Source organism: Taudactylus pleione, unplaced genomic scaffold (assembly GCF_031769625.1).
Source record: "Taudactylus pleione unplaced genomic scaffold, aTauple2 ptg000244l, whole genome shotgun sequence".
NCBI lineage: Eukaryota > Metazoa > Chordata > Amphibia > Anura > Myobatrachidae > Taudactylus > Taudactylus pleione.
The window spans coordinates 3,334,607-3,463,420 of NW_028284646.1; the positions used below are offsets into that span (position 1 = coordinate 3,334,607).

Genomic DNA, 128,814 nt, shown 5'->3' on the forward strand with positions numbered 1-128,814 from the left:
GGCCTGCATAAGAGGGACCACAGCTCATACTTACCTACTTTGCTGGGCAGCTTTCCCGGAGCAGCAGGAGGGGACCTGCTGCTCTCCTCTTCGGGGGACGGGGCCAGATGATAGACAACATTAGGCCCCGCCCCCATTACAGAAAACCCCCATGATTCGCGGGTCCATGAGGAGGGGGCGGGGCTAAATGACGCGCCCCTTCCCGACGGACCCGATAATTTCAGGTAAAATCTCCCCATCCTGCCCACTTCACTAGGAAGTGGGCGGGATGCGGGAGATATGCCTACTCTTCCGGGATCGCGGGGGGTTACCCGAAAAATCGGGAGCCTCCCGCGATTCCCGGGAGAGTAGGCACGGTTTTGACTCTGTTCTTTCGCCAAATGAACGCAAGTTCGGATTAGTTCAAATGTACAAAACATGTGAGAGCCAGCTAGTCAGTATGATGCAGTTTGTGAGATCCGAACATAACTAGAGATGTGCACCGATCCCCGTGTTTTGGTTTTGGATCTGGATCTCCCCTGGTTTTGGATCTTTTTCCTAGGTGTTTTGTTTTTCAGTTTGGTTTGGATCTGGATTTTTTCTTAAAATGTCATAAAAACAGCTAAAATAACATAAAATGGACCTGTTTTTGTTCCTACAGTATTATTAACCTCAATAACATTTATTTCCAGTCATTTCCAATCAATTTTGACTACATCACAATATAATTTTTTTCATCTAGTTAAGGCCAAAAGTTTGCATCCAGCAAGCTGGCTGACTAAGCTAAGCGACACAGTGGGCGGCACTAACATGTGGCAGTTAAGCTTCCAAGTTCCAACACGGATACAGGGCCTGATTCAGACCCGGTCGCAAGCGCTAAGCGCTCGCAACCAGGTCGATGGTGGCCCAGAGCGCATGCGCACGACAGAGCCGGCTCCGTCGTGCGCATGCGTAAGACCCGGATAGCGACGGGCAATCCATCGCTCGGGTCTCGCACCAAAGGGGGCGTGCTGTCGATGTTGAGTGATAGCATGCCCCCTTTGGTAGGCGAGCCGGTGGGGTGGCTGCCCAGACGGAGGCGTTCCCATGAGAATGCCTACTGTTTGGGGGGGGCCCACTGACATCACAAGTGATGTCAGTGGGAGAGCTTTCGGCTCTACTTGAGCCGAAAGCTCTCTGGGGCTTGCGGCCACGAGACTCTACCACAAGGGTCTTGTCGCAAGCCCATCATCCTGGCCGCTCACATTAGCTGTGGGTGGTAACACACAGCAATGCGAGTGGCCAGGAGGCCGCTCCATAAAAAAAAAAAAAGACGCCCTGATTCAGAGCGAGCGCTCTGTCAGAGCGTCCGGCTCTGAATCAGGGCCACAGTGTGTTATACAGTGTGGGTTGGATACACCAATAGTGCACTTAGTGTGACAGCAGTGTCGGCAGTACAGGGTGCTGGCGGTGTCCTCAATGCGAGAGTGCCAGTGGTGTCCTCAATGTGGAAGTGCCATCAGTGTTGGCAGTGTGGCTGTGTTGACAGAGTGGGGGCCCTGGCAGTGTCCTGAGTGCATAGTGCCGACAGTTTGGGTAGAGCGCGGGTGCCAGCGGTGTCCTCAGTGCTGGAATGCTGACAGTGTCAGCTGTGCAGGGATGCCCTTGGTGTGGGAGTAGCAGCAGTGCGGAGTCGCTGTCGGAGTCCTGAATACGTGGGGCAGTAGTGCGTGGGTGCTGGCAGTGTCCTTAGTGCAGGGTGCCAGTGGTGGCGGCAAAGCAGGGGTACTAGTGGTGTCCACAGTGCATGTGTGCTGACAGTGTTGGCAGTACAGGGGTGCCAGTGGTGTCCTCAGTGTGGGAATGCTGGCAGTGTCGTCAATGTGGGGTCGCTGACCGTGTCCTCAGTACATGGAATGGCAGTGTTGCAGTGTTGGCAGTGTCCTCAGTGAAGGGTACCAGCAGTATCGGCAGTGCTGGAGTGCTAGTGGTATCTTTAGTGCAGGTTTGCTGGCTGTGTCGGCAGTGCGGGGGTTGCTGACGGTGTCCTCAGTAGATGGAATGGCAGTGTGGGAGTGCTGGCAGTGTCCTCAGTGCAGGGTACCGGTGGTGTCGGCAGATTTGAGGTGCCAGCTGTGTCCTCAGTGCAGGTTTGCTGACTGTGTTGGCAGTGCAGGAGTGTGCTCAATGCAAGGTGTTGGCGGTGACGGCTGCATGGGGGAGCCAGTGGCGTCAGCAGCGGAGCTGACGGCGTTATCAGCAGTGGGGTTGCCGACAGCTGGTGTGTCGGCAGCGGGAGGTGTTGGCAGCAGGTGTTTTGGCAGTGGGTGGTGCCAGCTGCGGGAACCAGCACCATATTCTTTTTCCCTGCATTCAATGGGCTTAACGCTGATTGGCTGAGAGCTGTGACAGATGGCTCTGTCAGCCAATCAGCGCTTTGCCCATTGAAGGCAAAGGGATTTTTAAAAATGGCCACTCGAGGGAAAACCTCGAGATCCAACAGAGGATCGTGAGATTTTGCCTCGTTTAGGGATCCAGGGCAGGAGGAGAGATCCGAGGGGTGCCTCCCCGAAGTTTGGGTGGGTTCGGTTCTCAGGGAACCGAAACCGCTCATCTCTAAACATAGAGTAAAACCAAACCGCAAGGGGATGAGTCTTATTGCTTGCAAAGTAGTAAACTCAAGGGCTGATGCTGAGTTGGTATACAAATTGGCGTAAATTATTGTAAAGACAAAAAGCACGTGCAAAAATAGTGCACTTCTGCCTATATACAGAGCCATAGACATCTCGAGATGTGTTCACCGCACATTGGCAACCTACAGTATACACCCGGCTTATGACAAGCCATCATCACCAGGGTGTCTGTGCACCTACATGCAAATTTTACTTAGAAACACAGATGTCTGTCAAGATGTGTCCAGCTGGTTTTACCAGGAAAAAGCAGTAGCATATTATTTATTAATTTAGTTATTACCAGAAATTTAAATAGCGCACACATATTCCACAGTGCTTTACAGATGCATAACTACCAACCGTCACGTTAGATTAACGGGACAGACCTGATTTTGATGGACTGCTCTGTCCACCATTTAACTTGTCACACTTCAGTGGAGAGACAGTTTGTTGTTTTCTTCAAATGTATAATTTTTTTTTTTTTGCAGCCAGCAGGACAAGTTGAAGTACTAAACTGTGCCCCATATGGGGAAGGAGAAAGTGGGAGGGAGGGCAGGGGGTGTGATGTTCTGCTGTTGATCAGATTAACTGTGTATCTGCTGGCTGCACTCACTGTGTTCAGCTGAGCAGAAGCCATCTACCTTTGTATCTAGAGAGGAAGACACCTGTACAACAGTTTCTTCTTACTGGCCAGGAAAGTGCCTCAGTGCAAATCAAATATTCCTTGTCAGGAAACTACTAAGGTGAGAGTCTGGCTTTGAGTATTAATGTTTCAGAGTAATTCAGCGTTTGCTTTGGGGTCAATGAAAGAATGTGGTGTAATTTGAATCAAGTTATTTGCAATTGACTAAGGATTTAAGGTGCATACACATGGTCAGATTTGTCAGATGTGTCAGATGAACGAATGAACAATTGAACGATCTGAACGATTTGATGAACGATTTTACCAACGATTTGAACGATTTGAATCGTCCAAATCTGGCTGCAAACACATCAGATGTCAGATATCGTTATCTGACGGGAACGCGCATCGTTCATCATTCAGACATGTCAGATATGTCAGATTTTCCTTCAGATATGAACGACTTTTTAAATCGTTATCATTCAGATCTGAAGAAAAATCTGACTGTGTGTATGCGCCATAAATATGATTAGAGGTAATATGATGTGGGTGTGGAAAGGTTAAAGGTGATCTGGGGTTTGTGGGTAAGAATGGGTGTTTTGTGGTGACATTGGCACATATGTAAATAGTGAAGTTGAATAATTGGAGCTAATATTCATATTTGTTTAGTTATATACAGTAACGCCACCTAGTGTGTTTTTTCTATGAAAAAAGATGCTAGTATTCACTGAAAGTTACAATTTGATACAAGATTTATAGCAGCTTCCACACTCTGGATATGTGTGCAGTTACTTATTTTATTAATTTCAGAGAAGATTTCAATGACTGTTCCTGAAAATAGATATCAGAATAAAAAAAATTAGACAAAAAATAACAATGTGCCAGTACTGTGTACCCCTGAGTACCCCCACAAAACGCACATGTGCCACCAGTTATGCAGGTCTGCACAGAGATTATTGTCATTCCCAGTCCCTGCAACATTGGAGCTTACAGTCTAAATTCTCTCAATAGTTTATAATATATCCTGCACCAAAACTATTCTATGCATAACTGGAAGTATGTGTGTGCTGTAGATGACGTTAGACTAGAATGTGGGTTTGGTCCTGTGAGGTAGATATGATTAGCACAAGATGGTGTTTGCTGTGTATTACTGAGAATGCAACATTATATGCATAATTGGAAGTATGTGACCTGAACTTAGGCTAGAATGTGGGTCTTCTCGTCTAATGACTACATAGAATACCAACGAGAATATGCAGATACAGATTATTAATGAAACCGATCTTTCTGCACAGAAAACCAGTACCGTAGGAAAGCGATATTGTAGTATCAAAAATAAACTATCTAATATTTTGTGCATGCAGTCATCACATTTGCAGGATATTCACAGTCTACTGTCAGACCTCTGATACGTCGCATGGAGAAAGTCATGTCACTGTGTTAAGTACATTAAGCACCTTGTTAATGTTTAAAAAACAAATATTTATTTTCTTTTCTATTAAATACAATATACCAGCTTTTCAGAATAGCAACATCTACATTTTTAACAGGTTACTCTGATATATTGAAGAATCACAAGTCAAAACTCTGATCCTCACAATATAGGATTTTCACATAACTTCACACCACTTAGAAATAATTATACCGATGCTGTAACAGGGCTTTGTGCCTCCCTGTGACAACCCTGCCCTCTAAACCCATCACTTCATGCCTAGGGGGCAGAGCCGTTGAACGCACTGGGTGGTGCTGCATAGTGCAGTTCCAGGCACCCTACAAGCCACATTCAGGTGCCGTGGGGAAGCGACGGTGCCGCCCATGCAGTAACACTGCTCTCACATCCATAGTTACGGCCCTGAACGATAGACATCCACCTATCTCATATATCCATTCATAAAGGTATGCAGGCAACGGGAGACACACACTACTATGTAAAGATAAGATATATGGAAATTATTGCAGTACTAAAGCTGGCTGATAAAAAAGGATACTGATAACTAGAAACGCACATTTCAGTAAGAGAATAACAAGTACTTAGGAACATGTTATATTAATCACTTATTTTTACTTCTTTTGCTGTTTTTTTTTTCTTACTATCTGTTTCATTTAACTAATTTCCAATACTAATCTTCACCACAGCAAAGTCTGTCTCTAAGGGGGGGAATCAATACAGCGCGATGCTGAATAGCCCCAGGAGGGAGCTCCCAGAGCTATTCAATTCAGCAAACTGTTTGCTTTGTCAGGAAGCTGTTAAGTCGGAGAATGCTGATTCTCGCAACTTTACCTGGGTGTTTAGTCATGAGAACCAGCATTCTCTGACTAAAGTGGCAACCGCGAGGCTGTTAGTGCCGTGCTAAGCCAGAAAACAGACGCATGGCCATTACTTTATTCGGATTTCTCCTTGCACCCTCATTAAGGTGAAAGAAGAAATCCTTTAGTCGGACTAAATAGCACGTTCAATTGAATAGCTCCGGGAGCTCCCTCAAGGAGCTATTCAGCATCGCGCTCAATTGAATTCCCCCCTAGGTGTCTATCTATCTATAATGTTATTAAATGTATGCTATAAATAAACCAATGGAAAGGGAATATATTGTGAAAAGTAATAAAGACTTACATTTTTTGGTGGGGTACCATTATGTCCACACCTGTATGTCATCACAATCTGAATGTCGAAATTCAATATGGCGACATTCAGACAGTTCGGGCGGTCCACGTGACGACTGGCGACATGTTGATCGTGTGGATGTCTGTGGTAGTGGTGAGTATTGTTGATACTACATGTAACCACACGGTACGATCTGCACTACCAACGACTTCAAAGATATCTTTCAGTGAAGTCATCCTGCCACATCTCTGAACTGGCAAAGTTGACAATATCGTCCAAGTTGGCTTGCATGCATGGACGATGGAAGATCTTTATCGTCCATGTGGGAACGCGCATCGTTGGTCGTTGTCAGGTTGTTGACTGCAATAAAGTGAATATAACGATAAGAACAATATCGTTATCTTTCACATTGTTCATGAAAGTCGTACAGTGTGTGCGCACCATAACTCTAAAATCATCCTAATATTGGCTTTCAACATTCACAATATCGACATGTCAACATACTGAATGTCGATATTCTGTCAACGTCTGGAATCAGATCATGTTGACATTCTCGGGTCGACATACTAAACTTATACTGCTTATTTGAATGTTGCTACTCAGGATTCTCTGTGCATAGTGTATGTAGTTTTTTTTTTTTTTAGCATGTCAATTTGAGGATCTTAGTGCCTGATTCAGAGATGTACCAAATACTGATGTTTGCACATTTGATTGATTATTGGTGGTCTGTGCATGAGTCTGTGTTGCACTGCAGATGCATCAAGTTACATTACCGTTGGCGGTCACAACAACGATTTTCCCGCAGTGTGCTTGACAAGGAGTGTTTGGGGGAAGTAATGGAAGTGTGGCAGTAAAAACTCAGGCATGTTGCTATCATTTCAGAGACTGCAACTGCGATCCTGTATGCACAAAACATAACTCCAACATCTCTGCTCCACAAGTCATTCTGCGTGACCATAGGGTTTCTCAGAAGGTTGATTATTGAAGGCTCTGCGACTGATGCTGTGTCTTTGTACGCAGATGCTTCGATTTGCAAATCCACCTGTGGGCGTCTCAATACATTTACGCAATGGCACTGGTATTTAGTTGCTTTTTGTGAAAATAAATTATATTTTTGACACATAGTCATGGTAATTGTAGTTTGTTATGCTATATACAGTTCTGGCTGACATACTGTAGGTAATTAACTTGAGCGAGTCCCATTACTGTCTAGTTACCATGGGCTCTATTTACTACAATCCGCATATTGAATGCAGATTGTAGTGTGATATTACCGAGTGAATTCGCATTGCGAATTCAGGCAATATCACAGGGATTTACTACAAATCCCTTACAGGAACAGAACTTGCGATAAAGCTCGGTCCCTGCAAATCCCCTTCGGAGCCTTATCACTGTATTTTCCCATGCTAAGCCCCACCCCCTGGTGCTAAGCCCCACCCCCATGATCACAGACCCCCCCGCGACCCCCCTCTCCCTTAATAGCACTTACCTGCATGCTCCGGGCCTCCGGTGATGTTCTCCATTCCTCCGGTCAGGTGATCTCCCATACTGCACTGGGGCTCGATCACCTGATGACCGGGCAGCAGTGTACTATGGGAGACCAGGTGACCGGAGGGGAGTCATCACCGGAGGCCCGATCACCGGTCCCAGGAGTCAGGTAAGTACATTTTTTTTTTTTACTATATATTTTTTTCTTTTTTTTACAGTAATCAGCTTGCGGCAGGGCGAGCAGGGTGCGTGCCCTGGGCGTCGTTGGCGCCTCCAGCCACAGTACCGGCCCGCCCGCCCTAGTTAGCTGATGTAGCGCTGACCGCAGTGAGTGCGGTCAGTGCTACACATTTACACAGAACCGGCTCTAGGCTACCAGCGCCGGTCCTGTGCTGCACACCTGAGCCCGTTCCCTCCCCCGGAGCGCTCGCCCAATAGCGCCAGGAGGCGGGCTCAGGCTGTGCATAACACACGCATCGCCGCCAGTGCTGGCAGCGATGCGTGTTAAACAGCAGCCAATGAGAGTCAGATACACTCTCATTGACTGCTGCAGCACCCACTGCAAGAGCCGGACTTCCGTCCGGCTCCTGCAGTGGGTAATGGGACAGACGTCATGACATCATGACGTCTGTCCTATAATGCTGAGCGCGCCAGCCCGGGCGGCGGTGGTGTCGTGGACCGGAGCAGCAACAGCGTGGATTCAGGTAAGTATATTTTTATATATATATTTTTTTTTAACCTATCTGCACTACTGGGGAGGGGGGTGGCTACTAGTGGGGGGACCTCTACTGGTGGTGGGGGCACAACGGGGGAGGGGTGGCTACTACTGGGGGCACCATTATTGGGAGGACATCTACTGGGGGCACTTAATCGGGACGGGGAACCTCTACTGGGGACTACTACTTGGGGGGGGAACTACCACTGGGGGCATTATAAAAGGGGCCTACTACTAGAGGCACTGCACTCGGGGGACCTCTACTGGGGGCAATAATAGGAAGGGCCACTACAGGGGGCACTGGATAGGGGGGGATCACTACTGGGTGCCTGCATAAGGGGACCACTACTGGGAAAACTGCATGGGGGGAGGACTACTGCTGGGGGCACTATATAAAGGGCACTGCATAGGTGGGGGGGACTACTACTGGGGGCACCATATAAAGGGCACTGTATAGGGGGGGACTACTACTGGGGGCACCACATAAAGGGCACTGCATAAGGGGATACCGCTACTGGGCGCACTGCATTGTGGGGACTGCTACTGGGGGCACTGCATAAGGGGGAACACTACATAGGGCACTGCATTTGGGAGGACCACTACTGGGGGCACTGAGTAAGGGGAACTAATTGGGGGCTGTATAAGGGGGACCACTACTGGGGATACTGTATAAGGGGCTCTACTATGGGCCTGCATAAGAGGGACCACAGCTCATACTTACCTACTTTGCTGGGCAGCTTTCCCGGAGCAGCAGGAGGGGACCTGTTGCTCTCCTCTTCGGGGGACGGGGCCAGATGATAGACAACATTAGGCCCCGCCCCCATTACAGAAAACCCCCATGATTCGCGGGTCCATGAGGAGGGGGCGGGGCTAAATGACGCGCCCCTTCCCGACGGACCCGATAATTTCAGGTAAAATCTCCCCATCCTGCCCACTTCACTAGGAAGTGGGCGGGATGCGGGAGATATGCCTACTCTTCCGGGATCGCGGGGGGTTACCCGAAAAATCGGGAGCCTCCCGCGATTCCCGGGAGAGTAGGCATGTATGCCACAGCTGCATACTGGGGGTACTGTATAAGGGGTACTACTGGGGTTAAGGTGCATATGGATAGGAATGTTCAGTGTGAAAATAAAGGGGTGTGTCATGTTGACATTTTTAAGTGACCATGCCTGTTTTTTTGTCGCACATCGGGGGGGGGGGGGGGGGTTGGCTCTCTTTCCAAATTTGCCCTGGGCTCCAAATACCCTAGTTATACCACTGTGCAAATGTCACAACTGGATAGCTTTGTGTGGGTAATAATGACTGAGGCTCATTGAATTGTCTCTGTGTGAAAGTAGATAGTCAGCTTTTGGCACCTTGGTTTAGGGAAAAAAAATGTCACTTGCACTTAAAAATCCTGCTAAGGAGATATCTATCCTGTTTCCAGGGTAGTATCAGAAATGTCGCTCTGTGTGGTGAGTCTGCCGCTGTTACTGACTTACCTGGACCTGTATGAAATCACAGGTCCCAGCGCTCCTGCTGCACGCTATGGCTGCTGCGTGCGCACAGTCCTGCGGTCTAGCAATCGAAGTAGCCACTCACTTATGGCTGGCTATAGGTAAGTAAATAAGATCCGGATCAAGTAGCCAATATATAAGCCAGTTAGACAGCAAGTGGTGCAGGAGTCTCTTTAGCAGCTGACACAATGGAAAGCCAAAACAGCGTGACAAATGCTTAATTCACCAGGTCAGTCCTTCAGGATGTCAGTATATATGGGGTATATTCTCTGACATATTTCATCACCATAGAGGCTTTTTCAAAGAGTGAATAACAAATGATTCAGGGAACAGCAGAGTGAATGGCAGTGGAGATTGATCCCAGTTACACAAAGATCAGCATCTTTACAACAGAAAAAATAGTTACTATGTGTAGTTACATTGTATTTTCATCCTAGTAACCAGCAGGATTCAGAATGTATAAGAGCCACTAGTGGATAGCAGTGTATTTTCAGGTGTAGAGGGTTTGGAGAGGTATCCACCAGTTAATTGAGGTTGATAATTGACCTGGATAATAATACACCTCTAATACCAAAAGCTGCATTCTAGCTCAAGGCCCACATTCCAAGGACTGGGGTGAATACCCTATATTTGAGGTGTCCATTTTTTAACTGACATATAACATATAAGTTCCAAGTACATATCACTTCACATTTTGTTTTTATAATTTGCTTTTAATTTATGTAATAAAGGTTACATTTTAGGAGATACTGCTTTTTGAGTGCCCCACTTTAGAGTACTACCTCTATTTCTTGCACGATCTGTTTTTTTTACCACTTAATTGGCTAATATGTGTTCAAAAACTGCTCAAAAATGTAAGGGTTTTTTATGATTGAATTATGTTGAATTATTTATAACTTATCCAACACAGTTTTATTAAAACATTTCTTTTTGAAACATGTAACATTTCTATTGATTTTAAAAAATATCAATCACAGATATATCAAACTATCGATGATTAGGACATTATGACATCACAACTTTGCATTTTCACAGAGAGCAGCCGCCAGGTACTGGGGGGCTGACTGCGGCTTCATTTATATTTCCCTGGCAGCTGATCATCTATGCAGCAGCTGGATGGAGATCCGGACAGGCTACACAATCAGCAGTAATAAACAGCACAGCAGACACTTCCAGCAGCTGTCCAGTGTGCATTTATGACTGGTTGCATTGTTTGCAAATGTGTCAGGTAACACACAGACTGGCATGGATTTAAACAATGGGACCAGATCCGGATTAAGGGGGGTCAACAGGGGTTGTCGTCCTGGGGCCCCCAACAGAGTTGGTGTGACCCTACCGAGAACAGGTGTCCAGCGGCACCTGTTCCTGGATAGGGGCGCAGCTGTCGCAGCTCTGTGTTCTACTGCATGCAGCAGCACAGTCAATGCTGCTACATACAGCACAGAGCAGCTCCCGAGTCCCCTCATCGGCGCCACATGAAACATCACATCTGTGACGCTAATGGGACTCGAGAGCAAATCTGATGGTATCGGGAGGTCAGACGAGTAATCAAAGGCTGGGAAGGAGGCAGTAGGCTTTGTGTGACTTGAGGGGTCCCTCTGTGCGGCTTGGAGGGGGCCCCACAACTTAGATGCCCTGGAGGCTCTGCAAGCCTTAATCCGGCCTCGGATGTGACCATGCCAGGCAAGTGGTTAAGAGTCTCTGGAATTATTAATGGTTTTAGAGAGTCATAAAGAGTCACTGATTTCTGAGACCTGTGTGACACTACCCTGTGTGTGCCAGGATGTGTTTGTAAAAGTACTGCATACAAATAAAACAAAGCAAGATTAAAAAAAAGACACTTAAAGCAAAAGGTCTAGTAATTATGAGCATGTCTTGTGTTATAGAAGAAGGTAAACTGTTCCACTTGCTTTCCCTTGCCATAACCAATGACAATGGGCCTGATTCAGAGCCGGACGCTATTTGCGCTCGCTTGTCCAGAAAAAGGGGCTGGCTATTTAAATTGACCGTTCGCTCTTTGCGGTCTGTTGACGCCTCTATGTCTGAACAAGCGAACAAAACATGCGGACGTTATTTTGTTAAAAACGCCCCCTGGCCGCTCGCATCGTACGTCATCTCCGCTATTTATTAGATTAATCGAGTACATCGAAAGGCGAATGAACTGCTCGCTATTCTTGTGGTAGGATTTTCCTACCGCAATCATGCGAGCAGTTCTGGCTAAAAGACACCCAACTGACGTGGTCGATGACGCTGCTTTGTTAATTATGCACACCCATTAAACGCCCGTTTTGACCGTTTGGCACGCCTGCGTTCAGATCTCCAATCCCCGTTTTCAAGCACCTTTCCCTGTTACTACCCACAAACGCCTCACTCTGTCACTCAAATTAGCAGGCATTCGCTATATTGCGAGCTCTCGATTTTCGACCGCACTGACTGGTTCGCGCATGCGTACTAAAACCCATACGCATGCGCAGATGTGCGAACATCGCTCGGAACGAACGAATGGCCTCTTACGAGCGGCTCTGAATCAGGCCCAATGTACGATCCCTCTTAATGATAGTAATAGCACTGAAATAAACCATCAGTAATTTATAACCACTGCTTCTGGTGCTATCAAACTTTTGTAATATCACCTGATGAATGGACACCTTAAAGAAGCAATCCAACGTCTGTCTTTTCACCCTTCCGGAGCACATTCTGGGGGAAGCCAGTCACAGAGGTGTATCCATTCAGAAGTGACAAGCGCTATTAGAACTCTTCCTCAAACAGCTGAGCTCTCAGCAAGGTCTTGCAGTTAGCTAGAGGACACTTGGTAGACATTCAGTTAAAGAGTACCAGGAGTAAAGCTGGGCACACACTATATGATGAATCGTTTGATATATCGCCCCGACGCGGATCGCAATGATATATCACACACAACGTATAGTGTGTATGTACACCCGATCCATCATTCCCAGACATCGTTCATCGCATCGTCAGATCTGCTGTGCTGCATTTCAGGTGTGACGATGCAATGAACAACATGGTGCTGTTACATGCAGCATGTAATGATTGTGTGTACGGAGCACTCATTGTACCATTATAACACTCACTGCAAAACAGGGTCGCACCGCTTTATGGTGTGTACCCAGCTTCAGGGATGGACAGGGGCAGAACTATGGGAGACAATGGAGGCGCCAGCAATGAAGGGGCACCTCCTCCATCGCCCACAATATATTCATCCAACTCAGGGCTGTAAATATGTACTCGGAGTGTACCATCATGGCCACCCAATACATGGCACCTCTTCCTGGCAACTGAGAAGCTACTATAACCATATACTAGTGGAGGGCTCTGTGTCAAATCATCGGCTGCCGCATCCGTCTACAGTATCTATAGCCTGTCCCTGCTCATTAGAGTCGCTGTCCCTCAGCAGCTTCTTATGCCAGTGTGACATGTCCGGTGCCCCCCCCAACCCACAACTCCCTGTCCCACTCCTCCCTGCAGCTTCCCTAGCCACGGACCCGTGCAGCAGTCCTGGCATGCCCCACTCACCCACAGCTTCCTGTCCCACTCCTCCCTGGTGGAAGCTCTAGCCGCAGACCTGCTTATTGCCATTAAGTTCAATTGTTTGAAACACCATAATCACTGCTGTTCATTACTTTTCTCAATGACTTTTCAGTGGTACTCTCTGCCTACTACCTAGTAGCTTCTTGCCATCATCTCTTATACAAATAACCACTCTTAAGGATGTAGAGAGCTAATCATACTGATTCAGTTCATCTGTCTGCTATAAGATCATGGACTTTTCAACTCAATGTAACCCTGGCTCACCTGGTATTTGCATGGGTTACTATGTCCGTGGTTCAGGTCTCCTCTTGTCTATTCTGCGGTGCCTCCACCCAAGCCTTAGATATTAGTTATCAAATTATCAGGGACTGGCTTGGGAGAACCCCGAATTTTAGTTAAAAGTGTGTGAAAAGGGCTAACGTGTTACCAGCTCCAATGTGGACAACACACAGAGAAGGTGTATCAGAACAACTGAATATATGCTTTATTATAGTGGATTACTTTAGGATGTAAATCATCATATAATGCATATATTACACAGAAAAGCAAAAACAGTAACTATAATATTCAGCATTAAACAAACTCCTGTTATATTTTGCATCCACAAAACAATTGCATACAGTCCAAAACCCAATTTAGATTCTAAATTATACAAGCTAGTTCCTGTTTGTTGGTTCTAATAAGAGCTTAACCTAACCTCCACACTATAATACTTGTTTAGCTAATTGGATAGGTAATACCCCTCAATATTTTAAATGATGACTAAAAAATACTTTAAAGCTTCAAAGTTATGAACCAATTACAGGTAACAGTCTAAATAGCTGCTGACTTATCTATATGCCTGGCCATGCTACGAAGGTGCACACATGTGATTAACGGATGAAAGGAGAATGGTGGGGGGTGTTTTTGCTCCTTTATTCCGGATGGGTGGTACTTAAATTGATAATCTTGAGCCAATCCAATGCCATTCTCGGTGGGCTGAGTTCCCTTATATTTAGCTCCAAAATCTAGTTTAGTTTAAGCACCAAAATATTTGATCTTTAACAAAATGTTTTGCTACTTAAGATTAAATGCTGAAGCTACTAGAGATAGTCAATATCCTTGGAGTGATGAATTTGGGTTTTGTCTCTAGTCTATCCTTGCTCTCTCTGATCCTAGCTGTAGAAGAACACTAACTCAACATAGAGCAGTCCTCATAGGCTTAGGGATACATTTACTGATAGTCATTATGTCCCCTGAGGATATACAGTGCATTTTTAAAGTATTCACAATGCTTCACTTTTACCACATTTTGTTATGTTACAGCAGGGGTCCTCAAACTTTTTAAACGGGGAGAGTTCACTGTTCCTCAGACTGTTGGAGGGCCGGACTATAGTAAAAACAAAAACTATGAACAAATTCCTATGCACACTGCATATATCTTATTTTGAAGTGAAGAAACAAAACGGGAACAAATACAATGTTTAAAATGAAGTAAAAGTTAAATCAACAAATTTACCAGTATTTCAATGAGAACTATGGGCCTGCTTTTGGCTAATGAGATGGTCAATGTCTGGTTCCATATTTGTCACTGCTAGTCGTAACAAGTGATGCAAGTGTGCATCCGTTAGTCTTGATCTGGTTGGAGATTTCAAATGTTTCATTCTAGAAAAAGTCTGTTCACAGACATAAGTGCTGCCAAAGATGGTTGCCATTTTGAGTGCATGGTTCCTGAGATGAGGATGTCTCAGAGGGGAGAGATGCATAGAAATTATGAAGGCTGCTTGACTTGAATGCGTCTTTCAGAGAGTCACAATTCTGCAGTTCAGCCAGTTCCATTTGGTAAATTGTATCCACATTTTCAAAGTCAATAGAAAATGGGTTATGGAAAAGCTGTATGTCCTGTTCATGGAGATGAAGCTCTTTAAATCTAAATTGGGACTCCTTTTGCAATTTTTCCAGTGAATCCACACATGTTTTGTTTGGGAATGCAATCAATGGTTTTTCCACTAACAGATTTTGAGTTGTGGGGAGATGGCAGAAGTTTTCCTCCTTCACTTGTTTGATGAGGAGGCCTAATTTTACTTCAAATGCTTTGACATGTGATTGCATATCACAGATGAGCTTCCCCTTTCCTTGAAGTTGCATATTGAAATTGTTGAGTAGCTGTGTTACATCTGTCATAAAGGCAAGGTGCCATTTCCATTCTGCATCATTGAGCTCTGGTACTTCTTTGTTTTTTGAAAGCAGAAAAGTTGTAATCTGTGGAAGTAAGTCATAGAAACGTTTCAAAACTCTCCCTTGACTCAGCCAAAGGACTTCTGTGTGATACAGAACATCTTCATAGTCAACATTTAGCTCAGACAGAAATTCCTGAAATTGTCTGTGGTTTAGTGCATGAGCTCTAATGAAGTTAACACAAGATACCACAATTTTCATAACAGAGTCCCACTTCAGTGATTTACTACACAGCGCTTGTTGGTGGATGAGGCAGTGTATGGCTATTGGATGAGAATGGTTATGTTTGTCCATCTCTTGGTTAATGCGAGCAATTACTCCTTTCTTAGACCCCACCATGCTAGGAGCACCATCAGTTGTCACGCTGGCTAGTTTAGCCCAGTCCAGCTCCAAACCTTTCATAGTTTGGCAAACCTTTTCATAGATATCCTCTCCTGTAGTTGTTCCTTTGATGCTTTGCAGTGCAGCAAGCTCTTCTGTGACTTCGAAATAATCATTTGTCCCACGAATAAAAATTAGAAGTTGTGCAGAATCACAAACATCATTGCTTTCGTCGAGTGCCAAGGAAAAATATGAAAGTTTTTTGTGGAGTTTGGCAAATGCTGAGGCAAATTGTCTCCCATTTCTTCAATCCTCCGTGTAATTGTAGGTCCTGAAAGACTCACTGTACTAAATAAATCGGCCTTCTCTGGACACATCTCTTTGGTAACAGAAAGAAGGCATTCCTTAACAAATTCTCCCTCCACGAATGGTCTGCCAGTGCGTGCTATTAGCTTGGCAACTTGAAAACTTGCTCGCAGTGATGAAATATTTAGCTGCTTCTGCTTCACAAAAGTATTTTGCTGAGTTGTCAATGTATTTTTCAGTTTTAATATTTTATCTTTTCTCACTTCTCCAACCAAACAATTATATTTATCTTTATGTTGAGTTTCATAGTGTCGACGCAAATTATATTCTTTGAACACAGACACTATATTCTGGCATATTAGACATACAGCTCTTTCATTGTACTGCATGAAAAAGTAATCATAAGTCCACTGTTCTTTGAATATCCTACACTCCGAGTCAATTTTTCTTTTTCTTGACATCATTGTTTCCTAGGGATTCCAAATTGCTATTAGTAAAATACCAATTTATATATACAGCGCTACAAAAACAATATACCAGCAATAACTTTGCCCACACAGAGACATACAGACTGCAATGCCCATCATTGCAGTCTGATTGGTGAAACTCCGCTTTTACCTCAGGCTCACACTGAGGTAATAATGCTCCCAACTTCCTCCAAGCTGCCTCTGCGCTGTGATGCCTCCGTTTCCCGCACTCTCTCTCCCGCTCTTCGCGCTCCCGCTTCCGACCTTCACTGCCCACAAGTCACCGCACAGACGGCCCTCCCAAATGCCCTGGCTTCCTCTGAATCCTGGGAGATGAGAGTTGTAGTCCGGCTGCGCTGTTCGGTTCCTCTCACCGCCTGAAGCTAGACTGCAGCCAACAATTCTCATGATCCAGCGCTTCAGCCGGCCAGCCAATCGGCGGCGGCCGCTGCCCCCTCTCCCTCTTCCACCAATGACCGTCCTTCTCATGTAAAAAAAAATGACAGACAGGCACCCGGCGTACCATATAAATGTCCTCAGCGGGCCGCATGTGGCCCGCGGGCCGTAGTTTGAGGACCCCTGTGTTACAGCCTTATTCCAGAGTGGAATAAATTCATTTTTGTCCTCAAAATTCTACACACAATACCCTATAATGACAACGTGTAAAAAGTTTTTTGGGTTTTTGCAAATTTAATGCATGTGTACATGTGATTTCTTAGTTTGTTTTTTTTTTATTAAATTTGCAAAAATCTCAAAAAACCTTTTTTTTTACACGTTTGTCATTGTTCCATAGGAATGTTAGGGACCTGCCTGATAGAGGTGAACTGGACGTGGTGGTCAGGCCCATAATTATGGCCATTATTATGCAAATAACCTCTTTGATGCTATTTAGCAGTTATATTATTAGGTTCAGCATGGTTAGAGTGTGCACTTGCATTTGTCTCTTTATGCTTGCAGCACTACAAGTCTCAGCAGGTAGCATCTCACATTGTGCTTAGGGTGTGCAATCTAGGGCCCCTAACCCTATGTGGTCTGACTAGACCTCAGGAGACATCTGTTGATTGCTGTTTGCGTATACATCAGTTATATTTATTTATCACATCATGTGGAAAGATAAGAAACATAGACCCAAGTTGGATGTGTTAGGAAGAGGAGATGGTGGCTCTCATCTTGATATGCTTCAATTTCTAAAGATACCTGTATCCAACTCGACAGGTGATGCCAAATCTCCTGCTTCTCCTGCACCTTCTTCCTCATCAGATAGAATCCTCCTTCTACCCTCTCGCTTTCTTTACGACAGGAAATTTTTTAAATATTCTCTCATATCAAGTTGTTTCCTACGAAGCAGGACTTTCAGGCTCTGGAGAGCAAGCTTCAATCTCCTATTCGCCAGAAGTGGTGGCCGCCATCCAGTCTGATATGACACAACTCACGGGTTGTATTGACACCCTGGAAAACCATAGAGGCCTCTGCAGACACCCTCCTTCAATTCAGGGATGCAAAGTCCCATCAACTGTCTGAAATCCACTCTCTAAAACGCATGGATGATTTAGACAATCTAGGCCGCCGCAATAATTTTCAAGTTCGGGGTTTTCCGGAAGACATCTCCCAAGCTAGTCTTATGGACAGCCTTACAAAGATCTTGGCTTGAATCCAAGCAGTGAAATGCTGTTTGATAGAGCTCACCGTGTCCTCCATCCAAGAGGCCTGCCCACGTAGAAACCTCACAATGTTATCTATCGCCTCCGCTACTATATCAAGAAGGAGGACATCCTCAGGAAATCCCATCAGCTTGAGGGTATTGGTTTTAATGGCAACAAAATACAACTATTCCCTGATCTGTCCTGGTACTCTACAAATCTTCAAGCAGGCTCTCAAGACCCACTACTTCATCAAGGCCTTCCAGCTCTCATCCTAACCCACTTCATGCTATTCCCTCCCTATCTTCCCCTTCTGTGTCATGCCTGTCTGCCCCTCCCCTTTAGAATGTAAGCTCTCACGAGCAGGGCCTTCTACCCTCATGTGCTTCTCTTTACATTTTCTTCTACTCCTAACTCCCTGCAGCTTAGTGTTAGTGTTTTAATTGCTATTGCAGCAATGTATATAAACCATGTCCTTGTCCTGCACTGTAATGTACTGTAAGTTACTTGTTTCTTGTTCACTTACTAGTGGCATATAAATAAACAATAATAATAATAACAATACAGGAGAGCCATGAAACCTCTCACATAATTCAAATATCATTAGAACTTCCCATTCAACTTACACGTTTCTCACAATGGTAAGACTATCTCGCTCAATACGCCAGTAGATCTCCCACCTTTTTCTCATCTTTGGGCATACAACCATTTGGCACTCCCAGACTGGGATGCCCTCCCCTGCCAAGTAGTGATCCACTCCCTAGAGGCATTTCTAGAGAGGAGGGGGCCCATGTGCAGTCTCCGACATGGGCCCCTTCCTCTCCGCCTGGCGGCCGGCAGCGCACTGAGCTGTGTGCGGCCAACGCCGGAGTTATAGACTCTGGGCACTAGAGTGTGCGCAGAGTCTATAGTGTATGCACAGGTCACCAGGAAAATGGCCACGGTGGCCATTTTCCCTGTACTGCACATGCGCAAACGACGGGAAAATGGCCGCCGCGGACATTTTCCAGTCATTTTGCAGCGCCGGACGCCAGCGCTGACGTGGGACTCCGGAGAGGTAAGTAATATTATGGGTGCAGGGTGTGTGGTGTGGGGACCCTGGTCCCAGGGGCCCGTGTTACCCGCACACCCTGCACCCATTATAGATACGCCCCTGCCACTCCCTTGCTTCTAGCATTACTGTGGACTACCTTTTCTGTCTTATTTACATGATACAGAAAAAAAGAGATTTGCCCCCCAGCACACTGCAGCAAAACAATACTTAAATCCTACATGATAATAGAGATTTAGAGGTATTAGTTACATACATTTGCAAATATATGAATAAGCGCCAGGCCAATCGTCAAGGCTCCTCTATACTGGCGTCCCTAACATTAAGGGGTTCACGTCTGAGAAGCAAGGCACCCCAAAAAAATTCCAGCCAAGGGCCATCCCCAGGGCATCACACGAAAAAGGGAAAAAGGTGATAGTGAAGTGTAAAGAAAAGATGTGTAAGGATAAATCAATAAGTGTTAAGGAAATGAGAAAGAATTAAAATGACATAAATAATATACAAACAAATAGAGAAGTGATAAAAGTATTCTATGTGAATTAAGTGGCGATGCCATGAGTAAGGCCCATTCAGAACCCCCCCTGGGGCCCCACTCCCTAACGCTCACCCCAAAATAATTATTGCTACATAATGGTAGCACCCACTCTGGGTAATATAATTACAATTGGTGTACTGATAACAGTACATATATAAGCTGAGAGCTAACTTACTTTGGAGGTACCCCAAAAAAACTCCACATGGCACTATAAGGATCAGCACATCCTCCTAATGCTGACTCCCTTCATGCCTCTCCAAACTGCAAAAAAATATGGTAGTTGCTCAAATCAGCTTCATTGCATAACGCAGGTGCTTTTAAAGGGCAGGGTTTACACTGAACACAGAAAAAAAGAGATTTGCCCCCCCAGCACACTGCAGCAAAAACAATACTTAAATCCTACATGATAATAGAGATTTAGAGGTATTAGTTACATACTTAATGTTAGGGACGCCAGTATAGAGAAGCCTTGACGATTGGCCTGGCGCTTATTCATATATTTGCAAATGTATGTAACTAATACCTCTGAATCTCTATTATCATGTAGGATTTAAGTATTGTTTTTGCTGCAGTGTGCTGGGGGGCAAATCTCTTTTTTTCTGTGTTCAGTGTAAAACCCGCCCTTTACAAGCACCTGTGTTATGCAATTAAGCTGATTTGAGCAACTATCATATTTTTTTGTTATTTACATGATAGCAATGTTCTTTTTGTTTAGTTACAATTTATTACTTCAGTTAAGATTTAAGTGACCTCATACAGCTGGCTATGATATGGTCTCCCTATTGTAATATTCATATCTGGCTTAGCTTGTGCTCGTTGCCTCAGACTAGTCTGTCCCTGCGCATTGTACTTTTACAATACAGCCTAGTTTTTCCTTTGGGTTGTTACAGTTACTGTCCTCCTGTCCCCCTCATCCTACATTTTTCGATCTTACCAACATTTCCAAGGTTTCGATTTGGGAGGCACATAAATGTGTCTTGAGGGGTGCTTGCATACAATTGGAATCTTACTTCAATAAAACAAAAGACCCAAGAAAGAGATACCCTTCTAGGAAAAATTAAATCCTTAGACGGCTCTCATAATTATTCTCCTCATTATTATGCTGAGCTTGAGGAAGCCTGGGCTGCCAATCATAGACTTTTCACTGACAAAATTAAACTGTCATACTGTAAATATCGCAGTCGCTATTACCAATAGGGAAATAAACCAGGTAGAATGTTAGCTAAAGCATTACGGGAACAACGTGCAGTCACATTTATTCATGCCATTAAAGATGAACAGAGCTCCTAAACATCACCTATTCTACTACTAGCACTTATAAAAAATCCCTTTTAAGACGTCTTAATAATGCAGCAAAGGCCATGAGTCCAGTTCTTTGGAAATCACCAGTAGCTTCTTCCATTAGAGATTGGTTTAAGAAGATCGATTTTTACATGGAAGATATTATTTCCTTTTCATTTGGTAAACCTATGGATTTTACAGCCACCTAGTTATCATAGCTGGAATCTAAGGAATCCTCTTTATATTTAGCTTATATGGGTCTACTCGCAGCCCCCTCCCCTCTCCTCTTCTTCACTTTCTCACTATGCTGTCTGTCCATCAGATATGAGTTCAGACTGCAATCCTCTTTAGCACAAGTAAGGAGTAGATCTTCTATTTCCTAACCTCCATTCACCCCCCTCCTCTTCCCCTCTGGCCTCTCTCAACCCCTTTTTCCTACCCTTTCCATCTCATAAGTCCTTTTATTTGCATTTCTCTATTAATGTTTTTTTTTTAATTCTCTTATCTATCTTTTCTTTTTTTTCCTCATTTTTATTAAAGTTGTACGACTTGTATGTCACTGTGACTAGATGCAATACAAAAATGTAATAGAATACATCCTTTATTAACTTCCCACTGTAGGAGGTTATTTTATATTTATTTAATGTATTGTAGTGTTTTCACTTCATATATTCATTATTGTGTGTATATGCTTACAAGTATGAATGACCTATTTTTTCAGTAAAAACAGTTTGGGTAAATATGAGGAGAGATTCTACTCCAGACAGTGCTTTCAGTGTCAGCTACACATGAACAACAGTCACATGTGCACCAGCCCACAGTTGCTTAACTGTGTACCATGTGACTGCAGCAGTCACACCAGCCAGTGATGGTATGAATATACTGTAGCTGAAGGGGACTTAGCCATTACCAACTAGCCACTGCTGGTGAGTGTGTGTCAGTCAATGAATGTTTATAGTGTGTACATGCCAGTGGCTTTGTGAATTAATGTGTATTTATTATTTATGTATCTATATACATGTGTGTGAATGACTGTGTGAGAATATGTGTGTATTAAATACGTGTGTGCATATACAATTTTATTTTAGGTCAGAGTGTGTGTGCTTGTAGTATATGGGTTTATTTATTGTGTGCATATAGTATATGTACCATATGGTTATGTGCCAGTGTGCTTATAGTATATAATTGGAAAATATAGTATGTATGTCAGTGTGTGTGTTATATAGTAAACAACTGAATGCACTGTGTGTCTGTGAATATAATATGTATATGTGTTCATATACCTTGTGTAAAAACAGCTTGCAGCTGCATGACTTTATATGGACAAAATTATTCTAAGGATTAATATATGTATACCTAACACAATAGAGAATAGCATCAATAGGAAGGAACAGAGGGTAGTAGTGAAATTCCTTAACCACTTTTCCAAAAACCGCTCCGAAATTGTCGGGCTTTTTTATGATTGAATTAGGTCAAGAACATCTTTTTAAAATTATTCCAAAGCATTTTTTTTTTTAAATACCATATATCATAAAAATATTTTTTTTTATGGTATACTGTAGTGATGGCCATTGACATCTGTACCATCGATGGCCAATGGGTTCAACAATCGATTGTTTGAGACCGCAGCCACCGATGTTTCCTTGACATTGGGAGGACTGCACACACAAACTATACACATATACAGTATATATGCATATATATGGGTGTGTGTGTGTGTATACATACATACATACATATATACACACACACACACACACACACAACCACTGTCTGATCACTGTTCTGAGGGGGAGAAATGGAGCACTCACCCAGTCACTCACTGAGAGAAGATGGGGGAGGTCGCTGGGCTCAAAGCTGCAGCCGCCACCGGGCCGGAAAGAGAAGGTGGGCAGACATCAGCAGCAGCCGCCGGGCCTGGAGGAGATGGACACAGAGCAACAGCTGCCGCCGGTCACCCAGCAGCTGCCGACGGGATGGGAAGAGGAGGTAAGTAAACTTCAACAGCCGCCGCCGCACCTGGAGGAAGGGGTGGAGGGTGGGCTGGATCAGGGGAGTCCCTTCAGCACCGGAAGAAGAGGGTGGGCAGGTCCGGGGACACTACAGCGCCGGGGGAAGGGGACCCAGCCGCGCAGGGAGGAGAGGATCAGCTGGCTCGGGGACTCAGTGCAGCGCTGGAAGAAGAGGGTGGCCTGGCCTGGGGTCACTGAAGCGCCGGGGGAAGGGGACCCAGCCACGGAGTAGATAAAGTGGCGCCTGCTGCCAGGGGAAATGTCACGCAGGCTGCCTGTTCACTGCTGGCCACAGTGATCGGGATACACTGGAGCCGAGCGGGAGGGGGGTGCTGCCAGATGCCCGATCACTGTGACCAGCAGTGATCGGGACACACGAGAGGGGCAGCTGCGGGTGCAGAGGGACCAGCAGGTCCCTCTGATGTAGGCGGCCGCAGGAAGATTAGCTTCCCGCAGCCGCCCAGTGGGCATCTCTGACTGGTCGTATCAGATACGACCATGTCAGTTAAAGACCAGTCTGGTATGGTCGTATCTGATACGACTGTGCCAGGCAAGTGGTTAATATTTATATTTTTACATTATTTTTTAAATACTAGCTTCTTTTTACTATTTAGTATCTTTTCTAAGACTAGTTTGTCCACTTATCACCAAGGCAAGCTGTCTTTATAAACTTGCCTTTTACTAGGTCAATTTCACAGTTCAAATATAATTGTTTGTATTATTATTATTTAAAAAAATAATAATAATAATAGACGATATACTCCATGGGCGATATCATCTGAACTGCTGGGCTCAATGTCGTTAACGACATTAAGCATACACACTTAACGATATCGTTCAGTGCCGGCACCCTTTCTCATCCCTCATCAAATGACCAACAATGCGAGCTCCCGCGGATCATTGACTATATCTTTCATCGTCTTAACATGCAGGCTAACCTGACGATATCGTCAGGTTGTGCATGTCCAGGCGATGAAAGATATAGTCAACGATCCGCGGGAGCGCACATTGTTGGTCGTTTACCACATACACACTGGACAATATTGGACGCTATGAACGATAACGATATAGTTGTCGTTCATATTGTCCAACTTATCGTCTAGTGCAGTGTTGGCTAACCTTGACACTCCAGCTGTTGTGGAACCATATATCCCAGCATGCCCTGCTACAGTTTTAGCATGCCCTAATAGCAAAACTGTAGCAGTGCATGCTGGGTTATGTAGTTCCATAACAGCTGGAGTGTCAAGGTTAGCCAACACTGGTCTAGTGTGTACGTGGCTTTAAACTGAGATTTCTTATTACTTATAATTATAATTTGTTTGACAACTTTAGGTCTGGGACATGTTATATAATAATTTCGCATACAACTGTCTATTGAACTAGATATAAGAACTTATGCAAATTTGGTTTTGTAAATAATATTCCCTATATATTTTTTTTGAATGTCAGTAAAGAAAATCACGACTCATTTAATAAACATGTGGTGATTCAATTTGACGTGGTTTTTTTATTTTTTTAATATTTGATTTTTCTTTTATATTTTCCAGGGAAAACATTGATACTTCTATAGCATCTTATTCATATTTCTTGTGGTATAGACAGATATTTTTTATTTTGCATTTCATGCGCTTATGTTATGGCCACATGGAGATACTTAAAATTAAATAAAATTTAGTAAATTTGCATTCTATTAGACAGAAATAAAGTAAAAAAATAAATGTCTTTCTGGCATATTTATCAATATTATTTTACTCAAATAATGTGAAAATAGTTGTTTTCACACCCTTTTCACATTACTTTAGTATCACTTAAGTGTATTAAAGAGCTTTTGGAGCAGTTTTCGTAAAAAGAACCCTACTTCTTAAAATTGCATTACTTTAGTAAGCAGATCACATTTCCCATACTTGTAATGGGAATGTGATCTGTCTCAGATTTACTAAAAGAAAATGTGAACAAATGCTGGGAGGGAGCCATGCGATGGTAATCTGCTGCCAAATCCAAGGGCCACTACTCTCTGCTCATTCTCCTTGACCTCTCTGCTGCATTTGACACTGTAGACCACCCTCTCCTCCTGCAAATCCTTTACTCTCTCGGTTTACGTGAAACTGCCCTCTCCTGGCTTTCCTCCTACCTCTCTGATCGTTCCCTCGCTGTGTCCTCTCATGACTCCTCTTCCCCTCCACTTCCACTAAAGGTAGGAGTTCCCCAAGGTTCTGTTCTTGGACCTCTCCTTTTCTCCCTATATACATCCTCTTTAGGTGAACTCATTAACTCCTTTGACCTCCAATATCATCTCTATGCAGATGATACTCAAATTTACCTTTCCACCCCTGAGCTCACCCCTGAGCTCCTTACCCGTATCGCCAACTGTCTCTCTGCTGTCTCTTCGTGGATGTCCCAGCGCTTTCTTAAACTTAACATGTCTAAGACTGAGCTGATCATCTTCCCACCCTCTTCCACTACATCACTTTCCACAATTTCGTTATCTATTGATGGCACAACTATCTCCTCTAGCCCCAAAGTGCGCTGTCTTGGAGTTATCCTAGACTCCTCCCTCTCCTTTAAACCGCACATTCAGCACATCTCGCAGTCCTGCCGTTTTCACCTAAAAAATATCTCCAGGATTAGACCCTTCCTCACCCAGGATGCCACTAAAACCCTCATCCACTCACTGGTCATATCCAGATTGGACTACTGTAACCTTCTCCTAGCTGGCCTCCCAGTCTCTCACCTCTCTCCACTACAATCTGTTCTCAATGCTGCTGCTCGGCTCATCTTCCTCTCCAGACGTTCTATATCTGCTTCCCCTCTCCTTCAAGCCCTACACTGGCTCCCCTTCCCCTTCAGATGCCAATTCAAGGTTCTTACATTCACCTACAAGCCCTCACCAAATCCTCTCCCGCATACATTTCTGACCTTCTCTCCCTTCACACTCCCGCCCGCCCACTTCGCTCAACTAATGCATGCCGCCTCTCTTGCCAACTGATTACTTCCTCCCACTCCCGCATCCGAGATTTTGCCCGTGCTGCTCCCTACCTTTGGAATGCTCTCCCTCTCCCTATCAGACTCTCCACCTCTCTACAAATCTTCAAACTGGCTCTCAAGACCCACTACTTCATCAAGGCCTTCCAGCACTCCTCCTAACCCACCTCATGCTCTTTCCTTCCTATCTTCCCCTTCTGTGTCACGCCTGTCTGTCTGCCCCTCCCCTTAGAATGTAAGCTCTCATGAGCAGGGACCTCTTCCCTCATGTGCTTCTCTTTACATTTTCTTCTACTCTCTACTCCCCATTAGGGCACCTAACACGGGACCGCCAACTCCCGGCAGCTTATTGTGAGTGCTTTAATCACTATTTCAGCAATGTATAGAAGTTGTGTCCTTGTCCTGCACTGTAATGTACTGTAAGCTACTTGTTTCTTGTTCACTTATTAGTTCTATGTACTATGTAAGGCGCTGCGGAACACTTGTGGCGCCATATAAATAAAGGATAATAATAATAATAATAATGGCGATATGCAGGGTTCCCCGTTTCCACTACTCCAGCTCAGCTGACAGGGAAAGCAGAGCCTGGAGCAGGCTTCTGTGATGTGTGTCTGATAGACCCCTGGCTGGTTACAAAGAAAAAAAATAGAATATAATAACAACACTTTCCTGCACCAGGGGATGGTGATCGATGAGCTCCTCCATGATTCCGGTCAGCTGATGGCTGGACTCCTGCTCAGTGACCCATGGTCAGCTGCTCTGTATTGTAAACTGAAATGCCAGATCACAGTGGAAGCAGTCGAGAAGCCAACGGACGAGATCCCGACCGCCTGCTTCCCAACTGTCTAATCCCGGCAAGGTACAAATGACAGGCGGCAAAATCCTGACACCTGTCATTAGACCTACGCTAGGAGCCCGACACCCGGCTTACCGATCGAAGGTAAGCCGGGCGTGGACAGCCGCGGGGGGGAGGGTTAGGGGCTCCTGGGGGGACTTAGGGTTAGGCACCCCCCGGGAGGTTAGTGTTATGCTAGGGGGAGGGGGGATTAGAGTTAGGCCCCCCTGAGAGACTTTGGTTTAGGCTGCGGGGAAGGGGGGGTTAGGTTTAGGCACTTGGGGGGGGGGGGGGTTAGGGGTAAGCACACCTAAAGGAGGGTTAGGGTTAGGGGGTGAAAAAAAGTTAGCAGTACTTACCTTTTGTAGCTTTGGGATTTTCACTCCTGCCGGGCTTCCGCTGACGGGATGCGGCCAACGGTAAATCATACTGATCCCGTTCACAGCACAGTGCAGCTGACTGGGGTCACAGAGGATCACCGTGCAGGAAAGTGTTAGCTAAGGGGGGGGGGGGGGCATTGTGTGGTGGGGAGGGTTGAGGAAGTTTGGGGGAAAGATGACAAGGGAAGGGGAGCCATCGCAGGGAGGTAGCCAGTGGCACATGCGCAGGCACACTCACACACAGGCACAGGTTGTATCAAATATTTATCGCAAAAAATACTGTCAGTGTATTTTTTGCAATAAATATGTGATATATCCTTGCGAACTACTCAAATATAGCATTGCGAATTTGGGTGACATTATTGCATCCCATCCGCGCCTGAGATGCGGCTTGTGATAAATATGCCGCTATATATTGCCACAAATATAATGCATTTCAGTGTTATTTATTTGTTTTTCATAGAACAGTGATATTGTTACCAAATAAGTCAAAAAAGAAAATTGTCCATCAACTACAACTGTTCACTCCTTAGTATACTAGTTCTCAAGTCAAACAAAATGTAATGTCAATTTACCCCTCCCCCAACTTGAACAACAGAGGAGTCTATTGTATAGTGTAAGCAGCTGATGGAACTGCTGGGGCATTCCAAAGGAGGGGGAAAACGCAGCTTATTTATTGCAAGGATTTACACATTAATATCACATAGCTTGATCTCACATTAAGCTCAATTTATTACTTCTTATGTTATAACGGTTACGCTAAAGAGAGGGCGATGGAACAAGTTGATTAGGCTTTCAGGTTGTGTAATGAAAAATAATATTTGTAGTTTTGGTAAGATTAATTCATTTGTCATTTTATTTTAGCATAAAATGAGCTGAGCTCTAATTTGATTTTTAAGATAGCTAATTTACTTCTTTGTGGGAATGGAATATCAAATTACACTATCAAATGTTTAATAAGTTTCAGTTAATTGCTTTTTTCAGGACAAATAATCATGGCTGCAAAACCAAAACTTCACTACTTCAATGGCCGTGGAAGAATGGAGTGTATTCGGTGGCTGTTAGCTGCGGTTGGTGTTGAGGTAAGTATAATAACATATTATAATGTAAATCCTGATTGTTTGGCGTTCTGATCTGTATGGCAATATCACAGGCAGTAGAGGAGACAGATGGCTGACAGTGCAGGAAACATTATGCTCTATATCCCTGTATGGCCTTTGAGAATAGTTTTCATTTCTTTAATTCTATTATAGAAATAAAGTATCTCCCACTTTCCGTACAGTAATAGCTTCATTCAGTGTGTAGAACTCAGCTAGGATTTTATCCTTCCATGGTGTATGAAACATCTCCAGTCACCTTCATTTAGCTTCCACCCTGGTTTTTATATCCCTGCTCATCACTGAGCTGTTTGATCGCAGATATAAAGTAGTGATCAAATGTTGATGCATTTAATTTAATCTTTATTTTTTATTCACAGTTTGAAGAAAAATTCTATGACACGAAGGAAGAATATGAAAAGTTGCTTAAATGTACAGTATTTTTATTATTGCACAATTATTATTAAATAAATATGGTAGAAATTGCAAAAAATGGTTATCTCGAACTAGCCCTTATAATGGATCTGATTATATTTATTTGTCTTTCTTTTTTCCTACTTCACCTTATAGGAAAAAAGACAACTATTTATTGGCAAGTAAAATATATCATCCTAGTTCAGAGGTTCCCAAACTTTTTTGAATCACGGCGCCCTAGAGTAACAGCATTGTTTTCATGGCACCCCTAAGCCAAACGTTTGTTATTGAGATATTCAGAAAAAAATGTCAAGTAGTAAAGTGAAGTAAATTGTGCTCACCTGTCATCCTTAGGTTCAGTTATGTGGTGTTGGACAGGTTTGAGCCCATAAGTAATTTGATTTGGTGCTGGACCACCAACCTGAGGTACCCCTGCAAGTGTCCTGAGGCACCCCAGGTTGCCGCGACGCATGGTTTGGGAACCACTGTCCTAGTTGTTGAATTGAGGTCTGTGGATTCTGAGTAAGATTTTATCATTCCCCATTTCCCAGGCACTTCTCAGATCAGTCTTATTCATCTCTGAACATATGAGCTTGATGGTTGACTTGCAAAAAAGAAACCCTAAACGGAAAGAGAAGAAAGCCAGTAAAGTGTTGTTGCCCAAGACAATAAAAAAAAAAAAATACACACACAAAGTCCAGCACAGCAGTGTTTGTTCTCTGTTCTAAAAACGATAAAGTTATGTTCAAACAGGAAAAAACTAATGGTAGTGGTAGAGTGTAGGCCAAGAATGGGTGAGGAGTACTAAACTAATGTTAGTACAGCAGGGATGAGGATTAGCAGCATTGTGCATTAGTTACTGGAAAATACATGAAAATAAAATTGTTACATTTATTTAATTAATCTACTGTCATATACTCTACAGTAACTACAGATGTGTCCTCATACAGCGATCCTTTTTGAGCCATATGGTGCAAGACATCTGGCACAATTTAGATTTGTTGTCATAGGTAGCAATTCCAGTGCTAAAGTATTTTTTCCTAAATTTTGCATCTTAATTCGCTAATAGTGTCACACTGTAAGTCACTAATAGTGTACTAAGGGCCTTATTCAGTTGTGGATTCAGCTCAGTTTTACACGCAGGTTCCTGATGTTCGGGATTCTGCGAATGCGTCGGACCCGAACTGCGCATGTGCAGTACAGATCTTTGATATTGATCGGAGTTCGGCAGCAGACTGTCAGTGGTTGGCCAGTCTGCTGCTGTTTCAGGACTGGGAGGGGGTGGCAACGGCCTCCATTTCCCAAAACGGAGGCATGTCGCTGCCGTTGTGGGAGAGTGACGAGGCCAGAATCTTCAGTTGCTGACAGAGATTTCCTGGCCTCTTTTCAGCATAATGGAACAGTATGCAAGATAAGCAATCTGTGAATTTAAAATACTAAAAAGAGCCAGGACCAGTGTTAGCAAACACAGAATATATGTTTGCAAAACATTGGCTTGCAGGATATCAAATGGACTGGAACACAGCAGAGAGCAGTTCTTAGTAAAACATTCCATAATCTGCAAGGTACTTAGGGCAGGGATATAAAGTCAGTAAAGCAGGTGCAGGTGATTAAGCAGTGAAAGAGATTAACTCCTACAGTTAAGGTGTGATTGTTCAAAGTAGAGATGTGCAGGCTCGATCGGTTCAGATTTTCCCGCCAAATCTGGATTTTCCCCGCCAAATTTAGGGTCTCAGAAAGAGGCAAAATGTCATCCTTCATGGACTTTTGTCCATGAAAGATGCTGATTGTCCATGAAAGATGACGTTTTGCCTCTTTCTGAGACCCAAAATGTGGTGGGAAAAATATGGATTTGGCTGGAAAATCCAAACCGATCCAAGCCTGCACATCTCTAGTTCAAAGTTCTCAAGAGGAACATCTCTGGTAAAACAGAGGTATTGCACAGACTTATATAACAACCACGAGGGGCCACTATAGTGATGTACTTCCACAATATTTTATTCTAAAAATAATACCGTAAAAATTGGCTGCTATCAAGGTATAAAAACAAAAGGACTTACCTGAATCAGTCTCCAATAACAAATAGATGTTTCAAACATCCTAGGAAAAGTCCACTCACCGAGACTTTTTTTTCCAAATGATCCAAAGTAACAATATGTGTGAAGCAACCCTGCACGTTTCATCAACAGGACTTCATCAAGGGTGTTTTTTTGCATATTGAGTCTATCCAAGGACTCCTAAGACTATTTCTGTCAACTTGTTGACTACATACATTGCTGGCTGCCATTTGTTAAACTGAACAATTATTTTTCAAAATGCAGCCTATGATTCATTAGGAAGTAGTGATTGAAACATATTTCTTAAATAACAAAAATTTATTCATTTCCTTGGCCTTTTAGCTGGAGATTTGATGTTTCAACAAGTCCCAATGGTGGAAATAGATGGAATGAAACTCGTACAAACGAGAGCCATCCTGAATTACATTGCTAAAAAGTACAACATGTATGGAAAGGACCTGAATGAAAGTTTATTGTAAGTGCTTCCCTTGTTTACCAATGCTCTTTCTTTTTTTTTTTTTTTTTTAAACATAATTTTATAGCTATAGTATTAGTAATACAACACAACAGTTTTATATTTAGTAACACAAAAAGGTGTGTACTTCCTACTTAGTTTCTGCATTTAATCTATATGGAGAATTATTATGGTTGTTGTGCTTATTTATATCATTAACCTTTATATATAGGGTGCCACAAAGTGTCCATAGCGCCTTAGAGAGCACAAATACAGATATAGTGCAACTGCATTGGGATATAAAGTTCATAATGTACAGAACAGCTAGATAGTTGCCAAATAATTATGCATGTATAGTTATAACAACAAAGTCTGTGAATTAAACTTGTACCCTAGTTGATGGGTACAGAAAATAGGTTAGGGGGCACTGTAGGCATGGGGGGTGTGATATTAGCAAAAGTGACAGGAAAGAAAAGAAGGAGGGCCCTGCTTGTAAGAACTTCTCTATCTCTATAGAGGGTACACAGATAAGAGTCAGAAGGTGAGGGGAGTCAGTGTGTTAGAACAGAAAATCCTGGCTTAGGATGAGATCTGACTTTGGTAAAATAGGTTTTGAGAGCCTGTTTTAGAATGTATTTTTTTACTCTGGGTAATTTGGAATAATTGGAGATTTAAAAAAAAAAAAAGATCTCGGTGCTTCTATACAAACCCTTCAGTCAAATTGGTAATAAATTAAATAGTAGCATTGCAAAGCTTGTTAGATAATGGAAATGCACCAGACATGGTTGCCCCCTGCTGCTATGTTAAAATGAATATTCTTCCCCTGATGCTGCAAGTTTCAGACACTCATCCAGTCCAATCTTCACATGTCACTATTAAATACTATAGGTACAGGTTCTGTAAATAAGTACAGAAATCTGTAAGGTGAAAAATATTACAGAGGCTGAAGTTTTCCACTCTTATTAGATGATCTGGTGTGGGCATAAGGGTAATCCTAGACATTTCTAACTATTCTGCAATTCATTTGGGTCAACCTGTGGCATGATTTTCTCTGATCCTCTTCCCATTGGCTTCATATTGAAAATGTAAACACTTGAGTAATTTTTTTGGCCAGATCTGTTATTGCCCTTGGAGATCCCATTATTTAATATCTCCAAATCTTTATGGTTATATTCTATTAAGAAATTTTAATTAAAACAATACCTTCACTATTATTCCGATATGAGATACCGTGACATTCCATTTAGTTCTCCTTTCCTATGTAATCACCTCTCGGGAAACATAAATGGAGGGCCCTCAATAATATACAATTATATGGATAGGGTAAATTTTAAGTAGTTAGAAAACCTTTCGGAGGGATTTGCCATACCTTACTTTAACCTATTAGAGTATTCTCAATTACTTTGTTTTCTACAGTCTTTTCCTAGAGTACAAATGTTTAAGCATATTACCCTATTGAAGTGAATGGGTCACTATTACCCTAGCAGAGAATAGATAATTTCTATTCTTCGTATCCTGCTTCATATATCTAATGCTGTATCATCCTTGAAGCATGAGATTGATTTGTAGAAAGATCTAGGACTTCCCATAGATGAAGATGGGACAGGATTAGGAGTAGGGAAGCCAAGGTTTCCATCTAATGTCTAAAAAAAAACACATTTTCATATCAAATGTATTCTTGTTGGTACCTTGTTTCTAGAGGACTGCATACAATATTTCCATCATTCTCTTCCTTATGCTGTTGATGTACCCCAATATTTTTTGAGAGAAATCCATGAAATATTTGTATAGATATTGGATACTAAATTCAGACTTTCTCTGTAGTCCGCTCCTCTGTGCCTCTCCATTCTCTTAGGGGCTCACTGTAGTAATCTACATCTCATCAGGGACATGCAGTCAGGGTAGGCAGGGGAGGCAGAACCTCCCCTGTCATACTCCCTTCCCTATCATACTTCCTGTCATGCTCCAGAGTTTTGATATGAAAACTGTGTTTTTATACATGTGTGAACTCACCACACGTCACTGCCTCATACCCTAAATGCAGCCAAATCTTCCGTAGTTCCATTTTGGAAGGATTTGTTCCTGCCTCCAGCATGTCAAATATAACATTTGGTTTTTTACCTCTATAATAAAAAATATTTTTACAAGGCAACTAAAGAGCATACACATTTATTGTATTCGATACTCTTGGAATACGTTTACTTCACCTGCCCCATACTAAGCAATATACTGTATATGGTGACTCTATTAGGTGATCTTACTGTATTATGTGGATCTTACACATGGTAATGATAAAGGCGATCTTGAATTGATGTGCAATTTATTTTTGTGATGTTTTAGTAAGACCCTCTTTCCCCTCGCTCCCCTTTCCTTCCCATACTTTGTTTTTTATTTTATGGTTTGAATGATTAAGCTTTCAGAAGCAAGGCCTCTCTACCCTTTGTCTTACATCTACACGTCCCTCTTCAACTTGTATTGTTCCCCTTTTTTTTGTTACATCTTTTTATTTTCATTTATACAAGTACATATATACTTAAGAGCTACAATGATATTTCAGTTACAGAGCAAATCGACAACGTAGCATAATAGTGTGGGCACTATACCCACATATTAAAAAGGTAAGAAAAACTATTTATAGTACATAAAGAAGAGAAGAAAAAAACAATTATTTCAACTTTAACCGTCCGACTCAAAACACAACGCAAGCCACTTGTGCCTCAAAACCCACAGAACCTCTGAGTAAGCTTCAGGTGTATTCAAAACCTGTACGTATTCAAAGTGGTGGGAGTGGGTGAGAGGGTCGTCTTCTCTTTTATTCACAATTGCATTTTTTTATTTTGACTGGAAGATGCTGCAGAGTTTTGTTACATCTTACATACAAATAAATGATGATTATTAACCTTTTATACATTGGCTGCTATTGATTTCTTTTCAGCATTGACATGTATGTAGAGGGATGCTTTGACCTGGCCATAATGGTCGTACAAACATTCTTCCTTCCTGAAGCTGATAAGGAGAAACAAAGAGATCTCATCAAATTCAGGGCTTTGAACAGATACTTTCCAGTATTTAACAAAGTAAGAACTGTTTTAGTAAAGTCTTTACATATTTAAAAGTAGGGGTGTGCACCGGCCACTTTTCGTGTTTTGGTTTTGGATCTGGATCTTTCTTCGTGTTTTGGATCTGGATTGGTTTTGCCAAAACCACGCTTCCGTGTTTTGGGTTCTGGGTTTGTGTTTTGGATCTGTATTTTTTTTTAAAAAAGCATAAAAATAGCTAAAATCACAGAATTTGTGGTTTTTTTTGCTCCTATGCTATTATTAACCTCAATAACCTTAATTTCCAATAATTTCCAGTTTATTCTCAACACCTCACAATAGTGTTTTTATGTCCAAAAGGTTGCACCGAGGTAGCTGGATGACTATGCTAAGCGACACGAGTGAGCGGCACAAACACGTGGCCCATCTAGGAGTGACACTGCAGTGGCAGATAGGATGGCAGTTTGAAAAACTAGGCCCCAAACAGTACATAATGCAAAGAAAAAAAAGAGGTGCAAGATGGAATTGTCCTTGGGCCCTCCCACCTACCCTTATGTTGTATAAACAGGACATGCACACTTTAACAAACCAATCATTTCAGCGCCAGGGTCTGCCACACGACTGTGGCTGAAATGATTGGTTCGTTTGGGCCCCCACAAAACAAGCTGGCAATTAATCTGTCCCTGCACAAACTGGCTCTACGGAGGCAAGATGTCGTCCTAATCCTCCTCATCCACCGATTCCTCACCAACTTCAGTGTTGTGTACATCTTCATCCTTACAGGGTATTAATTTGTCCCCGCTGGAATCCACCACCACAGGTCCCTCTGTACGTTCTGGAGGCTGGTCTCCCTGGAAGAGTTGATAATTCATTTTATGAACATCATCTTCTCCACATTTTGTGGAAGCAACCTCCTACGCCTTCCGCTGACAAGGTTCCCGGCTGCACTAAACACTCTTTCGGAGTACACACTGGAGGGGGGGCAACTCAGTTAAAATAGAGCCAGTTTGTACAGGGGCCTCCAAATTGCCTCTTTTTCCTGCCAGTACAGGTACGGACTGTCTGACATCCCTACTTGGATGCTGTCACCGATGTAATCCTCCACCATTCTGTCAATGGTGACAGTATCATATGCAGTGAGAGTAGACTTGTCAGAAATTGTTGGCACGTCCTTCAGTCCGGACCAGATGTCCAAACTGGCCCTTGACTTATGACACAGGCGCACGTTTGGCGCTGCTGCTGTGTTGATGCACGTGCGGCTACTGCACATACATTTCGCACACAAACAGAGAAAAAAAAGAATTGTATATTTTTTGTGGAGTGCACTTTGGGGGTTGCACCACCCTTTAACAGACTTATGGGACACAGGCGCACGCTTGGCGCTGCTCCTTTGTTGATGCACGTGCGGCCACAGTGCACACAATTCACAAACACAGAAAAAAATGTTTTATTTTGTTTGGAGTGCACTTTGGGGGTTACAGCACCCTTTAACAGACAAGCCAGCCGGCCCTTTACTTATGGGACACAGCGCACGCTTGGCGCTGCTCCTTTGTTGATGCACGTGCAGCCACAGTGCACACAATTCACAAACACAGAAAATTATTTTTTATTTTGTTTGGAGTGCACTTTGGGGGTTACACCACCCTTTAGCAGATGAGCCAGCCGGCCCTTTACTTATGACACAGGCGCATGCTTGGCGCTACTTTGTTGATGCACGTGCGGCTACTGTGCACACAATTCACAAACAGAAAAAAAAAAAAATTTTGTTTGGAGTGCACTTTGGGGCTTACACCACCCTTTAACAGATGAGCCAGCCGACCCTTTACTTATGACACAGGCGCACGCTTGGCGCTACTTTGTTGATGCACGTGCGGCCACAGTGCACACAATTCACAAACACAGAAAATATTTTTTTTATTTTGTTTGGAGTGCACTTTGGGGATTACAGCACCCTTTAACAGACAAGCCAGCCTGCCCTTTACTTATGACACAGGAGCACGCTTGGAGCTACTTTGTTGATGCACATGCGGCTACTGTGCACACAATTCACAAACACAGAAAAAAAAAATTTTTTTTTTGGAGTGCACTTTGGGGGAGCACCCCTGATGCACAGATCACCCCCTGGACAACACTACAGCACCCCTCTAGGACTACAGCCTTTATGGGACACTGCACAACACAGTCCAGCCAGCCCCTATAGACTTTGGAGTGGACACAGCCCCTATGGACAACTGACTGCACAACACAGCCCAGCCAGCCCCTATGACAGCAGCACAACGCAGCCCAGCCAGCCCCTATGGACAACAGCAGCACAACACAGCCCAGTCAGCCCCTATGGACAGAGTGGTCACAGCCCCTATGGACAACAGCAGTCAGCCCTAGCTCCCACCCTCCCTCTTCACTGTCCACAGCCGGAGTGAGAAATGGCGCCGACGCGGGGAACTTTTATAGAATCCAAAACCCGTGAGATCCGGAAGGCGGGATGATGACGTTTTGCCTCGATTTCAGATCCGAGTCAGGCGGGAAAAGTCGAGCCTGACTCGGATACGACTCGGATCGGGGGGCTCGGGGGGGTTCGGATTTCAGAAATCCGAACCCGCTCATCCCTAATTTAAAGTACACCTAACAGATCAGTGTTATTTTATTACATTTGCAGTTCTTAACCTATTGGTATTTTTTTTTTAATTTTTAGTTTATGCTCCGCACATTCCATTAAAGTCACTCCTGTAAAATACTGTTATTTGCCTGGCCAATGCTATAATTAGGTCCGATGTGAGGTCATAAATGGTAATACACACCCCTACAAAGTGAATCTCCGCTTTATTCACTGCTTGCTATGTAAGCACTAGATCACAAGTTCTCAAACTCGGTCTTCAGGACCCCAAACAGTGCATATTTTCCAGGTTTCCTAACAGTATCTCAAGTGAAATAATTAGCTCCTCCTGTGGATCTTTTAAAATGTATCAATGAGTAATGAACACACCTGTGTTTGTGTCGGTGGACATTTATAGCATATTTGCTATGAAATAAACATGGGATTTTACTTTATACTTTGCCAGAAAATCATGAAATGTTTCCATATTGTAGATTATTGTTTACAGTGCATCTGGAAAGTATTCCCAGCGCTTCACTTTTTCCACATTTTGTTATGTTACAGCCTTATTCCAAAATGGAATAAATTAATTTTTGTACTCAAAATTCTACACACAATACCCCATAATGACAACGTGTAAAAAGTTGTCATTATGGGGTAGTTGTCATTATGCTAATTTAATTGAAGAAAAAAGGATTGTCTCGAGGCACATATTTGGGGAAGGGTACAGAAATATATCTGATGCTTTGAAGGTCCCAATGAGCACAGTGGCCTCCATCATCCGTAAATGGAAGAAGTTCCGAACCACCAGGACTCTTCCTAGAGTCTAAATTGGGCGGTCGTGAGAGAAAGATCCTAGACAGGGAGATGACCAAGAACCCGATGGTCACTCTGTCAGAGCTACAGCATTCCTCTGTGGAGAGAGGAGAACCTTCCAGAAGGACAACCATCTCTGCAGCAATCCACCAATCAGGCCTGTATGGTAGAGTGGCCAGACGGAAGCCACTCCTTAGTAAAAATCACATTACAGCCCACCTGAAGTTTGCCAAAATGCACCTGAATGACTCTCAGACCATGAGAAACAAAATACTCTGGTCTGATGAGACAAAGATTGAACTCTTTGGCGTCAATGCCAGGCATTCTGTTTGGAGGAAACCAGGCACTGTGAGGTTCTGGTTTTGTTGTGGGCCCGGGGTGGTGACAGGAGCAGACACTGAAGCAGGTTTAAATGAAAAGGTGGAACTTTTAATGAGTGGTTTGATAGACATGAATATGACAAAAACTAAAGTCCAGATGTAGCACTAAGGAGCTTATTCAGACCCAGTTGTTAGCTCTACGAGCTCGCAACTGGGTCGATGTTGCTCCAGTGCGCATGCGCACGTCGGAGCCGGCTCCATCGTGCGCATGCGCGAGACCCGGCTAACGACGGGTGATCCGTCGTTAGGGGTCTCGTAGCAGACGGGGCGAGCTGTCGATGTTGAGTGACAGCTTGCTTCGTTTGCTGGGCGGGCCGGGGGTGTGCCCGGCCAAATGGAGGCGTTCCTGTCGGAACGCTTGCCGTTTGGGGGTGGCCCCACTGACATCATCAGTAATGTCAGTGGGGAGCTTCCTGCTCAAACAGAGCAGGAAGCTCCCTGAGGCTTAAGGTTGACGAGACCCTACCTTAGGGTCTCGTCAGCCCCGATGGTCGCGATGGTCTTGACCATCGCGACCATCACCCTTAGCGGTCGTTAGAGCTGTGGATGTTAACCCACAGCCTAACGACTGACATGGAGGCGGCCGTTCAAGATGCAAGCGGCCGCCCTGTTTCAGAACGACCACTTGCATCCTATGGCCGCCTCTGAATGAGGCCTTAAGTGCACTTGGGAGCTGAGGTGAATTAATGGGAAAAAGTCCAGTTAGTGATGGGCAATGAAAAATGTCCAGGTAGTTACTGGTTAATAGGGAAATGTCCAGTTGATGACAGGCTGGAGAAATCAGGTGTGGTGGCTGAAAAGAAGAATGCAGGCTGAGGAAAGATTCTCCAGCAGAGTGTCAGTGGAGACAAGGTGCAGGGTGAACAGCAGACTCAGGTACTCAGGCAAGGGGAAGGTAATGGAGGATGCAGGGTAGTCCAGCGGGGTTGGAGCAGACAAGCAGGCAGGCAGGTAGCAGGTATCACAGGAAACCGGTGGTGAGCTCAGGGAACTCTCTCTCAGCTATGCTGAGAAACACGTTGCACTGGCAATGAAGAGAGGCTCTGGACCTCCCTAAATACCGAGTGCCGTACCATGACTGGCCACAGAGAGCACGTGACACACCAGGATTGGACGGCTGAATTACATGGCCGGAGGCAAGATGGCGGTGACCATGCCAAACGGAACGAAAGCACCACCAGGCCTCACCAGCCCAGAGTGACAATATGCCCGCACAGAACCACGCACAGCCAATGCCCCTCTCCAAACACCAGCGCTACTGCCAGACACCCCCCGCCACAGTGACCTCACAGGTGTTACCTGTCGACCACTATGCCGTGAAACCCTGGACGTGACAGGAACCGCTCATCAGGTCAATACCATCCCTACAGTGAAGCATGGTGGTGGCAGCATCATGTTGTGGGGATGTTTTTCAGCAGCAGGAACTGGGAGACTAGTCAGGATAGAGGGAAAGATGAATGCAGCAATGTACAGAGACATCCTGGATGAAAACCTGCTCCAGAGCGCTCTTGACCTCAGACTGAAGCGATGGTTCATCTTTCCGCAGGATAACAACTCTAAGCACAAAGCCAAGATATCAAAGGAGTGGCTTCAGGACAACTCTGTGAATGTCCTTGAGTGGCCTAGCCAGAGCCCAGACTTGAATCCAATGGAACATCTCTGGAGAGATCTGAAAATGGCTGTGTACCGACGCTCCCCATCCAACCTGATGGAGCTTGAGAAGTGCTGCAAAGAAGTATGGGCAGTTTGCCCAAAGATAGGTGTGCCAAGCTTGTGGCATCATATTCAAAAAGATTTGAGGCTGTAATTGCTGCCAAAGGTGCATCAACAAAGTATTGAGCAAAGGCTGTGAATACTTATGTACATGTGATTTTATTTTGTTTTTTTAAATTAAATTTGCAAACATCTCAAAAAACCTTTTTACACGTTGTCATTATGGGGTATTGTGTGTAGAATTTTGAGGACAAAAATCAATTTTTTCCATTTTGGAATAAGGCTGTAACATAACAAAATGTGGAAAAAGTGAAGCGCTCTGAATACTTTCCGGATGCAATGTATTTATGGTATATATGTGAGATATAATGAAAATATCATATTCTAGACTTTACAGTGGATCTTTATAACATGAATTACTGGTGGGTCCAACATACCTTATTCCAGGGGTTTTCAAGCCTAATCCTCAAGTACCACCAACCGCTCTTGTTTTGTGGATTTCTTTAATTATGCACAAGTAAGTTCATCTATTGCTGGGTCAGTAATTATCCCACGTGATTCCACATGCAGAAATCATGACCTGTTAGTGGTAATTGAGGATTGTGGTTGAGAACACCTGCCATAGTTTCAACATTGCCAGGATAAGGAACATGCTAGCGAAAAACCTAGTGTGTGGACTTCATTTATTATTTACTTTTATAATTTTAGGCCTTAGAAAATAAGAAATTTTTAGTCGGAAACCAGTTCAGTTTGGCAGATGTGCAGCTGCTAGAGACGATTTTGATGGTGGAAGAGTTCCATGGTGACATCCTACAGAACTTTCCTAACTTACAGGTAAGAATTGCTCAAGGTGTTTGACAATATGACAATATCTATTGTTGCAATTACAGATGACTGCATATTTGCCTGAGAGCACACACATATGGTGTATCTCTTTAGGGAGACCTGGAACTTATGAGTGTTATGTCAGTGACATATAACACTCATAAGTTCCAGGTGTTTTGTCTGCTTGGCAACTCCCCATTTATGTATGTTATCTATTATAGTTCAAGTTATTTCTAGTCTGCTTGCTGGAAACCTTAACCAGAGGCTGTTGGAAAGTGGTGCCTTATCGAACAGCAAGGTGTTGTAGCTTGGCTCAGTGGTTAGTGTTGCCACCTGCTTGTGTATGTTACTAGACAGGACTAAATGTTCTACTTGGGACGGGTACGGGATGCCAGCACTCAAGATCCCGGCGGTCAGAATCCCTACACTGGTATCCCGACCAGGTTGCAATCCCGATGCCTCCAGGTAGGTAAGCCTAACCTAACCCCTAACCCTACCCCTCCCTCCCCACAGCCTAAACCTAACCCCCCCCAGTGCCTAAATCTAACCCTCCATCCCCGCAGCCTAAACATAACCCCCCCCCCTCAGCCTAAACCTAACTCTCCCCCTAGTGCCTAATCCTAACCCTTAAACCAACCCCCCCCCCCCTTACCCCAGTATTTACATTCGGAACGCCGGCATTCTGAAAGCCGGAATCCCCGCTGTCTGGATTCTGTCCGCATCCCGTTCTACTTGTATGGAGATGGAATCTTGACCAGTAAAGACTTGTCCACCTGATTGTGGTTGACAGAGTTTAGCAATCAAATGAGGTCTTAACATTATTCAACCTCTGACCCTATCTGACCCTATGCACAAGCTGGTTGATGAAAACATTCCCTATTAATCTATAGTATGTTATTAAAGTGCCCACAAATTGTTCTGTAACATTTCTAACTGCCTGGAGCTGCTTTAGTTGCTAATCTCTGGTAGCAGGTGCACATCCACCCCACCTTATCTGGGCTCCATTACATGATAGTATGCTGTTTGCAGTTAAAGTGCAACTGGCAATAAAAATGTTGTCAAGTGATATGTTTTCTATAGCACACAGTATAGATCCATGTAATATTCTGTATTTTGTGATATTACGGTGTAAAAATGCAGCAAAGAAAAATTACTACATGGTAAAATATGTAAGTAAATAAACAAATACTAGTCGTACTCAGGTTTGCCTACCTTCCCAATTTGGCTGGGAGCCTCCTGAATATGGCTTATTTCACACCTGCCGGTTTTTCCCGGCCAGCAAAAAACCAGGCAGAAGCTGGCCCTTTTTTTCAGGCACTCAGGGCCTGATTCAGACCCGCTCGCGAGCGCACAGCTCTTGTAAGCGGGTCGATGGTCCCCGACTGCGCATGTGCCGCCTCCGGCGTGCGCATACGCGAGACCCTACTGCGATGGCAGCTCCGTCGCAACGGGTCTCGCTACAAGACGGGGCGGCTGTCGATGTTGATTGATAGCTTGCCCCGATTGATAGCTTGCCCCGTTTTGTAGGCGGGAGGGTGGTGGCTGCACAAACGCAGGCGTTCCCTTAGGAACGCCTGGCGTTTGTGGGCGGCCCTGCTGACATCACTCGTGATGTCAGTAGTGGACTTCCTGCTCTATTAGAGCAGGAAGTCCACTCGGGCTTGCGAGAGCTGAGACCCTATCACAGGGTCTCCGATAATCGTGACCATCGCCAGGCCGCCCGCAAAAGCTGTGGGTGGTCACCCACAGCTTAGCGAGCGGCCTGGAGGCCGAAAAAAAACAAAAAAAACCCACGGCAGCCGTCTTTCTCAGTGGATATTCCCGGCTGTAACACGGCGACCGTGCCATGCCCATGCTGTGTGAAAGGACCCGCCCGCTTCCATCTACCACTAAATTTCACACCCGGCACAAAAACACCCGGATTTTTGCCGGACGGTGAAAACCGGCAGGTGTGAAGTAGCCCAATCGGGTGCCATTCACGGCCCCCCCGGCAGGCAAGCCTCTCCCCAGAGTAAACTAGAAGCCCCTGCAGCAGGGGGGGTAGGGCGGTGACATGAATTACGCTGAATCGCATCATTCGCTTCACAATGCCATTATTTTCGTGGCCCTGCCCCCAATGCTTCATCATTGCCGGCCACGCCCCCCACTGTAAGCAGATATTCAGCTCAATCTCGGAAGGAGGGAGCTGAATGTCGGCAAGTATGGTCGTACTTCGTCTGTTTGTCTTCCATGAAAGTAGACTGTGTTAAGTGTTGCTATGGAGCATGTTGCATGTTCTACAGTTTGACTCACAACATTTTTTTTCTACATGAGAGATTTGAAATAGATAGCCATGAAAATCTCTCTCACCCTGTATTATATAGCTATGTATTATTATTAGAGTTACTATAAAACAGAAATATGGTGGCTTGGAGCCTAGTCTAGCATTTACTGGCACAAATAGGTGCTAATGCTACATATATGTGCATAAGTGCATTCAAAATGTAAAACCTATGAATATTAATTCCATGCTCCAGAGTTAGCTATGATCCCTGCTTTGTCTCATGTGTAAGATACATTGACTATGCTTCCAATCAGTCCCAGTCAGCAGCAGCCACATTGTTTATTTCTATACACACAGGGGTCTAATACACACAGGGGTCAATCCAATTAGGTGCGATTCAGGTCCTGTGAACTGTTCGCACAGGGAACTCACACCAGGGCCGTAGCTAGGGTAGTGCAGGCGGTGCCATAGCACAGGACACCACAGGTCAGGGGGCGCTGTTTGGGCCTGTCAAATTTCTGTTTATTATCATTCTCACTTTCTCTTATTTCATCCCCAGCATCTCCTGGCCTCTCCTATCTCTTCCCTGGCCCTTCCCTATGAGGCAATTCCCCTTTTTTGGGTGCATCATGTCCCTTTGAAAAATGAGGGGGGCGCCAATGCTCTTTCTGGCACAGGGCGCCAAAAAGTCTAGCTACGACTCTGACTCACACTGCCAATTATACTTGCAATCCAATTCCAAACTCGCATTGATTTTCTACATAAAATTTGCGTTGTTTGTGCGCACCCCCCTGAGGGTGTGAAACAATCTGGAAAATCTTTATTTTAAGTTAAAAATGTTGGGACTTGCTTCAGAATCCCTTGGAACCCACCCCTCCTTCCTTAATGACCAATTGGGCAGTTGGAAGTTTTTGACTAGTTGACCTGGGCCAATTATTACTTCATTATTGTGGTAAAAAAAATATGGCCCAAAATTATCCCAAAATCAACTTTTTTGTTAGTTTAGGTACCCCAAATTTAATTAAAGGGTTTTTTTTTATTTTCTTTTACTTATTTTTTTCATTTGTTTGAATTTTTTTTAAAGTGGCCTCAAATTACCACAAAATCACAATTTTATTTTATTTGCTTTTTTTTGTTTAATTTGTTTGTGATTAAACAAAAAAGTTTGCTTTCATAACTGTTTTTATTTAAAAAAAAAATGCACAAATCAGCCATTTGACACCATTTAAAAACCTCCAGTACTTTCCTTATGCCCACTAACAGCCTTCTACATGGTTCTGCTAACAGTAATTTTTTAGGGGTCCAGGATGTTCTCCCCACTTTTTCATGCACTTCTCCTAGGTCACATTTTGTAGAAAAATCACACAAACTTATGGGATTACCGCAAATAGGCAGTTCTAATTGCATCTCGCATTTCTCGGGAGTACGTGTTTGCGAGTTTCATGAAACAAACTCACTTTTGCAAACTTATTGGATAGACCCCACAGTGTTTAGCTGTATCTAAACTCTGGGAATGTGCTAATTGAGTACTGATATGTGTATGTATTTGTGACATATTTGATATTCATGTGTTTATAATGATACTTATTTCGGTGAATATTTATTCTTTGATGACGATCCAGAAAGTAAAAAAACTTTTTTGGCATGCCTTTTCTTTGTCACATTAATAACATTCCGCTATTATTTTGCACTGTTTAGGCATTTAAAAAAAGTACTAGTGAGATCCCAACAATTAAGAAGTTCCTGCAGCCGGGGAGCCAGAAGAAGCCGATGGCTGATGCAGTGTATGTGGGCACTGTGAAGAAAATCCTTTACAGCTAAAGTGAAGATGTTTACCAACATACTTGGAATATGCCATGTAATTTGCATATTACAGATTTACATTAAAATTCCAATGTTAATATTTTCTGGTCTTATTAAAAAAAAAAAAATTAAAATATCATCTCTGCAATATTTTTAGAACAACCTTGAATACTCCCAACCTGCTGGGCAGCATTACTGACTTGTGGTCATCTTGCAGTTTGATTCCACAGCATTCACCTATACTTACAGATGTGTCCACATACTATACATCTTACCTCCGTGTGCTACAAGTCACGTTAGACGTAACGCGTGAGCGTCGTGCGACTCAGTAGCACAGAGGGTCCTTTCATGCAACTTTTTACCTTCAAATGCCTTTTATTCACAAAGCAATGTGAATAGGACGCACAAGCAGCATCTGCTGATTAAAATGCTATGTGGCATGAATATATACTGTGTGCGAGTGCGGCTGTATCTGCATGCCAATACTACAATGTGTTACAGCATTACTTTTCGAATTAGATACACTTGAAGGTAGAAAGTCGCACGAAAAGATGCTCAGCGCTACCGAGTCACACAACGGCATGGCGCGACTAGAAGGGCTGTTTAATGGACAAGGAAGAAAGATGTATGTAGACACATCTGTACTGTTTACTGTTATCTGCTTTTTTTGCTACAATATTCATTTACCTTATATTATAAATAACTATACTCTTTCCACCCTGAGACCAAATCCTTCCTTCTAGTACAAATGTATCTTCCTTCTAGTACGAATCCTACCTTTTAGTACAAATTTCTCTGGGGGGGGGGGAGGGATTTTCAAACATATACAGAAACATAGAATTTGACATTAGATTAGAACCGTTTTGGCACATCTAGGTTGCCCTTTAAATATTTATATATACAGCATATATATATGTATGAATATATATGAAGCGCGGTCTTCTTCAGGACATCACAAGTGAGACACAGGACATGATATATACACACGCATGCAATGTATATATCTTTATCCTGAGCCTATAGGTGCAAGTCAGCTGCTTCTTTCTGTGAGAACCCTGAGGGCCTACCAAAATAGTATACACAAACAAACCACTAGAGGGCTCATTTGCAATAAACTAAAACTGTTAATCTCTGTTTTCCTGTTGATTGATAAGGATTAGATTTTTATATGGGGGCATCTAGTATCTGAAAGTTACAAACCTGCTCCAACACATAAGAATACCAATGGTGTTAAACCCCAAATCGGGTAGAAAATACCATAGGGCTATAAACCCACTAAAACAATTTAAAATATCTGGGATTACATGAAGATATCTGAGCAAGCCTACATCTACAGAAGATCTGTGGTTAGTTCTATGTTTGGAACAACCTCCCTGTGGAGTTCCTTCAAAAAATGGTGTGCAAGTGTACCTAGAAGAATTGATGCTGTTTTAAAGGCAAAGGGTGGTCTCACCAAATATTGATTTGATTTAGATTTTTCTTCTGTTCATTCACTTTGCATTTTGTTAATTGATAAAAATAAACTATTAACACTTCTATTTTTGAAAGCATTTTCCCCACACCTGTCTAAAACGTTTGCACAATACTGTATGTGTATATACATGCAATGGGATGGCACTCCCCGGACTTCTCTTATTTGAAATAAAATAGACAAATAGCCCAGATAAATCTGACGTTTTGGGTTTAATGACCCATTTTCAAGGAATAATATATATATATATATATATATATATATATGTGTGTATATATATATATATATATATTAGGGGTGAGCGGGTTCGGATTTCTGAAATCCGAACCCCCCCGAGCCCCCCCGATCCGAGGCCGATCCGAGTCAGGCTCAACTTTTCCCGCCTGACTCGGATCTGAAATCGAGGCAAAACGTCATCATCCCGCCTTCCGGGTCTCGCGGGTTTTGGATCCTATATAAGGTACCCGCGTCGGCGCCATTTTCTCACTCGGCTGTGGACAGTGAAGAGGGAGGGTGGGAGTTAGGGCTGGCTGGGCTGTGTAGTGTAGTGTAGTGCAGTGTTGTGCTGTGCTGCTGTTGTCCATAGGGGCTGGCTGGACTGTGTTGTGCAGTCAGTTGTCCATAGGGGCTGTGTCCACTACAAAGTCCTGTGCAGTATCCCAGTCCTAAAGGGGTGCTGTAGTGTTGTTCAGGGGGTGCTCTGTCCATCAGGGGTGTTCCCCCCAAGTGCAAAAAAAATATATTTTTTCTGTGTGTGATTTGTGTGCACTGTGGCTGCACGTGCATCAACAAAGGAGCAGCGCCAAGCATGCACCTGTGTCCCATAAATAAAAGGCCGGCTGGCTTGTCCGTTAAAGGGTGCTGTAACCACCAAAGGGCACTCCAAACAAAATAAAAAAATATATTTTTTTGTGTTTGAGAATTGTGTGCGCAGTAGCCGCACGTGCATCAACAAAGTAGTGCCAAGCGTGCGCCTGTGTCCCATAAATAAAGGGCTGGCTGGATTGACCGCTAAAGGGTGCTGTAACCCCCAAAGGGCACTCCAAACAAAATAAAACATTTTTTACTGTGTTTGTGAATTGTGTGCACTGTGGCTGCACGTGCATCAACATAGGAGCAGCGCCAAGCGTGCGCCTGTGTCCCATAAGTAAAGGGCCGGCTGACTCATTTCTTAAAGGGTGGTGTAACCCACAAAGTGCACTAGTCTCCAACAAAAATAAAAAATTATTTTCTGTGTTTGTGTGCGCCTTAGCCGCATGTATATATCAATATAACATAAATGGAGGACCAAACTTTCTCCGATAAAAATAAAATAGGGAAAGATCAAGAACCACTTCCTCCTAGTGCTGAAGCTGCTGCCACTAGTCATGACATAGACGATAACATGGCATCAACGTCGTCTGCCAAGGCCGATGCCCAATGTCATAGTAGAGGGCACATACAATCCCAAATTACAAAGTTCAGGAAAATGACCTTGAAAAAAACATTTAAATCATCTGAAGAGAAACGTAAACTTGCCAATATGCCATTTACGACACGGAGTGGCAAGGAACGTCTAAGGTCTTTCACTATGTTCATGACTAGTGGTTCAGCTTCACATGACGATGGAAGCCCTCCTCCCTCTAAAAAAATCAAACGAGATAAGCTGGCAAAAGCACAGCGAAGAACTGTGCGTTCTAAGAAGATATCACAAATCCCCAAGGAGAGTCCAAGTGTGGTTGCGGTTGCAATGCCTGACCTTCCCAGCACTGGACGGGAATAGGTGGCTCTTTCCACCATTTGCACGCCCCCTGCAAGTGCTGAAAGGAGCACCCACAGTCCACTTGCTGATATGCAAATTGAAGATGTCACTGTTGAAGTACAACAGGATGAGGATACTGGTGTAGCTGGCGCTGAGGAGGAAGTTGGCGAGGAAGATTCTGATGGTGATGTGGTTTGTTTAAATCAGGCTCCGGGGGAGACAGTTGTTGTCCGTGGGATGAAAAAGCCCATCACGGTCATGCCTGGGCAGAAGACCAAACATTCCACCTCTTTGGTCTGGCAATATTTCTATCCAAATCCGGACAACAACTGTCTTGCCATATGTACCATATGTAAAGGTGAAATAAGTAGGGGTAGGGACGTTAACCACCTAGGAACATCCTCCCTTATACGGCACCTGCAGCGCGTTCATAAAAAGTTACTGTCAAGTAACCTAAATCCCTTTTTCCTGTTTTATCCAAGGAATCGGTGGATGAGGAGGATGAGGACGACATCTTGCCTCCGTAGAACCAGTTTGTGCAGGGACACATTAATTGCCAGCTTGTTTTGTGGAGGCCCAAACGAACCAATCATTTCAGCCACAGTCATGTGGCAGACCCTGGCGCTGAAATGATTGGTTTGTTAAGTGTGCATGTCCTATTTATACAACATAAGGGTGGGTGGGAGGGCCCAAGGACAATTCATCTTGCACCTCTTTTTTTTTCTTTGCATTATGTACTGTTTGGGGCCTAGTTTTTCAAACTGCCATCCTGTCTGCCACTGCAGTGTCACTCCTAGATAGGCCACGTGTTTGTGCCGCCCATTCGTGTCGCTTAGCATAGTCATCCAGCTACCTCGGTGCAACCTTTTGGCCATAAAAACACTATTGTGAGGTGTGAGGTGTTCAGAATAGACTGGAAATGAGTGGAAATGAAGGTTATTGAGGTTAATAATAGCATAGGAGCAGAAAAACCCACAAATTCTGTGATTTTAGCTGTTTTTATGCTTTTTTAAAAAAAAATACAGATCCAAAACACAAAACCCAGAACCCAAAACACGGAAGGGTGGTTTTGGCAAAACCAATCCAGATCCAAAACACAAAGAAAGATCCAGATCCAAAACCAAAACACGAAAAGTGGCCGGTGCACACCCCTAATATATATATATATATATATATACACACATACACACACACACATATATAATATATATGCAGTGGCATCACAAAGGTGGTGCGGGCAGCAGGCCACACCAGGGTGTCACCTCTCGAGGGGTGACACCAAGGTGCAAACTCCCCCTCAGTGACGGGAGCTGGGTGCTGCACTGCAGCATTAAGTGCAGCACTCAGCTCCTGACACTGTGAGGGAGCTGGCACTGCACACAGGGCAGGCAGCACCTCCGCCACCACCACCCGCCCCAGAGCAGGGCCACCATCAGGGGGGGACTGCTGGGAATTCAGGCCCGGGCTCGGGGGCAGCGGTGCGCAATGCACCGGGTGGCTGAGAGTCACGGGAGACAGAGCATAGCCTGCGCTTCAATGAAATATTGAGCCGTCCGCGAGCCAATCACAGCTCGCGGAACAGCAGCCAATCAGGAGCGGCTGCTGTGGAATCCGAACAGCTCTGAACACCTGGGGATCCGAGTCCACCTGAGATGAGGCTCAGGTATTCCCACCTGACTAGGATCCCACTTCGAGGCCGATCGTCATCCTCCTGACGTTGGATTCTCGCGAGAGTTAGTTTCTGTATAACGCCGGGACCATTTAACTGTTCACTCGCACGCTGCGCACTGCTCATCAATGTCTCTCTGTATATGGTAAAGTGGTTGTGTTCAGAGTGACTGTGCTGGTAAAGTGACTGTAGGGGGCAAACTGCACGCTGATGTACCATGCACTATTCTGCTGATTAAAGTGGCTGTAGTAGCCTGTGTCCACTCCAGACTCACAAGTGGCTGTGCTGTTAAGTAACTGTATAAGGGGCACACTGCACGCTGATGTATGCTGCATTATACTCTGCTGATTAAAGTGGCTGTAGCCTGTGTCCAGACTCCAGACTCACAAGTGACTGTGCTGTTAAATGATTGTGTATAGAGGGGCACACTGCAAGGCACGCTGATGTATGCTGTGCTATACTCTGCTGATTAAAGTGGCTGATGTATGCTGCGCTGTACTCATGCCCATCTGCTCCAGTGTAAAAAATAAGAAAAATATATATTTTTTTAAATTAAAAAAATTAATAAAAGTTAAAAAAGCTTTTTTTGTGCTGTATTCTACTGTATACTGTATACAAGCACTGTGACTCCTTGGGCCATAGCCCTCTGTGTATACAAGCACCATGACTCATTGGGCCGTAGCCCTCTGTGTAAACAAGCACTGTGACTCCTTGGGCCATACTCCATTGTGTATAAAAGCACTGTGACTCCTTGGGCCATAGCCCTCTGTGTATATAAGCACCGTGACTCCTTGGGCCTTATTCCTCTGTGTATACAAGCACCGTGACTCATTGGGCCGTAGCCCTCTGTGTAAACAAGCACTGTGACTTCTTGGGCCATACCCCATTGTGTATAAAAGCACTGTGACTCCTTGGGCCGTAGCCCACTGTGTATACAAGTACTGTGACTCTGCTGGCTGGGCCCAAGGACAATTCCACCTTGCACTACCTTTAATTTCTGCCACTGCTGTGTGGTAATGTTTCCTAGATGTGCTTTAAACTGCGGTGTCTGTGCCATTGCTCTGTCACTTAGGAACCAGCCAGCTCACTGGAACCTTTGGCCTATAAAGGTGAAAACAATATTGTGAGCTGTAAGGTGGTCTAAATTGACTGGAAAGGACTGGAAATTAATGTCAATGAAGTTAATAATACTCTAAGAACAATAAAAGGCCAAATTATGTCCAAATCCAGTCACGGCGGTTTGGCAAATCCAGATCCAAATCCGTATGACGAATCAAAGCCAAATCCATATCCTGCAAAAATGGTCTGGCGCATATCTCTAATATATATATACACATTTACACAGTAACATAAATACACATATATACACTAACACATGCATACACACTAAACACACAACTTTTGATGCAGCAGCAGGTTGCTAATGAGGGCAGGTACCTCGCATCATTAGGCACCGCCACCTTGCACCATAATGACGTACTTTGCTGTTGTCTGGAGGCAGAGCTTGCCGTATTGGTTCCGCCTCCAATGCGGCCAGTGAGTGTAGGGGGGAAATGGTCCGTCGGGGGGTTTCTAGGTACTCAGAAACTCCCCCTGCATGCGGTAATGATGATGCCGTGATCAGGAGGGAGGGACTTTTATCGAATCCAAAACATGCGAGATCCGACGTCTGGAAGATGACGTGTTGCCTCATTTAGGATTTCTAGTCTGGTGGGAAAACCCGAGATCGTGCTCGAAAGCACTCAGATATGCATAATTCAGGCGGGTTAGGTTTTCAGAAAATCGAACCTGCTCATCTCTACTAAAAGTGAATTTGAAGTGATTGACATCCCTGCAGGTATACACAGTAAATGTTAATGTACAGCGGGATGTTGATAGAATACCGACACACGGGAAGCCATCTGACCAACTCCTATCTTTAGTCCGGTAAGCGGAGACAAGGTTAGCGTTAGCCGCGGGGGGGGGAGGGTTAGGTTTAAGCACCCCCCGGGGAGGGTTAGGTTAGGGTTAGGCACCACTGGGGGGAGGTTAGGGTCAGGCACCCCCCTGGGAGGGTTAGGTTTTTTATTTTTTTATTTTTTTTAAATATCTTTTTATTGAACAGCAATAAAACAATTATACATTGCACAATCCAAGAATTAAATAAAATAAAAGTATCTGATAAACGACTAGTCTGTTTCTTGGAACAAACAATATACAAACTACTGTTAATCTTTTCAAACTTTTTTGGAAAATAGTACAAATATAGATTGAAATTATGTCAAAGTACAAAGAAACAAAGTACTTGAATATAATATAATGTAGAAAATTACAAAATTACAAATACTGTATAAAAAAATCGATATAGTACACCGTATAGAAATGCAAGTAAATATACAATCAATGTCACTCAAACTATGCAACTTATAGAGCCAGTGTAAGCAGCGATTGAATTTTGAGTTAACCAATTATCACATCAGCTTCGGTATATCAGTCAATCGTTGCGTCAATATAATCTTCATCAATGCAGAATTATATTAGAAAAAGGGGGAGAGTTAGAATAAAATGATAAAAGAAACAGAAGAAGAAAGAAAGGTGAAACAGAGGGGGAATCACTGACAGAAGGTGAGAGATACCTTGTCTGGGGGGATTCACAGAGAGCTACATATAAATAGCAACAATAGGGGCATTTTAAGTGATATTTCTTAGCATAAACCATTCCGTGTGATCAAAGACTTTCCATATGTTATTCCGAATCTGGACCGGTAAACATTGTATGTATGGTTCCCATTTTTTGGAAAAAATCCGTACCCCTCTTTCGATGTTAAAGATAGCCATACGTCTCTCCGCATAAATGACCTCCAGCAGCGCAATTTTCCATTCCATTAGTGTAGGTGCTGATTTTGAGATCCAGTAATTAAGGATAAGTTGTTTAGCTACTGTAACCATGACTCTCAGAGCAGGTTTCCATGGGCCCAAGGAGGACTCAGACTCCCATATTGAAAATTCTGCGAAAATAAGAGCTGCCGCATTTTTGGACAATTTAAGATGTATTGTATTATTTAGATAACACAAAATTTTATTCCAAAATCTATGGATCTTTCTGCAGTACCAGAGGTTATGCGAGAGAGAGGCATTAGAGCAGTCACATTTCACACAATTTCCCTCCTCCAGTGGCACAAAATGTCTCAGTTGGGCCGGGGACATATATGTACGATTTAAAATTCTAAGATGAATTTCTTGAAGTCTCGCTGACTTAAGGCAGGGTAAAACACGATCCAGATTCGCAACAAATGGCTCCAAGTCACATAATTCGGGTATCTCTGTGTGCCAAGCTTCCGCAACTGGTGCCCAAGCATGTATAGGAATTTCAATCAGGTATTTATATAAATGAGCTATTCTGAATTTGGTTGAGCGACATAAGAGTAGAATGCGACCCATTGTATCTGTGTTAACTGAGATCCATAAAGGATTATCTAAGGATTGAATGAAATGACGTACTTGTAGAAACATAAAAAATTGTGTACGAGGGATGTCATATTTATCCTGTAATTGTACAAAGGAGAGCAAATTGCCACCCGGATCAAATACATCTTTGATGGACATGATTCCCTTTTGATTCCACATTTTAAAAAGAGGAATGTCAAGTGAAGGGGGAAAACAGGGATTACCCCATAAGGGGATGTACGGGGATGAAAAAGGATTTTTCCCCAAATGTGTATTGACCTTCAACCACGTAGTGTAAGTGTCCCAGAATAAAATATTAGAACAGAATATCTTAGGAATGTGTATTTTAGGGGTGTGTAACAAGGCTGCTGGGGCATATGGGTGAAATAATGCTTCCTCCAAGTCAGGATTAGTATAGTGATCGGTATGTAATAAACAATCAGTTATATATCGGAATATGGCAGCTTTTGCAAATGCAGAGATGCTTGGGATGCTCAGCCCTCCATTTTTTTTCAGTAGGTAAGCTCGGGAACGCGGCATTCTGGGAGGGTTAGGTTTAGGGTGCGGGAGGGGGGGTTAGGTTTAGGCACCACCGGGGGGTGGTTAGGGTTAGGCACCACCCCGGGAGTTCTAGGGTTAGGCACCCCTATGGGAGGGTTAGGGGGAAAGGAAGGGTAGGGTTAGTATACTTATCTGCCCTGTCGGGATTCTGGTATGTCGGGCTTCCGGCATCGGCATTTCACATTCCGGGAATTCATACCCAAACCTGTACAGCTATAGTAAAGTGCTGAAGTTTGATTGATTGTCTTGTTACGGTTTAATCAGGTGTGCCATGGGATAACACACATTAGGAAAGGAGGGAATCTGCTCTACAAATTTATGCTGTGTAACTGTATTTTTTCCCTTTATTCTGATTTTGGAGTATACAGTACTGTCACATTTGTCATATTGCAATGCTACTTGGAAATCGGTTACACAGTTCTGCCTGAGACCTAAAGGGCAGGGGCATATCTATAATGGGTGTGTCCTGGGTTTAGGGGGGCCCACACCGCACACCCTGCACCCATACATCCAAATACTTACCTCTCCGATGTCCCATGTCGGCTGGAGAGGCGCTACACAGAACCCATACATCCAAATACTTACCTCTCCGATGTCCCATGTCGGCTGGAGAGGCGCTACACAGAACCCATACATCCAAATACTTACCTCTCCGATGTCCCATGTCGGCTGGAGAGGCGCTACACAGAACCCATACATCCAAATACTTACCTCTCCGATGTCCCATGTCGGCTGGAGAGGCGCTACACAGAACTCCTGGAAAGTGGCCACAGCGGCCACTTTCCTGGCGTTCTGCGCATGCACAGTATTGAAATAACCGTGAAAATGGCTGTCATGCCATTCTCCTGGTGTACAGACTAGTGCTCGGAGTCTACTGAATGTGTCAGTATGGCGCAGCCGCCAGAGAGAGAGGAGTGGGCCCCAGATGGTGAGTGAACACCGGCTCCCTCCTCTCTAAATACGCCCCTGCCAAGGGATATACCCTCAGGAACAGTTTTAACATATAAAAGATCCTGATTAGCTTTTGCTTTTGATCAGAAGTGGTTTTGGATTCACATACATGGTACTTTGCAGTCAATTAAAAATTAAATGAATTAAGATACAAGTCTCTGTATAGAACTGCATACTATGGTGGTGTTATATAGAGAATAATACCAATAACTAATTCTATGAATGTCATAAGGTCTTTTTGGCTGCAGATTGTTTGTATCCCTGCCAACTATGACTATTTCTGTCCAAAGTAGAGCATGGCAATATAATATATTGGCAGAAGTTCCCAAACTTTGTCATTACAGTCCAGGTTTTAAGGATATCCATGCTTGAGCACAGGTGACTTAATACCTCAGTCAATTTAATTTAACCATCTGGACTCAAGCATGGATATCCTTAAATCCTAGACTGTAATGGCAGAGTTTGGGAAACTCTGTATTATTGCATTATAATTAACTGATGATGCTGCCATCACCCACGACTAGACTGCAATAATTACCCCATGTGGCCGTCACCTCTACACTGCGATAATTACCAGGTAACATTTAAAAATCATCACTTAAGGGGTACATTTATCAGTGCTGTTTTGTGGGATATCCCCCAAAAAGCTGTTTACTGGGAGCACCCTAAAAAATTAAGCATCCCCAATATGTAATAAGGGGAGACCGCTGTTGTGGATCCCGAATTTTTGTTCCCAAAAGCAGTCCCTCCAACTTTCTATGGGGGCTGCTTAATTGCCAAATTTACAAGCTCTGGAATGATTTACTTGGCCCCAACAGTTAACCGATGCCATTAGATATTGTAGCCTATGGGCTACATTCCACAACGCATTGTTGATACATTGTGGCAATAAGGAATCTTAAATATTGGAGGCAGACCACAATTAATAATAAACATGCCCCTAATTATATCGAAACTGACATCGCCATTGCTTAGTAATTACTAAGGCTCTATTCAGTAACAGTGACGATGTTGCCCAGAATATCATCAGGCAACATCACGTCACAATTTTTTATCAATTATTACATTTTATGGCTGCTATTCAGCAATTTTTTAAGCAGGGATAGCGATTGTGGTAACACGCTGTCCCTCCGATGTTACAGAAGGCAGTTATTGGGATTCCGAAAACAATACCTTCTGTGTTTCTGCGCATGCTCAGTCATGCACTTGTGAATTAGTCCGTGACCGCCAACGGGTAAGTCACTCTAAAACCTGTCAAAACTGCCTAAATTGATTGACATGTGCGCACAGGCTTTATATTAGTCTCTATACAGTTATACAGTATTTATGTGCATTTATAACATAAATATACAGGAAATCCTTCACTCCCTTGGTTTACGCGACACTGCTCTCTCCTGGCTGTCGTCCTACCTCTCAGACCGGTCCTTCTCTGTCTCTTCTCATGACTCATCTATGTCAGGACTGCGACTATTTCAGTACATAAAGATAGACTACTTTTGCCAAAGTTCCATTGTGGTCGTTGGAGGAGCTATCCTGCTTGCTGGCGTGCTTCTCATTCAGGGGATAGAGTGTTAAAGTGATCATCTGTTTCCAAGGTGTCATCAGGGTTGTGGTATTCCTAGATTGCTCATTATTTCAAACCTGATTCGATTTGGGTCACATGCTCTGAAACTTCCTATGGATCACAGACCTCTAGTATAAAGTCTGTTACTAACAGTGTCTCAGTGTCTGTGCAACGTTACTTTCAGGTCTTTATTGGACTCCTGCCAGATCCCTGCTGTGCCTGTGGGTTGCTGTGGACTTTGCTATGTCTCCGCTCATGTTCCAGATAAACTTCTGATGCCAGTTACCAGCCGCACTACAGAGCCCAGCATTCCTATTGCCTAAGTATTGCTTACTGCTCCACCACTGTGGTTTCATCATTTTGCTGCACTATTTACTTTGCCTGTTGTCTTTCCGTTCCTGTGGATATTGAACTCATCCTTGTTACAGTTGTCAACTGCACCATTACAGTATCATCTCCGCATCACGGGGCTCAACCCGCTCCAAACCCTAGCCACGCCGCAGGGCTCAACCCTGTTCCAGAATTTTATCACATCACAGGGCTCAACCCTGCTACAACCTTCTCTGCATCACGGGGCTCAACCCCACTCCAAACCCTAGCCACGCCGCAGGGCTCAACCCTGTTCCAGAATCACATAACATCACAGGGCTCAACCCTGCTACAACCTTCTCTGCATCACGGGGTTCAACCCCGCTCCGAACCCTAGCCACGCCACAGGGCTCAACCCTGTTCCAGAATCTCATCACATCACAGGGCTCAACACTGCTACAACCTTCTCTGCATCACGGGGTTCAACCCGCTCCGAACCCTAGCCACGCCACAGGGCTCAACCCTGTTCCAGAATCTCATCACATCACAGGGCTCAACACTGCTACAACCTTCTCTGCATCACGGGACTCAACCCGCTCCGAACCCTAGCCACGCTGCCGGGCTCAACCTTGTTCCGGAATCTCATTGCATCACAGGGCTCAACCCTGCTTCAACTTTCTCTGCATCATGGGGCTCAACCCCGCTTCGAACCCTAGCCACGCCGCAGGGCTCAACCCTGTCCTGGAATCTCATCACCTTACAGGGCTTAACCCTGCTCCGATCTCACTGCATCACAAGGCTCAAGTTTGCTTTGTCTCTCCCTGCACCACAGGGCTCGATCCTGTCCCAGATCTATATTATTCTGCAGGGCTCGCTCTGCTCCGGATTTCCATTACTACAGGGTCCTACCCTGGCAAAGGTCCTCAATGCCATCCTGAGGGGTTAGCCTCATATTGGACTTGGGGTTCCCTACCACGTTAGTTCTTATATGTTAAAGACTGCATATATATATTTGGGGATTTTCTCCTATACTTATTATTGCATATGTGAACCTCTGTGCTGTTTGAGATTTTACGTGAGACCTTGCTAATTATATTTCTTCTGTGAATAAAATCTATATTACTTTTATCCTGTGCTACTGAGTTTCATGAAAGGGTCATTCCTAAGTCCACCCCAGTTTATTGTGCCTAGTAGGCCTGCCTTCCTCCAGGAGTCTCAAGTGTCGGCAGCCGTGACACTCTTCCCCACCACAGCCTCTTACAGTAGGTGTTCCCCAAGGTTCCGTTTTTGGACCTCTACTATTCTCCCTCTATACGTCCTCTCTAAGTGAACTCATCAGCTCTTTTGACCTCCATTATCATCTCTATGCTGATGATACTCAGATCTACCTTTCCTTCCCTGACCTCTCCCCCTCTCTCCTCACTCGTATCTCCAACTGTCTTTCTGCTATCTCTTCCTGGATGTCTCAATATGTCTAAGACTGAGCTGATCATTTTCCCACCCTCCAACATAACCTCACTTCCCACTATTTCTTTAACAATTGATGGCACAACTGTCTCTTCAAGCCCCAAAGTGCGCTGTCTTGGAGTTATCCTGGACTCCTCCCTCTCCTACAAACCACATATCCAGAGACTCTCACAGTCCTGTCGTTTCCATCTCAAAAATATTTCCAAGATTAGACCCTTTCTCACCCAGGATGCCCCTAAAACCCTCATGCACTCACTGGTCATATCCAGATTGGACTACTGTAAACCTCTCCTATCTGGCCCCCCAACTCCCATCTCTCTCCTCTCCAGTCTGTCCTCAATGCTGCTGCTCGACTCATCTTCCTCTCCAAATGCTCTACATCTGCCTCCTCTCTCCTACAAGCCCTCCACTGGCTCCCCTTCCCTTTTAGAACCCAATTCAAGGTTCTCACACTCGCTTACAAAGACCTCACCCATTCCTCTCCCATTTACATCTCTGACCTCATCTCCATCCACTCTCCTGTCTGCCTCCTTCGCTCAACTAGTGCACGCCGCCTCTCATGCCAACTGATTACTTCCTCCTTCTCCCGCCTCCAAGATTTTGCCTCTGCTGCTCCCGACCTTTGGAACTCTCGCCCTATCAGACTCTCCTCTTCTTTACAATCCTTCAAACGGGTTCTCAAGACCCACTACTTCATCAAAGCCTTCCAGCTCCCATCCTAACTTGCTGCAACATGCTCCTTCCTCCCTGTTTACCCCATATGTGTCACACCTGTTTGTCTGCCCCTCCCCTTTAGAATGTAATCTCTTACGAGCAGGGCCTCTACCCTCTTGTGCTTCTCTTTACTTTCCCCTACTTCTTACCCCCCACCATTGCACATAACACTTGGTTACTTACGCTCTGTTGCATATCTAGGTGTTATGGTCACTAATGTAGCAATGTATATTATCCATGTCCTTGTCCTATTTTGTACTGTAAGTCAGTTGTTAAATTATTTGTTTATGTACTTTGTAAGGCGCTGCGGAACACTTGTGGCGCCATATAAATAAAGGATAATAATAATAATGTACAGTGCATCCGGAAAGTATTCACAGCACTTCACTTTTTCCACACTTTATGTTACAGCCTTATTCCAAAATGGAATAAATTAAGTTTTGTCCTCAAAATTCTATACACAATGAAGGTCCCAATGAGCACAGTGGCCTCCATCATCCGTAAATAGAAGAAGTTTGGAATCACCAGGACTCTTCCTAGAGTTGGCCGGTCGTGTAAACTGAGCGATCGGAGGAGAAGGGCCCTAGTCAGGGAGGTGACCAAGAACCCAATGGTCACTCTGTCAGAGCTACAGCATTCCTCTGTGGAGAGAGGAGACCCTTCCAGAAGGACAACTATCTCTGCAGCAATCCACCAACCTGGTCTGTATGGTAGAGTGGCCAGACAGAAGCCACTCCTTAGTAAAAAGCACATGGCAGCCCGCCTGGAGTTTGCAAAAATGCACCTGAAGGACTCACAGACCATGAGAAACAAAATTCTCTGGTCTGATGAGACAAAGATTGAACTCTTTGATGTCAATGCCAGGCGTTATGTTTGGAGGAAACCAGGCACCGCTCATCACCAGGCCAATACCATCCCTACAGTGAAGCATTGTGGTGGCAGCATCATCCTGTGGGGATGTTTTTCAGTGGCAGGAACTGGGAGACTAGTCAGGATAGAGGTAAAGATGAATGCAGCAATGTACAGAGACATCCTGGATGAAAACCTGCTCCATAGTGCTCTTGACCTCAGACTGGGGTGACGGTACATCTTTCAGCAGGACAACAACCCTAAGCACACAGCCAAGATAGCAAAGGAGTGGCTTCAGGACAACTCTGTGAATGTCCTTGAGTGGCCCAGTCAGAGCCCAGACTTGAATCCAATTGAACATCTCTGGAGAGATCTGAAAATGGCTGTGTACCGACGCTTCCCATCCAACCTGATGAAGCTTGAGAGGTGCTGCAAAGAGGAATGGGCGAAACTGCCCAAAGATAGGTGTGCCAAGCTTGTGGCATCATATTCAAAGAGACTTGAGGCTGTAATTGCTGCCAAAGGTGCATCAACAAAGTATTGAGCAAAGGCTGTGAAACTTATGTACATGTGATTTTTTTTGTGTTTTTTTTTTTAATTAAATTTGCAAAAATCTCAAAAAAACTTTTTACATGTTGTCATTATGGGGTATTGTGTGTAGAATTTTGAAGACAAAAATGTATTTATTCCATTTTGGAATAAGGCTGTAACATAACAAAATGTGGAATAAGTGAAGCGCTGTGAATACTTTCCGGATGCACTGTATATATTTTTCAAGTAACATTTAAAATTCATCAGTTCAGGGGCACATTTATCAATGCTGTTTTGTGGGATATCCCCCCCAAAAAGCTGCTTACAGGGAGTACCCTAAGAAATGAAGAATCCCCAATATGTAAGAAGGGGAGACCGCTGTTGTGCTCCCTCAGTTTTTGTTCCCAAAAGCAGTCCCCCAAATTTCTATGGGGGCTGTTCAACTGGCAAAATTACCAAGCTCCGGAATGCTTTCCTTCGCCACAACAGTTAATCGATGCCATTAGCTATTGTAGCCTGTGGGCTACATTCCACAACTCGTGTTGATACATTGTGGCACATAAGTACCGGAGGCAGACCACAAGTAATAAAAAATATGCCCCTAATTATATCGAAGCTGACATCGCTACTGCTTAGTGACTGCATAGAGAGCAGGCATGTCTCTCCTTACCTAAGATATTAATTTAAGCTCATCATTGGTGATTTACACAAGAGAAAAAAACAGGGCATTCTGCTACGTGCAGTGCCATTGTGGATGTGGAAGTACATTTTCTTCTATGCTGGGACCCCGCCGGTCTCTACAACGGAGCGCTGAGCATCAGGAGAGAAGGTCGAGGAAGGAAGGGGACACACCCGCCTATCCAATCAGATCAGCCTATAGTGAATCTAGCGATCAATGCGGTGACAGATGTTACACCCGTCCCTCACATCCACAGAGCAGAGGAGTGCTGAGCACAATATGTAGGCTAGGAATCCTGATTTACTAACATTATGGCTACTGCTGAACAGTGTCAGTTACTTGTATTACACTGTACAGTTATTATTGGTACTAGTAGGATTCCTCATGCTCACCCTCCCAGGGTCTATCGTCTCATTTGTAAACTGTAAAACCATCAGGAAAGTGTGTGTTCTTCTATATGTAAATCTAGCAGCATGCTGCACCCTGATTGCTGGGTTACACCATACACCACGCCCTTGTTTTTGGCAGTAGCTGCAGTGAGCGATCTGTGTGCACATCTGCTGTTGGACTCCTTACCTGCATATTGGGTAAGCTTTCCTTGTATGCTTGTCTGTATGTTCAGCGCTTTGCTCAGCTCTCTGCAGAAGGTAGTTTGCTGATGTTTGCTGAACTTTTTTCCTCCTTACCTGATAACCTATACTATTATGTTGACATTGTTAAACTGCTTATCAGACTAGAGTTAGAAAAATGCTAGTGATAAATGCAGGTGTTTTCTGTTTTGGTAAATGCATTTCATCTTAATTGTGGCCCTCAAAGGATGAAATGCACTTACCAGAAATGCTGAAATGTTGTTTTGTGGTTTATCCCCCCCCAAAAGAAAACTGTTGTGTGGGCATGTGAATGCAGTCTTCTATTACTTTTTAGTGAAATGCTGCACAGTTACGAATGCACAATATATTACATATATAGAATAAACATTGCATTCATAGTGCCAAATTACGGCGTTTCTTAGAACAGCATGAAATTAGATCCAGCTAAACCAGTGATCTGCCTACTAATGATAGGCATCTAAATACCGACGCCTATCATTAGCCCCACGCCGAAATCCTGACGCCCACATACCGAAAATAGGTAAGCCAGGTGTCGGGACCTGTTAGCCATGTGGGGGGGGGGGGGGTAAGGGTTAGGCACCCTCCCAGGAGGGTTAGGATTAGGCTAGGGGAAGTGGAGGGTTAGGGTCAGGCACCCCTGTAGGAAGGTTAGGGTTAGGCACCCCCCCGGGAGGGTTAGGTTTAGGATGCGGGGCAGGGGGCTTAGGTTTAGGCACCCCTGGGGGGAGCTTAGGGTTATGCACTAGGGGGGAGGCTAGGGTTAGGCACCTCTAAGGGAGGGTTAGGGTGGGGAGAGGGATATCGAGAGGGTACTTACCTGCCCTGTCGGGATCATTTCCCTTCGGGCTGCCAGCGTCTGGATTTCATCAGCCCGGTGGTCATCCATACCGATTCCCTTCAGGCATTGTTAATGGGGGAAATAACATACTCACAGGGATATTATACTGTGATAATACTAGGTAATGAGAACTGAAATCAGGAAATGCTCCTATTGCCAATACATTATTATAAGATCATTATTGGATATTATCATTATATTTATATTATATAATTTGTTGTTCATTGTGGTTCCTATATATTTTTTTTTAAAACACATTAGTTTTTCCACATAGTCCAATATGGAATGCATGGTTTATAACATTGATCATATAGAAATGTGTGGGACCCAGTTGTAACATTCCTTATATTAAGGAGCTTATACAGAAGAAGATCCTGCTACTCTGTCCAATCACCAGGTAGCTGGATCTAACATAGCCATAAAAGAGGATAAAAGCCTCTAAATATACTAAGGGCCATATTCAATTTGAGGCGAAAAGTCAGAGGTTGGACTTTTCGCCATCATCGACGTTTTTTGTAGGGATAAAGTATCGGGAGCGTGGCCGCTTATCCCCGTACTCAATTAGCAGAATGGTAAGGTAGGTATCGTAAAGTCCGGTCAGTTTTTGCAGAAATCATGCTGTCACCCCCCAAAAGATGGTCTGATATGGGGGATCACTATGGGTACCCCCGATTTGGCCTGCTAAAGGTAATTGGGGTTTTTAAATAGCCGCGGCAGGTGCATAAATGCGCCTGTGAAGAAGTGTTGAAGAATAGCACTTAGCTTTATTTTTTTTTTAACAAAAAAACTAGTCCCATCAAATTTGGGGTACATGGAAATGGGTGCAAGCATATTTTTTAGTCCCTAAAGTAATTTTTAAGAATTCTTCAAAAATCCACCTGCCGCTACCAGCTGCATTCTAGAAAACACCTGCCACATACATGGGAACCCCCCCTAAGGCAATTTCGCTAGTTTTTAAGTTTGTTCCCCAACATTTTTTTTTTGCTCCCAAAATTAAAGTACCTTTTTGGGGTGTCCTAAGAATTTTTTTTTATTTTTTTGACACAGAATACATTAAGGGGACATTCCAAAGGCGGCAGGCTATTTATTTTTATTCTGCACCCTCAAAACCCACCCAATTCTGCACTTTTTTTCGCCACCTTTGCAGTAGTGAAAACTAATCCCTGTTTTTTTTGCAAAGATTTTTTGCACCTGCGAAAAGTCTTTGAAATTGAATATGGGCAGAACTGAAACAGGCGAAAATGACATCATCGGAAATAAATTATCGCCGATAACGGAATTTTCGCCCCATATTGAATATGGACCTAAGTATACAGTAACATAGGCAAACGCAGGGCGGTTTCCAGTTTACCGGACCCCCCTCCCTCGCCCAGTGACTTAAAAATTACCCACATAGAGATAGTATATAATACGTTTTTGCTAGAACTGCAGCCACAACATGCAGTATTAGGGACGGAATGGACTTCTGCACATGCCCAGTGGCAGCAGCTTTGCCTACCAAGTCTGCTGTGTGTGTGGACAGAGCACTCAATCAGAACACTAGGTCAGAAGGAACAGAGAGCAGCTGCCAGCAGGAAGAGACAGGCATCTTACCATGAGGTGGAAGAATGTGTGCTTAGAGAACTCAGTTTTTTCTCTTACTGTTTATATTATGTATGTAAATTTATTATGGGATTTTAAACTTTTCCTTTCCTGTATATGTCTGAAGTATAACATATACTACACTTTGTATGAGGCATAGATAGTGACATACACAGCTTTCTTTTTCTCTATTCACAACATGGACTGGGACCAAAGTCATAACAGGGTTTTAATGCGCCCTGTTTCAGCCCCACCCCTTTTGCACATGATGTCATCTACCAGGGGCGGGGCAAGCCAGAACACAGAAGCACAGCAGGGAAGCACAGCATTTGTGCAGCTGTATACACGACAGGATGCCTGCCTGTAGCGTCTAAAGAGATAACACAGCATTACTAGCTGCAGGGTGTCGTTTTGGGCACCTTGCTAGTGAGAAGCAAGGGCTGTGCAGCAGTGATGGTGCCACCCACAGAGCCCTGCGCAGTGACAATGGTTGCAGACTTTTAGTTACGACCGTGACTGGGACTACATCATCTAGTCACATGGGGAGCAGTGCACTGACCCCAGCTGTCTTGTGTATGCAGACTCCCTGCTCCTTCTCTCTGGCATATAATTTGGGGTTCCTCCCTAGGTGACACCAGGCAAATGTCCAATATAACAGAGAAATACTGCTCCTTTCCTAACACAGTTCTCACCAGTGCATGAGCATAGCAGAATATACCTGATTACCACTGATATAGTAATGTAGAATTATATAATACCGCATCTTTACACAGTGCTTTACTTATTTTTTATCACCATACCCAATGTCTTTTCCAGTAGTAATTCTAGCTCTGGCAAAGCATCCACCCATCCATAAATAATCCAATTACTATTGTATAAAATGCATTTAAGTTACTTACAAAAGAGGGTGTTATGCTACTTGCAGAGTATTGTACAATAGTGTTTTATGTAGTGACAACTGTGGACACACCAAGCACATGTAAATTGAGTCATCTTACTATCAGAGAAATATTGTAGAATTGCAATGACTTTATTACGTATATAGAATAAAATATTCCCCCTTTTGTGACAAAATGAAGCATTATTTTTACAGGGAGTGAAATAAGATCCAACTGAACCTGTGACCCTGCATTTACTCATTGTTTCTCGAGAAGAAACATCTGGGGGGGGATAGAACATTCAAGAAACACTTTAACCACTTAACTGGGGTAGTCACAAGGTTTACGACTGCAGTCAGCTAGGCTTTGGCTGACATGGTCGCACCAAATGTGACTGTGCCATCTGGGTGCATCCCTTGGCTTTTAGAAAGGAAATTAATTCTGCACATGTGCAGAACAGATTTCTTCTTGCTCCTGGCCTCTCAGTCAGTGATGTAACTGTTCGTGATCACCGACATCACTGCCAAAATCACCCCTCTGAATGTTATGCGAATGGCATTCTGGAGCGCATAAGCTGGGGACAAAGTGCAAGGAGGAGAACTTAATTCACTCCCGCTCCTCTCAGCCCTCTTTGGCTGCAGAGAGAAGTTGTAACAGGGGAGACTGATCATCAGTCCCCCCTGACACAAGCTCCACTGTGTTCTGCTTGTGTTGGAGGGGAATAGGTAATGCCCCATGAGGGTGAGGGTAATACCCCTAGAGGGGCTCTACTTGCACCGGGGGTTGGGTGTTGGGGCCGGTAATGCTTCATTAAAGTAATTTGACTCTGGGTCGTGGGGGAGGGGGGTAAAATAGTAAAAACAAGTTACACCAGTCACAGGGGAGAAGGTGAGGGGTGCAAAAAAAACAGGGCTGTATTGCACTGAGGGGTGGGGGGATATACAGCATAATAAGGGGGTGGTGGGTAATGTTAGTGGCGATATGATGCCAATGGAGGTAGTTTTACAATATCCCGGCAGTGACCATCCCTATGGTCACAATACTGACAGCGGAATCCCGTCAGTCTAGATCCTAACAATTTTTTTGTGAATATTCTAACACTAACCCAACCCCAACCCACCCCTCCCGCAGCCTAACCCTAATCCTTACCCTAATACTCACCGTCGGAATTCATTGGTATTTTGACTGTCAGGATTCTGCTGCCAGTACTGTGACCGTCAGGATGGTCACATTCGGGATCCTGACTACCTGTTTGAGACACCCCCTATGCATATTTTTTTTAAATAAAATATTTTAATCAATAATTAAAAATATATTTTTTTACCTAAACATATATTTTTCGAGTAACATTTAAAATTCATCAGTTCAGGGGCACATTTATCAATGCTGTTTTGTGGGATATCCCCCCCAAAAAGCTGCTTACAGGGAGTACCCTAAGAAATGAAGAATCCCCAATATGTAAGAAGGGGAGACCGCTGTTGTGCTCCCTCAGTTTTTGTTCCCAAAAGCAGTCCCCCAAATTTCTATGGGGGCTGTTCAACTGGCAAATTTACCAAGCTCCGGAATGCTTTCCTTCGCCACAACAGTTAATCGATGCCATTAGCTATTGTAGCCTGTGGGCTACATTCCACAACTCGTGTTGATACATTGTGGCACATAAGTACCGGAGGCAGACCACAAGTAATAAAAAATATGCCCCTAATTATATCGAAGCTGACATCGCTACTGCTTAGTGACTGCATAGAGAGCACGCATGTCTCTCCTTACCTAAGATATTAATTTAAGCTCATCATTGGTGATTTACACAAGAGAAAAAAACAGGGCATTCTGCTACGTGCAGTGCCATTGTGGATGTGGAAGTACATTTTCTTCTATGCTGGGACCCCGCCGGTCTCTACAACGGAGCGCTGAGCATCAGGAGAGAAGGTCGAGGAAGGAAGGGGACACACCCGCCTATCCAATCAGATCAGCCTATAGTGAATCTAGCGATCAATGCGGTGACAGATGTTACACCCGTCCCTCACATCCACAGAGCAGAGGAGTGCTGAGCACAATATGTAGGCTAGGAATCCTGATTTACTAACATTATGGCTACTGCTGAACAGTGTCAGTTACTTGTATTACACTGTACAGTTATTATTGGTACTAGTAGGATTCCTCATGCTCACCCTCCCAGGGTCTATCGTCTCATTTGTAAACTGTAAAACCATCAGGAAAGTGTGTGTTCTTCTATATGTAAATCTAGCAGCATGCTGCACCCTGATTGCTGGGTTACACCATACGCCACGCCCTTGTTTTTGGCAGTAGCTGCAGTGAGCGATCTATGTGCACATCTGCTGCTGGACTCCTTACCTGCATATTGGGTAAGCTTTCCTTGTCTGTACGTTCTGCTCTGTTCTCAGCTCTCTGCAGAAGGTAGTTTGCAGATGTTTGTTGAACTTGTTGCTAAACTGCTTGTTTTAGACTAAAGATAGAAAAATGCTAGTGATAATTGCAGCTTTCTGTTTCTGCATCTTATCTTATTTGTGCTTTTTGTGGGCATGTGAATGCCGTCATCTTACTTTTCAGTGAAATTCTGCACAGTTAGAAATGCACAATATATTACATATATAGAATAAACATAACATTTTATAGTGCCAAAATACAGGGGCCTATGTATCAATCAGTTTCTGAATAATTTTATGTATTGTTGCTGTGTACGAATAGCACAAACAGGAAATTTCACAGAACTCTCCAGCACAGTGCTAATTACATTATTATCAATGCGTGTTACCATCTGACCCCTATGTATTAAACTCCAAAAAGCGAAGCTACTGTAAGCCTATGGGGGCTCCCGGTGCAGGAGAGAAATCTTTTAATCTCTCCCCAGCAGCCCCCGGCCGGCCCTGGAAGCTGATGCTGTGCACATGCACAGTGTCAGCTTCCCCCGGGGAAGTCTTTCACTTCAGTAACGGCAGTAACGCGATTATTAATACATAGACCCCACAGAGTTTCTTAGAACAGCATGAAATTAGATCCAGCTAAATCAGTAATATGCCTTCAGGCATTGTTACTGATAAAGAAACATCTATGGGGAAATAAAATACTCATGGGGATATAATACTATGATAATATCAGGTAACGAGACCTGAAAACACCTCTCTGTAGTGACAGAAATGTGATAGCATAAACACCAGGCAATGGTCCTATTATAAGATCATTAATAGTTATTAACATCACATAATGTAATTCATTGTTATTCAGTGTGGTGAGAAAACTTACCAGTTATGCCTATATGTTGTTTAATACACATTCATTTTGCCACATAGTTCAATGTGGAATGCATGGTTTATAACACTGATCGTATAGAAATGTGTGGCACTCAGTTGTAACATTCCTTATATTAAGGTGCCTATACAGAAGAAGATCCCGCTACTCTGTCCAATAACCAGGCAGCTGGATCAAACATAGCCACAGAAGAGGATAAAAGCCTCTAAATCTACTAAGTATACAGTAACATAGGCAAACTCAGGGGGTCCAGTTTATCTGACCCCCCTCCCTCCCCTCGCCCAGCGGTTCAAATAATTACCGCTATATCAGTAGTATATAATATGTTTTTGCTAGAGCTGCGGCCGCAACATGCAGTATTAGGGACAGAATGGAGCTGCTGCACATGCCCAGTGGTAGCAGCATTGCCTACCAAGGGTCTTATTTATCAACAAGTTTTTTCATTCACAGCGAGTGATAACACTTGTTGAGTATGATAAATGGTGCTCCAGCCAATCAGTTCCCAACTGTCATTTTTCAAATAGATGGCAGTTGAGAGCTCATTGGCTGGAGCACCATTATCATACGCAACAAGTGTTATCACTCGTGAATTGTAAAACTCGTTGATAAATAAGGCCCCTAGTCTGCTGTGCATGCGGACAGAGCGCTGAATCAGGGGGACTAGAGAGCAGCTGTCAGCAGGAAGAGATTGTGTGCTTAGAGAGCTTAGTCCTCTCTCTTACTGGTTATATTATGTATGTACACTTATTATGGGATTTTAACCTTTTCCTTATCTGTATATGTCAGAAATATAACACTTTGTATGAGGCAGACTATAGCTTCTTATGTGCTTATTTGGCGCTCTTTATTGAATGCTACACTCACTCTAAAATCTAAATTTGGAAACCCACTTTAGAAATCCTGCATTTGCCCCTGAGTAAAAGCCAAATTTATGTATGTGGATCTTGCTGCATCCACACTAAATTCACACAAAAGTCCGACCCACACAAACACTTTTGGCGGGATGTACTAAGCATTGCATGATGCAGTACATCCCCCCTGTCCGGGCCACGGAGGGTGATGGGAGCGTCCCGATAAAAAGACCATAAGGTTCTATTGGGTAATGCCACCTGAAGGTGGCGTTACCTACCAGGACGAAGCGATGCATTCCGGTGCTTATTACATTTGGGGAATGCGGTAAAACCCCCGAAAACTGAGCAGTGGTTTTACCGCATTTTTGCCTATAGTACATCCCGCCCTTGGTTGGACAATTATCATAGAGATGATGCAAGATGCGTAGAACAAGGCATAGAGCCAAATATGCACATTTTTCCCCATGCTTATAATGCTGGAGTACATATTCTGTAATTATCTCCAACTTATCATCATGCCCAAAGGCTCCTAGATCCTGCTGGATCCATACATTATCATACCAGGAACTTTGCCTTATTCATGATAATGTTTTCAGTTAAGTGTGGACCCGGGTTATATGAATTTAGAGTTGTTCTGGAGGGGTCTTAGGGCACTATTTATTAATATTATTTTTACTAAAATAAAGTGAAAAAGAGTGTTTTCACACCCTTTTCACATTATTTTAGTATCACCTAAATTTATTAAAGGGCAATTGGAGTAGAATTAGTAAAATTCTACTCCAAGTCCTAATTATCACATATTTTTAGTAATCAGATCGCATTTCCCATATTTGTAATGGGAAATGCGATCTGCCTGAGATTTACTAAAAATAAAATGTGAAAAAATACCGGGGGAAGCCCTGTGATAATAACGCCACCTGGCGGTGGCATTATCCAGGCTCTCCCCCAGTTACCGGATTCCTGCTCTGCTCTAACAGGCAAAGCTTTGTTGTCTAAACAGACCACAAGCTGATCACTGCTGAAAAAGAAAATAGTAAAAAAAAAACTTACCTGAGTCCAGGGTCGGTGATCGATGCTGCGGTGATGTCTTCCGTGGCTCCGGTCAGCTGGTCTCCCATCCTGCACAGTGCAAGATGGGAGACCGGCTGACCGGAGCCACGGAGGACATCACCGGAGCACCGATCACCGGAGGTAAGTGAAATTAAAGGGGGGGGGGTCACATGGGCGCTATCACGGGGGAGGTAGCGGCAGCAGAACTTTATTGCAAGCTCTGTCTCTGCAAGAGATTTTTAATACATCCCTGTGATATTGCCTGAATTCACAATGTGAATTCAATTGGTAATATCACACTACAATCTGCATTTTAATGGGGATTGTAGTAAATAGGGCCCCTAGTGTGAATTTAGTGTTGATCCTTGTGTGTATGTGTAAATTTAGTGTGGATACAGGTGTGTTTGTGTGAATTTAGTGAGGATCCAATTGTGATTGTGTGCATTTAGTGTGAATACAGATGTGATTGTGTGGATTTAGAGGCTTATTTATCAATTATTACATACTCAATGCGATCTGGGCATGATATTACAAAATCTCATTGCAATATGTGATAATACCACCACAATGTATCAAAAAGTACATGCAGGGACAGGGGCTCCGAAAGGAGTGAAGTGACCGCAATAGCGGTTTCTTTGCTCCTCTATCGGGGTGCCTACGCATGTGCAGTCTACTGACCATGGTAAAATTTGTGAAGTGTAGCTCATTGGCTACAGCAGCTCAACCAGGGCATATCTGTAATGGGTGCAGGGAGTGCGGTGCACACAGGCCCCTGGGTCCAGCGGGCCCCACACCGCACACTCTGCATCCATTATAGTCGTTATATTTACCTGTCTGTTGTCTCCAGAGTGCTTCACTGCCGGGCCGGTACTGCACGGCAGCAAAAATCACTGGGAAAATGTCAGCGGCCATTTCCCCGGTGACTTACGCATGCGCAGTACTGTTGACCCTGGGAAAACGCAGCAGGCTCCATTTTCCTGGAGACCGGCGCATGCTCAGTAGATTCTGGCACTTTGCTAGAATCTACTGCTGCCACTGCACTGCTGGAGAGAAGAGAGGGCCCGGGCCGGTCTGCACAGGGGCCCCCTCCTCTCTTAAAATGCCCCTCAGCTCAACGCCAACTTCAGATGGTGTTAGCTGGGGTATCTGACAGCATCACAACCCTCAAAGAAACCTATAGGGCTGTGGCTGCTGTCGGAAATGGAGGGACCACAGCTGATATCGGAGATATCTGCTGCGTTCCCTCCATAATATATCTATGGGATACTTAATATTTGCTGGTATCCCCCGAAAATGTGAAATAAATAGGCCCATTAAAAACGTAACCTTTGTGACAATGTTAGGACAGATAATCATTTGGATTGGAATAAATTGCTAGTGTGTACACTCAAAATTGGATGTCCCAAATGAAAGGGTTCACACATACAGCAAAAACCCAGATTTTTGGCCATGAACGTGCATCAAGCTGAGTTTTTGATATGTGTGAGCAGAAACGACCCGGGTCAAAGTCCTGGGTCCATGACCCTGCTCTGTACCAGGGTTTTTCCCGGTTGCAACCCGGGGAGGCTCTAGTGTGACTGCATCTAACCCAGGTTTTTAGACCCAGGTTTTAAGAAAACTTTCTCATTGGCTGTTTTGTGCACCTGCAGATGACGTCAGCTGCAGATACCCGGACCACATGACTAGGGAGCAAACACATTTAAGTGTGTATTATTTTATGTTTAACTTTTTATGTGAAAATGTTGTCTTTGTATAGGCCAAAACTTTATTAAGGCTATCTTCATAATTGTATTATTGTAATGTAAACATTTATTGGTTTTCAATAAAAAAAACAAAAAAATCATTGGAAACAAACAAAATTTGTGGCCTTTACTCTAAAATACAAATTTTTGTATATTGTTATTACTGTGAACAAAAATCAAAGTGTCCCTTTAAATCAGGGGTCTTCAAATTTGGCCCTCCAGATGCTGTGGAACTACACATCCCAGCATGCACTGCACATAGTTTTAGCATGCTGTTATATCAAAAAGGTGGCAGTGCATGCTGGGATGTGTAGTTCCACAGCAGCTGGAGGGCCAAGTTTGAAGACCCCTGCTTTAAATCCACACCAAATTCCAGGGCAGACCCGGGTTCAGTGTGACCGTATCCATCCCTGGAATTTACTGGGTTTTTGGTGTAGTGTGAATGGGGGTCTCAGACCCCATTGAAGTACCTGTGTATTTCTCGGGTCTTATATCTGAAAGGGGTATTAGGTTGTTTAATCACTCTGAAAATTATAAAGTTGGTCTGATCAAGAGTGAAAAAGTCCAGGTGTATACAGTACCTAGCTTTACTGTCACCAACTGAATAGATCCCTATCAAATGTTGGGATTGCTGGTCATTTTGGTGCAACCCACACCAATATATATATAAATTGTCTAAAATTATTAAATTGGCTGTGGAAATCATCTCTTGTGTTGGTAAGCTCCAGGCATGTGAAAGTGCTGATTTAGGGAGTCTTTTAAGATATGTAGTCCTATAGAAAAACATTACTCACAAGTGAATTCTAAGTGGTATCAATCTAAGCATGCCTAATGTGCTTATTAAACAGGGTGTCTATTGTGTCATGGAGATGACACGACAGAACCACATGGTTACACCTATAAAATTAATGTATGCTTGTGTAATACATTTCTAGTTCCTTTCAATATTTATTAGTGACATTATATATTGAAAGCTTATTTTGCTCGAACAGAATATACACTCATTCCATTGGCTTCCACTATCACTTGTTAGTCAGTAACATGTAGCTATCTGGCGCTGATAACCAATGAATATATTATCACACCGCCATAACATTATCCAGACAATAATGATGTTTATGGGCTCTATTTACTACAATCCGCATTTGTAATGCAGATTGTAGTGTGATATTATCGACTGAATTCGCATTGCGAATTCAGGCAATATCACAGGGATTTACTACAAATCCCTTGCAGGGATAGAGCTTGCGAAAAAGCTCTGGACCTCATTCAGAGGTGGTCGCAAGAAGCGATCGCTCTTTTTTTTTGGTGCGGCCTACTGGTCGCAAGCTAAGCTGTGGGTTACCACCCACAGCTTAGCTAGCAACCAGGGTGATGGTCGCGATGGTGATCACCATCGCGACCATCGGGGCTTGCGACCAGACCCTAAGGTTGGGTCTGGGCACTCGCAAGCCCCAGGGAGCTTTCTGCACTGATGGAGTAGGAAGTTCCCCACTGACATCACTGATGATGTCAGTGCGGCCGCCCACAAAACGGTAGGCGTTCCTTAAGGAACGCCTCCATTTTGGAAACCACACCCCCCCGGCCCGCCTACAAAAAAGGGGCGAGCTGTCGATCAACATCGACAGCCGCCCCTTTTGTAGCGAGCTCCGGAGCGAGAGAGTTCCTCTCTCGCTCCGGGGCTTGCGCGTGCGCAGTGCGTCCGCTGCGCGAGCGCAGGGCTGCCCATCGACCCGGTTGCGAGCACATCGGTGCTTGCGACCGGGTCTGAATGACCCCCTCTGTCCCTGCGAATCCCATCCGCACACTAGTTACGGTATTACCGGAAAAAATACTGTGACAAAGTGCCCGCACATGCGCCGAGCGGCCGTCACTGCTACCCCCCCTGGTGCTAAGCCCCGTTCCCTGGTGCTAAGCCCCGCCCCCGCGATCGTGGGCCCTCCCGATCTGTGCACCTGCAGATGACACAGCACAGACTGTACATGGAGGTTAATGGAGAAGATATTAAAAAGCTGATGGACCATAAAGGTTATACTTACTTGACAGCAATTAAAGAGATCTTTCTACTAATACCACTTTCAGACATATGACCCGGGAATTTCTCTGCTCAGACCCGGGTTTTTCACCCCACACCACACCCGAGACCCGGGAAATTCCCAGGTCAAACCCTTTCAGATATAAGATGGGTTATTCACAGTTTTTCACTTTGCTGGCACAAAATATAGAGATTATGCTATTAAAATAAAATAAAATGCAAGATATCCAGATCCACAACAATTTTTATTTTTTACATAATTTTTAAATTTTTAAAGTTCAAAGACATGTGTTAACAACTAATTTCCATATTTGTTCCATATGAAAAGAGATTAGGGTGTCTATTTACTAAGCAGTGTTAGGAGAAGTGAAAAGTGAAGAGTGAAAAGTGATTAGGTGCCAGCCAATCAGCTCCTAACTGCCATCTCACAGCCTGTTTTTGAAAAATGACAGTTGGGAGCTGATTCTTCACTTTTCACTTCTCCTAAGACTGCTTAGTAAATAGACCCCTGAATAGCTCTTGTTAATAGCTCATATATTTGCCCACTGGCAATGTTCTCTTGCACGCTGTCCCCACTGGCACTATATTCCTCTGAATCTGGCCTTGCGCGCTCTCCGACTGCCACTGATGATGTCATCAGCCCTAGCTGGCCAATGGGAAGCTTCTAGGTGCAGCCCGGGCATAAAATCCCGGGTTGCACCATTCAGAAAATGCATGTAGCCATAGATATCATTGTGCCTCTTAACCAATGCAGGGAAATTATACTAATGATCCCATTTGAATGAATATATCTCTGTTTTTTCTTTTATATAACAGCTTCATAATGGGGGTAAGGTGCAATTATGAATATTACTAGACTCTTCAGGGAGACAGGGAGATTCCTACTATTTCAGGGAGAGTTGGCAAGTATGAGGTATTCTTTACAGAAAATTATGCATAAACTGTATTTGCATACGAATAAAACCAGTGTTGTAATGCAACAATGCTAACCACTGTGACCAGGGGCTTATTAAGACAGGAGGGGGCCGTGTGCATTCCCCATCCGGGGCCCCCTACTCTCTCCCCGGCGGCCAGCAGTGGACTGACCGCAGCGCAGCAGTAGTCTCTGGGCACTAGTCTGTGCACAGCATCTACTGTGCATGAGCAGGTCACCGGGAAAATGGCGTGGACTCCATTTCCCTGGCAATTTCCCCACTGCTCATGAGCAAACCTCAGCAGACATTTTCCTGGCATTTTACCCAAGCTTATGACAGCTGACACGGGACTTCGGAGAGGTAAGTATAAGGGGTATATTTACTAATGTGAGAGTTTTTAGAAGTGGAGATGTTGCCCATAGCAACCAATCAGATTCTACTTAACATTTATAAAGCACCTTCTAGTAGATAATAGCTAGAATCTGATTGGTTGCTATGGGCAACATTTCCATTTCTAAAAACTCTCACTTTAGTAAATTTACCCCTTAAAACTCTATGGGTGCAGGGTGTGCAGTGTGGGCCCACCTTGCACCCATTATAGATACGCCCCTGACTGTGACACTGTGTTACCCAACTGTTTTTTTTATTACCTTGAAATTCAGTTCTTGACTCCTGTGCAGAGCCATAACTAGAATTTTTGGTGCCCTGTGCCATAGAGAGCATTGGTGCCCTCTCCCCCCTATTATTTAAATAGGGATATAAGTGCACCTGAAAAAGGGCATGGCCTCATGGGGAAGGGCCAGGGAAGAGATAGGAGCAGCCAGGAGATGCTGGGGATAAAATAAGAGGAAGCTACAAGTGAGAATGATAATAAACAGAAAAATTGACAGGCCCAAACCGCACCCCCTGCCATGTGGTGCCCTGTGCCATTGCACAGGTCACACTACCCTAGTTACGACTCTGCTCCTGTGAAATTGTTTGTCTTGTTAGCTTTGTCTTATTCACTGTCTCACTAACCAAAAAAATATGAATAATTGCTCCCTAATTTGTGTGTAATATATATGTTGACATGGGCGGGAGGTCAACATGTCAAATGTCGACATTCTGCACCAGGTATGGCCATGCCCTCCTCTCAGGCCGGCCCTGCTCCCCCTGTGCTGCCCCCCATTCTGCACCAAGTCCCCCCCCACAACATTTTATTTACACACTCACACTATCTGGGATTCCCGGCGTTGCCAGGGTTGAGGAATGGACCTTGAAGTAGATCTGCTTCCTTCATTTTTTACATTGCAGACCAACATTGGAGACTATGGCATATGAAAATGTGCATGGAGGAAATTAGTAACTGTCAGTGCAGGTGCAATGTGACAGTTGATCCTCTGACTCACTTCTCTTCCGTTGGAGCTCTGCCGTTCCCCCACTGGTACATATCAGCCTGTGCCTTGAGATCAGTGCAGTATTAGGCACTGGAAGACATCCTGAGCGAACTTGCTTAAACCAAAATTACAAATCAAGAGACTCCATGGCCTTGTTGGTGGGCAACATGTAGACCTCTATAGCCCTTACGAACTTCAAACATAGCCAAAAACCTAATACTGGTCAAACTACACCACCAAGCCAGATTTGATGGAGCTAGGTACAAAACTCTGTCCGTACATAAAGGACAAACAGAGAGACCCACACACACACACATTTTCTCGCTTATTATATAGATATATATAATTTCTCGGGCCTGGCCTCCATGCCTTGGCCTACAAGGAAGATGAAGCCACACTCCCAAGTTGTTATGGCCAGTACATGAGTAACATATTCTGGACCAGGCATGACCATACACCTCTACCCTAACCACCAGACTTTGATTTTTTCTTTCGTGCCTGTGACTAATCTAATCTTATGACAACTGTAATTTTTTGTTCACAGATAGCCTGTCCTGGAGGGTATTTAGTCATTATGAATGCCAACACCAGAATGTTGGCATGGTTGTAATGGGGACAGTGAACATGTCAACATTAAAAAATTTGTTATATATCGATTTTACAGATAAAAGGTGCATACACACACAACGATTTTTTGAACGATTATCAATAACGATATCGTTTATCGTTAAATCGAGATAAAACGATTAACGATTATCGTTCATGCACGTTCACATTTGTAGTTTGTAGTTCAGTCAGACTGACCAACTCAACGATTTTCAGTAAGGGAATATGTAAAAATTGTTTGTAGTTCAAAAAAATCGTTCATTACATTTAGTAAATGAACGATTTAGTAAACAATTTTCGTTCATTTTTCCCTTGAAAAAATTACTGATAATCGTTTACTAAAATCGTTAATTTAGTAAATCGTTGTGTGTAGGGTTAGGATTCTAACAATAGAAAAACATTGTCAACATGCACAATGACGACACTGTGACCACGTTGACATTATGCATGTCGATATAATGTTCATGTCGACATATTGAATGTTGTCATTTTGTACCACACCCATCCTGGAGCAGATAGCCTATGTAGCAGAGAGCATTGCAATTGAATCCTATAGTGCACAGCAGAGCAAATATAATCAACTTTAATAATGTTAATGCAATTTCTTTATTTGCAAATATTAGCATATTTAATGGGATTCATAGCCATATAAGATATGTACAACTAAACATATACATCATGTAAGCATCCTTTATTAATTTTTATGTGCATCCTATATTTTCTTAATGTTTATCATCTCCCTTCATATGTTGTAGGTGCATGTGTGTTCACCTCAAAATGAGCTCCAGTGTGATAAATATCAGAGTTTAGGATGAATTAATTTTATTTGTTGTCATCTTAAAATCTAGTACAGAACAGCATCAACAAGATGCAATGTGCAGCATCAGCAGTGCTGTAGCAGGACTCCTCTGTAGGTAGTGTATAGATCCCCTTCAGTAGATGTAACTGGAAGTGATGTGGAGTGACTCCTTTTTCTGTAGCCTGGGTCCGCACCCCTGCCCCCTGGTAGGAGTGACACTCTAATGAAACCCTCTTCTCTAATTTTAGAAAAACTGTTTCAGGGAGATTAGCAAGTAGCACTTAGGCACCGTGAATAGCCAAAGAGAGAGTACTTTTTGCAACGTGCTGGCGGATTAGGTTTGTATATGCGTACACGTCAGTATCAGATCTGTAGGTAAGATTATTTTTTATTTTACCAGCCTCTCTCATCATGGTTGGTCTATTAAAAAGAATTTATTTGTTGCCGTGGTGTGGCATACAGGGGAGTGCCCCTCAGTATTCATGGCTAAGGCAACAGTGTTTAATTTTCTTAAAATTTACATTTGTTATGTATCTTGGAGGTAAGCCTACCTTCCCTAATGGTCTCCTAATAATCCGGGAGTAACTTCAATTTATAGTTAATTTTTTACATCAGTCCACAGTGTTGGAGATCACAGGCCATTTTCAACAGTGATCAGGGAGTATAACCAACCTTCCCAGGAGTCCTGGAGATCTCTCAAAATGCAGACATCTTTGGAGTGTAGACAAATATGAAATTGAGTGTTATGTGTCATCTAATAATTATTTAAATCAATTTCTTGTTTTAGGGAAATTAATCATGTCTGCAAAGCCAAAACTTCACTACATCAATGGACGTGGAAGAATGGAGTGTATTAGGTGGCTGTTAGCTGCAACTGGTGTTGAGGTAAGTATAATAATGTATTGTAATGTCACATGAGACCTGAATGACTGGTGGTCTGCTCACCAAATAATGAACAGAACTTCAAGCTAAGTGTAGTGATCCCTATAGTAAACCTATCAGTATAGGGGGGAACATTACGCTCTGTCCATATAAATTTCTGCATTTCCTGTAGGACCAGTGACTATAGACTTTTGTTATTGGTGATCAATAATCCCTACTTTCCCACCAGGTCACTTTTCATTCCATGGTGACTGGAGCAATTCTTATCTGGCAGCCTAACACTTCATAAAACACATGAAGACAGGTCATGATAATTTTGTTTATTTACTGAATATATACTTTACATAAAATATAGGAGTATACATCAGTTAACATTAACAATAACAATCTATTTTGGGATGTTAGTTTAGCCTCTAGTCTGGCTTTTCATTCAGACTCAGCACCGAGGTTTTTTGATTGCAGGAGTGAATGGTGGCAACATGGGGTTCACTTAGAGATGACTTTAAAAGGAAGTTTTTAAGCATAATTTTTTTAACTGGCCATACAAATTGCATATTTCTACATCTTTACTAAGCTATTTAAAAAAAGAAGTGCTTTGGCTTAAAAGAAATAACCCTGAAGGATTGCAATAGGTGCTGTTAAAAATAATGATGATAATTATAATATATATAGTCATTATAATAATAACATTTATACCAGCTGTCAGAAAAGAAGGTATACCAATTCTCCAAACACTACAGAAAAAAAGACCAATATAACTGTCGGGATGCAGTTAAGATGTCGGCGGACGGGATGCTGGACGTCGGTATACTGACGCTGAAATCCCGACGCCCGTTAGGATGCCGATGCCGCGATCCTGAAGAAATCAAGATACCGATGTTGGCATCCCGAACGCTGACATCCCGAAGGTAAATAAACTAGCCTTAGCCTGGGGATGGGGAGGTTAGGATTAGGGACCTCCCGGATGGGTTAGGGTTAGGCTGAGGGGAGAGGGGATTAGGGTTAGGCATCACTGGGGGGAGGTTAGGGTTAGGCACCATCCTGGGAGGGTTAGGTTTAGTGCGGGAAGGGGGGGGTTAGGGTTAGGCACCATCGGGGGGAGGTTAGGGTTAGGCACCACTGGGGGGGGGGGTTAGGGTTAGGCACCACCAAAGAGGAGTTAGGGTTAGGTGGCGAGAGGGGGAGGGCTAGGGTACTTACCGGCCCCTGTCGGGATTCTGCACGATCTGGATTCCGGCATCGGTATTTCTTGCATCGGCATTTCATGTACTGGCATATCATACCCATTCCATAATTGGCAGTCAGCGCTATGTTTATAGGATCCTAGTGGGCCGACCAAGAGTATTACTATAGATTTAAAAAAAAGATAATCGGTGTTATATGTAGATTGTTACAAGTTCCAAGTTAAGTATCACATGTCGCACCGTATAAACAGAAACAAAGTAACAGATTACCAGACCGACAGGAAAAACGGGTATAAATGAAGGCTGTTAGCTGTACTCTGCCAGCAAGAGACAGATGAACGTCCCCATGTGAAGTGAAATCCGGAACTAAGGATCTGTAGCTCCCCTGTCTGCCAGAGCCTCTGGAACTACCAAAAAAAAAAAAATACTGGGAAAAAATAGATACACCATGAAAACAATATTTATTAAGAAAAGAAAACACTTCCTCACACACCTTCTTTTACCCATAGTCACCTGAATTACCAGTGGAGTCTTGCAGCATGCAATACAATGGGTTTTAAAATTAAAACAAAACAAAAAAGAATTACTCCGAAAGAAGCTGCAACACGAATGATGAGTAATGCACAAACAGAAAAAGAATAATCATAAAATAGCAGCGCTAAAATTTCAATTGTTATGTCAATCTAAATGCAAACACATATAAATTGATTCAAACAGAAATTTAATATAGGAAAATGGCATAAAAGTATTGTACATACAGTCTAGACTGTTGCCAGTTAAAAATTGGTATCAGCTGTGAACTTCCAGAACCCTAAAGTGGAAAAGCAGTTGTAGATTATAGATTGAAATGTCGCTAATGCTTGTTCCAAATATTGAGACTGGACTTGGTAAAGACAAGGTGGTTTAGTGTCTATACTCCTTTTATCGTGGGGGCATAGTCCAATAAAGCTGAGGCACCGCTGGAGGAAATTGTCCCATAGATAAATGAAGACTGGAGATACTTCAAGTATAAATGATAATAAGTTCTCACCAGTGTTGCGATATGCCTGTGGTAAAGTCAAAGTCGGTCCTCAGGACCCCAAATGGTGTATGTTTTCCAGGTCCCCTCACAGCATCGCGAGTGAAATAGTTATATCCACCTGTGGATCTTTTTAAAATGTGTCAGTGAGTAATGAATACACCTGTGCACATGCTGGGTGACCTGGAAAACGTGACCTGAGGAACGAGTATGAGAACCACTGCACTACACTTATACTGTACAATGAAGTTCATTCATTAGTTCAATAATGGCTATACTGCATTTTTATTTTTTTACATAAAGATGTTGTTCATTGCCGTCAAGTTGATTTTGATGAATGGTGTCTTGAGTATGCTGCTGTGTGATGGTACTCATAGAGCGTATCTTCACACTCTGTAAGCGTATACTCATGTTTCCGTGTTTACAATGAATTGCACTTATTGGGGCTGATTCTGAGTAGCACGGACCTCTCATCACAGACACAAATTGCGTGTTATTTATGCCCTATTACATATGTCTGGACTGTACTTGGCTGGATCTTTCTTCTCTTCAATAGTGCATTTCAGGGAACTGGGTGGTGACAATGAGATCGCTCGTAACCACCCTGATTTGTGGGGGTATCACGGGGGTGTTGTGGGCATGTATCAAAAGCTCTGTGTGATTTTGAGTCGTGCGTACGGAAAAGGGAAGCCTTTTTTTGGATGTGGTTTATGCAGATACTGATGGTGACGGTTGCAGCTGTCGGTGTACAACCAATGGGCGGCACTAGTTACAGCTTGCACACACACAATCCCCTGCATTAATAGAAATGATACCCACATCACCATAAGGTAGTAAATCGGGCTTCCACGGTTGCCCACAACTACGTCATTTTGCTTGAGACTCAGAATCCTCCCCATTGCATTGTACTCCTGCATTGTACTTTAGGTGCATATGCTTAATACTCTATATAGGCCTCCATATGGGCTAATGCTGACAGTTTTAATGTAACTGTTTTTCTTATTTATTTTTTTATTGACAGTTTGAAGAGCAATTCATTGAAGAAAGGGAGGATTATGAAACGTTGCTTAATGGTACAGTATGGTTATTATTATACTAGTATTATTACATTAGCAAAATATAAATGGGCAAAAATAGGTGTCTAAAATAAGCACTTAGAAGTGGGTATGTATGTATATATATATAGATTACTTCTACTAAATATACATTCAGCTATCATTATAGTTATTGAGCATGGGTGAGTTAAGGTTTATTTTAAACGTGTGTTACATCTCTTCTTGCCTTGAATATGTCTTTGTTCACCTTTTTGGATCAAAGTTATTATATTATACTGGGATTAAATAACAGCTCATGTGAGCCATACATACAACATTCCCCATAGACAGCAATATATAGCTAAAAGGAAGCTGGCCACACCTACTGCTGTATTAATACTGTGCAGATAGCCTGATATCACAGTGTGCTGCCAACACAATGATCCCCTCCATGCTAGATAATTATCCTATCAGGATCGACAGTATCATTATGGCAGAAAACATGATCAGAAGATGGCTGCTACTAGCATGTGTGTGCTGTCATCTTCCTGTCACACAGACCATTACACAGCCAGAAATAATCAGGACAGTTATATAAGAGATGAGCAGCTGGGTCTCAGCCAGTGTATCCAAAGAAATGTTCAACCAAGTGAAATAATTTTCCTCTAGCTCAGGTGGAGTGGCGGGATTGGTTTGTGTGTTGCCACAGACTGAGGAAGAAAGGTGACATGCATGTTTGTAGATTTTGCAAGCACTGTATTCTTTCACAATGGAATTTTTTTTTTAGATTTTTAGGTATGTAAATATTATGTTTCTTAGCTATTACACAACCATCCTCAGTGACCTAACATGAGGTGCTTAGCAATTATATGAGGCTTCTCAACAGGGACACAGTTCCAGCAGGAATAGAGTGATGGGTGTGTCTTGGTTTGTTAGTTAATCCGTTTGTCTTGGTTCATGTGCTAAATCTTAATCACAGGGTTTATGATTGCTACAGGCATTATGGTGTATACTGTACAAGGTAATTTAATGTTTCTCTCCATGACAACATTATTATAAATATGAAATGATCTGAGCACAAGCGACAATCAGGGTTGCATTCAGGGCCATTTTAGTAAAAAAAGGGCAATTATCCAGGACCCACCCAGTCTGGGTTCCCACGGTAACACCTCCTAGTAATAGAGTCTGGATTAGAGAGGAGCAAAAGTCTGTGAAATATTCTCCTCATCCCACATTTTGCCAAAAGATTTTGCATGTTTCACTAGGATTTAGCCCTAAGTGTTCCCCGTCCAACCTCAGCCACAACACCCAGTAGAATAAATTGAACGTCATCTCAAATAATTTATTAGACTATAAATTCTGCAAAATACGAACTTACAAATAAGGTGTCCGGACTGGCATTACGTAGAATGGTGGAATGTGAAGATTGTGGCTATTTCTATTTCTAATCTTTTTCTGTGCAATCTTCCCTAGTAGTAGTCTAAGTCAAATCCAAGCCTTACAATACATCTAGATGAAGTTCTATCACTGAGTCCTAATAGTTCTCTGAACTTGCTCCTCAAATGGAAAATTGCAATAACTCAATACAAAATGGAAGATTAATATATAATATTAATAGCAAGTTTTTAATTATTTAACTCAAGTTGGATATAATATACTATTTAATTCTGAAATGTATTTGATATAAAAGTCCAGGTATGTGGAGATTTTCTTTGAATGTATATGTTTTCCTAAATAATACCTATCTTATCTGGAACCATCATCTACAGCATAGGTTCTCAAACTGGGTCCTCAGGACCCCAAACAGCTGACGATTTCCAGGTCACCCAGCAGGTCCACAGATGTATTCATTACTCACTGACACATTTTAAAAGATCCACATGATCAACTTGTGTTGGTGGCCGTGATGCACCAAACGGAAAAGCGGTAAAAACCCTGTTTACCGCATTTTCCATATGCATCAATCTCCTGGCCGCCGGGCTCCGATGCGGAGGGTAAGGCCAGCTATAGCTGGCGTTACCCTATAGAAGCCTATGGGCTTCTACCGCATCGCGCTGCTAGGAGGGATCCGATCGGATTCCTCCCAGCATGCCCCACGGCCGTCGTGTCACTCTGCACATTCGCAGATGGACTCCCGGGTCATAAACCCGAAAGTCCACTGTGCAGCGGAGATTGCAAAGGACAGCTCTGATTGGAAGAGCTGTCCTTTGTGCTGCTGATTGCATAAGCTAGTGCATATGCAATCAGCAGGGAGGCGGTGTCCGGCGGTAAGTACTGCGAGGTGTTAGTGCATCTCACCCTCTGTGAGGAGACCCGGAAAACATGCACTGATTGGGGTCTTGAGGAATGAGTTTGAGAACATATGATCTACAGTATATACACTTTAGTGAATTGTATATAGCACTTACCTTTCCTGCATTTCCTTCCACCCTCGGTAGACTGGGAGTTAGTACTCCTTCGTTATGCGTCTCCAGCTTCTCATCTTATTGTTTTATCGTCCCTCCTAGGATGACGGGAACTGAAGGATAGGTGTAATACACAATGGGGGAGATGTATGATGCTCAGAAGCGGTATCAGCGAACGTTATGTGCACTGATACCGCTTTTCCCCTATGTATGATCGGGCTATGGACGGTAAATGACAGGGGCGCTATGCGCCCCTGTCATTATCGGCGCTGCTATCTACAAGATAGCACCGCCGTTAGCCTGGGCCATGTATGAACAGTCAGTTCGCCGGACCGTTCGGCCCACTGTAGCTGTCGTTATCGACAGCTACAGCCTGGTGCTGCCCTATCCCCACAGCAGGGACAGCGCTATCCCTGCTTCGATGGCTGCCGGCTCCAGGCTGCACGCGGGTATCTCGCAATACTTGCGAGATACCGCAAATGCTCAGTGGAGCCGGCCGGGACTGACACACAGTGCATCAGCACTAGGCTGATGCGCTGTGGTCACTAGCGGGTAGCGCCGGAGGGGGAGTTAACGCTCCCCCTCTCCGGCCGATGAGATGTTCATACACCTCATCGGTAGTGCTTCCTGCTTCGCCTCGGTAAAGAGGCGAAGCAGGAAGCGTTATAGCGGCACGTTAAGTGCCGCTATAATATATCTACTCCAATGTACTAGAGTGTATATATAGGTAAATGTCATCGGTAGTGCAGAGAACAGGCGCCAATGGGTGAGAGGGCCTTGGGGAAAAATGGTATCACCGACCCACCTTCACCTCTGTGTCCCATAGCCACCGCACCCTTTGTGGTTATTTTCCAGATTAGGGCAGGGTTGATCTTGTTGCCTATGTACAGGAGAAGCAGCCATTTTGTAAGCTGACCAATTAGCCATGAAAGTGTAGCCTATTATTTCACTAGGAAGTAGCCCTATTTCCTAATAAATGTACCAGCTTAAATAAAATTAATTCATTTTCTTTGTATCTGTAGCTGGAGATTTAATGTTTCAACAAGTCCCAATGGTAGAAATAGATGGGCTGAAACTGGTACAAACAAGAGCCATACTGAATTACATAGCTGAAAAGAACAACATGTTTGGAAAGAACCTGAAGGAAAGAGCATAGTAAGTGCGTTTTTGTTTTTTATACATTTGACATTAAGGGGCTTTTGTAGGGTGCCCTAAAGTAAAGAGGAAAAGATGCAGACATGAAAAGGCACATCTATGTGCACGTGGTCCGTCAGAGGCATCTCTAACAGTGTTTTCTCACAATGACATCTTTCATTGCTCTCCGTACTTTGAAATGGAATCGGTATTTAATACCGACTCTCGGGATGCCTCCTGTGAAAATACCGACAGCCTAACCGTCCCCCCTTAGTGCCTAACTCTAACCCCCCCCACTGGTGCCTAACCCTCCCCCCTAGGGGTGCCTAACCCTAACCTTTCCCCCCAAACCTACCGATAACCCCGCTATGCTACCTAAACCTAACCCTCCCGTGGCTAACAGCTAATGGTGTCCCGGACTTACCTCGTTCAGGCTGACGTCCTTCTGGATTCCGGCATCAGGATTAAGATAGGCGTCGGTATTTCGACGCCTATCTTAAGTCCCTTCCCCATGCTTCCCCCGTCGGGATTTGGACCGGTGGCATCGGAGCCGCCGGTCTCATAACTACATCCCCATATATATAAAATCTTTGGTACGTGGGTACCTGTACTCACTTTGAACTATAGTCCATTAGTACTTTTTCTACTTCAGGGTCCATAGGGTATCCACAGGATACCTTGGGGTATAGGTGTGACGTCAGTCGCAGGGCACCAAAGAGTTAAGCTTTCAGCCTCCCAGGATGCACTAGGTCCCCCTCCTATACCCTGCCCCCGGGCCAAGGCACCTCAGTTTAGTTTGGTGCCCGGCTGGCGTCGGGTGCACCTGTCGGAGTGGGGGCTAGAAGAGCCCCTGAAGCTTTCTTCAGTGCAGCTGTGGCTGCACATCTGGATGTACAGCATGGACAGTCAGTCCTGACGTCCATGCTGTCTTCCCTACACCGCCGCCGGTACCAGAACGCCGGTACCGATCCGGGGATGCTGGTGAGCATCTGGGGTCACAGCTAGCGGTGACCCCAGATGTTCCGGACCATGGCCGGATCCAAGGGGGACAAAGGTAAGCAGCGGGGTCCCGCGGTGGGTCCCCGCTGGTCACATGGTCCTGAGTCCCCAGGCAGGGGGCTCCCTGGGGACTGGCTGCAGCGTGGAGCCAGGTACTGAACCTGCGCTTTCCACTACCCTCTGGGACAGCGGACCGCAGCAGAGCGGTAGTGCTGCGGCATCCCAGGGGTTAAATGCATGCCAGGGGAGCGCGCCTTCCCTGTCTCACAGCCGGCGCCTCCCCCCGCTGCACACAGCCCTCTCTGCACTGTGCTGACTGGTCCTGTGTCAGCGCTCCTCCCCCAGGCCAGCTTCTCTCTGCTCCTCGGCGGCCATCTTCTCTGAAACGCATGGTGAACGCTGCTGGAAGTCTGGAAGGAAGCATCGTGGTCTGGGTCCCCCCGCATACCTCTCCTCCGCTGTGGCTCAGGTCTGTGTATGCAGCGCTGTGTCCTACCAGGCCCTGTGTCTGTGTAGTTGAGTGATCAGCGCTGTTAGTGCAGGAATTGTTATTTCTCTGCATTGTATGTGACTGTGCTAGCGCTGCCTGTAACTTTTCTTCTCTAAACTGTCAGCTTTATTACTGTCCCTGTTCTTTCTGCTAAAGCCCTTGCGGTGCGGTGCTGCAGGGTGGTCTCTCGCCTATTTAATACTTAATTGGTGAGAGAGGTCACATACGTGGTGCCATCATGTCTGAAAGTGATTTTCCCCTCCGGCTACAGTGTACCACGTGCAAAGTACCGTTAGCGGAGGGGGAGGGTAGTGCGGAGGGCCTTTGCCGGCAGTGTTTGTCCATGGCGCGGCCTATTACGGTTACAGCACCGGTACAGGAGCCGCCCTGGGCTTGTTTCGCTCAGGCGTTAACAGCTTTAGTGGGCCAGTTAGCTCCGCTGCCCGCGTTTACTCCGATGGGTTTGTCCCAGCAGTCTGTGTTGTCGTCACCCATGCAGGGGTTCCCACGACAATTGGTGGTACCCCACAGTCTCCCTATTTCCCCGCTCTCGGGTTCTCAGGAGCCAGCGTGGGTTAACTCCCTGACGAGTTCTGTACAGCACTTGTCGGATGTGTTGCAAGGGGAGTCTGTGATGCGGCCTCATAAAAGGCCGGTGGCGTCTCTGTCCGCTCCTTATGAGGATGACGAAGGGACGTCTGATGATGGGGAGATTCTGGATCCTTACGATCAGGAACCTCTCCATACTAAGGACGCTGATGCTAAGTCCAAAGTATATATTCCTGGACTTATTCGGGCGGTCCGCACAGCCTTGGTGATTGAGGACGAAGTTCCCCCAGCGGCTAAATCTAAGTATGCCTTTTTCAAAGATGTGAAGGGCGATGCCACAGTCTTTCCTCTTTCGGGTCAGTTGGTGGACCATTTAGAGGAGGCGTGGAAACAACCTGGCAAAAGATACCAGCCACAGAGACGCCTGGCGGTGGCTTATCCGTTCGCGGATAATTATTTTGCTAAGTGGGAATCCCCTCCACAGGTGGATTCTCACGTGACCCGTCTTGTCCGTAGTGCCACATTGCCGGTGCCATCCATGTCCTCCCTTAAGGATGCTACGGACCGCAAGGTAGAGATCTGCCTGAAGTCCGCCTATTCCCTTGCAGGGGGGGCAGCACGGCCGGCTATGGCCATTTGCTGGGTTGCCAGAGCGATGGAGCGCTGGGCGGATTCATTAGAGGCTTCTTTTGAATCCGACTGTCCGGCCGAACAGGCGGAGTTGATTGGCAATCTCCGTGATTCGGCCACCTACATCAACGAGGCGGCTCTAGACATTAGTACTCTGGTGTCTAGAATTTCTTCAGCAGCGCTAGCTGCTCGTCGCACCTTGTGGCTGCGATCCTGGAAGGCGGACGCAGATTCCAAGAAAGGTCTGGAAGCGTTGCCGTTTACCGGAGAAGTTCTCTTCGGTCCGGATCTGGATAAGATTGTGGCCACGCTGGCGGCAGCCAAATCTGCTTGTCTTCCGTCGGCCGCTGCTCCTTCTGGCTCTGGACCATCGTCCTTTCGGTCATCTAGGGCCCAGGGCAGGCCCAAACCACAGTCGTTTCCTCGACAGGCTGGCCCTAAGAAATCGGTCAAGCCCCGGAAACAGGCATGGAGTACCAGACGTCCGGCCCCCAAGCCAGATGACAAGCCTGCGGCCTGACGGTCCGGGTCTCCCCTTGGGGGATCCCAGGGTGGGAGGCCGCCTGCTGCAGTTCTCCCGGTGTTGGTCGTTCACTACGACAGACACTTGGGTTCTGGATTTGGTCTCCCACGGGTACGCCCTCTCCTTCCGGCACAGACCCCCGGCTCGATTCTTCACCACGGGTCTACCATCAGACCGGAACAAGGCTACGGAGCTGCGGAAGGTATTGCACACTATGCTCCAGGCTGGAGTTATAGTGCCTGTTCCATTCTCCCAGAGGGGCCAGGGTTTCTATTCAAATCTATTTTTGGTACAGAAACCCAATGGGTCATATCGTCCGATTCACCTCAAAGCACTCAACAAGTCTTTGCGGGTCCCGAAGTTTCGGATGGAGACCCTACGGTCCATCATTCTGGCGCTGGAACCTGGGGACTACATGGTGTCATTGGACATACAGGACGCTTACCTGCATGTCCCTATTCTTTTGCGCCATCAAGAGTTCCTTCGGTTTGCAATCCGCAGCGACCACTTCCAGTTTCGGGCGTTACCTTTTGGCCTGGCGACAGCACCACGTGTTTTCACCAAGGTGATGGCGGTCATGGCGGCTTCTCTGCGGCTGCAAGGAGTCCGCATGTTGCCGTACTTGGACGACCTGTTATTGGTGGCAGGATCTCCAGAGCTCCTGTTACACCACTTGGACCTGACCATTGCACTGCTGCAACGGCACGGCTGGCTAATCAACTGGCAGAAGTCCACTCTAATCCCGTCTCGGAGGATTCTGCATCTTGGAGCCTTATTGGACTCGGGACAGCAAAGGATCTTCGTGACGGAGGACAAGATCTCTGCTTTACAGTCAAGGGTGCGCAGTTGTCTGCACAGCCGCCGGGTGTCCTTACACTCGGCGATGAGGTTACTGGGCTCCATGGTGTCGGTGTTCGACATGGTGGAATACGCCCAGTTTCACTCCAGACCTCTGCAGCACCTGATCCTGTCCAAGTGGAACAGGCTGCCTCAGTCTCTGAAGTTCCAGACGATTGTGCTCACGCCGGAGGTTCGCCTGTCCCTTGCGTGGTGGTTAAAGACGACCCACCTCAACAAGGGACGTCCGTTCTGGGTTCCAAATTGGGTCCTGTTGACAACGGACGCCAGTCTTCGGGGCTGGGGAGCAGTTTCGGGTCCACACTTGTTCCAGGGCAGGTGGACGCCGACAGAAGCGGAGCTTCCAATAAATATCTTGGAACTCCGTGCGGTCTTCAATGCTCTCCTGCAGGCACAGCGGTTTCTCCAGGGTCACCCGGTGCAGGTCCAGTCGGACAATGCTACCACCGTGGCCTACATAAACAGGCAAGGAGGAACTCGCAGTCGGGCGGCTCTCGTAGAGGTCTCTCGGATCCTGGTTTGGGCGGAGCGCAATCTTCCGGCCATATCAGCGGTCTTCATCCCGGGAGTGCTAAATTGGGAGGCGGACTTTCTAAGTCGCCAGGACGTTCATCCAGGGGAATGGTCCCTGCACCCGGATGTTTTTCAACTACTGGTGGACAGGTGGGGTCTTCCAGAAATCGACCTCATGGCGTCCCGGCACAACAACAAGTTGCCGGTGTACGGGTCTCGCACAAGAGACGAAGGGGCGTCTCTGGTGGATGCTCTGTCCATCCGGTGGATGTTCAGGTTCGCATACCTGTTCCCTCCGGTATCCCTTCTTCCACGGGTAATCCGGAAATTCAAACAGGAAGGAGGGACGCTCCTGTTCATAGCTCCCGCGTGGCCCAGACGGCACTGGTTCTCAGACCTTCAGGGTCTGTCCGTGGACAGTCCTCTGCGGTTGCCGCTACGACCGGACCTTCTGTCTCAGGGTCCTTGTCTTCACCCGGACCTGACTCGGCTGTCTTTGACGGCGTGGCTGTTGAGACGGCCATGCTGAGGTCCCGGGGATTTTCCAGCTCTGTGGTGCGTACCATGTTACGAGCTCGGAAACCGTCTTCCGCGAGGATATACCATCGCGTGTGGCATACGTTCTTCCAGTGGTGTCGACCGAGAGGTTTTGCACCGCGGGAGTTTCGTCTGTCTCGGATTCTCGCCTTCCTGCAAGCGGGACTAGATCATGGGTTTCGCCTTGCTTCTTTGAAGGTACAGGTTTCGGCCCTATCTGTCTGGTTTCACCGTAGGATTGCTACAATCCCCGATGTGCGCACCTTTATGCAAGGTGTTCTCCGTATTCAGCCGCCCTTTGTTCCACCTGTGGCGCCTTGGGATTTGGCTGTGGTCCTGAGGGCTCTCCAAGGACCGCCGTTTGAACCACTGGGCTCAGTGGATATTAAATGGCTAACAGCTAAGACTGTTTTCCTTCTGGCCATTGCTTCGGCCAGACGTGTTTCTGAGTTAGGGGCTCTTTCTTGTAGACCCCATTTCTTGGTTTTTCATGGGAACAGGGCAGTGCTCCGCACTCGGCCCGAGTTTCTTCCCAAAGTTGTTTCCCAGTTTCATGTTAACGAGGAAATAGTTGTTCCGGCCTTTAGCTCACCGGGTCTTTCCGTGGGTGAGGCCTCTTTGGATGTTGTGCGGGCCTTAAGGACTTATGTTGACCGCACTTCTTCGTTTAGGAAGTCGGACGCTTTGTTTGTCCTCTATGGCTTCCGTAAAAAGGGTTGGCCTGCTTCAAAGCAAACTTTGGCAGCCTGGATCCGTATGGCTATTTCTGAAGCTTATCTTCATGAAGGCCTACCGGTCCCTCCTTCTCTGAAGGCTCATTCCACTAGGTCTGTGGGTCCTTCGTGGGCAGCTCGACGTGGTGCCTCGGCAGTTCAGATCTGCAAGGCTGCTACGTGGTCTTCTGTCCATACCTTCGTGAGGTATTACAGGTTTGACACCTTCGCCTCTCAGGATGCTTCCTTCGGGCGGCGGATTCTCCTTTCTGCACAGGAGCGTCCCCACCCTTAAAGGATACTGCTTTGGGACATCCCCAAGGTATCCTGTGGATACCCTATGGACCCTGAAGTAGAAAATATGAGATATGGTAAGAACTTACCCTTGTTATCTCTATTTCTACGAAGTCCATAGGGTTCCACAGGACTCCCGCCCTGTCGCACCTGTGCTGCAGATGGGCTTTGCTCTGGTCACCGGTTTTTCGTCTCCCTCTGGTGAGAATGTGATTCTTGTATGTGTCCAGATCTTTGTTCTCTCTCTTCCTTCTCCTCCTCCGGCCTATGGCTTGGTAACTAACTGAGGTGCCTTGGCCCGGGGGCGGGGTATAGGAGGGGGACCTAGTGCATCCTGGGAGGCTGAAAGCTTAACTCTTTGGTGCCCTGCGACTGACGTCACACCTATACCCCAAGGTATCCCGTGGAACCCTATGGACTTCGTAGAAATAGAGATAACAAGGGTAAGTTCTTACCATATCTCATATTATTCCAAAATTTATATTAAACAATAATGTCAAACAATTGATATTTTCCAAATATCTAATGAAGATTTGATGGGAAGTAGTCTGCATGGCAATATTAATGTCATATATGTATATAAACCAGAAAGACGGTAGCATTAGTGTCTTACAAATTTGTGTGTATCTAGCAAAGAAAAGCATGGAGATTTTGTTCATATTTGTTCATATTCTGATCAAAACATTTAAGCTTGCAGTCCGTCGTTGAAGGACCCCAATCTCTGCAAGTTCCTACACTAGTATATATGTCTAATACACTTTTGAATTGCAGATAAATGCACTCACCTCTCAGATACAGAATGTAACATCCAGACAAGAACTGGTTTGTGAGCCACACCCAATTTATCCTTAAACAGCCTTGCAGAACATTATTGTTAGTGCCAATAACAAAATTGCTGTAATCTTGAAAGAATATATACTGTACTGTAATTACTTGTATGTCTGCCAATAGGAGTCTCTTTACTCCAGGACAAAACATTGTTTCTTTTTGATATTCTTTCATATTATAGACAATGCTGTGATCGTGTTATTGAATGTTGAAATAAAATAAATATTATTTGAACTAATTAAGACAAGAGAACATTTTGCTAACAATCAGCTCACTTACTCATGAGTTAGTAACACAATGTTCCATAAGGGTTGGGTATGATATACCGACATGAAGAATGCCGGCTGTCAATAGACTGACAGCGGCATACTGATGGCTGCAATCCTGACAGGGGTACAGTAAGAAGTCTGTCCTATTTACACCCTATCCCTCCTTTTCTGTACCCTAACACTTACCCTCCCTACCCCGCACCCTAAGCCTCCTAGTAAGTGCCTAAACCTAACCCTCTCCCCTTAGTGCCTAACCCTAACCTCCCCCTGATAGTACTAACCCTAACCCCCCCTGTCTGGAGCCTAACCCTAACCTCCCCAGCAGTGACCAAACTCCTCCCTGGGGTGCCTAAACTCAACCCCCCCTTCCCGCGGCTAACAGCTTCCCGGCCCTGCTGTACTTACAATCGGGATGCCGGTTGTCGGGGTTCCAGCTTTGGCATCTCCAGTCATGTTGGGATTCTGACGTCGGTCCTCCCACACTGATCGGGATTCCGGCACAGGAATTTTGGTAGTCGACATCCTGGCCATCGGTCAGTTGACCGCATCCCGTTCCATATATAGATTGGACATACTATGCCTATTAGGTTTATTATAAGTTGTGTACAGAACAGCTACAGGGAATTTCTGCCTTTGTATCCTTCTATGTTGTGCATTGTCTTGAACTGTCAGCCAATTCACATTTATTTCTCTAATATTATATTTGCACGGTATCTGTAAATATAAGGTGTTGTGGACCCCTTGTGGCACCCTATAGATAAATAATAATAATTTATTTAAAAAATAGGGCAATACCAATTATATTTATAATTATAGTAAACATGCCTTCTAATAAACTTAATAACATTTACATTTTTCCCGTCACCATATTTTGATGTTTGGTTCTGTAATATTATTTTATTAACTTGCTAGTCAGGAGAAAGGAAAGAATACCAGAAACAATGATTTGTCCTGGAGTAAAGAGTCCCCTATTGGCAAACATAAAGTAATTATATATTATTTCCTATAAGGTTACAACAGAAAAGTCACTTTCAGAAAATTGGGATGTTTATAGCATATTATCAGTCAAAAATTCTACAGTATTAAAAATTATATATAAATGAAGATAACAGCATGTTGAGTTTAAATTAGTTAAAAGTATTGAAAAATCAGTGCCGAATTAACGACTCCGACAGCGCCAAACCTCTAGCTCAGTGGTTCCCCGGCTTTTTTGAATCATGGCGCCCTAGAGTATTAGCATGTTTTTGTACGGCACCCCTAGGCCAGAAGTTTCAGAAATTCAGAAAGCAATTATTAAAATAAGTAAATTGTACTTGCCTGTCATCCTTAGGGTCAGTTATGAGGTGGTGGACAGGGTTACGCTTCTGTTTGTCCACATATGTTATGATTGGCAGCTACCAGCACAGGAATTGCCTATCACATTAACCGTAATTAATTAGATGTGGTCCTCGACCACCAACTCGTGGCACCCCTGCAAGTGCCCCTAGGCACCCCATGGTCGCACAGCACTGAGTTTGGGAACCACTGCTCTAGCCTATTGCACTGTCACTGCAATTCTGTTCCACCTGGATAAGCTGAGCCGACATATTCTGCAAGCTCTCAGCTGGCACTGACACAGCCAGAAATCCCAGCCACCAGCAGATCATTGGCCTGGGTAAGTAGCTGGCACAGGCAAGGGTGGTTGGATACAGGCCCTCTGGTATCTGGTATTGGTATTGGTAAAGGCATCTACAAATTATTTGTCCCATGGCCCCCACACACCCTAATCCCTATGAAACATCAAAAATACAGCATAAAAATAAAGGTAAAGGCAAGGTGAAAAATGTAATCTCACCTATAATGTAGTCCAATGTATTGCATTTCACAGAGGGTATCTGCTTCTTGGAGCAAATGGAGACTTGGGAGGTGATTCAGTGGTGCGTCCCAATGGTTAGTACCAGGGGTCACAGATCAAAATTGCATTGAGATCCATGCAATTTTGATGGGCATTTCTGGGAGGTAACTGGGGAAGAGGAAACAAGTTGCGGCGAGTCACAGACGCATCGGTGTCAGTTGCACTGGCACTGGCGTCCGTGGTCCCTTGGGCATTCTTTGTCTGACATAAGCAGATGCAATGTCCACTGGTGCGACCGATGGTCCACCAATAATGCCTCTGCGCAATGTCATGGTGTCATTTCCTCGGGGCAGGTCTGTCACAGGGCAACCAAAAATAGAAAGTGTTGCGCTTCAGTACTCAGTGTGATAATTTATAGTACTAATATGCTGCTCACCAGAAGGGGTGGCTTAACCCTTAAACACCATGATACAAGCAAAAAACTAGGAGTACAGAATTTAATCATATAATCTCAATGGTAAAAATACATATATAATACCATTTTACATCTAAAACTAGAAACAAGCCACAAGTAATTCGGTGTTTGACTTTTTACGTAGTTCTGGCTCCGATTTTAATTTTTATGTTTTATTTTTTACTTTTCTAGACACTGCCTTATTATGTTTGCTAGTACTTGTTTTTATTCCAGTGGCCACAGTCGATCTGAATGTGTTTTGAGTATCTGTATTGTATATTGTCCCCTATATTGATGTATTATAAATGTATTTTTACCATTGAGATTATATGATTAAACTCTGTAGTATTAGCGCTCTTAGTTTTTTGCTTCCGTCACAGGGCACACTGCAGCCATGTTGCGCCTCTGTATGAGCCTATGGGCTTCTTTCTGCTGAAATTCCCAGAGAGGGATTCTTTGAATTCCTCTCCTTCCTCCTCACTGGGTGACGGTTGCACATGAGCAATAGGACTCCCGGGTAATAAACCCAGAAGTCCTCTCACCGCAAGGGACAGATCTTACTTGCAGAGATTTTCCATCAGGTAAGTAATCATGCATACCTCTTATATATACAGCACTATGCATGAAATAAGGGGTGGGATGTGTCACATAGTATATGCTATCAATGGCGTCCCTCCCCACGGTGTCACCCGGTGTGGGGAGGGATGTTGTGTGCGCGGCAAAGCTATGCGCCACCTGTCATCACGCGCAGGGGTGTGGCGACGTGGGAAGTGGGCGTGGCCTCATGGTCGAACCCCCGTGATCCCGTTGTTACTGGTTGGCGGGGGGGTGCCAGAGGTGCGGACACCCCTGTGTGCAGTGACGGCTGGCTCCCTCACAGTGTCAGGAGCCGAATGCTGCAGTTAATGCTACAGTGCAGCACCTGGCTCCTGTCACTGAGGGAGAGTCCACCCCTCGACAGGTGACACCCGGGTGTGGCTCGCACCCCCCGCACCCCCGTGTGATGCCACTGTATGCCATACATGATACATCCCACCTCTGGGGCCAAATGTAATAGGGTGAGCATTTAGAAAATGTGGGAGTTTAGCAGTAACCTCTCACGTTGGTAGAATTTTGTCTTCAAAATTTGAAAATATCTGGATGAGATTTGAAATCGTGACAGTTTTTTGAGTCTAGAAACATGTGAGTTTGCCTGTTCTCGGGCTCTATTACTATTGCCGAGTTTAAAAAGTGTGAGAGTTTATTGCTAAACTTCCACATTTTCTAACTCTCACCCTATTACATTGGCCCCTGTCTCCAATTGTCTGAGATTATTTTTTCAATTTGCTTATCTTTCAGGTCTTAAAGTGTTTTAACCTTAATGTGATGTTATCTACATTTATATATTATTTTTAATATTGTGAAATTTTTTAAACATCACGATTTTCTGAAACTGAATTTTCTGCAAGTTCTGTTAATTATATTGCTGTAAATTTAACAGTAAATAAATATGTCCGCGCTCACCAGCTGCATGACAATAGTGTCCTACAAATCTGTAAGTATCTATACTAAAAGCATGGGGATTGTGTTCATACAGTCAGGTGCATAAATATTGGGACATTGACAGAATTTTCATATTTTGGCCTCTATTCACAACCACAATGGCTTTGAAATGAAACAAACAAGATGTGCTTTAACTGCAGACTTTCAGATTTAATTTGAGGGTAATTACATCCAAATCAGGTGAACGGTGTAGGAATTACAACGGTTTCTATATGTGCCTCCCACTTTTTGAGGGGCCAAAAGTAATGGGGCAAACTAAACAATATTAAATCTAACTTTCACTTTTTAATACTTTGTTGCAAATCCTTTGCAGGCAATTACAGCCTGAAGTCTGGAATGCATAGACATCACCAGACGCTGGGTTTCATCCCTGGTGATGCTCTGCCAGGCCTCTACTGCAAATGTCTTCAGTTCCTGCTTATTCTTGGGGCATTTTCCCTTCAGTTTTGTCTTCATCAAGTGAAATGCATGCTCAATCGGATTCAGGTCAGGGGATTGACTTGGCCATTGCATAACATTCCACTTTTTAGCCTTAAAAACTCTTTGGTTGCTTTTGCAGTATGCTTCGGGTCATTGTCCAGCTGCACTGTGAAGCGCCGTCCAATGAGTTCTGAAGCATTTGACTGAATATGAGCATATAATATTGCCCGAAACACTTCAGAATTCATTCTGCCGCTTTTGTCAGCAGTCACATCATCAATAAATACAAGGGAACCAGTTCCATTGGCAGCCATACATGCCCACGCCATGACACTACCACCACCATGCTTCACTGATGAGGTGGTATGTTTTGTATCATGAGCAGTTCCTTTCCTTCTCAATATTCTTCTCTTCCCATCACTCTGGTACAAGTTAATCTTTGTCTCATCTGTCCATAGAATGTTGCTCCAGAACTGTAATGGCTTTTTAGATGTTGTTTGGCAAACTCTAATCTGGTCTTCCTGTTTTTGTGGCTCACCAATGGTTTGCATCTTGTTGTGAACCCTCTATATTCACTCTTGTGAAGTATTTTCTTGATTGTTGACTTTGACACATATACACCTACTTCCTGGAGAGTGTTCTTGATTTGGCCAACTATTGTGAAGGGGTTTTTCTTCACCAGGGAAATAATTCTTCTGTCATCCACCACAGTTGTTTTCCGTGGTTTTCCGGGTCTTTTGGTGTTGCTGAGCTCTCCGGTGCGTTCTTTCTTTTTAAGAATGTTCCAAACAGTTGATTTGGCCACACCTAATGTTTTTGCTATCTCTCTGATGGGTTTGTTTTGATTTTCAGCCTAATGATGGCTTGCTTCACTAATAGTGACAGCTCTTTGGATCTCATATTGAGAGTCGACAGCAACTGATTCCAAATTCAAATGTCACACCTAGAATCAACTCCAGACCTTTTACCTGCTTAATTGATAATGAAATAATGAGGGAATAGCCCACACCTGTCCATGAAATAGCTTTTGAGTTGATAGTCCCATTACTTTTTGCCCCTTAAAAAGTGGAAGGCACATATAGAAACCGTTGTAATTCCTACACCGTTCACCTGATTTGGATGTTATTACCCTCAAATTAAATCTGAAAGTCTGCAGTTAAAGCACATCTTGTTTGTTTCATTTCAAAGCCATTGTGGTGGTGAATAGAGGCCAAAATATGAAAATTCTGTCAATGTCCCAATATTTATGCACCTGACTGTATTTTTATCTAAACATTTAAACTTGCAGCCTGTCGTCGAGGGACCCGAATCTCTGCAAGTTCCTACACTAGTATATATGTCTAATACACTATTGAATTGCAGCTATATGCACTCTCCTCTCAAAGGGTAAGATCCAGCCAAGGGCTGGCTTGTCAGCCACACCCAATGAAGCCTTGCGGCACATTATTGTTAGTGGCAATAATTAAATTGCTGTAATTTTGAAAGAATATATAGTTATTTGTATGTGTGCCAATAGGAGTCTCTTTATTCCAGGACAAAACATTGTTTCTTTTTGGTATTCTTTCATATTATACACAATGCTGTGATCATATTATCGAATGTTGACATAAAATAAATATTATTTGAAGTAATTAAGATGAGCAGTGGCGTCATGAGGTGGGGGGTCGGGTGTCACCCTCGGAGGGGGTGATACCAAAATGCTGACTCCACTGCAGTGACAGAAGCCGAGTACTGCAGTGTGATATTCTCCTACAGCACCCGGCTTCTGTCATAGAAGAGGTGCTGACAGTGTGGTCTCCGGGGGCAGCCCTGGATTGAAGTAATCGGGATCCCCTGCGGGCCACAGCTTTTATTTTAGGCCACACCCCTTTTGGGAGGGGCGTGGCCTAAATAGGGACAGTCAGGGTACGCACCAGGTGTCACCAGACCCCAGGGGCAGAACTATGGGAAACAATGGAGGCGCCTGCCGCCGGGCTCCACGTCTGAAGGGGGCACCTCCTCCATTGTCCACAACATATTCACCCCACTTAGGGCTGCAACTATGTACCCGGACTGTACCGTCATGGCTGCCAAATACATGGCACCTCTTTCCGGCCCCTGAGAAGCCACCATACACTAGTGGAAAGCTCCATGTCAGACCATCAGCTGCTGCCTTCGGCTATCTATAGCCTGTCTGCATGCAAATTGCTACATTACAGTGTCAGCGGCTGTGACGGGGGAGCACCAAATTATAACTTTCCTCCGGGCATCTGGGATGAATTTACGCCACTGCTAGACCCGGTGACGCCTCTGGACAAGAGAACATTTTGCCAGCAAACAGCTTACTTACTCATGAGTGAGTAACACACTGTTCCATATGTAGTTTCGACTTACTCTCCTTATCAGGTTTATTACAAGTTGTGTACAGAACAGCCACAGGAACTCTCTGTATTTTGTATCCTCCTATGTTGTGCATTATCTTGAATTGTCAGCCTTTTCACATTTCTTTCTTTCATGTTATGTTTGCACTGTGGGTCTGATTCAGCAAGGATCGGAACTGCTAAGCTGCACGCAGGCTATAGATATATGATGTATGCACGCAGGTTATAGATATATGATGTATGCACGCAGGCTATAGATATATGATGTGTGCACGCAGGTTATAGATATATGATGTATGCACGCAGGCTATAGATATATGATGTGTGCACGCAGGTTATAGATATATGATGTATGCACGCAGGTTATAGATATATGATGTATGCACGCAGGTTATAGATATATGATGTATGCACGCAGGCTATAGATATATGATGTATGCATGCAGGCTATAGATATATGATGTGTGCACGCAGGTTATAGATATATGATGTATGCACGCAGGTTATAGATATATGATGTATGCACGCAGGCTATAGATATATGATGTGTGCACGCAGGTTATAGATATATGATGTATGCATGCAGGTTATAGATATATGATGTATGCACGCAGGTTATAGATATATGATGTATGCACGCAGGCAGCTTTGCAATTGTGACCCTTGCAGATATGGTAATGTAGCAGGAGGCATCACGCCTCCTGTGCATTACTTATCCTAGCTGCATTGTCCAATGTAGCATCGGATAATCTGCGTAACATTGGCTGGCTAAGGTGACCCACGGGGTCACACAGTCGGCCGCTGCAGTTTAGAGGAAGACCCCAGGAAATCTCTGTCAGCCGATGGAGATCCTGGCCTCTTCCCTCCCCCCAATGGAGGTGACACGCCTCCGTATCGAGTATATCTCCTTACATTGGGTATAATGTGTATAAATGAATATTTGATACTATTTTGTTTGTAATTCTGATTTGTGTGTAGAAACAAAACAAATACAAGCAAAATGCTTATATATTTTTGGGAACTCAACGTAGTTTTATATACAGTATGCCATTGAAATAAAAGAACGTGTAGATCTATGTATCTATGTACAAGGTTAAACATACTACTTGATGCAAGTAACTAATCTCTCATACAATAACTGCTATTCATTTCATTGCAGTATTAACATGTATGTAGAAGGAACCACTGACCTGCTGGCACTGGTCCTGTCATCATACTTCCTTCCTGAAGCTGATAAGGAGAAACATAAATGTCTCCTTAAAGACAGAGCATTGAACAGATACTTTCCAGTGTACAACAAAGTAAGAAGCGTTTTTTTTGTTTTTAATGTTTCTCCCTTTTTATGTCCTCCTAACAATTTTTTTACTATTTAACATTCTAAGACCCGTATTCAATTAGTTTTGCACCCGCGATACTTTTTCGCATGCCGTACTTTTTGCCGACTTCACGTGTTTTGGCCACAGAAAGTTTTCGTGTGCGCCCCCGCTATTCGATCGTATTCAATTCCAAAAGACGTGAAAACGCAACCCGGCGAATGTGAACCAGGCGAAAAGTGCTGTCGGAATTGGGAAAATCAGCCTGACACCCCCCAAAAGATGAACTAACATTGGGGATCAATGTACATGCCCCTGAAAAGCCCTAATAAAGCCATTTGGGGTACTTAAGTTGTGTCAATAGGTACTAATTAGCGTCTTTACACAAGTGGTGAAGAATAGCATTAAGCAGTATTTTTTAGAGAAAATAAGAAGTCCTGTCAAATTTGGGGTACTTGAAAATGGGTGCAAACATGGTTTAAAGTCGCTAATGTGAAGTTTTAAAAACGCACCTTAAGCAAGCACCTGCAATAAAAAAAAAACACTTCACCCATACTTGCAGACCCTCCAAATTCTATTTCGCTAATTTTAAAGTTTGTACCCCCACTTTGCAATTTTTTGCCCCCATTTTCAAGTGCTTTTTTGGGGTGTTCCTCACTTTTATTTTGGGATTTGTTTGCACAGTTATCCTTTGGGGGGCTGTCCCAAAGGTGCTGAGTGGTTTCCCCACCTTTGCACCCCAAAATAACGATTTTGCACTTTTTTTCAACACCTATACAGAGACTAAACGTTTTTGCCGATTATAATGCATTGCGTTTTCGCGTACACAAAAAGTGTTTGCAATTGAATATGGAGATAAGTTTTCGCCAGGCGAAATGACGTTTTTTGCGGATTCCGACTTTTTGCCGCTAATTGAAAACGGGCATAAATTGTAAAAGCTGTGTCACTACGCATAATGGTGTTAAAAAAATATTTAAAGAAAAAACGACAAGTTGACACCTCATTCTCACATGTGGTTCTTTTACAAATGTATACACAGAATAAGGAAAGTTTGTAGATGGTGTTTTTAAAACACTTTCTAAAGGCAAAATACAAAATGTTCACTCTATTATGATTTTGTTAGTACTATACATGTATTCAGCCATCTTTTGTTTCCCAGAGTTAGGCATGGTAAGCTGGCACACGTTTCACACTCGTCTTACAATTTCTGTACCATCCATATGATATTCTGTTGTGAATGAACCAGGATACAGGCATGGATAGTCCATTATGGCTTTGAATATTTTATGATGGGCACCTATAGGATGTTTGTGGAGAAAACATGCAAAATAATACTTTATAGCACTTTATCAGAAAATCATGAAGCATACGGTATGTGTGCAGATTATGGAATATGTATGGTATAAGTATGTCACATGAAATATAATATGCTGAACCATGCTATGAACCATCATAAAAATACATTTCTGATAGGTCCAGATAAACACAAAACAACATTGCCCGGATGAGGAACATGGTAGAAAAACAATTGTGGGGAATGCAGCTAATTTGTTGTGTATAATTTTAGGCCTTAGCAAATCAGGACTTTTTAGTTGGAAACCAGTTCAGTTTGGCAGACGTGCAGCTCATAGATGCCATTTTATCAGTGCAAGAGGTTCATGGTGACATCCTGCAGAACTTTCCTAACTTGCAGGTAAGCATAACACCACAGTCATCACCTATGTTTTTCATTTATTTTTGGTATTGTAGTATGACACCAATATGCTTATCGTGATTGCTACCTAAGTTGACAGCATATATTACTGGGCACACACTTGTGTTCTGTCCCTTCTGGAGAGTACCAGAACCCATAATTATAATATCTACTTGATTGAGGTGCTGCTGGCTGACCCCTTTCAGTGATGTATTTTCTTTATTACAAAAGCTCAAGCTCTACTTTGTCTATGTAGTACAAACCTTGCTAGATAGCAAATGGTGCCTTATTTAAAAGGAAGGAGTGGTAGCTCGACCTAGTGACTAGTGTGAACTTCGACACCCAATTCAGTTGTGCTCTAGAGTTTTGTCCTATAATGGGTTTTATGTATGTTAACTCTCTCCCTACCCTAACCCTCCCTCCCTGGTGCCTGAGCCTAACCTCCCCCCTTAGTGCCTAACCCTCCCCCTAGTGCCTAACCCTAACCCCTAAACCTAACCCTCCCCCCACCCTGCTACTTACCTTCAGCATCCCGGCGAACAGGATGCCGGCGCTGGGATTCTGACCGGCGTCGGTATTCTGGCGCCGGTAAGGTAATCTTCGGCTTCCAGACCGCCGGGATGCCGGACGCATACCAACATAGTGTCATTTGACATCTTAAAGTGAATCAACCACTTACCCTATGCATGCACAGGTTGGTGGAAACATGTGACATGTCCTATTAGTCTTTTAAGCTGTGTACACACTTACCGATGTGTGTACCCAGTGATGTGACGGCCCGACATATCGAGTGGCTGGTACACATTACATGATCTAGTGTCCGACCGCCCAACATGTCGGGCACCAGCTCCATTCACCTGCCTAGCGTCGGCAGTTAGGTTGTTTCATCGACCCTACATACAGGCCGATGGAATGATTCCCGATGGACGACCTGTGGGAGCGCGCATGGTCCAGTGCACATTTGCCGATGTGGACGATATGATGGGTACGGGATGCTGGTGCTGGCATCCCGATCAGGTTACAATCCCGACGCCTCCAGATAAGTAAGCCCAACCTAACCCCTAACCCTACCCCAAACCCTCCTTGCAGCCTAAACTGAACCTCCCCTCCCCCACAGCCTAAACCTAACCCTTCCTCTAGTGCCTAACCTTAACCTCTAACCCGCCCCCTAACTCCAGTACTTAACCTTCGGGATCCCTGCGGTCAGGATGCCGGCGCCGGTATTATAAGTGTCAGGATTCTGGTGTCGGCATTCTGAATGCCGAAATCCAAACGGTCGGGATTATGAGTGCATCCCTTTGGCCTGTCCGCCGTATCGAGCGACATATCGTCTAATATGTACCCACTTTACTAACGTGCCCACCGATGGTTCTGCATCTGATCTCACTGCCTGGAAATTCCTTCTCTGCTCATCTCTGGTGACAGGTGTACACCCACCCCACCTCTACTGAACTCCATTACATGATATAATGGTACATTGTTAACATTTTCTAATGTGCATCTGAAAAAAGTAATGTTTTAAAGTGATATATATTGTGTGGAACACAATGTAGGACTGAGTGATTCTCAGTATAACCTAATTTCACTGAGTAAAAATGCACATTGTGCAACTCTCGTAATGCACCAGAGAAAAATTTATGAAAATATGTCCATGAATCAATAGTAATCGTTACTAGTCACTTGTCTGCATTTCGCCAATGAAATGAGCATGTGTTGCCGTGGAGCTGTGCAAAGCTGTCACATTTTGCATTTTGTACAGGTTGTCTCACAACATTCTATCAAGGTTAGAGATTCTAATAACAGCATTTGGGTTCACTGCCATCTAAGGCGGATGCCAGTGCTACAGATATGAATGTATTACTAATGAATATTAATGCAGCCTAGTTACCTGTGAATCCCTGCTGTGTATGTGTGTGCCTCCCAGTCAGTAATAGGCACATAGGGGTCAATTCACACCCGGACGCTAAGCTGCGCTCTCTCGTTGCCAAAAGGGACCGGGTATGCAAATTCCGCGATCGCACTGTCTGATGTAAGGACGCCCTCTATGTAACGGCTGAGTTAGCGCACGCCGGTATAAAGACGCCCACTTTTCTTTCTTAGCACACGTCATCTCCAGGAAGTGTATGATTAATCAGAACCATCGAGAGCCATCGGAGCTGAACGCAGCGCTTGAGGTAGACCCTACCCCACCGCAAGCACTGCAATCACTGCAGGCTGACATACAACCAAGTGACGTGTACAATGACGCTTCCATGCTAATTATGCACACCCATAAAACTGTTTTCACACCCAGACACGCCTGCGTTCGCAGCACCACTCCCCCGTTCAAAAGCACCTTCCTGTCACCATCCACAAACGGCACGATCTGTCACTCAAAGTAGCACTCAGTCTGTGTACTACGAGCTCATGATTCCCGATTGCAGTGACCGGTTCGCGCACTACGATGCATACGCATGCACATACGGGTGACAATCGCCCATAGGGTGTGTCCGCGGCTTAGCGTCCGGGTCTGAATCGGGCCCAATGTTTCTTCCTGTAATAACCACTCGCCTGAAACACACAGACAGTATATGTTCAGTTTCTAATTTCTGAGAATGTTAAAATTTAAAATTGAACACTTTTTAGTTTTGTTTTGTTACATTAATAACATTGTAAAACGTCTGTTTTAAACTTTAGGCTTTTAAGGAAAGAATCAGTGAGATGCCAACAATAAAGAAATTCCTGCAGCCGGGGAGTCAAAGGAAGCCGATGGCTGATGCTAAATACATAAACACTGTGAAGACAGTTCTATACTAAAATGAAACGCGCAGAATCTTCTCTTGTTAGGGGATTGGCGCATGCCCTGTAATTTGCCTGTCTGAGATCTACAATAAAATATGTATGCTAATATTATCTGGCCTGTCTTTATACCATTCTACACACTGAGTTTTTTTCCTTAACAGCTATTTTGGCACAAGTAAACCTTTTAGAAGTGTCTCCCACCAGTGTCCCTGTGTAACAAATCAGTAGGAGTCTCTCACCCTGCACCATTTCACACAATATAGCTATAGCGGGAGTACTGGAGCTTATAGTAAGCAGCCTATACCTATATATGTAAATGTCTCAGCAATCAGCGGCTCAGAGTCCTTTATCGCTTCAAAAACACCACTATTCACATAAAGATGTAATGCCCCAGCCAGTTGGACACACTTGTGTACTGTAAAATTATAGGAACAAAAAATGTAAATTCCAAGCCACTTATTAAATATTAATTTCTGAAAGCTGTCTTGTGCTTTTTCTGTTTTATTGACTTGTTTCTTACTTGTTGATTATTATTACTGTTTACTCTTTTGTGTGAGTTAGATGTAACTGTTATGGAAGTTATTATTTTTTGGGGAAGCAGACTGGCTAAGTCTGGCTGTAATATTTACTTCTTGCATGAGGAGAACTTGTGTTCTCAGTAGAAACATTGTACTCTGTTATGACCAGATGTTGGTGTAAAGCAGAAGAGACACCACTGAGCTATATGTGCTAGATGTGGAATTGGGTTTGCCAAGCTGGCAATACAGTAGGCACTGTGAGGATACCAATACCAAGGTAATGCTTAGCTCTTTTCATCCTGGCAACTAACAGTTCTGCCTTATGCTTGAACCCTATGTTTGACCCATATGCTCCACCACTGCCCTGGTCTTCCCGGGACCTTGATGTATGTAAGTAAATCACCTAGACAAATAGCTGGTGAAAGCTGCTCCCTTTTATTACATATAAAATGTCTTTGTCTCAGTCACTTAGATACCGAGCCAAGCTGTTCACTCCTCCACCCACCTGGTAGGGACTATGCAAAATGTTCTCCTTTTTTTTGCAGATCTGCACCAAAATTCAGTTTACACACAGACAGTCCTACATTGTCCTGAAGGGAGACCCCCTCTGCCCTCTATTTGTGTTTTTTTTTTTTTTTATCTTTTTATTGAAATAATACAAGAGAAATCATAGAAACATAGAAACATACAATTTGACCATTTGGCCCTTCTAGTCTGCCCTTTTAGGGTTAGCTTATTAGGGTTAGGGATGGGTTAAGGGTTTGGTTAGGTTCGGGGGTTAAGGTAGGTTTTTAGTGGTTAAGGGTTATTTGGGTATTAGTGCTAGGGTATCAGAGTTAGGGGGTAGTGCTAGAAAGTTAGGGAATTAGGGTTAGGGGTTTCTTAGGGTCGAGGTTAAGTATGTTTATGTATTAGTGTTAGGGTATTAGGGTAAGGGTGGGGGTAAGGGTATGTGGACAGATACTCGCGGCTAGGCCACCGAGGTCCAGCTGGGAAGAGTATCCAGTATATGACCCCGTAATAGCCACAATATCCAGATCATCCCTTGTCACTCTTGCATGTAGTCCAACAAATCAGCTCCTGCCATTTTTCAAACACAGCCTGTAAATGACAGGAGCTGATTGGTTGGGAGTTTATCTCAGTCCACTATATCTCTCTCCAAGGATTAGTACATAGACCCCTGAATCACAAAAGAGGACAATACAGAAAGATGAACATATAAAACATATCCAGAAAATTAGGCTGAAGCCCGCAAGGGAAAATATACCAGAAATGCTCACTGTTATGTAAATGGAATGAATAATACATTGAATAATAAAACAGAAAGGGGAGGGTATCTGGGGTAGTGAATAAATGGAAAGGAAGGTTTAAGGGACAATGGAAGAAGCAGGTATCCTGCTTTGGTAGACTGATCAAAGAGTGATCGGAGGATTTCCAACAGTATTCGTGTTTTGTAGTCATATGAAACCTTGTTGAAGTTGAGTTTTAAGAGTTTATTTATGAAGTGTTGGGGTGTAATGTTCATGTTTATGCCAATATGTAAAAGGGCAGTGCTTTTACTAATAAGACACGGCTAATAAAAGCACTGCCCTTTTAAATATTGGTCATAAACACGAGCAGAAGTGAACATAAATCCCTTATTGTCAATGTAACTTTCCCATATCAGAAAATAATTATTTTCGTTCTTTAGATAGAGGCTGGCTTCCAACAAGTCCATTTTGAACATAATGTGTTTTATCTTTGTAAACCCTTTTCATGTTCTTACTTGCCATAGGTTGCCGGTGGACCTTCCCAAGTCCTCAGCTCATTTACAGGCATGCAGCGTTGTGGTCGAGTATGTCTGCTAAGCAGGATATGGCTCAGTTCTGCCTACGTATAGTTGCAATGACCATGAAACATATTACACTAGCCATACACATACAAAAGCCATGTTAACGCAATAACAACATTGTAGAACACACCAGCTGGCAATAGCCAGTTACATTACCACTGGGCAGTGGCTGCAGACTGGGCCAGATGGGACACCAAAAGTGTAGTCTCTGATTTGTGGCTATTTACTTACACAAAATAACTGGTCAGTCATTCCCCAGCATAACAACCTCTTCAGTGAATCCATTCAGCACTCCCACCTCCACCATCCTATGGACAATACCACAGTCCAGACGCATTCTTGCCACTGGGATGTTTCTTTGCTGTCCAACCTCCAAAGTGATTTTCATGTTGCGTCTCAATACTTGGGACCCAGGGATCAAGTCATGGTGCACCGGGGTATTAGGGTAACAAGAACCCTCCCTGTTTCCCGCCCACGGATGCTGCACTTTTGGCTACAGATTTGCAGACTTTCCCAACACCCATGAAAAAATAAGCATCTTATGCTAACACCTCTGTCTTTGTTTACCCTTCCAGATGACAGGAATGCCTGTGGGTCAGCCTAATGTGCCACCCCTGGTCTTCCTGTTACCTTGACAAAGGTTAAATAAATAACCTGAGAAAACACACAACACAGTATCTTTTTATTCAGAATTTCACATTTCGAAATTGTGAACATGTCAATAGTCTGCAGGTGCCGACATGTTCTATGTCAACATTTGTATTTCTAACTTCATAACTGTCATTATGACTACATCCCGAACTGCACCACTTCCTTAATCGAGGAAAGGGGAGGTTGAGCTAAGAATTTCGAATGAAGTGCAATACGGCTCCTTCTGCGAGTTGAGTATATGCCAGATCATTATGTTTTGAAACCCCTGGGAACCCAAGTTAATAGAGAGTAAGTAGTAGAAGAATAAGGCATTGTTACCCCTGAGATCAAATTGTGAACACTTCCAAATGAGCGCCAGTTTAGGACAGGTCCAAAGCATATGATATAGGGTACCACCTTGGCCACATCACCTCCAACACAACTCAGAGGAAGAAGGGAAAATCCTGTGTAATCACAGCGGAACTAAATACCATCTCAGATGGGATGCAGTTACCCTGTCAACAATTACACTGCTGCCAGTCTTAAGTCTACAACAAAAGGTTGACAGTTACAGTATGTCGACATTGTTGATATGTCGACATGGAATATATTGACATCTGCAGAATATCAACATGTTAAAAATGTTGACATGTGAAATGTTGACATTCTGCGGAATGCCAACATTAGGGTTAGGCAGCGGCAGCAGAGGGTTAGGGGTGTTTCTCACTGTTCGAAAGACAGCTGGAAATCATCATCACCTGACCCTCGGACCCAGAAGTCCCCGTCGGAGACCCGCTAGCAGATTGTTGCACCACTGGGGCTGTTTTGTCAACATTCTAATCATGACGACATTAGGACTATATTTACATAATGAATGTCAACAAAATATACTGAACCCTCTCAGAAAGATTTCTGATGCATTTTCTGGATTAGGGTTGGAGTATCTGACCCAATCAAATTACATTGAATCTGCCACCAAATATCAGTATCTTTGGAGTCAATGTACCAGGCCATCTCATGAGGTTAGATGGTAGGGGCATTATGGAAAAGCAGGAGGCGATTTCTATGATGAACAGGAAGCCCCTAGCTGACAAGCATAAGGATTCAAGGAGGTGTAAAATCTGCGCAACTGAAAGTATTGATAGATGACATGCGGGATGAGGTGAAAGTGGTTTCTCACCTGATTCTCTCTGTAACCATAATCTAGTGGAAGACGCTGAGTTCCAAAGTATGACTTGAGTGAGGTGTCAAAAACACATGAATCCAGGCGCTAATGACTGACCATATGGGTCAAATTTATTAATGATCAATAATACTGAATTATAATGAAAAACATATAGTAACCTACTGTCATTTGGTGCTGTTGTACCATTTCTTGTGCTGTATTGTACACCGGACCCAGACAACAACTTGTCGCCACTTGCTTGGATTTCTTCTGCTGCTAAAAGGCTGGTTTGTGAGCTCACATCAGGACTGTTTCCATTGGTGGTGCTGGTACAGAGCATATACACTTGGAGATTGCGCTCTGCATGGAATCCCAGTAAAGAATTACCTTCAGTACGTTTTGGTGCCTATTTAACGATTAAGCAACTTAAAGACTTTGATGAATCCATCACCTGTGGCAGGTATACGGACAGCTTTTATTATTTTACTATTCATTTAATATTTTATTATTTATATAGATGGATAGTCCAATCCATTACTAATCTGATTATTTTTAAACAGCGGTTTATAAATACCTTATTTTAGTTACTGATATTTATGTGATAACTCTCATTGCTGTATGTTGTGTGATATGTTGTTTTTTATAAAATTTGTTATTGTTTATCAATTCTCATTTCTTGATTGCATTCTGCCATACAGATGTAGCCAGCCTTATCTTTGCCATGATGCACCCGCACGAGCGCACGCATCATGGAAAATCGCAGCAATCGCCAGGCTGCGACCACGCGCGATTACCCCATGAAGTCTATGGTGTGCACGTGCATACGCACGATCACGCAATGGATGCTGGCCCCCTAGTTGTGCCATCCATGCCGCAACGCGCTCGAATCGCGGGATGGATGAGCATGGCTACATCTGTACCAATACCTCTGTTTTCACATTATAAGCACAGCACCTCTCTATGGGGCCTATTCATCATACCATAAAATTCGATGGAGGTAATTAGGTTTAGAACTTGCATGGAGTTCTACCTAATTACAGGAGGAATTCATCATTCCTCCTCTCCATAACTATCTATTCCGAAATGCTGTCATTTATGCGATGACAGCTTTTCGGAAATAGATAGTTTTCCCTCTCTTCTCTAACTTACCGCAGCTGGAATCCGTGCTGCGCATGCGCCGTTACATCTGTAAAATCAGCGCATGCGCAGCACTGCCTATAGAGGCGGTAATTTTGTGTACCCTTCCAAACCCCCCCTCCCTCCTACCCCCTCCGCTCACCTCCCCCCATCCCGCACTTACCTGCCCGCGCAGCAGCCTCCGGCTCCATCCTGCTGGTCTGACACGTGGTCTCCCAGCACCCCACAGTACAGTTTAGAAAAAAATAAATAAACGTTTTTTGTTTTTCTAAACTTTATTGTGTTCTGTTGGGAGAACACAGTTGTCCGAGCAACCACCGGAGCCAGAGGAGGGAACAGAGCGCTGGAGGGAGCTGCGGAGGACCTGCCCAGCTGGAAGCAGGTGTCACCTGCTATTCGCCACCCCACAGTGGCGAATAGTACCTCCATCAAATTCAGAAAATACATAATTTTCGGAATTTGATGAATAGCATAATTTCCATATCCCCATACTAATGTATGGGGAGTGTGGAAATTAACGCAGGGGGACTTAACCAGGAGATATCAGTGATATCTCCTGTGTTAAGTATCTTCATGAATACTAAAATAACGTTATTTAAGGAAAATGTCCTTAAAAATTTTATTTTAGTGTTGATGAATAGGCCCCTATTACTTGATTGAGGTGTGCAGCATAATAATAGAGCTATAGATTGGGAACACACAATTCACTATAAAGCACACTCATTATTATTCTGCGATCACTCCACACCATAACATTTGACAAAGTTTACGCTGTAGAAAAATTGCGTCATCCAGGTGGAGAGATTACCTGCGATGATGCGGAAAGGTCAGGGTAATTAGCAGAATAAAAGTCAGAGTATTTTCTAGGACTATAGGCCCCCAGATATTTAAGGCAATGTTTTATTCCCTGTGATATTATGAGTGGAAGTGAGTGTAGCATGGAGATCAGCAGTAAGGTTCAAATCTAACATTTCTGTTTTTACCGGATTAACTGTAACATTTTTCTGACACCTGTTTGTGCTAATACACCTCTCATTTAACTATTTCATGTTGGGGTATAGGGAGAAAAAGGATAGCATATGCAATCAAAAAAGATGTACTTAGTGGGTAGGGTACAGGATGCCAGCACTCAGGATCATAACACCGGCATCCTGACTGAGTTACAAACCCGACACAACCACGTAAGTATACTAACCCTACCCCTAAACCTAACCCTCTCCCCCACAGCCTACACATAACTCTACCCCCCCTTAGTGCCTAACTCTAAACCCCAATACTTACTGTCAGGATGTCAGTGGTCGGGATGCTGGTACCAGGATTCCTACTTGTGTTGGGATTCCGGTGTCGGCATTCTGAGTGCCGGGATTATAACTATATCCCCTTTGTTCAGCTCTTCACACTACATTATGTTTATTACTTTAGCAGAGATGTGGTGAGGTGTGTTGCATTGCTAGGTAACGCCATGTAACTCTGGATTGTGGTACATTGTGTGCAGCTACAATCAGAGATGTGTGTGTTTGTATACATAGCCCACGTTTTGCTGTCAATCGTAATGAGCACTACGTATGTGCAGACACAGGTATAGCATGTGGCCAGGGTGCTTGGAGCACGTGCGTGCTAAGCCCCCCCCCATGTATGTATGTATGTATGTAAGGTAGGTATGTATGGGGTATTTATCTATGGGATGCCTTATGAAACATAAATGATCACTTTGTGTATAAATAAGTCTGTGTATGGGGTATGAGAGGAGGCCCCACACTTGTCCTGTGTTATTGTAAAGAAAATCATTTTTTTACATTTAAAATAAATTCTCCTAATGCATCTCCTACATTGGGCGTCCTTTATTATTGTCATATATGGAAGACTAGGGCATTGGGCATACACTATACTAGGCCTTAGAAATCATCCATCTAATATCAGTAATAATGCCCTCCTCTCCTTCTCATGCCTTCCGGAAGTGAGGGGAATAACTAGGAAGATAGGGAATAAGCCACCAGTAACTTTCAATTAAAATGTAGGACATGGATGAAACAAATATTCTTAGTTCTGTCTGCAATAATAAATCACATCCAATAATATAGTGAGCCCAATACAGACTGGTGGCTACAGCCCATGTAATAGGTAACATTGTGACATCACAGGCTGTGAGATGAGTCCATGATGGGGACCTGTGGTCTCACTCTCAGAGTAGTGAGGGATAGCGAGTGCGACCGTGATATGAAAATGCTCTTTGTTTTTTGCTTGATTTGCCTATTCGGCATATTATCGGAAGGTAAGTGACAATTAATTTATATTTATTTAATTTAGTAAAGGGTTCTAAATCAATTTATTTAGAATTATGGACCTATTTATCAAGTGCAAAGAGCTCTTTTACCATCATAAACAGCTCTTCCTGTCACACGTGTGGCTCTTTGCTTTCTATTTATGTAATTAATTATTAAAGTGGTGAAAACAAACTATAAAATTAGGGGGAGATTTAATAAAACTTGGAGAGAGAAAAAATTGGAGCTAAATAGCACCAACCAATCAGCTCCTAACTGTCACTTTACAGTGATAAATGTCACTGTGTATGATAATAGTGCTCCAGCCAATCAGCTCCCAATTGTCAACTGTTAGAAAAATGACAGTTGGGAGCTGATTGGCTGGAGCACCAGTTATCATACACAGTGACAATTATCACTCATTTTGGTGATTAAACTCGTTAATAAATGGGGCCATAGCCTGTAAAGGGACAGCTAGGAGCTGATTGGTTGGTGTTGTTAATCTCCAATTATATCTCTCTCCAAGCTTTATTAAATCTCCCAAGTAAAAAAAAAAGACTTTTTAAGATAATTATTATACATAGGCCCGTATTCAATCATTGCCGTTTTTTCTAGGATAAAGTAGCAGGCATGTGCCCACTTTATCCCAGTATTCAATTAGGATCTGGCGAAAACGGGACCCGGCGGAAAGGTAAGTATCGAAAAGTATAGGGACTTTTTGGGAAATCATCCTGGCCCCCCCTAAAGATGGTCTGATATGGGGGATCACTATGGGAACCCCCGATTTGGCCTGCTGAAGATAGTCAGGGTTTTTAAATAGCCGTGGCAGATGCATAAATGCGGCTTTGCTAAAGTGGTGAAGAATAGTATTTTTTTTGGAGGGGCGGGAAATAACTATGCGCATCAAAATTGGGGTACACGAAAATGAGTGCAAGCATATTTTTAAGTCCCTAAAGTTATTTTTTTAAATTCTGCAAAAATGCACCTGCTGCAACCACCCGCAATGAAGTAAATACCTACCACATATTTGGGGACCCTCCCTGAGTCTATTTAACTAGTTTTTAATTGTGCCCCCCAACATTTTTTTTCTTGCCCCCAAAATTAAAGTAAATTTGTTGGGGTGTCCTAAGGAATTTTTTAATTTTTTTTTAACAGATTAATTTAAGGGGACATTATAAAGGCTGCAGGCTATTTTTTTAAGCCTGCACCCCTAAACGCCAATTCTGCACTTTTTTTCGCCATGTATTACATGGTGAAAACTTATCTCCGTTTTTTTAACAAAGACTTCGCACCTGTGAAAAGTCTTTGAAATTGAATACGGGGATAATTGAAAAATGCGAAAATGTCGTCATCGGCAATAAATTATCGCTTTTCGCAGCCTAATTGAATACCCCTCATTATGTTGATTATGGGCCTTAACTCAATCTAAAAGGCAATTTGACATTTTTGTTGTCTTGACTTGAGACTGTGGGGGTGATTCAGCATAGGATGGAATTGCAAAGCTGCACACAAGCAGCTTTGCAATTCCGGCCTTGCAGTTATGTTAATGCAGCAGGAGGCATCACGTCTCCTGCATGCATTAATGATCCGACCTGCGTCCACGGACGCAGCATCCGATCATCAGCGTATAGTACTCCCTGTCCGGCTGAGTGACCATGGAGTCACACAGCCTGGCTATCGCAGATGAGGGAAAGAGGCCAGGAAATCTCCATCAGCCGTTGAAAATCCTGGCCCCTTCCTTCACCCCCAACGGAAACGGGGGTCTTTGCAGCCCCCCAATGGCAGTAGACTGTCACTGCCGCTCTGTGGGCCTAATTCAGACCCGGTCGCAAACGCTGAGCGCTCGCAACCGGGTCGATGGTGGCCCACAATGCATGCGTACAACGGAGCCAGCTCCATTGCGCGCATGCGCGAGACCCGGTTAGCGACGGGCAATCCGTCGCTCCGGGTCTCGCACCAAAGGGGGTGAGCTGATGATGTTGAGTGACAGCTCGCCCCCTTTGGTGGGCGGGCCGGGGGGTTGGCTGCCCATGAGAACGCCTGCCGTTTGAGGGCGGCCCCACTGACATCACAAGTGATGTCAGTGGAGAGCTTCCGGCTCTGTTAGAGCCGAAAGCTCCCTGGGGCTTGCGATGAATGAGACCCTACCACAAGGGTCTCGTCGCAAGCCCGACCAGACCATCATCATGCACATCATCAAGACCATCGCGACCATCATCATGTCCGCTCGCTTTAGCTGTGGGTGGTCACCCACAGCTATGCGAGCGGCCAAGAGGCCGCTCCAAAAAAAAAAAAGCCCGGCCCTGATTAAGAGCGAGCGCTCTGTCAGAGCAAGCGGCTCTGAATCAGGCCCTGTGTGCGAACACTCGGGGCCCGTACTGAATTTTAGAATATGCGCAGGCACCTGACCCGTTGTGCTCATGTGTTGAATGGGTCTGCGATCCCGCATGCAGTCTGGCAGCAGACTGTTATTGATTGACAGTCTGCCACCATTTGTGGACAGGGAATGGGCGGCGATGGCCTCCATTTCCCAAAACGGAGACGTGTTGCTGGTGTTAGGGGGGAGGGAAGAGACCAAGGCCCTCACTCAGAGCCGCTCGTTAGCGGCAGTACGCTCGTTCCGAGCGATGTTTGCACATCTGCGCATGCGTACGCTTTTTAGTACGCATGCGCGAACCAGTCAGTGCGGCCGAAAATCGTTTGTACGCTATATAGCGAGTGCCTGCTATTTTGAGTGACAGAATGAGGCGTATGTGGGTGGTAACAGGGGAAGGTGCTTGAAAATGGGGAGTGGAGATCCGAACGCAGGCGTGCTTAAAGGTCAAAACGGGCGTTTTATGGGTGTGTATATTTAAAACAGCAGCGTCATTGATCACGTCACTGGGTTATTTTAGAGCCAGAACTGCTCGCAAATTTGTGGTAGCAAACACCAACCACAAGAATAGCGAGCAGTTCATACCCTTGTCGATGTACTCGATTAATCTAATAAATAGCGGACATGACGTAGGATGCGAGCGGCCAGGGGGCGTTTTTAACAAATAAACGAGCGTATGTTTTGCTCGTTCGTTCAGACTTAGAGGTGTGAACAGACTGCAATGTGCGTACGGATCATTTGAATAGCCACCCCTTGTTTTTAAACGAACGACCGCAAATAGCGAACGGCTCTGAATGAGGGCCCAGGATCTCTGTCGGCTGACGGAGATTTCCTGGCCTCTTCCCCTTATCTGCGGTGGCCAGATTGCATGACCCCATGGGTCACCTTAGTTTCGCAGAGCATCCGATGCTATGTTGGACAACGCAGCTCGGATAAGTAATGCACAGAGGGCATGATGCCTCCTGCTGCATTACCATATCTGTAAGGGTCACAATTGCAAAGCTGCCTGCATGCATACATCATATATCTATAGCCTGCGTGCATACATCATATATCTATAGCCTGCATGCATATATCATATATCTATAGCTTGCGTGCATACATTATATATCTATAGCCTGCGTGCATACATCATATATCTATAGCCTGCGTGCAGCTTAGCAATTGCGATTCTTGCTGAATCAGGCCCATAGACCCTCATGTCCCTGTGTCTCTGTTATTTGTATGCTTTATTTTAACAGTTTCCTTTAAATAATGTAACTGAATGGCCAAATATGGGTTTCAGTTCAGATAATGTTACAAATTGATATATTTTATTATCTGCAGACACAACCCCGGAAATTCCGGCCTATATGAAAATGCATGGTGAGTTTTTATTTATCAAATACGTTTTTCCAATCTCTATAAAGAAAAAAAGTGATTGCTGATAAAAATGATGTCATCACGTTGGCTGGTAGTGACAGCTGGTCTGACCCCTCCCACCAGTGTCAGTGACGTTACAGGAAAGAGTGAGGGGGCGGTGATAGAGAGAGACAGTATAGGGAGGGAGAAGAGGTGGGGAGAAAGTGTTGGGGTGGGGAAGAGAGAGGAAGGGGGGGTGAAGAGAAAAAAAAGTCAGACTACACTAGGCATTAGAGGTGGTTTGTTATACATAGCACTAAAACGGTTTCCAATTATGTCTCACTGCTTGTTCCAGGAAAATTGTCACTTAACTTAATTTATCCCACATTTCTTATTTTATGTGTTATTGTGGTGGGCAGCACTATGGTTGGCACAGTGGTCAGTATTGCTGTCGAAAATGGAGGAATCGCGGCAAGTATGAACATATCTGCTGCGGTTCCTCCTTCATAATACGTATTTGTGTGTTTCCCCTGAAAACTGGGATTTTCCGCAACTGTTTTTGATAAATAGGTCCCCTCTGTGTGGTAGATGTTTCGTATGTTTGGGATTTGGTAGGGGTCTAGTCAGAAGTCTAGTTCACTAGCCCGATGCTGGACAATACATGACTTAATAGTGCTTGTAATCATTTATTTTCTTTGCAGAGAAGTATACCAGCCCGGAGGCATATGAGGCCCATCTCATGCAGGAGATCAGGGAGATGGGAGAGAATGGTAAGTCTATATTTGTTAGATGTTATTCATATAAATAACACAGATAGTCCCTGGCTTGCATGGCAAAGACTTGTGCATATAGATCATTTGTGTTATGTATATATAAGTGGGTGTTATTTTCTTATTATGTGGCTGTACATTTATGGCATTGTGTACGGCGTGTGCAATGTATCACTGGGTCCTGTGTACCCAGCTTTAGAATGGAGTAACTCTAGTGTATAGTGACAGCTAGAGGATACTAAGGGAAGGGGTCTTCTCTTCTCCACCAGACAGACCGCCTCTCCTTAGTTATGGCCCGGGACCAGCTGCGGCGTAGTGTAATGAGTCAGTGTGACCCTTTATTAGTACTGCTCTCTGATAATGCCACCAGCTGTGGGCCCTTTCATTGCTATGGGCCCTGGTGCAATGCACCGGCTACACCGCTGGTAGGTCCGACCCTGCATGGAGGTGACTGAGAGCTTCATAGCTCTCTGATATACGGATAATACAATGTCCTATTTATCCCTGTCTTTCTGTTATCCCCACACCCTGAGAGACATTAATACTTATTCTGGTGTAATACTAATGTCATTTTCCTCATTAATAACATATGTATATATTTCTGTTTATTTTTAAAGATATATTTCAGCGCATGAAAAATTACATGAAGACCTTGTGGCTCCTGGTAATTTCTATGTATTGTCCAATTGTCCTGATAGAAAAAGCCTCAATTAATGATCTTAATGGCATAAATTACTATATTTATCTGTTATAGTTAGTGAGGGGATGCAGTTTATAGACTGGCGGACTAAATGCCGCCGGTCTATATCCTGACAGGGAAAGCCCGATAGGGGACTTAAGATAGTCGTCAAAATACCGACGTCTATCTTAATCCTGATGCTGGAACGCTGAAGGACGCCAGCCCGAACAAGGTAAGTCCGGGGGGTCCTTAGCATTAGCCGCACTGGGGATTAGGTTTAGGGAGTGTAACGGGGCTAGGGTTAGGTTTTTGGGGGTGGGGAGATTAGGGCTAGGCACCCCTAGGGGGGAGAGTTTGAGTTAGGCACCCTCCTGGGAGGGTTAGGTTTATGGTGCGGGAAGGGGGGTTAGGTTTAGGCACCTCCAGGGGGGCTTATGGTTAGGTACCTCTAACGGAGGGTTAGGGACAGGGGGGTGGGGAGGATTAGGGTTAGGGTCCTTACCAGCCGGCGTCAGAATCTCCTCCTGTCGGGATTTGAACCAGCGGCTAAACATAGGGCCTGATTCAGAGCCGGACGCTCTGACCAGAGCTCTCGCTCTGAATCAGGGCCCTCCTCCATAAAAACGGAGCGGCCTCCTGGCCGCTCGCATAGCTGTGGGTGACCACCAACAGCATATGCGAGCGGCTAAAAAGATGGTGCCCATCCGACCATCGGACTTGCGACGGAGACCCTGCGGTAGGGTCTCCCTGCCACAAGCCCTGAAGTGATTTTGGCTCTATCAGAGCCAAAATCACTCCCACTGACATCACTAGGGATGTCAGTGGGGCCGGCTTCAGACGGTAGGCGTTCCCATGGGAATGCCTCCGTCTGGCCGCCACGCCCTCGGCAATGCAACATGGTTGGTGGAGTTACAACACCTGTAGGAGGATAATGTAAGGATGGACATTGGAAACCTGCTATCGAAGTTGATTGACAGCACGCCCCCTTTGGTGCGAGACCCGGAGCGATGGAGAGCCCGTCGCTCTCCGGGTCTCGCGCATGCGCACGACGGAGCTCCCTCCGTCGTGCGCATGCGCAGTGGGGAACATCGACCCGCTTGCGAGCGTACTGCCACTCACGAGTGGGTCTGAATGACCCCCATAGTTAGAGAGATTTCAAGCATACAGTATAGTTAGTGAGCGTGCCGGCACGCTGCATAGTCAGTGAGATTGACGGCACGCTGTATAGTTAGTGAGCTTGCCGACATGCTGTATAGTTAGTGAGAGTGCCGGCAGTGGCACACAGTATGAGTAATGAGTTAGTAAGAGTGTCGGCATACAGTATAGTTAGTGAGAGTGCCGGCACGCTGTATGGTTAGTGAGAGTGACGAAACACAGTATGTCTAATGAGATTGCCGATACACAGTATAGTTAGTGAGAGTGCTGATACGCTGTACAGTCAGTGAGATTGCCGGCATGCCTTGTAGTTAGTGAGCTTGTCAGCAAGCTGTATGGTTAGTGAGAGTGCCGGCACACAGTGTGAGTAATTAGTTAGTGAGAGTGTCGGCATACATTATAGTTAATGAGAGTGCCGGCACGCTGTATAGTCTGAGAGTGTCAGCACGCTGTACAGTTAGTGAGTGTCGGCATACATTATAGTTAGCGAGAGTGTTGGCACGCTGTATAGTTAGTGAGAGTGCCGGCACACATTATGAGTAATGAGTTAGAATGACGCCATACAGTATGGTTAGTGAGATTACTGGCACGCAGTGGCGTAACTAGGGTATTTGGAGCCCAGGGCAAATTTGAAAATGGAGCCCCCCCCACCGCTATGTGCGCGCGCCGAAGGTGCGCGCGCCAAAAAATGGGCGTGGTCACTTAAAAATGGGGCGTGTCAACATGACACACCCCTTTATTTTCAAACTGAACATTCCTATCCATATGCACCTTAACCGCAGTAGTACCCCCAGTATGCAGTTGTGGTCCCTCTCATGCAGGCCCATAGTAGTGCCCATTATACAGTATCCCCAGTAGTGGTCCCTCTTATACAGCCCCCAATTAGTTCCCCTTACTCAGTACCCCCAGTAGTGGCCCCCCCAAATGCAGTGCCCCACGTAGTGTTCCCCCTTATGCAGTGCCCCCAGTAGCAGTCCCCACAATGCAGTGCGCCCAGTAGCGGTATCCCCTTATACAGTGCCCTTTTATATAGTGCCCCCAACTGTAGTCCCCCCCATGCAGTTTTCCCAGTAGTAGTCCCCTTATGCAGGCACCCTGTAGTGATCCCCCCTATCTAGTGCCCCCTGGTCCCCGCAGTTCCCCTAGCAGTAAGCCCCTTATATAGTGCCCCCAGCAGTAGTGTCCCCCCCTCCCATGCAGTGCCCCCAGTAGTGGTCCCCCTGATGCAGGCTCCCAGTAGTGACCCCCCCCTATCCAGTGGTCCCTGTAGTGGCCCTTCCTATTATTGCCCCCATTAGTGGTCCCCCGAGTGCAGTGCCCCTTTTAGAATGCCCCCAGTGGTAGTCCCCCCCCAAGTAGTAGTCCCCAGTAGAGTACCCCCCCCCAGTAGAGGTCCTCCCAATGGCACCCCCAGTAGATGTCCCCCCCAGTAGTAGCCAACCCCTCCCCCGTTGTGCAGATAGGTAAGGTTTAAAAATAAATAAATATATATAAAAATATACTTACCTGATTCCATGCTGCTCCTGTCCGCGATCGCGATGCCGCTCCCGCCCCCCAGCCCGCCTGGGCTGGCGCGCTCAGCATTATGGGACTGACGTCATGACGTCATGACGTCAGTCCCATTACCCACTGCAGGAGCCGGACGGAAGTCCGGCTCTTGCAGTGGGTGCTGCAGCAGTCAATGAGAGTCTATCTGACTCTCATTGGCTGCTGTTTAACACACGCATCGCCGCCAGCGCTGGCGGCGATGTGTGTGTTATGCACAGCCTGAGCCCGCCTCCTGGCGCTATTGGGCAAGCGTTCAGGGGGAGGGAACGGGCTCAGGCGTGCAGCACAGGACCGGCGCTGGAAGCCTAGCGCCGGTCCTGTGCAAATGTGTAGCGATGACCGCACTCCTTGCGGTCGGCGCTACACTGGCTATCTAGGGCGGGCGGGCCGGTACCATGGCCGGCGGCGCCCCCCCCGCGCCGCCGGTCCAACGGCGCCCAGGGCACGAACCCCGCTCGCCCTGCCCTAGTTACGCCAATGCTGGCACGCTGTATGGTTAATGAGATTGCTGGCATGCTGTATGGTTAGTGATATTGCTGGCACGCTGTATGGTTAGTGATATTGCTGGCACACCGTGTAGTTAGTGAGATTGCTGGCACTCTGTATAGTCAGGGAAATTGCTGGCACATTATAGTGAAGAAGGAAAAGGGATACATACACAGTTGAATTCCCCTTGTGAATCCTCCTCACTCTTTGGCTAAATGTAGTTTCCTGCTTATTCCTTCTCTGCCAGGCATACAACCCGGACATGTCATGTATATTAAAGCAGATATGTGAGCCAGACCGGTATGGGGCCATCATATGTGGCCTCCGTGTGCTGCACACCATCTTAACAAACCTGCTGTTCTAGCTGGAGGCCATTGCTTATAACATCAGGTCTGTATAACATACTATATGAACATATCACTATTAATGCCATGTGTGTTATACTTGATAATGGGAAGTGTATATGTATTGTGTCATATCAATTTTAAGTTTTATGTCAAATAAGTATTTTTTCAAACACATTTTATTGTATTCTGGGCCTGATTCAGAGTTGTGTGATAATGTCATTGCTGCTGCGATTCCGTACGCAACTGTTGTGCGAAAATATGCAAATGTCGCAGACGCCCCCCTGCGGCTTTGCAAATCCAAGCATCCATGTACAAAGAAACAGATCCTTTGGAATATTGGTCTTCTGAGTCACCCTCTGGTCACGTAGAATGGGCGTGCTCACTAAGACGCCAGGGACTTTTTTTCTTCCATACGGGATTGCAGACAGAGGATGCGACACACCCACAAAACAGTCGCGACACGCCTGCATTTATTGCTGACACTCCCCGTTACCCATACTTGCCTACTCTCCCGGGACTGACGGGAGCTTCCCGAAAATTGGGTGCAGCTCCTGGCACCCCGCAAGAGTAGGCAAGCCCCCCAGAATGGTGCCCGCCGCCCGCCGTGATAGTGGGCGGTCTGAGGGTGTGATGACGCGATTCATGCTCAGTTGCGTCATCGTAGCCCCCTGCTTTATAATGCCGGTAATATCAGCATTATAAAGTGGGGGGCGGGGTCACGAAAATGCAAATGCGTCGGAACGCCCCCGTTCTGCCTACTGAAACCGCCCCCTCCCTCCCTGCTGCACCGAAATGTCGGTAACTATGCCGTTACCTCCACTAAAGCAGGAGTATCAACCAATCAGCTCCTAACTGTCACTTTACAGGCTGTGTTTGAAAAATGACAATTAGAAGCTGATTGCTTGGTACTTTTTCTCTCTCTGTGGCTTAGTACATCTACCCCTTATTGCTTTAGATTCATCTACTGACATACAGTACAACAGTGTTATTGGAGAAATAGCAGCGTGACATTAGAAGTGGAGTGTGAAAAATTATTTTACTACAAGACATAACTTTTTTCGTGGACCTTGTAGACATCCTTTAGGTGTAGCGCTAATTGCTGCCATTATTATTGTCTATGTGTTACCTCATTGTGGTAGGTGCGCATTCACAGTTTGGGGAAAATGGGCACTAATCCTAGCACCTTATTGGGACTAATATGCTGCGCCGTCCTTGCCCCACATGCAAGATGCCATATTGTTTAAAACACAACACCAAAAATGAAAAATAATCATCTATTATATTTCACAGAACATGCTGTGGAGTCGGGGGCCAACGCTGAGGGACCGCAGCATCGTGTGAGACGTGGTAGCCGGAAGTCCTGCAAATTACAAGTGACTCCTGATCAAGGCCGGCAAAAGATCTTGGGGCACAATGAAAGCTCTGCCCCCCCTCCCCCTTATGCAGAGATAAAAACAAATCTGCGGGGTGTAATGAGGAAAAGAGGCGAGGACAAGCACTTACACGCTAGACTGGGTTTTCTGTAGCCGGTCCTACTCCTGAGTGCGGACGCACTACGGGTCAGCCCTTAGCATTGGGGGCAGAATCAGGAGTGCAGGACAACAACATCAAGATACCAAGGGGGAATGCACAGCAAGACACAAACGGAGGGCACGGGATGCCACCCCTCCAGAGCAGACTACTCTGGCAGGACTTGCACCACTTGTGGTCTCACACCATCCCCTGCACTTCCAAGAATGGGATACCATCATTCCCCTGAACATTATAATAAGGTGCATTACAGTGATCAGTGATTGTTGCTGGCACAGTAACATGCAGCATAGTCCACAATAGGACATTAAGTATGATAGTACTGTGCCTTCCCAATAAAACCTAACATACTATCACCATCTATCGCTATATGCATCATTTATTTGGTCACTCACATTGCTTATAGTTATTAACCTATAAATACTGCATTGTGTTATCCACTTTATGTTTTACACTTATATGGAATATTCTACTCACAGGCATATTAAGAGAGGATGGGCTGACCGGGCCCCCTCCTCTCTCCCTGGTGGCCGGCGGCACACTGAGCACCGCAGTAGACTCTGGGCACTAGTCTGCACATGCACAGATCACCGGGGAAATGGACAAGGACGGTGCAGCATAGGGAGCCGCAGCAGCCACTTTCCAGGTGATTTGTGCAGTGCTGCTACCGCTAACGTGGGACACCAGAGAGGTAAGTATTAAAAATATGGGTGTGTGGTGTGGGCCCCCCTGGACCCAGGGGTCCGTGTGCCCTGCACACCCTGCACCCATTATACAGGGTGTCCCTAAATTCTGGACACATAGGAAATCTCATTAACTATATTTTTTTAACACACATTAAATATGGTTTTGTTGAAAAGAAGAAAGAATTGAAGTGGTTCTTCTCAGTGGACGTGAAGGATGGTCATATCGAAAGATAGCAGATGAATTTAATGCACGTCATTTCATTTTTGGAAAATATGCTCTTTTGCCTAAGTGTCCAGACTTAAGGGTCACCCTGTAGAAACTCCCCTGATTGTACTTACTGTGTCATCTATATACTGACATTAAGCAATTCAATAAGTGTTAAGATTGCATATCTCCTTAACAGTAATCAATAGCGTAGACCCATCTCCCCTTCTATTCACTGGTGCATTTTGTAGCGATGTTACCCTATTTGGTCTAGCACCTGCATTCGTGATGCATTACTTGTGGCACAGAAAAACTGGTCAGATTATTTATTTGATAAGTCAAAGCATAGACTCCTGTTCTCTAGGCATGCCCTCTACTCTCAGGCGGATGTGACTGGTAGTTATCTGGTGTGTTTGGCCCGTAATAACTAGCCAACAGGACGATTTTGCTATCTCCTCCTTTTCCAATAATAAAGGCCCCGGGGTGGATGGTATACCTCTTGAAACATATAAGACCTTTAAGCAGTTCTTCATACCACATTTGATAGAAACTTATTCTCAATTCTTATAGACAGGCTCTATACCGTCTTCCATGTCTAAGGCCCTTATACAGTTGTCATCCTCAAGTCTGGGAAGGATCCGCTTCAGGTGGATTTGTACCGCCCTATCTCGCTTCTGACCACATATTTCAAAATTCTACCCAAATTATTAGCTATTCGTTTGAATACTGTTATTACTCAGGTGGTCCACCCTGACCAAATGGGTTTTATGCCTAGTATGTCCACTGTTCAGAATTTGCGACGGCTGTTTCTACATCTACATACTGTGCATTCTGCTAAGCCAGGGGCCGTGGTGGGGTCCTTGGATGCTGCTAAGGCCTTTAACTCGGTGGAGTAGCCTCAGGGGCTGGCTGGCAACTTTTAGCCTGGGGGCAAATTCCTGTAGGCAGCCCTGGCAGAGGAGTAGCGTGTAGCCAGGGTGCCCGAAGAACGTGCGTGCTACGGCGCCTCCCCCCCCTCAAGTGTTCCAGGGAGGAGGCAGGTCCATATGGGATTAATGTAAAGTAAAAATAAAGATATGGGGCAGTCCCCTGTCATAGTGCCCATATACAGTGCCCCCCTGTGCCCCAGGAGAGGACCCCCTTATGCAGGCCTCAGTAGTGCCCCCAGTAGTGATCCCCCCCTATACAGTGCCCGTTATACAGTGCTCCCAGTAGTGGTCCCCCCTGTGCAGTGCCCCTTGTGCCCCCAGTAGTAAGCCCCTTATATAGTGCCCGCAATAGTGGTATCCCCTATGCAGTGCCCCTTATATAGTGCCCCCAGTAGCAGTTCACCCCCCCATGCAGTACTCCCAATAGTGGTAACCCTTATGCAGTGCTCCTTATATAGTGCCCCCAGCAGTGGTCTCCTCTGTGCAGTGCCCCTTGTGCCCCCAGTAGTAAGCCCCTTATATAGTGCCCCCAGTAAACACACATAATAAAAAAAACAAAACACTTACCTGAATCCCCGCTCCCGCCGCCGCCATCCGCTCCTCCATCTGTCCTCCCAGGCCGGGCCGCTCTGCATTATAGGACAGATGTCATGACGTCATGACGCCTCTCCCATTACTCACTGCGGGAGCCGGAAGATGGAGTGGCTCCTGCAGTGGGCGCAGCTGCAGCTAATGAGAGTCTGTTAGACTCTCATTGGCTGCTGATCAAAACAAACACACAGCTGCCGGAGCCGGTGGCTGTGTGTTAGTCAGTGTAGCGCTGACCGAACTCTGTCCAGTCAGCGCTACACACACAGTGTAGCCTGTGTCACAGAGACACAGACTGCCAGCGGCCCATGACCCACATGGCGCTGCGGCCCGGGGGGCACATGGCACCCTGCTCCCCGGCCCAGCCCGCCTCTGAGTAGCCTTACTTATGGGAAGTGCTTCGTAGGTTTGGGTTTGGAGCTACCTTTTTGCGCTGGCTTAAACAATTATATTCCTCTCCGACTGCCCGTGTCACAGTTAATGGGTTCACCTCTCAGTCATTCCCATTGGGTCGTGGTACCAGGCAGTGGTGTCCTCTGTCACCTCTGCTATTTGTTCTTGCTATTGAACCCTTAGCTTGTTACATATGGGCACAATCAGGTATTTTTGGTCTTCACATGGGTGATATGGTGGACACCATTGCCTTATATGCAGATGATATGCTTCTGTTTCTGGCTGGTGCAGATGCTTCATTGCGTAATTAGCTACGCACGGTTAACATATTTGGATTTTATTTTGGCCTTATGATTACTTGGAGTAAATTCAGCACCTTTGTCACTTAGGGACTCGCACGCAATCGCTCAAACTCCACTCAAACTCTCTCCAATGGACTGATTGTTTTAAATACTTGGGTGTCTGGGTATCGCGCACGCCTCAGGACTATGTCCATTTAAATCTCACACCCATCACTGAGACATTTAGAAGGAAAATACACCTATGGAAGAAATTACCCCTTAATTTGACGGGCAGGATAAACTTGTTTAAAATTATTATGCAACCCAAATATTTTTATATACTTCGACATTCCCCCATATATATCCCCAAGCATGTGTTCCAGGTTATTAATGCCCTGCTCTCATCCTTTGTTTGAGGTGATAGGAGAGGCTGGAATTAAACTTTCTACTCTCTGCTTTGCCTGATCTTCGCTTATATTATCTGGCAGCTCAACTAGCCCATTTAGTTGATTGGATTAAATGTAAAGGTAGGTGGTCTCTCTTAGGCATCTTAGGTGAGCAAATCGGAACTGCACTAACCCCGCTGCAGTTTCTTCTTTTTGGGATAAGAACTATAAAAGGACCTCTAACCTGTGCCCCCATTCTGAATCAGGCAGTTGAGCTATGGAGGGTTGCAAATAGCTTACTTTATCCACAGGGATATGACCCTGATTGCCACTGTGGGATAATAGGGGATTCCCAGAGTTCAGCAGTTTTGATGGAAAGTCTTTTTGGCCCTGTTTTGGCATGACCTCCTTAGGTCACATATATCAGGACACCTTGCCTTAAACCTTCAATCAGATTAAGGGGGAGATTTAATGAAGCTTGGAGAGAGATAAAATTGGAGATAAATAGCACCAACCATTCAGCTCCTAACAGTCATTTTTCAAACACAGCCTGTAAAGTGACAGTTAGAAGCTGATTTGTTGGTGCTATTTACCTCCAATTTTATCTCTCTCCGAGATTTATTAAATCTCCCCCTAAATCCAAATTTGGGGTCCCTAACTCTGCCTTTTTTCGTTACCTGCAGTTACGTCATTTCTTGGGTGCCCAGTTTGAAGATTTCCCTCCCTCCATTCTGGATTCTCCTGTTAAAATATGATTGCTCTCCATAGGCAACTGAAGAGTGGTGTCTGCTCTTTACTCAACATTAAATGCCTGTTCTTCCTTTACTGCCCTCGAGAGGTCTCTGAGGTCTAGATGGGAGGCTGACTTGGGGACTCTATCAGACGAAAAGTGGACAAGTATGCTTGGTGGCACTTGGATGCTACTGCCTGTATTCGCTACCAACAGATACATTTTTTTTATTTTTCATAGAATATATTATACTCCAAGTAGTCTCTTTAGTATGGGGCTTCGTGCAGATTCCTCATGCTGCAGATGTAACACGAATGAGGCGACTTTCTGGCAACTGCTTTGGGAATGCCAGGCTGTGCAACTTTTTTGGAAACAGATGTGGGACTGTGTCTGTATTACTTTACCTGCTGTGAAACCACCCCCCCCCCCATCCTTGACCCACTTATTTGTCTCTTTGGTTTCTCCCTTGAAGAATCGTTTGAAATTATAATCTATCAGTATTTTTTTAAACGGTTATCTCTGGCCAAGGTTATTATAGCACAGGCATGGTTGGGGGTGGAACCTCCTTCTTTTCATAGCTGGATCTCCCTGGTTAATGATACTATTAATCATGAGAGATTTCTATATACAGCTAGAGGATCTCGCCACAAATTTCACAAAATATGGTCACCATGGTACACATCTACCTCATACTTGCCAACTATTTAATATTCCTCCCCGGGAGAAGCCCAGGTAGGTGAAGCAGGTAGACCGAGTTGGAGGTGGGGCCGGCCGGATCGTGTCGATAAGCCCTGCCCCCTCACAGGAATTCACCGTGATTATGCATATTTAAACAAGATTGCGGGGCTAAATGATGCTGAATGACGCAGTGTGGCAGTGCCGGACCTCGGAGTCTGAATGGATGCTGCGTGCATGCGCGCAGCATACATTCAGTGATGGGAGAGTGCTGGGGGAAGCTCAGCTAGTGAGGCTCCCCCCAGCCTGACGTTGTTTGGAGGTGTGGCCATGCACCTCCAAATAATGTCATGTAGGAGGCGTGTCCTATGGTAATTAGGTTAAGCCCCCATTTTCAGTTGCGTCTGATGTAGGGGTGCACTAGAGAGAGCCAGCACAGGGTGCTCCAGCCTCTGGAGCCGGCCCTGATTGCAGCGTATTGTTACAGACGATGAAACGTGGGTGCATCATGTGACACCGGAAACTAAGCAAGCATCCATGACATGGAAACATGTATCGTCCCCACCTTCAAAGAAATTCAAAACAACTCCATCAGCAAAGAAGGTCCTGTGACCATGTTTTGTGACCACAAGTCCATGCTTCTTGTTGATTTCCTCCCCATGAGAGATACTGTGAATGCTGTCTGCTATTGTGACACATTGAGCCAGATGCGGAGGGCAATTTGTCATAAATGACCTGGGTTGCTGTGAACAAGCGTCATATCGCTGCATGATAACATCAGGCCACAATCAGCCAACCGCACAAGTAAGTTGTTACGGCGTTACCATTGGGAGGTACTAGACCAACCTCCCTATAGCCCTGACCTGGCACTGAGTGATTTCCATCTCTTTGGACTATTGAAGAAGCACCTGGGTGGAAGACGATTTGCAACCGATGGTGAAGTTCAGCAAGCTGTCATGTCCTGGCATCAGGCGCTTGACACTGATTTCCTATCCTGGGATAGATGCCTTGGTATAGCGTTGAAACAAATGCTTAGACAAGTATGGGGGCTATACTTATATATACAGTCAGGTGCATAAATATTGGGACATTGACAGAATTTTCATATTTTGGCCTCTATTCACCACCACAATGGCTTTGAAATGAAACAAACAAGATGTGCTTTAACTGCAGACTTTCAGATTTAATTTGAGGGTAATTACATCCAAATCAGGTGAACGGTGTAGGAATTACAACGGTTTCTATATGTGCCTCCCACTTTTAAGGGGCCAAAAGTAATGGGACAAACTAAACCTGGGGTGTCCAACCTTTCACCTTCCCTGGGCCACATTAGAAGATGAAAACTTGGTTTGGGCCGCACATAAAATAAAATAACAGTAACGTAGTAGTAGTCCCCCCCCTTGTAGTGCCCCCAGTAGTAGTAGTCCCCCCCCTTGTAGTGCCCCCATAGTAATCCACCCCCCTGGTAGTGCCCCCAGTAGTAATCCCCCCCTGGTAGTGCCACCATAGAAATCCCCCCGCGGTAGTGCCCCCATAGTAATCCCCCCCTGGTAGTGCCCCCATAGTAATCCCCCCCTGGTAGTGCCCCCATAGTAATCCCCCCCTTGGCAGTGCCCCATAGTAATCCCCCCCCCTTGGTAGTTCCCCCATAGTAATCCCCCCCTTGGTAGTGCCCCCATAGTAATCCCCCCCCTTGGTAGTGCCCACATAGTAAACCCCCCCTTGGTAGTGCCCCCCATAGTAATCCCCCCCCTTGGTAGTTCCCCCATAGTAATTCCCCCCCTTGGTAGTGCCCCCATAGTAACCCCCCCTTGGTAGTGCCCCCATAGTAATCCCCCCCTTGGTAGTGC

General features: G+C 44.6%; 3 protein-coding genes and 1 long non-coding RNA gene across 7 annotated transcripts; 3 read left to right on the top strand and 1 right to left on the bottom strand.

Moving 5' to 3' along the window:
* The first annotated feature begins 3,227 nt into the window (after positions 1-3,227).
* Positions 3,228-44,680, top strand: LOC148516644 (glutathione S-transferase A4-like). 3 transcript variants are annotated; one of them, XM_088479688.1, is made up of 8 exons: positions 21,813-21,846; positions 26,227-26,265; positions 28,114-28,211; positions 28,607-28,658; positions 31,040-31,172; positions 34,087-34,228; positions 40,400-40,525; positions 44,478-44,680. In XM_088479688.1, exons 3-8 carry the CDS (start codon positions 28,125-28,127, stop codon positions 44,598-44,600), a joined length of 663 nt encoding a protein of 220 aa, XP_088335814.1. In that variant the 5' UTR covers positions 21,813-21,846; positions 26,227-26,265; positions 28,114-28,124; the 3' UTR covers positions 44,601-44,680. The 3 variants fall into 3 exon arrangements, with proteins under 3 accessions (XP_088335812.1, XP_088335813.1, XP_088335814.1); XM_088479686.1 differs by lacking the exons at positions 21,813-21,846; positions 26,227-26,265 and adding an exon at positions 3,228-3,373; XM_088479687.1 differs by lacking the exon at positions 26,227-26,265 and having other exon boundaries at positions 21,741-21,846.
* LOC148516645 (general transcription factor II-I repeat domain-containing protein 2-like) lies at positions 14,762-15,721 on the bottom strand. The gene has a single exon (XM_088479734.1). It carries the CDS (start codon positions 15,719-15,721, stop codon positions 14,762-14,764), a length of 960 nt encoding a protein of 319 aa, XP_088335860.1.
* Positions 44,681-61,052: 16,372 nt separating the features above from the next.
* Positions 61,053-104,430, top strand: LOC148516646 (glutathione S-transferase 3-like). 2 transcript variants are annotated; one of them, XM_088479690.1, is made up of 7 exons: positions 61,053-61,101; positions 77,850-77,947; positions 81,168-81,219; positions 84,608-84,740; positions 99,692-99,833; positions 101,413-101,538; positions 104,215-104,430. In XM_088479690.1, the coding sequence occupies exons 2-7, from the start codon at positions 77,861-77,863 to the stop codon at positions 104,332-104,334; spliced, it is 660 nt and encodes a 219-aa protein (XP_088335816.1). In that variant the 5' UTR covers positions 61,053-61,101; positions 77,850-77,860; the 3' UTR covers positions 104,335-104,430. The 2 variants fall into 2 exon arrangements, with proteins under 2 accessions (XP_088335816.1, XP_088335815.1); XM_088479689.1 differs by lacking the exon at positions 61,053-61,101 and adding an exon at positions 66,681-66,785.
* Positions 104,431-114,860: 10,430 nt separating this feature from the next.
* LOC148516647 (uncharacterized) lies at positions 114,861-122,452 on the top strand. The gene is made up of 5 exons (XR_015879394.1): positions 114,861-115,600; positions 116,278-116,346; positions 116,964-117,010; positions 120,462-120,604; positions 121,852-122,452. It is a non-coding gene; the product is annotated as an uncharacterized LOC148516647 (long non-coding RNA).
* Positions 122,453-128,814: the final 6,362 nt, after the last annotated feature.

What these genes read in the sequence shown, in the direction of transcription:
- LOC148516645 (XM_088479734.1), bottom strand. Translation starts at nt 15,721, where the DNA reads ATGAAAGGTTTGGAGCTGGACTGGGCTAAACTAGCCAGCGTGACAACT.
- LOC148516644 (XM_088479686.1), top strand. Translation starts at nt 28,125, where the DNA reads ATGGCTGCAAAACCAAAACTTCACTACTTCAATGGCCGTGGAAGAATG. An exon ending in ATATGAAAAGTTGCTTAAAT is followed by an intron (nt 28,659 to 31,039) that starts GTACAGTATTTT and finishes TTGGCCTTTTAG; the next exon opens with CTGGAGATTTGATGTTTCAA. An exon ending in ACTTTCCAGTATTTAACAAA is followed by an intron (nt 34,229 to 40,399) that starts GTAAGAACTGTT and finishes TTATAATTTTAG; the next exon opens with GCCTTAGAAAATAAGAAATT.
- LOC148516646 (XM_088479689.1), top strand. Translation starts at nt 66,746, where the DNA reads ATGTGCACATCTGCTGCTGGACTCCTTACCTGCATATTGG. An exon ending in TAGCTGCAACTGGTGTTGAG is followed by an intron (nt 77,948 to 81,167) that starts GTAAGTATAATA and finishes TTTTATTGACAG; the next exon opens with TTTGAAGAGCAATTCATTGA. An exon ending in ACTTTCCAGTGTACAACAAA is followed by an intron (nt 99,834 to 101,412) that starts GTAAGAAGCGTT and finishes GTATAATTTTAG; the next exon opens with GCCTTAGCAAATCAGGACTT.